The sequence below is a fragment of the Thamnophis elegans genome, chromosome 1 (assembly GCF_009769535.1).
Source record: "Thamnophis elegans isolate rThaEle1 chromosome 1, rThaEle1.pri, whole genome shotgun sequence".
In the NCBI taxonomy this organism is placed as follows: Eukaryota; Metazoa; Chordata; class Lepidosauria; order Squamata; family Colubridae; genus Thamnophis; species Thamnophis elegans.
Window position 1 is genome coordinate 178779678 of NC_045541.1, and position 142708 is coordinate 178922385.

Sequence of the window (142708 nt, forward strand, 5' to 3'; positions counted from 1 at the left end):
CCGCGCTGTTGTCGCCCTGTTGATGACGTCAGCTACGTGGTTTAGTCGGACGCGGTTTAGTCAAGCGCAGTTTTGTGGTGGAACCACTAACAACAATTTATAATAAACAATATAAAGCAGACCCATAATATAAGAGTCCCAGTTTGGTCCAGTGGTAAGGTACCAGACTAGAAACAGGAGACGGTGAGTTCTAGTCCTGTTTTAGGCATAAAATCCGACTGGGTGACTTTGGGCCAATCACCAGGAGACGGTGAGTTCTAGTCCCACCTTAAGTTATAGAAAGTGTGTGGGTGACTTTGCGCCAATCACCAGGAGACGGTGAGTTCTAGTCCCACCTTAGTTATGAAAACTCTGTGGGTGACTTTGGGCCAGTCCCTCTCTCTCAGGCTAACCCACCTCACAAGGTGGTGGTTGTGGGGAAAATAGAAGATAGAAGGAATATTAGATATGTTTGTCACTTGAGTTATTTATTAAGTAATAAAGGGATTAAAATCAGATTGGTTGAATAGATGGATGGATAGAGATCGGTGGATGGATAAATGGTTGATTGGATGGATGGATGGATGGATGGATAGAGATGGTTGTGTAGAGATGCATAGATAGAAGAATTAGAGGAGAGATCAGGCTGTGCAGCCACATGTGGCTCTTTCATCCCTCTGCTGCGGCTCCCTGTCACTCAAATATGCGCCACAACCGCTAATATGTGACACCCGCCAACATGTGATTTATTGAGTTTTTCGACCCCCGTTAGGCCAACCACGGTTAAATCCAAGAAAGGAAGTTTCAGAAGAAAACACAACATTTAATTGAACTACATAGGCTAATTTTGTGGCCACTCAGGAAATAGTCAGGCGTGGGACGGGTTTTCTTTTCTGTGGGAAACTGGTCCAAATGGCTCTCTTGAGTGTTTAAGGTTGCCGGCTCCTGGGATAGATTATAGTATAATTGATTGAGAGAAAGATTGTGAGAAATGGATTGATTGCTAAAGGGGAAGGGGAAGCTTTTCTGTGCCCGAGACCCAAGACCGAGGCATGGTTTGTAAAGGTATGTGACTTTCCTGGCGGCAGTATGAATTAAATACCCAGTTTACATGCACCCCTCCAAAAAAAAAGGGGGGGGACAATTTTGCTTCTTCCTGTATCCCTTTGAGACTTTGATCTGACCTGTAGGTGGGACCTCATGGCTAAAGTTCACACTGAACCTGGATTTATTTCCCAACCGAGATGCCCTGCAGGAGTAGATTACCTCTATGCCAAAAGTGGAATCCAGGGCCCCACTCTCAGAAAGCTGAGCCGATGGGAATCTGGGAATGAGAAACCACAACGCGACATGACCCAATAGCTGCTTAAATAGCAAATTCTTATGATTCTGAGAAGGGACGCAGTGGCTAAGACGCTGAGCTTGCCAATCAGAAAGGTCAGTAGTTTGGCGGTTCGAATCCCTAGCGCTGCATAACTGAGTGAGCTCCCGTGACTTGTCCCAGCTTCTGCCAACCTAGCAGTTCGAAAGCACGTAAAAATGCAAATAGAAAAATAGGAACCACCTTTGGTGGGAAGGTAAATAGCGTTCCGTGAGCCTTCGGCGTTGAGTCATGCCGGCCACGTGACCATGGAGACGTCTTCGGACAGTGCTGGCTCTTTGGCTTTGAAACGGAGATGAACACCGCCCCCTAGAGTCGGGAACGACTAGCACATACGTAGGAGGGGAACCTTTATGATTCTGAGACACAGTTGGAAACTTTGGTGCACTCTTTCCCTGGGCTCCTATAATCTCTGAATAAATACAGGTGGTCTTCGACTTATGACAGTTCATTTAGTGACCATTTGAAGATAACAACGGCACTGAAAACAGTGACTTAGGACTGTGTCTCATACTTAACGACCATCGCAGCATCCCCATGGTCGCCCAATGAAAATTCAGACACTTGGCAACCGACTCATATTTACGACAGTGGCAGTGTCCCGGGGTCATGTGCTTATCTTCTGACCAGCAGAGTCAATGGGGGAGCCAGATTCACTTAACAAGGGCGTCACTCGCTTAACTGCAGCGATGCCATTAACACCTGTTCCAAGGAAGGTCCTAAAATGGAGCAAACCTCACTTAACTGCTGCCTTTCTTATCAGAGGAAACGGTGGCCGTAATTTGAGGACTACCTGTATAAGGTAGCTACCGTATTTTTCGGAGTATAAGACGCACCCTTTTCCCTCAAAAAAAGAGGCTGAAAATCTGGGTGGGTCTTATACACTGAATGCAGCATTTTTTGTCTCCCGAAATTCCGCCCCCTTCACTAAAATGGCCGTGCATAGCCTTTAGGAGGCTTCCAGAATGCTCCTGGGAGCTGGGGAAGGCAGAAAATGAGCAAAAAATGGCCCATTTTTTGCTCTATTTTGCCTCCCCCCAACCCCCAGGAGCACTCTGGAAGCTTCCTAATTGCCCCCCCTTTTTTTTTACAAAAAATGGGCCTGTTTTCGTGAAAAACAGGCCGTTGTTTGCTCATTCCCCCCCCCCCCCCCACATTCCCAAGGACGGTTCCACCACAAAACCGTGCTCGACTAAACCGCGTCCGACTAAACCGTGTAGCTGACATCATCAACAGGGTGACAACAGCCCGGAGACAGAAGCACGCTGTAAACCCTAAACCTAAAATTAACCCCTAAACCTAAACCTAACCCCCCTAAACCTAATCCTAAACCTAACCCTAGCCCTAACCCTTAACCTAACCCTAAAGCTAACCCTAAACCTAACCCTTACCTTAAGTTGAATCGGCTTGCTTTCAAAGCGCTATTTAAAGCGCCCTTCTTTCTCCGCGCTGGCTGTTGTCGCCCTGTTGATGACATCAGCGACGCGGTTTAATTGGGCGCGGTTTAGTCGAGCGCGGTTTTGACGGGTCACGCCCAAGGACACACTATAAGCCTCCTAAGGGCTATTCATGCCCTTTTAAAGGGGGGGGGGCTGTTTTTGCAAAAGTTTTTGGGAGGTTTACAGAGTGTAAAAACTTTTATTTAAAATTTGCCTCTTCAAAACCTTGGTGCGTTTTATACTCCGAAAGGAGCCGAGGTGGCGCAATGGTTAAATGCAGCACTGCAGGCCACTTCAGCTGACTGCAGTTCTGCAGTTCGGCTGTTCAAATCTCACCGGCTCAGGGTTGACTCAGCCTTCCATCCTTCCAAGGTGGGTAAAATGAGGACCCGGATTGTTGTTGGGGGCAATATGCTGACTCTGTAAACCGCTTATGAAGCGGTATATAAGTCTAACTGCTATTGCTAAATACGGTATATTTTTGGGTTGTTTAACTTAGTCGAGGAGACACTTGACATAAGGAGCCTCGCAATTTTTACCCCCCCAGGTTTATCCAGCGTGCTAGATGATCCCAAGTCAGCCGGTGTGGCCACTTTCGTCATCCAGGAAGAATTTGACCGCTTTACGGGGTATTGGTGGTGTCCAGCGTCTTCCCAAGAAGGTATGTGGGCCAGGCTGCCGCCTTCTTGGCACGGAATTAAGGTCTGAATGATCTCCACAACACTCTCAAAACTATCTGGTAGGGCTGTACAGTATTCCTCAACTTAGAACAGTTTGTTTAGTGACAGTTCAAGGTTGCAATGTGGCTTTATCCCCTCACCCCCACCCCTTCAACCTCTGTAACAATGTTGGCAGTACTCAGGCATGTCAGACTTCCAAACAGCATCCAAAATTAAACCAGAGTCCGAGGCAAAGGATTCCTCAAAGTTCCGATTTATTAAGAGAGCCACGTTGTCACTTCTGGGAAAACCCGAATCTGAAAGCTTCCTGGTTTTCCCCACCCAGTTGAAAGTTCAAGATCCTGCCCCCCACACCCACAAGTCCATCACATGGTCCAATCTCCCATCGCCACAAAAACAGAGTCCACCCATCCAGTTCCGGCCAAGTGCAGAGACAAAGATGACCTTGAGTTTCTAAAAAGAACGTCGTTATGGCTACATATCACCGAACTCCATATAATCCCCCCATTTTCCCACAATAGAAATTAGACAGTAGAAAGTGTAGCAGGCTTGAAGTCCAAAAGAAAAGATTGCTTGCAGGCATGACAATGCGTCTTATTTCCCAAAGCCAACCTCTGGATATGACGCTGAGCACGGGCACACAACATTTTTGGTCAACCGTGGCGAGGCCTCTTCTAAGGGGAACCTCTCCCGTTAAGTCACTGTATGGTCTTGGCCACCGTGCGGCAGCTCAGTTTCAGGGTCTTGGCAATCTTCTTGTAGGCTAGACCCGTGATGGGGAACCTATGACACATGTGCTACAGGTGGCACCTGGAGCCATATTTACCGGCATGTCAGCTGGCCAGCTGATTTTTTGCCCTTCCGGAGAGCCAAGGAAGGCCATTATTTTTTTTGCCCTCCTCTGGCTTCAGCGAATCCTCCAGAGGCTGGGGAGGGCAAAAAACAGCCCCATGGAAGTTCGGAAATGATCCATTTCTGGCTTCTGGAGAGGCCATTTTCGCCCTCCCCAGGCTTCAGCAAAGCCTCCTGAGCCTGGGGAGGGGTCATGCACGCATTGCCGGGGAGAGAGGGGGGGGTCGCATGGGCATGTGGGGGGAGGAGACTGAGTGGGCACGCATGTGTATGCGATAGGGCTGCGGGAGCAATTTTGGCACGCCGTAAGAAAAAGATTCGCCATCACTGGCCTAGGCCATCTTTATGGAGAGCGACAATTCCTTTTTTCAGATCCTCAGAGAGTTCAGTGCCATGTTGAACTTCCAGAATGACAGAATGAGAGCGATAACACCAAATTTAACACACCTGCTCCCCTTTCCCCCCTGAGACCTTGTGACACCTAACGAGTCACATGACACCATAGGAGGAAAAAGGCTACCTGGGCCCCATTTGGACAGTATCACTTTGGGGTGTATTCACCTTTGTTGCCAGCAGTTTGGACATTAATGGCTGTGGTGTTGTGTTATTTTGAGGGGACAGCACATTTACACTGTTATACAAGCTGTATAATCACCTTTACATTGTAGCCAAGTGTCATTTCTTCAGTGTGGTCACATGAAAAGATATGCTTAAATATGTACAAAATGTGTGGGGGTATACTCCTGTGATATACCGTCTCTGTGTATGTGTATGTGTACAAGATGTATATACATCTTGTGTATCTGTGTGTGTATACACACAGAGAGAGAGACACATTATGTATATAGATGTATATATGTATGTATGTATACATACATACATACATACATACATACATACAGAATATGTATATGGCCGTGTCTATATCTATATATTTTGAGAGCGGGCATCAGATTTTCATTTTAATATGTGTAATTATGTACCCAGAGAAAATGCAAGTAAACTTTATTTCTTCCCTCATCTAATAACCTCCCCCCCCCCAATCCTCCTACTTGCCTGCTTTCCATTTAGGACCCGAAGGCTGGAAGACATTGCGAATTCTGTATGAGGAAGTCGATGAATCCGAGGTGGAGGTGATTCACGTCCCTTCACCGGCTCTGGAAGAACGGAAAACGGACACATACCGGTATCCCAGAACAGGTCAGTGGGGGGGGGGGGGGATGATGGAGGGGAGGAGAAGAAAGTTATAGGTAGTCCTAACAGAACTGGAAGGGACTTCTATGTGTCCACATGCAGTCTGTATGCAGGCTGACATATAGAATATAGAATAAAAGAATTGGAAGGGAGCTTGGAGGTCTTCTAGTCCAACCCCCTGCTCAAGCAGGAAATTCTACACCCTTTCAGACAAGTGACTGTCTAGTCTCTTCTTCAAAGGTAGTAAGTATCTGTGTAGTTGAGATGGAAACTGTTACGTAAGTTCCCCGTTGGGAGAGCGAGTACGTTCAGCGAAGCGTTGTGAGAGTTGTGTTGGAGAACACACAAACCAGCATACAGAGAGACTGCCGTTTAAATAGGCTTTTACTTTCGTGGAAATAGAGGTATCAGAGTCCATCAAACAGTCCAAGTCATACATGGATAAGACAGTTAGTCATCAACGTCTTTCAGTTAAGGGATAATCCAAATAACATAGTCCATAATCATACAAATAGTCCGGTACTCAAAGTTTGCTAGCAGTTGCAAGACTTACAATAGCTCACGGCGCTTTCTAACAGCCAGCTTCCGAAACACTCGGATCAGATCAGCCCAGCATCTTAACAAATCAGAGAGTTCTGGCTCCCCCTTATGGCCAGTTGAGGAAACAGCAACCAATCACATTTTACAGTATGATTTAAAGAAACAGGTACAGCATTGTTACATGATTTATATATTGTCAACCCAACCGTTAGATTATATTCCTAACATTCCAGTGTTGGAACACGCACAATTTCAGGAAGCAACTTATTCCACTGATTAATTATTCTAACTATTGGGAAGTTTCCCCTCAATTCCAGGTTGCTTCTCTCCTTCATTAGTTTCCATCCATTGCTTCTTGTCCTGCTCTCAGGTGCTTTGGGGACCAGGTCAAACCCCTCCACCCTCTTCTTGGTGGCAGCCCATCAAATGTTGGCACACTTTCTATCATGTCATCCCTCATTATTTTTTTTGGATAGACTTGGCATATCTACCGTGTTTCCCCGAAAATAAGGCAAGGTCTTATTAAATTTAGCCCCATCAAATATGGCCTTGGGCTTATTATAGGGGAGGGATTACTATTTTGGGGGGCAGGTGAGAAGTGAGGCGCGCCTTTTACCTTTCCAGCTCCGTCGCATTCCTCGCCATTGCGCTCAGGGAAGCGGCTGGTAAAAAACCCCTTCTAACGAGTTCAATCAAACTTCTTGAAATCGCGAGAAGGGGTTTTTTTTTTAACCAGGGGCTTCCCTGAACACAATGGCGAGGAACGCAGCCCAACACCGCCCAGCTCGCCCCAATGGTAAAGGCAGCCTGCCTGGTTCCCTTCCCCGCCGTCCCTTTAGCGAGCGGTGGCAGTTGGGGGGGGGAGAAGCGAGGCGCGCCTCTTAACTTTCTAGCTCCATCGCGTTCCTGGTTCACCGACAAAAGGGCGAACGACAAAACCGCGCCCGACTAAACCGCGTTGCTGACGTCATCAACAGGGCGACAACAGCGCGGAGACAGAAGCACGCTGTAAACTATAAACCTAAACTTAACCCCTAAACCTAACCCTAAACGTAACCCTAAACCTAATCCTAAACCTAACCCTTAACCTAACCCTAAACTTAACCCTAAACCTAACCCTAACCCTTAACCTAACCCTAACCCTTAACCTAACCCTAAACTTAACCCTAACCCTTAACCTAAACCTAACCCTTAACCTAACCCTAAAGCTAACCCTAAACCTAACCCTTACCTTAAGTTGAATGGGCTTGCTTTCAACGTGCTATTTAAAGCTCCCTTCTTTCTCCGCGCTGGCTGTTGTCGCCGCGTTGATGACGTCAGCGACACGGTTTACTCGGGCACGGTTTTGTCGTTCGCCCTTTTGACGGGTCACGGCGTTCCTCGCCCATTCTCCCATTGAATCCCCTTGTTAAAAAAAACCTCATGAGTTCAATTCGTGAGGTTTTTTTTACAAGGGGATTCAATGGGCGAAAGGGCGAGGAACGCAGCAGAACTGTCAGTCCCTGGTAGCGCTAGGACACGGGTCTCCTTCCCCCCCTCCCCCACCTGCCACCTCTTGCTAAAGGGACGGCGGGGACGGGAACCAGGCAGGCTGCCTTTACCATTGGGGCGAGGTGGGCGGTATTGGGCCGCGAGGGAAGGTCCGTTGCATTCCTCGTCCTTTCGCCCATCGAATCCCCTTGTAAAAAAAAAAAAAACTCGCGAGTTGAACTCGTGGTTTTTTTACAAGGGGATTCAATGGGCGAGTGGGCGAGGAACGCAACGGACCTGGAAAGGTAAAAGGCGCGCCTCGCTTCTCCCCCCGCCCCCACCTGCCACCCCTTGCTAAAGGGATGGCAGGGAAGGAAACCAGGCAGGCTGCCTTTACCATTGGGGTGGGCGGTGGTTTTTTGCGCGAGAAGGAACAGGCGGGAGGGGGTGATTGCATTGCTGGCCTGCCGCTGTTTTTGTGGCGGGCTCTTTTTGCGTGGGAGGGAAGGATGGGGGGTGGAACCACTTTGCTTCGCCTGCTGCTGTTTTTGCGGCGAGCCTTCTTTTTGCCCTGCAAGCTGTACCGGTAGGTGGTACAGTGGTAATGGCGGGGACTGGTTGCGCATGGGTATAAATAGTTGGGGACGGGCTTATTTTCAGGGGGGGGCTTATTATGGCGCATGCTCTGAAAAGCCCGATTGGGCTTATTAGCAGGGCATGTCTTATTTTTGGGGAAACACATTAGTTCCTGCAACCATTCATCATAGAGTTTAGCCTCCAATTCCTGAATCTTCTTGTGGGTCTCGAAAATATTTCTAGAGCCTCAACATCTTTACTGAGCCTCACCAATTGCGAGTAATCTAATCATAGCTTTTCAATGGTGGGATGTGGTACCCTTAACTGAGCACTGTGAAAAGGGAGTGTTGTGGCCCGCCAGCAGAGCGGCACTGTTCATAAGTGAGGAGGTTGGGGAGGAACCTGGGCCAGTCCTGGAGTCTGGGGAAGGCTCTGAGGAGGGCTCTGTGTCGGAGGCAGAGAGGGGGCCAGAGCCATATGCCAGTTATCAGCTGCCTTCAGAGTCAGACATCAGTGGTGCAGAAGAACAGCTGGAGCCTGTTCCCAGTGTGCGCATGGGCAGAGTTGCCAGATGAAGAGAACAGCTAAAGAACAGGGGTCGACTTGGGAGTAAGGCCACAGATGGACGGTGAATGGCCCCTCCTAGAGGAAATAAAAGAGGAGCGAAAGGGGAGGGGAGTTTGTAGGAGACAATTAGTTCGCTTAATTGGTTCGGGACTCTCCGAGATTCCTTGCCAAGTTTTGCAGATATCAGCCTGACAGCTCTTCAAGCCAGATACGTTCTGTGACCGTAAATCCTCCCTTGAAAGACTTGGCTGGATGTGAATGAGCAGAATTCCCAGTCAATTAATAAAAGGGTTTTTTGTCGGGACCAGGAGTTTGCTTCATGCTCTTGGGAAGCCTCGGACAGAACAGGGAGGAACATACAGTTAAGACATCATGTTGTGCACAAAATAGGATTGTGGATAAAATTGGATTATCTACTTAGGGACCCCCTTGTTAGGTACAAAAAAATTAACCTAAGGGAGTATGAAACCCATCCCCCCACACCTAGATGCGGATGTCAAAGCTTCAAATCACTATATTTTGCATCCCTTTATTATATCTCCTTTTCAGGCAGCAAAAATCCCAAAATCTCATTGAAGCTGGCAGAGTTTCAAACCGACAGCCAAGGAAAGGTGAGTGTTTTTGGCTCTGATATGGCAGCTTTGATTTTTATACTTTATCTTAGGCCCTGCTTGTCTTTTCCAACCAACTCTTAAAAAAAAAAAAAAACAGGACAGTGGATCATAGAGTCATAGGACTGGAAGGGACCTTGGAGGTCTTCTAGTCCAGCTCCTTAGCCTAGGCAGGAAGCCTTCGACCAGTGATGCTCATAGGGTCGTTTTTTGCTCTGGACTCCAGAGGATGCTAGAGGACAGAAAGGCCTGGAGGAACGTTGTCCATAGGGTTGCGATGGGTCAGACAAGACTTTGCAACTAAGAACAACAATTAATATTTTAATCTTGCGTCTCCTCCCTCCCTTCCCCCATTTCAATGTGTTATAGGGAGAAAATTGGAGCTATAACTCTGCTTGTGTCATTTAAAAAATGAAAACAAACCTCAGATCTCTCTTTGGGGAAATCTTCTGTCTTCCTTTTTTTTTTTCCCCCAAAAATTAAATCATTAAATAAAATTAACTGCCAAATATCCAGATGACGACAATTGTTTTCTCTAGATGTTTTTTTTTTTATGGCATTGGGTTTTCTTTTCGTGGTTGGAATGTATTCATTTGCCTCCCGCCTTTATTATTTTAATTGCGTTTGCTTTTAATTGTATATTTTGTGCCACCCGAAGTAGTTACGGAGTTGGATGGCTTATGCCAGCGACTTCGTGAAAAATAATAACCAAATAAAAACAAAAGTGCCTCGGCATCAATGAAGAAATGAAAAGGAAGTTATTGTTTTAATTTTTTTTAAAAAAAAAAAATTAAGTAATTTGCTTGAATTGGTCATTTAATTAAGTTCAATTTATAGAAGCTGGCCAAACCCCTTGCAAATGTGCATTTCATTTCTGCTTTGGTAATAACTTTCTTGGCAGAGACGTGCAATATTTGCAATATCCATAACTTTCTCCGGTTACATTTTCAACCTCTCCCCCCCCCCCCCGCTAATATTTACAGATCGTGCATGCCTGTGACATGGAACTGGTGCACCCCTTTGCTACCATGTTCCCCAACGTGGAGTACATTGCGCGAGCAGGTTGGACACGAGATGGCAAATAGTAAGTATCTGTGTAGTTGAGATGGAGACTGTTACATCAGCTCCCCGTTGGGAGAGCGGGTACGTTCAGCGAAGCGTTGGGAGAGTTGTGTTGGAGAACACGCAAACCAGCATACAGAGACACTGCAGTTGAAATAGGCTTTTACTTTCGTGGAAATAGAGGTATCAGAGTCCATCAAACAGTCCAAGTCATACACGGATAAGACAGTCAGTCATCAATGTCTTTCGGTTAAGGGATAATCCAAATAACATAGTCCAGTAACATATAATCAGTCTGGCATTCAAAGTTTGCTAGCAGTTGCAAAACTTACAATAGCTCACAGCACTTTCTAACAGCCAGCTTCCAAAACACTCAGATCAGATCAGCCCAGCATCTAACAGAGAGAGCGCTAACAGACTTTCTGGCTCCCTCTTATGGCCGATTGAGGAAACAGCACCCAATCACATTTACAGCATGATTTAAAAAAACAGGTACATCATTGTTACATGATTTATATATTGCCAACCCAACCGTTAGAATTATATTCCTAACAGAGACAGCTTAGCTACCCTCTCCTAGGTTCGTGTGTTTGCGTATTTTGATCAATATCTGAGTAAGGCGGTCCTTCGTTCCTCTGTGGGCTTGGTGGGTTGGGGTTTTTTTTGCAGATGTTCATTAGCCAACTAGGGTAGCAAGAGGTGCAGCACTGGTGATGTTTCCTAGTTGGGTAAATAATAAAGCGTCTGTGAGAAAACCACCAAGCTCAGAAAGCATCAAAGAACCCACAGTCCTTGCTGTCTTTCTCTTCCTTTTCTCCTTCCTCTCCTTCCTCTTCCTCCTCTCCCCTCCACGTACTCTGCTCCCTTCTAGCACTGCTGATGTTACCTAGTTGGGTAAATAAAAGGCCTGTTAGAAAACCACCAAGCTCAGAAAGCATCAAAGACCCCACAGTCCTTGCTGTCTTCTTCTTCCTCCTCCTCCTCCTCCTCCTCCTCTCCTTTCCACGTACCCTGCTCCCTTCTACTTTATTTATTTATTTATTTATTTTTTACTTTTATTAAACATTTATAGGCCGCCCTTTTCCCTGAGGGGACTCAGGGCGGCTTACAATAATAGGGGAGGGAAGTGCAGGACAAAACACAAAAAGAAAATGTGAGTAAAAATAATTAGCGGTAAAACACAACATTCACTCAACATTCGGGAGGGGCGAGAGTAAAGTCTTATCCCCAGGCCTGACGGGATAGCCAGATCTTGAGGGCTGTGCGGAAGGCCTGGACGGTGGTGAGGGTGCGGATCTCCACGGAGAGATTGTTCCATAGCGTCGGAGCTGCAACTGAGAAGGCTCTCCTCTGCGTAGTCGCCAGTCGGCACTGACTGGCGGATGGAATTCGGAGGAGACCTACTCTATGCGATCTGATGGGACGAAGGGAGGTAATTGGCAGGAGGCGGTCTCTCAAATAGCCAGATAGAGCGCTTTATGAATGGTAAGTAGGACCTTGAAGTGCACCCGGAGATCAACAGGTAGCCAGCGCAGCTCACGGAGGATCGGTGTTATGCGGGCGAACCGTGGTGCGCCCGCAATCACTCGCGCGGCTGCGTTCTGGACTAGCTGAAGTCGCCGGATGCTCTTCAAGGGCAGCCCCATGTAGAGCACATTGCAGTATTCCAGCCTAGAGATCACAAGGGCTCGAGTGACTGTTGTGAGGGCCTCCCGGTTCAGGTAGGGCCGCAACTGGCGCACCAGGCGAACTTGGGCAAATGCCCCCCTGGTCACAGCTGACAAGTGATGGTCAAAACTCAGCTGTGGATCCAGGAGGACTCCCAAGTTGCGGACCCTGTCTGAGGGGTATAAATTTTGACCCCCCAGCCTGAGTGATGGAACGTTGGCCAAATTGTTGGGAGGAAAACACAACAGCCACTCGGTCTTGTCCGGGTTGAGTACCAGTTTGTTAGCTCTCATCCAGTCTTTAACAGCCTCAAGACCCCGGTTCATCACGTCCACCGCTTCATTGAGTTGGCACGGGGCGGACAGATACAACTGTGTATCGTCCGCGTATTGATGGTATTTTATCCTGTGCCTCCGAATGATCTCGCCCAGCGGTTTCATGTATATGTTAAATAGTAGGGGGGATAAGACCGAACCCTGCGGCACCCCATAAGTTAGGGGCCTCGGGGACGATCTCTGCCCCCCCCCCCCAACACCGACTGTGACCTGTCCGAGAGGTAGGAGGAGAACCACTGCAGAACAGTGCCGCCCACCCCCACCTCCCGCAGTCGTCGCAGAAGGATACCATGGTCGATGGTATCGAAAGCCGCTGAGAGGTCAAGGAGAACCAGGATGGACGCGTGGCCTCCATCTCTGGCTCTCCAGAGATCATCGGTCAATGCGACCAAAGCGGTTTCTGTGCTGTAACCGGGTCTGAAGCCGGACTGGAAGGGGTCAAGATAGTTAGCTTCCTCCAAGGTACGCTGAAGCTGGAAGGCCACCACCTTCTCAACAACCTTCCCCACGAAGGGGAGGTTGGAGACTGGGCGATAGTTATTAAGAACGGCTGGATCCAAGGACGGTTTCTTCAGGAGGGGTCTCACCACCGCCGCCTTGAGCGCAGTGGGGAAGTGCCCCTCCCGAAGTGAGGCGGTAACAACCGCCTGGATCCAGCCTCGTGTCACCTGACTGCTGTTGGCAACCAGCCAGGAGGGACACGGGTCCAGTATACAGGTGGAGGCACTCACAGCTCGCATAGCCTTGTCCACATCCCCAGAGGCAACATCCTGAAACTCAACCCAGAGATGGTCTGCCAAGTCATTCCCTTGTGTCTCGGCTGGATCTGCGGGAGTGGAGTCCAGGTCCGACCGAAACCGAGTAACTTTGTCCGCCAAGAACTGAACATACTCCTCAGCCTTACCCTGTAAGGGGTCCCCCGTCTCCCTCCTATTTAGGAGGGAGCGGGTTATTCTAAACAGGGCGGCTGGGCGGGACTCGGCGGACGCTACCAAGGTGGCAATGTGTGTTCTTTTAGCTGTTCTTAATGCCCGAATGTATTCCTTGGTGCATGCTGTCAAAAGTGCCCGGTTCGATTCGGACCTATCAGATCTCCACAAGTGCTCTAGGCGTCTCCTCCGGCGCTTTATCTCCCGGAGCTCCTCGGTGAACCAAGGAGGCCTCCAGGAGCCGCTGACCCGGAGGGGCCATAGTGGCGCAATCCGGTCCAGAGACTCTGATGCTGCCGAGTGCCAGGCAGCAGCAAGAGTCTCCACCGAACTGTGGGCGAGAGTATCAGGAATAACCCCAAGCTCCATCTGGAACCTTACAGGGTCCATAAGTCACCTGGGGCAGAACCACCTGGTCGGTTCCTCCTCCCTACGGTGGGGGTTTGGCCTCCGGAAGTCTAGCCTCAGTAGGCAGTGGTCTGACCACGACAGGGGTATGGTCTCATTACCCCTCAGACCAAGATCATAACTCCACTGCTCCGAGAGGAATACGAGGTCGAGCATGTGACCCGCTGAGTGGGTTGGGCCTCGAATTACCTGGGTCAAGCCCATGGCTGTCATGGAGGCCATGAACTCCTGCGCTCCATCAGAGTGTTCACCGAGCGAAGGCAAATTGAAGTCCCCCAGAACCATAAGCCTAGGGAACTCAACTGCCAGCTCGGCTACTGACTCGAGGAGCGAGGAGAGGGCTGCTGCAACGCAGTTGGGAGGCAGGTACGTTAGCAGCAGACCCACTTGACCCTTGAGGTCCAGCTTTACCAGTAGGGACTCACACCCGACAAGCTCCGGAGCAGGGATCCTACGAGGTACTAAAGACTCCCGGACTACAATAGCCACACCGCCACCCCTTCCCTGGGCTCTCGGCTGATGAAGCACCTGAAATCCGTCTGGGCACATCTCTACGATGGGGACTCCTCCCTCCGTGCCCAGCCATGTCTCAGTAATACATGCCAGGTCTGCCCCCTCGTCTAAAATCAAGTCCCGGACGAGGGGAGCCTTATGAACAACAGACCTGGCATTTAGCGACAGCAGCCTGAGACCAGGGTCCTGATTACTCGCACCATCTGACCTTGGAGTGGGACTCCTAGGGCCGGAAGGAGGGATCTCTGTGATATAGCGAGCCCTCCTTCCCCGGTAATGGCCTGCCCTAAAGTCCCCGCCATATCTGCTAGCACTGATGATGTTACCTAGTTGGGTAAATAAAAGGCCTGTCAGAAAACCACCAAGCTCAGAAAGCATCAAAGATCCCACAGTCCTTGCTGTCTTCCTCCTCCTCCCCCTCCTCCTCCTCCTCCTCTCCACATACCCCGCTCCCTTCTCCCACTGATGATGTTATTTAGTTGGGTCAGAGACACCTGCAAGAAAACCACCAAGCTCAGAGAGCCCCAAGGGCCATAGAATCCTTCTCCCTTCTCCCACTTCCTTCTAGCACTGATGATGTTATCTAGTTGGGTCATGATGAGACACCTGCAAGAAAACCACCAAGCTCAGAGAGCACCAAGGACCCCCTCATTTCAGCCCTGAGCTACAAACATTCTCCTTCATCAACTTTGGGGTGTCTTTATCCTGGTTTCCTGGCACCTGTTGCTGTCTCCTCCTGCCCTGCTCCCAAGCTGCCTGCCTTTTGAATTTCAGATGCTAGTGATTAAAGATGTGGAAAATTGAAATAAAAAAAATAATAAAGTGGGAAAAGCTGTGCCAGGGGAATTTGAGACATAAACCCCGAGTTCCGTTTACGGCAGGGGTCCCCAAACTTGGCAACTTTGAGACTCGTGGACTTTAACTCCCAGAATTCTGGGAGTTGAAGTCCACAAAACCTTAAAAGTTGCCACTTTTGGAGGCTCCCGTGGAAGTTCACGGAATTCCTCAGCCGTGCTCCCGAAGGATCCGCATGCAATTGCTCCCACGGGCTTTTCCTGCTCACAGCCTTTTCTCTCCTCCCTCTTCCACGCAGCGCATGGGCCATGTTCCTCGAGAGACCTCAGCAGCAGCTCCAGCTGGTCCTCTTCCCTCCCGCCCTCTTCATCCCCGTCCCGGAAAACGAGGAACAGCGCCTGGAATTTGCCAAAGCCGTGCCCGAGAACACCCATCCCTTCATCGTCTACGAAGAAGTGACCAACGTTTGGATCAACGTAAGGCGGGCTCAAATACGGGGCCTTTTCTCACTTACAACTCCCCTCCTCCTCCTCCTCCCCCCTCCGGATTTTCTTTCTTTTTTTTTTTTTTTTGCAATTTTTTATTTATTTTTAAACATAAAAAACAACATAAAAAAAAATTCTCATCCATTGCATACAGCATTTAGTTTGATTACAAGTGTTTTTGCATCCATATTCTCAATTACATTTACAATCACAGATTTTCCATCTAATTGAATAGAATAGAATAGAATTTTATTATTTGTATGCCGCCCTTCTCCGGGAGAACTCAGGGCGGCGAACAATTCAAAGGGAAAAAAGGGGAACATAAAAAACGAAATACAATAATAAAAGTAACCAACAGTCGCACAACCATACATGTCGAGAGGGGAGGGAACTCATCACCCCCAGGCCTGCCGGCAAAGCCAGGTTTTGACGGCTTTTCGGAAGGCCTGGAGAGAGGTGAGGGTCCGAATCCCTGCGGGGAGTTCGTTCCAGAGGGCCGGAGCTGCCACAGAGAAGGCCCTCCCCCGGGTAATAGCCAGGTGGCATTGGCTGGTAGACGGAACCCGGAGGAGGCCTGCTCTGTGAGATCTAATGGGTCTGTGGGAGGTAATTGGCAGCAGGCGGTCTCTCAAGTATAATGATATAACTAGATACCTCACTTTCATTGTACAACATATATTCAGTTACGATTCATATTTTTTCCTTTTCAATAAACCTAATTCCCTTGCATTCTTGATTGTCTCTTTAATAACAATATACCTTTATGGAATCACTTATCCCATTCTGAATATTTTTACAATATAAAAAAAAAAAAAACCAACTATTGATATTTGTATGTCACTGTTTTCAATTATGTATAATCCCATCAATCATCTTATCGAGTATGCTTATGTTCATTATTGTCCTTGTACATCATACATTCAAACAAAAATATTCCCCGGATTTTCTGATGTACCCCATTCTTGCCTGTAGAGATTCTCCGTCATCCAGATCACGATTGTCCCAAAGGTGCTTTTTTTTCCCAGGAGGCAACTGGACTTTCTTGTTTTTTTCTTTTGAACACATTTCGCTTCTCCTCCAAGAAGCTTCTTCAGCTATGACTGGATGGTGGGGAACGGAAGGATTTATATTCCTTGCAGGCAGCTGGTCATTTGCATCCTTTTTTGAGCAGAGGTGTCAAACTGCATTTCTTTGAGGGCCGAATCAGCATTGTGGTTCTCTGTGGGCTGGACAGGAGGGAGAAGTGGGGCAGAGATGGGACGGATGGCTCCTACAGCACCATGTGCCACCCCCACCTAATTGGCTGCCAGAGGCACTGCGGGCTGGTCCTTTGCTATTTCCAAGCCAGCCCACGCCCAGGTATTAGCACCCTGCGGGTCGGATCCGGCCCATGGGCCTTGAGTTTGACACCACTGTTTTAGAGGGTCGTTGAGCCCACTTGGAGGTTTACAAATACAACCAATTTCATTGCATTTAAGTACAATGACAATAAAGATTATGCTTACCTGTGTCCTCAGGGAATGGTGTGGGAGTAGGAATGGATTTCCAGAGTTAAAAAATTGCAGACTGCAGGAACCATTTGGATCATTCAGGTGACCCTGAGGACACAGATTAAACTCCAAGTGGCCTCAAGGACCCTTTAAAAGGATGAAAATGACCAGCTGTCTGGAAGGAGGATAAATCCTCCCGTTCCCCACCATCCAGTCAGAGCTGAAGAAGCTTCTTGGAGGAGAAGCTAAAACAAGAAAGTCCAATTGCTCCCTAAAAAAGCACCTTTGGGATCCCCATTCTTACTGGGTCTTAAGAAGACCACGTGAAGCCGGATTGACTCAAAACAACCATGTGACTCACTTAGCAATTGCACTGGTTCGCTTAACAATGATGACAAGATAGGTCGCAATACGGGGCAAAGCTCACCCAGCAACCGTGTCCGTCCCGTGTGTGTCTGTTCACCCCCCCCTTACTCCCCCCAAATCGCAGCATGTTTGAACGGATGGTACTCAGCATCTTCTGCCATGTTTGTCTCCTGGGCAGGTCCACGACATCTTCTACCCTTTCGCCCAGTCAGAGGAGAAAGAGGATGAGCTGACCTTTCTCCGAGCGAACGAATGCAAGACGGGCTTCTGCCACTTGTACAGAGTCACAGCCATCCTGCAGCGCAAGATGTACGACTGGACTCAGCCGTACGTGCCTAGCAAAGGTGGGCCTCCCTTCGCACACAATTCTTGGGCTGTGGAAAGGATGAATCTTTCTAGCACTGATGATGTTACCTAGTTCGGTCATGAACGTCTGCAAGAAAACAACCAAGGTCAGACAGCACCAAGGACCCCACAGTCCCCCTCCCTCTCCTCCCTGCAAACCCCATTCCCTTCTAACACTTGATGATGTTACCTAGTTGGTTCGTGAAATGTCTGCAAGAAAATAACCAAGCTCAGAGAACACCAAGAATTTGATTTTGATTTTGATTTTATTTGTCTTGTATGCCACCCACTCCCGAAGGACTCCGGGCGGCTCACAATAGACAAGGGAAAGGGGGAAAACTAGACAAAGACAACACTTTAAAAACAAAACCACAACATTCACAATTTCCGTGGGGCTGGATATTTCACAGCCCCCCCGGCCAGCTGGAGCAGCCAGGACTTGGTGGCTTTGCGGAAGGCCGGGAGGGTAGTAAGGGTCCGGATTTCGACAGGGAGATCATTCCAGAGGGCTGGAGCTGCAACAGAGAAGGCTCTCCCCCGGGAGGTCGCCAGCCGACATTGGCTGGCAGATGGAATCCGGAGGAGACCTAACCTGTGAGATCTAAGCGGTCTGAATTAGAATTGGAATTAGAATTCCACAATTATCGTCGTCCTCCTCCTCCTCCTCGCAAATCCCATTCTTTCCTGGCACTGATGATGTTAAGTAGTTGGGTGATGAAACGTCTGTAAGAAAATAACCACGCTCAGAGAGCATTGTTCCCAGTCTTATTAATATTTTAATGCACCATGACTTCCTTACAAAGCTTTCTTTACATGGGCTCATTGCAAAAAGTGTTTTTTTTTCATTCTTGCTTGTTTTTTTTTTTAACAAATTAGTTTCAATACATGCTGGTGGCTCAGCGGCTAAGAGGCTGAGCTTGTCGATCAGAAAGTTTGGCAGTTCAGCGGTTCGAATCCCTAGAGCCGCATAACGGAGTGAGCTTCCATTATTTGTCTCAGCTTCTGCCAACCTAGCAGTTCAAAAGCATGTAAAAATGCAAGTAGAAAAATAGGTACCACCTTTGGTGGGAAGGTAACAGCGTTCCGTGCACCTTCGACGTCTAGTCATGCAGGCCACGTGACCATGGAGACGTCCTCGGACAGTGCTGGCTCTTCGGCTTTGAAATGGAGATGAGCACCGCCCCCTAGAATCGGGAACGACTAGCACATATGTAGGAGGGGAACCTTTGCCTTTTATGCATATATACTTACATACATACATACATATGTCATACAGGTGTGTGTACACATGCATTACTCTACTTACAACTCTAACTGAACTTAGAATTGTAGTGATTTAGTGGGTCACCATATGACTACCTGATTTGACAAATTTTGGTGACAGTCATTAAGTGAATGCAAGAGTCACGTAAAATGAATCACTTAATACCCAATAGGCATTTTTTTGCTGAAAAAAGTGCCAAAAATCTCATCATGTAATCACGGGATGCGGCAGAGGGATGTAAATGTGAGCCTGTTGCCAAGCGCCTAAAATACAATCTTGTAACAATGATGCGGCTGTTCAAATTTTGGAATTGCAAGGGGTTGGACTAGAAGATCACCCAACGTTCTTCCCGGCTCTAGTCTGATTGAAATTGAAAAGTGTGTGTGTGTGTGTGTGTGTGTGTGTGTATCCATGGTAACTTCAAACAGTTACTAACCGACCCAGTCATTTAACAACAATAAAAACCATTAAGTAGGTTTTTAAAAATTGGCAAGGGAAATAGCGCCAGCTGAAAAGCAGAAAACAACAATGTGAAGTTGTGTTGCCAGCACTGTTGCAGGGTTGCAAAACAGGCACTTGCACAACCCCCTTTTCTAGGATTGCATGAATGTTGTGATCTAGCAGAAATGCTTCTCCCATCGGTGTTTGTTGGCTCCTTCTAGCTCACGAGGTTTTCTCTTGCTATCCCCCTCGTGAGCCTTTCAGAAAAAAGGGGAATATTTGTTGCTCTGGATTGAGATGAAGGGCCCTTGATGGTCCCTGAACTTGATGGTTTTCCTGCAGATGTTTCACCACCCAACTCTGTAATGTCATCAGTGTTAGGAGGTAATGGGTTTTTGGAATGGAATGGAATTGTTTATTGGCCAAGTGTGATTGGAAACTCGAGGAATTTGTCTCTGGTGCATATGTTCTCAGTGTACATAAAGAAAAATAAAATAGAATACATTCATCAAGAATCATGAGATACAACACAGTGAAAGTCATAGGTTATTAATAAGCAATCAAATTATACTAGGAAACAAATAAAACAATATAAAATTTAAAGATACAAGCAACACGGTTATAGTTGTAAGGGGAAAGAGATAGGTACTAGGAAGGAAGAGAAGAATAGTAATACGATCTTAGTAGGTAATATGATAGGGTTGAGGGAATTATTTGTTTAGCAGAGTGATGGCATTCGGGGAAAAACTCTCCTTGTGTCTAGTTGTTCTGGTGTGCAGGGCCCTGTAGTGTCATTTTGAGGATAGAGGTTTCAACTTCTACCCATAGAATAGAATATAATTCTTTTATTGTCCAAGTGTGATTGGACACACAAGGAATTTGTCTTTGGTGCAGATGCTCTCAGTTTACATAAAAGGACAAGATACAATCACTGCAGGGATTCACTTAACAAGTCTGGCAAGAAAGGTCGTAAAAGGGGGGGAACTCACTGAACAAATGTCTCACTTAACGACACAAAATGCAGGGCTCGATGGCAGTCCTAAGTCGAAGACTACTTGCCATAGGGGGAAAAAACAAACGAGAAAGAACGCAACGGGAATAGAATAGAACAAGGATAAGAAATAGAATAAGAAAGAATGGAATAGAATGATTGCAGAATAGAATGGAATAAAAAATAGAATAGAAAATAAAAGAGAGAGGATAAAAGGATAGGATCGAATATAGAATTTAGAGAATAGAATAGAATTCTTTTATTGGCCAAGTGTGATTGGACACACAAGGAATTTGTCTTTGGTGCAGATGCTCTCAGTGTACATAAAAGGACAAGATACATTCGTCAAGAATCATAAGATACAACACTTAATGATAGTCATAGGGTACAAATAAGCAATCAGGAAACAATCCATATCAATCGTAAGGATACAAGCCACAAAGACTAATAGAAATAGTGATGCAGCCTTAGTGAATGGTTTGACAGTGGTGAGGGAATTATTTGTTTAGCAGAGTGATGGCGTTCAGGGAAAAACTGTCCTTGTGTCTGGTTGTCTTGGTGTGCAGGGCTCAATTGCGTTGTTTTGAGGGTAGGGGTTGAAAGAATTTGTGTCCAGGATGCGAGGGGTTCTGTAAATATTTTCAGTTTTGTGGGGAAGAGGACTGTGGGGTCCTTTATGATCTTTGAACTTGGTTGCTTTCTTACAGATGTTTCACGACCCAACTACGTAACGTCATCAGTGTTAGAAGGCAGTAGGGTTTGTGGAGTGGAAGGAAAAGTGCAGTAGGTGGATGACCACAATGACAACTGTGCAACCTTTGCTGCTCTCTGAGCTTTGCTGTTTCCTTGCAGACATTTCATTACCCAGCTAGATAACATCATCAGTGCTAAGAGGGGAGTGTGGTGTTTGCTCTCTATATACAGAGGCCTGCACCACCAGCTTAGACCCTCAATCAAATAGTAAACGGCAGCCTAATCAAGGAACTACTAATGAGAAATCCACTCGCTCACCAACACTGACAAGGCAAGCCACCTTTGTACAAACAGAGAGCCGACCCCATTCTTTTCTAGCACTGATGATGTTGCCTAGATGGGTCATGAGATGTCTGCAAGAAAATAACCAAGCTCAGAGACCACCAAGAATGTCTTCTTTCAGATATAAGCAAAATGGAAAGTGTTCCCACTTCATTTTAGGATCCCGGGGAGAGCAAAGCATCCTCTCCATGTCAGGGTTCCAGATAGCATCCCAAAGTAAATCAGACTCCAAGGCAAAGTCTTGCTCAAAGTTCCAGTTTATTAAGAGAGCCATGTTGGCACATCTGGGAAAACCCAAATCTGAAAGCTTCCCGGTTTTCCCCGCCCAGTTGAAAGTTCAAGATCTTGCCCCCAGACCCACAAGTCCATCACACGGTCCAATCTCCCACTGCCATGCTGGCAGCTTCTACCCATCCAATTCCAGTCAGGTGCAGAGGTGCAGAGACAAAGGATGACCTTGGTTTTCTAGAAAGAATGTTGTTATGGCTACATCTCATCTAATTCTGTACAATCCCCCCTCCCATTTTCCCGCAATAGAAGATGCATAGTAGAATAATAGAAAGTGCTGCAGGCCTCACAATCCTGTTGCAAGGGCACTCTAAGAAGGTCACAAACAGGAAGATGTCACTCACAAGTGTTCTGCAGCTTCGTTTTAAAACGGACACATCCGGAGGTCTCCGTCAGCCTTTAGTCGTAACTTATAAAGCCCTTCATGGTATTGGACCTGGGTACTTGAGAGACCGCCTGCTGCCAATTACCTCCCAAAGACCCATTAGATCTCACAGGGTCGGCCTCCTCCGGGTTCCGTCCACCAGCCAATGCCATCTGGCTACTACCCGGGGGAGGGCCTTCTCTGTAGCAGCTCCGGCCCTTTGGAATGAACTCCCCGCGGAGATCCGGACCCTCACCTCTCTCCAGGCCTTCCGGAAAGCCGTCAAAACCTGGCTGTGCCGGCAGGCCTGGGGTTGATATGTTCCCCTCCCCTCTTGGCTGGTATGGCTGTGTGATTTTCGTGTATTTTAATTATGTGTACTGTTGTTTATGTTCCCTTTCCCCTTTGAGTTGTTCGCCGCCCTGAGTCCCTCCTGGAGAAGGGCGGCATACAAATAAATCAAAACTAAACTAAACTAAACTAAACTAAACTTTGGAAAGATGGGATGATGGAAGCTGCAAAATAAAGGTTCCCCCTTGCACATATGTGCTAGTCGTTCCTGACTCTAGGGGGCAGTGTTCATCTCCGTTTCAAAGCCAAAGAGCCAGTGCTGCCCAAAGACATCTCCGTGGTCATGTGGCCGGCAAGACTCAATGCCGAAGGTGCACGGAACGCTGTTCCCTTCCCACCAAAGGTGGTCCCTATTTTTCTACTTTTTACGTGCTTTCAAACTGCTAGGTTGGCAGAAGCTGGGACAAGCAACGGGAGCTCACTCCGTTATGCGGCGCTAGGTATTCGAGCCGCCGAACTGCCAACCTTTCTGATTGACAAGCTCAGCGTCTTAGCCACCGAGCCACCGTATCCCTGGGTAGAAGCTACACTCCAGCCAATTATGGCTGGTGCGTTGCCCTCACACCTGATTTCAGGAAGCGGCTGTGGAAATGGGCCACTGTGTCCAAATCTTGTTCTGTCTTTTCAGGTGACTTCAAATGCCCTCTGAAGGAAGAAGTGGCCCTCACGAGTGGAGAGTGGGAAGTTCTGGCCCGACATGGATACAAGGTACGAAGTCTCTTCTTCTCCCAGTGAAAGCACCGTTTCAGGTCTTTGCTATCGATTCTCTGGTTTCTGATTGACAGTTTCCTACTGCAGCAATCAGAGAGACGGATTAGTGTATTGGTTAAGGCGCCAGGATAGATTCCAGGAGTCGCTGAGTTCTAGTTCTGCCTTAGAAAGCAGACTGGTGACTTTGGGCCAATCCCCAGGAGACGGTGAGTTCTAGTCCCACTTTAGGCATGAAAGCCAGCTGGGTGTCTTTGGGCCAATCACCAGGAGACAGTGAGTTCTAGTTCCTCCTTAGACACAAAATCTGGCCAGGTGACTTTGGGCCAATCACCAGGCAATGGTGAGTTCTAGTCCTGCCTTAGGCATGAAAGGCAATTGTGCAACTTTAGACCAATCACTAGGAGACGGTGAGTTTTCGTTCCGCCTTAGGCACAATATCTGGCTGGGTGACATTGGATCAGTCACCAGGAGACAGTGAGTTGTAGTCCAACCTTAGACATGAATGCCAGCTGGGTGCCTTTGGGCCAGTCACTCTCTCTCTGCCCAAGGAAGGTGGCAATGACAACCCGCCCCCCCCTTTAAACAAAATTATTTGTCAAGGCAATGGCAGGAACTTGTTCAGGCAGTCCCCAGGAGACAAAAACTGACTCGAAGGTTCACAGACACACACAAATCCCATTTTACGTTAAGCAGACTTTTCCAATTGGTAATCTCTTCTTTTGCCGAAAGAAGTGCCTTGGGCAGAATGCACTTTCAATTGCAGGATTTATTCATTTGTTTCATTTGCAGACTCTGGGATCTTTTTGCAACTAAGTTAAGCAGGGGACAGGTTCCAAAAAAGGCAGAACCTTTGTCGTGATCAAAACTGGTCCAGAGCTTTAAAGATGACACCCCCCACTGTCATTTTCAACCCAAACTTTGCAGATAACTATCGGAAGCTTAAGGATGTGTAGCTGAGATGAACTCTCATTCTGCCTCCCATAATTCTGTCTCTCAAAACAATTTTTTCACCAGCGCTCCGCCCCTCATCCTCTCTGTCTCTTTTGTCTCTCCAGATTTGGGTCAACGAAGAAACGAAGCTGGTGTATTTCCAGGGCACGAAGGATACCCCTTTGGAACATCACCTCTATGTGGTCAGCTACGAATCTCCTGGCGAGGTCGTGCGACTCACCACCCTGGGCTTCTCCCACAGCTGTTCCATGAGTCAGGTCAGTTTCTCTTGGGTCTGAAAGCCGACCACCGTTCTGACCTAGGCTTCCCGAGAAAGCTTAAATCACAATCTTTAGTCCCCCAAACCCTCTTTTATTTAGACGGCTGTGAATTACGGCTGTTCACAGACAGTAATGATTCACAAACAGTCTATGAAGATTCCGACAGATATCTGCTCAAGTTGACAGTCTTTCCGGGGAATGTTGATAAGCACCCGCCTTTATCTCCCTTGAAACGCTGCCAGAGGCCTAATTGCCAATTAGTTTCGCAAGGGCCAAACGTAGCACAGAGTCAAATAGAGGTTCTCAGAGCTTAAACCGACTAGAAGAACTAATTGCTTCCAGCAAAGGTTCACCTCCGTTTGCTCCTCTTTTATGTCTCATGGGGAGGGGCCAATCATCTCCAAGCCTTACTCCCGAGTTGCCCTTTTTGTCTTAATTGTTCTTCCCTTCTGACACCTCTGCTCATGGGCACACTGGGAACAGGCTCCAGCTGTTCTTCTGCCTCACTGATGTCTGACTCCGAAGGCAGCTGATAACTGTCGGACGGCTCTGGCCCCCCCTCTGCCTCCGACACAGAGCCCTCATCAGAGCCTTCCCCAGACTCCAGGACTGGCCCATCTTCCTCCCCAACCTCCTCACTGTCCGAATCTGCTGCCAAGCCGCCGGCAGACCACAGCAACCGTTTGCAACCACTCTATCCAGGTTAAAATCAAACCCCCAACACCCTGGTAGATGTCTATGGAGGTTCTCAGTCATCCAGCTTCCGGTTGTCCCAAAGGTCATTTTTAAAAAGGCAACTGGACTTTCTTACTTGAATGAAGGTGAATGAATATACCGTATTTTTCCGTCTATAAGATGCTCCCATGTATAGAACGCCCCCATGTTTCATGTAGAGCATGTAAATAAGCACGCTGCAAGCCATCACTCTGCAGAAGCCATCTTATTAGAGAGAGAGCAATACAAGAACCGGAAATGCATCCCAGGAACAATAGAGATGAAACCTAGAGTGGCAATGTCATATAGGAAACAACTACAATAGAGAGGAATGATAGAGCTGCACATAAGGTAGAGGCCGGTCAGCATGAGCATTAGAACTGGAGTACGGGGATGGGCCACACTTTCTCCTCTAGGTGTATAAAGCGCACCTCCATTTTCAAGTAAACATTTTAAAGAAAATAGCATCTTATACACGGAAAAATATAGTACATATCCCAGGATAATGTTGCAGGCTCCAATCTGGGTCGGTCATCGGACAGGACCTTCTGATCTTTCGGACTCGGGCTGGAGCACATCTTCAGGGAACTTCTCTCTAGCAAAGTGTGAGCTGTTCTGTGTGTGCAGTGTTTATAGTCCCTGTTGTGTGTGGCTTTTTAGATCTTGCTTGCTCACTTATGTTCTTGCAATGAGACGGGGAGACCCAAAGTCATTGATAACCTCACGTTGCAGTGAACAAGGAAACATATTGAATTTTGCAGCTACTAAGATTGTTGGACGAGCAGGCACAAAAACAGCCAGAGAAGTGATTGGAGCCTGGGAAAAATGTCCCTCAGCAGTCAACAAGAGTGCTGATTTACCACCAGCCTATGAAGTACTTAGAAGGCAAAGGCTGGGCTGCACAATAATATTCTAGAATAGAATTTAATAACAGGATTCGAAGGAACCTTGGAGGTCTTCTAGTCCTGCTTAGGCAGGAAACCCTACACCAATTCAGACAAATGGTTATCTAATCTCTTCTTTAAAACTTCCAGTGTTGAAGCATTTTCTTGTAATTGCTTCTTGTTCTACCCTCAGATGCTTTGGAGAATAGTTTGACTCCCTCTTCTCTGTGGCAGCTCCTGAGATATTGGAAGACTGCTATCATGTCACCCTCTAGTCTTTCTTTTCATCAAACTAGACATATCCAGTTCCAGCAACTGTTCTTCATGTTTTATCCTCGGGTCCCCTAATCATTTTTGTTGCTCTTCTTGTGGAGTTGAAGTCCACAAGTCTTAAAAGTCGCCAAGCCTGGATGCTCTAATTTTTATCCTTTCTTCTTCATCTGCCTTAGATAGAAAGTCTCTACAGAGAGTGGTGAGGACAGTGGAGAAGATCACAGGAGGCTCACTTCCCGTTATTCAGGATGCTGCTTATAAGCATTATGTGCTTAGAGCTCTCATTGTTAAGAGACCTCATACATACACTTTGTGGTCTGTTTCTGTTACTCCTGTGAGGAGGTTTTGAAGTATTTCTAGCAAGACTCCCAGATTCTGTACAGCTTTGCTCCCTAGGACATCTGTCTGGCAAACTGTCGAGATTCATTTCTCTCGCCATGTATATGTATACATCCAAACTACTGTGTTGTTTCTCTATAAGAAGTAATGGGTGGAAACTAATCAAGGAGAGAAGCAACTTAGAACCGAGGAGGAATTTCCTGACAGTGAGAACAATTAATCAGTGAAACAGAAGTTGCCTCCAGAGGTTGTGAACACTGGAAGTCTTTAAGAAGATGTTGGAGAGCCATTTGTCTGAAACGGTATAGGGTTTCCTGCCTAGGCAGGGGGTTGGACTAGAAGACCTCCAAGGTCCCTTCCAACTCTGCTAGTGTATTGTATTGTATTATATGTGGGTATATGCATAATTTTGTATTTATTTATTCATTCATTCATTCATTCACAGAACTTTGATATGTTCATCAGTCACTACAGTAGCGTCAGGACCCCTCCCTGTGTGCACGTTTACAAGCTCAGCGGCTCAGACGAAGACCCTCTTCACAAGCAGCCAAAGTTTTGGGCCAGCATGATGGAAGCAGCCAGTGAGTAAAATTTGGGCCCGGCATCTCAATGCAGCCACAGGGCACTGAGGTTGGGTGTTTACACAGAGGTGGCCAAGCCTTGCTTTGCAGTCTTAACAATAAGGGGTGAGCCAGCTTATCTATGGAACTGGGGGGGAATTTGGGATTGGCCGGTTCTGCCCCACACTTTATACTTGGGTAAATTAATATAAAGATGTATATTGCTTCCCAGCTCACACATCGGTACATCAGGTGGCTTTAAAAATTCACCACATAAAAACTGCATCCCCCCCTCCCTTTTTCCCCTCTGTTGCTCCCTTTCTCTCTTTCTCATTCCCTTTCTTTCTTTTTCTCTCCCTCCCCCCCCCCCCCCCCGCTCACACAAACATTCCCCCTGCCTTTTATCCCTGGAGCTAGGGTGGGGCTTCCGTCCCAGGGACCAGCCCATAGATTTCCACTGCTCTCCTCTCCTCTGCCTTCTGTGCATCAAGCACCGGACCCAGCTGTTCCTCTTCTTCCTCATCAGCCACCTCCAGACCTGGGGGCTGTTGACTCTCCATCTGAGGACTGATGGACGGCCCAGGCTCCGCCTCTGCCTCTCTCTCTCTGACAGCTCCACTCCCTCTTCCCCCTCGGAGCTCTCAGGTTGCCTTGATGCTGACCCAACTCCCATGCCGCAGCTGCCTCCTCCTCCTCCTCTGATTTGGCTGCTGGAGGGGCTGGTGGCGCTAGGCCACAACAGAAACATTGTATGACCAGGTCATCTTCATTGGTGAGAAGGTGGCACTGCGTGAGGATGACCCGGTTTGACTTTTCCCCTGACTCTGCTTCCCGTGTCTTTCAGGCTGTCCTGCGGATTACATCCCCCCCGAAATCTTTCATTTCCGCACCCAGTCGGATGTTGAGCTTTATGGGATGGTGTACACGCCACACGACCTCCAACCTGGGAAGAAGCATCCCACGGTGCTCTTTGTCTACGGGGGGCCTCAGGTAAGCGAGATTCTCAGTCATGCGGCTCATGGGTGGCTCCCAAAAATGTTTTTTTTGCAAGAGGAAACCGGACTCTCGGGGGGGGGGGGGGGTTGAAGACATTTCACTCCTCATCCAAGAAGCTTCTTCAGCTCTGACTGAAGGGTGGGGAAATGGAAGGATTTATACTCCTTGCAGACAGCTGGTCATTTGCATTCTTTAATTTAGAGCAGTGTTTCTCAACCTTGGCAACTTGAAGATGTCTGGACTTCAACTCCCAGAATTCCCCAGCCAGCGAATGCTGGCTGGGGAATTCTGGGAGTTGAAGTCCAGACATCTTCAAGTTGCCAAGGTTGAGAAACACTGATTTAGAGGGTCATTGAGGCCACTTGGAGGTTGACCCAAGTTAAGGCACAAATAACCCTCCAGGTGGCCTCAAGGACTCTTTAAAACAGGGGCATCAAACTCAATTTCATTGAGGGCCGCATCAGGGCTGTGGTTGTCCTCGGGGGGTTGGGGCTGGGACTGTGTGGGCATTGTTAGGAATATAATCTAATGGTTGGGTTAGCAATACATAACTCATACAACAATGCTATACCTGTTTCTTTACATCATGCTGTAAATGTGATTGGTTGCTGTTTCCTCAATCGGCCATAAGAGGGAGCCAGAATCACTGTTAGATGCTGATCTGATCTGAGTATTTGGAAGCTGGCTGTTAGAAAGTGCCGTGAGCTATTGTAAGTTTTGCAACTGCTAGCAAACTTTGAGTACCAGACTGTTTGTATGATTATGGACTATGTTATTTGGATTATCCCTTAACTGAAAGACATTGATGACTGAGTGTCTTATCCGTGTATGATTTGGACTGTTTGATGGACTCTGATACCTCTATTTCCACGAAAGTAAAAAACCTATTTAAACTGCAGTGTCTCTGTATGCTGGTTTGTGTGTTCTCCAACACCACTCTCACAATGCTTCTCTGAACGCACTCGCTCTTCCAACGGGGAGCTTACCTAACAGGCGTGGCCAGCTTGATGTCACTAATGGTGTGGCCAACTGTGGGAATTGCCAACTGGGGGCATGGCCAGCTTGATGCCACTCCCGAAACGGCTGTCATGTTTCCCTTTTGCTTTGGGGTAGATGGGGCCAAAGCGACGTGAGACGGCCCCTTACATTTTCCAGGAGGACCCTGCGGGCTGGATCTGACCACATCCTGGGTCGCCTGTGGCCCCTGGGCCTGCTCTCAAAGAATGCAAATGACCAGCTGTCTGCAAGGAGTATCCTTTCATTCCCCTCCATCCAGACAGAGCTGAAGAAGCTTCTTCAAGGAGAAGCGAAACCTCTTCCAAAAAACCCCCAGAAAGTCCACAGTTAAAACCTGGCTGTTCCGACAGACCTGGGGCTAATGAGCTTTTGTCCCCCCTCGAATGGTATGGTTGTTGTGTGCTTTTAAATTGTGTATTGTTCTGTTCCTCTTTTTTATTCCTTATTTGTACCCCCCCACCCCCTTTGACTTGGATTGTGAGCCGCCCTGAGTCCCCTTTGGGGAAAAGGGCGGCATAGAAATTCAATCAATTCAATTCAATTCAATTCAACAGTTGCCTCTTTTTTAAAAAAAAAACACTTTGGGGATAAAGAGGAATTAGTATTAGTATTAGAAGTTTATTTGTATACCGCCCTTTTCCCTGGGGGGACTCAGGGCGGCTCACAACCCAAAAGGGAGGGGGAGACAAACTTTTAACATATAAGACAATACATAATTAAAAACACAACATTCATACCATTCGGGCGGGTTACAATCTTTAGCCCCAGGCCTGACGGGATAGCCAGATTCTGAGGGCTGTGCGGAAGGTCTGGAGGGTGGTGAGGGTACGAATCTCCACGGGGAGATTGTTCCATAGGGTCGGAGCTACCACTGAGAAGGCTCTCCTCCGCGTGGTTGCCAGTCGGCATTGACCGGCAGATGGAACTCGGAGGAGGCCTAATCTATGGGATCTAATAGGTCGCGTGGAGGTAATTGGCAGTAGGCGGTCTCTCAAGTACCCAGATCCACTACCATGTAGGGCTTTATGGGTGACAAGTAGCACCTTGAAGCGTACCCGGAGATCGACAGGTAGCCAGTGCAGCTCGCGGAGGATAGGTGTTATGTGGGTGAAGCGAGGTGCACCCACAATCACTCGCGCGGCCACATTCTGGACTAGCTGAAGTCGCCGAATACTCTTCAAGGGCAGCCCCATGTAGAGCACATTGCAGTACTCCAGCCTAGAGGTCACAAGGGCACGAGTGACTGTTGTGAGAGCCTCCCGGTTCAGGTAGGGGCGCAACTGGTGCACCAGGCGAACCTGGGCAAATGCCCCCCTGGTCACAGCTGACAAATGGTGTTCGAAAGTCAGCTGTGGATCCAGGAGGACTCCCAAGTTGCGGACCCTGTCTGAGGGGTATAATGTTTGACCCCCCAGCCTGAGAGGTGGAATGCTTGCTGAATTGGTGGGAGGGAAACACAACAGCCACTCGGTCTTATCTGGGTTGAGCACGAGTTTGTGTCAGCTTCTGCCTTGCTGTTGCTTCAGCTGCCATGAAACGGGAAGGGGGGGGGGCTGGTATTTGGGAGGGGATAATTGATGTGCTGGAGGAATGTTCTAGGATGTACCAGATATTGGGATTGCGCATGCGTGAGTGTTCCCGCCTGCATCAACGGCCCGACATTCCATCTTTGGCCTGTCTTTTTGAAGTTATCTCACACCTGACACTTGAAGGACTTATGATTGGCCTGGAGCTATGATCCTAAGGGGTGGGGAATGGGCTATTCTATATATCACTCGCTTTCGCGCCTTATTAAGTAGACTTTGCTTCGCAACTGCTTGCTTACCATTTATAATTAGTAAAAGTACTTTGAATTTCCAACTCATGGAGTCTCTTAGTTTTCTTTCCTAATTATGGAATGGAGTAACGCTGACAAGAAGCAAAGTCTACTTAAACCCTTTCCAGGAGATTTACGTCTACCGTGAAGGGAGATATGTCTTCACCGATCAGAGATACGGAAGGGGCCGTTAGCGGCGTGGATTCCAGCGAAGCCGGACCTCCCGAACTTTCGCTTCACGAGCCAGAGGGCCCCGACCTATCACTTCATGAAGATTTATTTCAACTGCAAATTTCCAGCCAGCCGGACCTTCCTCCCCCTCGATGGTCTACTTCGGTCGGGCAAAGAGAAGAAGAGGCGAGCTGGAATGCAGGGATCACTCAAAGGCAACCCCGACAACCAGCGCTGGAGACTGGAGCTGTGAGAAAACCCCAGAGGAGTGAATTACCTGATTATTGGGGTCAAAGGTATTTTGGGGAAAGAAGGGAGGAAGATGAAAGAGACTGGAGAAGCTGGCGTCAACAAACTCCACGCGCGCCTTCACCCCCTCCCCCTAGGCCTGCTTCACCCCCTGTGGCTAGAGGCTTTGCTGGACCCGGGGCCCCTCCTCCCCGACGGCACCGAATGGCAAAAATCCCTCCCCTGCCTGTGCGTTTCAACGGTGATTCTGCTACCCTGGCCTCTTTCATTATGCAGGTCTTTAATTATATGGAGATTTATGGCCGTGATTTTGAAACTGATGGCATGAGAGTCCGGATGGTTCTCTTATCTTTAGATGCTGAAGCTGCCACGTGGTCCACGGCTTTGCATATGTCTGGTTCCCCCCTCTTGGGAGATTTCAACCGCTTTATGGAGGCTTTCCGCCAACGCTTTGATGACCCTTTGACAGAGAAACGAAGCAAATTGAAATTTATAACCCTTGAGCAAGACGATAGACCTGTCGCCCAATACATCCAGGAATTTCAATGTCTGTCGCAATACATGAGAGGCTGGGGGGAGGACGCACTCCTGGACAAATTTGCTTCGGGGTTAGATGAAGACATTTACCAGCAATGTGTCAATCGTAACCTGCCCAGGCGTTTGGTCACTTGGTTTGAACATGCTGCAGACGCTGAGCTCGACCTCACCAGGCTCCGTTATGCCAAAGAAGAAAGAAAGAAGCGAAAGGAGAAAGCTGCGAAGTCTTCTCCCCCTCCTGCCAGGAAATCCCTCTTCAAACGACGGGGGGGAGGGAGGGGGCCCCCTTCAGGCCTCTCCAGACCGTTAACCTGCTTCCGTTGCAGTAAATTGGGGCACACCGCCCCCGAATGTCGTGCTAAATTGCCCATCTCTGCTCAACCCCCTCCCAAACGTGAGGAAAAGTCTGGTAGAGTCTCAGAGAAGAAGAAAAAAGAAACTGCTTTCGCTGTGGACAACAAACCCCCTCCTTTCGCCCAGCCATTAGAGGGAGATGCGGACGCCAACTCCTCTTCTTCTGAAGATTCCGATGATGACACATCGCCTCACTGGGTGAGTTCAAACAAAGGGCCCCTGCTAATCCCCATTGAGTTAAAAGTACCCCCCCAGGGACCACCTGCCACCCTTCTGGCCTTGCTCGACTCCGGCTGTTCCCGATCCATGATCAATCCGGCCATGGTGGAAAAATTGGGCCTCAAATTGCGCACTTTGAAAACCCCAATTGTGTTTTGCCAAATAGACGGCTCTATTGCAGGGGGGGGGCCCGCCCATTTTTTTACTGAGCCTTTGGAAATGAAAATGGGTACCCATACTGAACTAATTTCCTTTGTGGTCGCGCCTGGCATGGACAGGCCACTCATTTTGGGCATCCCCTGGCTCCGGAAGTGGAACCCTCACATAAATTGGCACACAGGCCGCTTACGCGTCCGCTCCAGGGTGCCTCCAGTGGGGGTGGACTCTCCTGAACAACCTGTAACTGACATTCCGGAAGTGGCCGCTAGAGGGCAGGAGAGAATTGCAGGAGAGGAGAAAATTCCGAAAGAGTATTGGGATCTTAAAGAAGTCTTCAGCGAAAAATCTTCAGACAAACTACCCCCCCACAGGCCTACTGACTGCTCCATAGACATTTTACCCGGGGTTAAGCTCCCTAAACCCCAGATCTACTCCATGTCTCCCAGGGAAATGGAGGAAATGCGTTCTTTCATTGACAAAAATTTGAAACGTGGTTTCATTGAACCGGCTCGCCCCAAAGTGGCTGCCCCTGTACTTTTTCGTGAAAAAAAAGATGGCTCTCTTCGTCTATGCTGTAATTTTAAAAATCTTAACGCTGTATCAACTCAGAACCTCTACCCCCTCCCGTTGAAGAAAGACTTATTGGCACAGCTGGGGAAGGGCCGCATCTTTACTAAATTGGACCTCCGGGAAGCTTACTATAGGGTCCGCATAAAAGAAGGGGACGAATGGAAGACTGCTTTCAACTGCCCTCTTGGTTGTTTCCAGTTCCGAGTTATGCCTTTTGGCCTACAGGGGGCTCCTGCTGTTTTCATGCAACTTATTAATGAGATCTTGCACGATCACCTGTATAAAGGAGTTATCGTATATTTGGATGATATCCTTATCTATACTCGCACATATGACCAACACGTCGCTCTGGTGCGCACTGTTTTGAAAAAACTACGTGCCACTGACCTCTATGCCAAATTGTCTAAATGTGAGTTTCACCAAACTAAAATTGACTATCTTGGCTATCGCATCTCACCTGATGGCATTGAGATGGACCCTGAGAAAGTGAGGGCGGTCACTGAATGGGACGCACCCAAAACTCGTAAACAATTGCAAAAATTTTTGGGTTTCGCTAATTTTTACCGTCAATTCATTCCCTCTTTTGCTAAGATTGCTCTTCCTATTACTAATTTGCTCAAGACTAAGGGCGATCCAAAACCTAAACCTAATAGGCCTTTGGACTGGAACATGGAATGTCAGGCGGCATTCGAGAAACTCAAACGCCTTTTTGCCGCTGAACCAGTACTTAAGCATCCTGACCTTGACCGGCCTTTCGTCGTCCAGGCTGATGCCAGTGATGTCGCCGTAGGGGCCATTCTGCTGCAAACCAACGACCAAGGTAACCTGCAACCTTGCGCGTACACCTCCCGAAAGCTTACTGACACGGAGAGACGTTGGGCGGTTTGGGAAAAGGAGGCTTTCGCAGTCCGTTGGGCCCTAGCTATGTGGCGCCATTTCCTAGAGGGCGCGAAACACCCATTTGAGGTGTGGACTGACCACAAGAACCTGGAAGCGTTGCGGACGCCTCGTCGTCTCTCCCCCAAACAAATGCGATGGGCCCAATATTTCAACCGTTTCAATTTCACTCTAAAGTATATCCCGGGAGGGAAGAACTTCATGGCGGATGCTTTGTCCAGATTACCTCAATATAATTGCTCTAAACTGACTATCGTCCAACCACTCCTGGCAGCTCCGGTACTCACACGTCAACAGACCCAGGCACAGAGAGAGGTGCCTCAAGATCTACTTTCTGACCTTAAAAAAGCTCTTGCTCACGACGACTGGTTCCTGAACCATCGTGACGAGTGCACCATGAGGGACGACCTACCGTGGATTGGTGCTAAATTATACATCCCCGCGTCCCTCCGCCTCGTGGTCCTTCGCCGCGCTCATGACTCCAGATTGGCGGGTCATTTTGGATTCGTAAAAACTTTACATCTCGTGAAGCGACAATTCTGGTGGCCCTCTTTAAAAAAGGACATTGAACTTTACGTGGCTAGTTGCCCCATTTGCGCTGCCGCCAAGAAACCACCTGGGAAACCGCAAGGACTGCTCCAGTCCGTCGCTCGCCCAGTTGCCCCTTGGAAGGAGATTTCTATGGACTTTATTGTTGAGCTTCCCGAAAGCCAGGGGCATACCGTTATATGGGTGGTCACTGATTTGTTTTCCAAGCAAGTTCATTTCGTGCCTTGTCACAAAATTCCTTCCGCCAAGGCATTGGCTAAACTGTTCATTTCCCACATCTACCGTTTGCATGGAGTGCCCGACCGTATTATCTCCGATCGGGGGGTCCAATTTACATCTAAATTTTGGAAGGAATTTCTCAAGCGCATCGGCTCCGCCCAGGGCCTTAGCTCCGCCTACCATCCTCAGACTAATGGCGGTTGTGAACGTACAAATTCTGTTCTTGAGCAATATTTACGTTGCTTCATCAATTATCAACAAGACGATTGGGTGGACTTGTTACCACATGCTGAAGTGGCCTACAACAACTCGGTTCACTCCAGCACGGGGTTCACCCCTTTTCGGGTCGTTTACGGTCACGATTTTGTTCCTATTCCCGAATTGCCTAGTGACCAACCGCAAGTCCCTTCAATTGCGGACTGGAGTGAACGCCTCAGTCACATTTGGCCGTTGACCCTTTCCACTTTGGACGCTGCTCATAAAGCCCATAAGAAGCAAGCAGATAAAAAACGCTCTCAGCCCTATGAATACCGCCCTGGGGATTTGGTATATTTGTCCACAAAATTCCTGCACACTACACAGAAGTCGAAGAAATTGGGGCCCAAATATGTTGGCCCTTTCCCTATTGTAAAGGTCATCAATCCTGTTTCTGTTCGTTTACAATTGCCAAAACACCTCAACCGCATCCACCCGGTTTTCCACATCAACCTCATCAAATCTGTTCGGGTTTCCCACTTGCGCCCCCCAGATGAACCTCCGCCTACTCCGTTACTAGTGGATGGGGAACGTCATTTTGAAGTTCGTGCCATTCTTGATTCCCGCAAACACCGTAATCGCATCCAATACCTGGTGGCTTGGAAACATTTTCCTCCCTCCCACACTGAATGGGTTGATAAATCCCATGTTCGAGCTCCCCGTTTACTTCGCGACTTTTATGCTGCTTATCCCGACAAGCCTTGACTTTCTTTTTCCCCCTCCCTCTTTTTTTTTGTGTTTGTCGTTTGTCTGTTTCGTTTGTTTTTTTTTACAGGCCTAACAGCCTTTTTCCGGGGGACGGCCGGATGTCAGCTTCTGCCTTGCTGTTGCTTCAGCTGCCATGAAACGGGAAGGGGGGGGGGCTGGTATTTGGGAGGGGATAATTGATGTGCTGGAGGAATGTTCTAGGATGTACCAGATATTGGGATTGCGCATGCGTGAGTGTTCCCGCCTGTATCAACGGCCCGACATTCCATCTTTGGCCTGTCTTTTTGAAGTTATCTCACACCTGACACTTGAAGGACTTATGATTGGCCTGGAGCTATGATCCTAAGGGGTGGGGAATGGGCTATTCTATATATCACTCGCTTTCGCGCCTTATTAAGTAGACTTTGCTTCGCAACTGCTTGCTTACCATTTATAATTAGTAAAAGTACTTTGAATTTCCAACTCATGGAGTCTCTTAGTTTTCTTTCCTAATTATGGAATGGAGTAACGCTGACAGTTTGTTAGCCCTCATCCAGTCCCTAACAGCTTCAAGTCCCTGGTTCATCACGTCCACCGCTTCATTGAGTTGGCACGGGGCGGACAGATACAACTGCGTATCGTCCGCATACTGGTGGTATTTTATCCCGTGCCGCCGAATGATCTCGCCCAGCGGTTTCATGTAGATGTTAAAAAGTAGGGGGGACAAGACCGAACCCTGCGGCACCCCATATCTTAGGGGCCTAGGGGTCGATCTCTGCCCTCCAACTAACACCGACTGGTGTCCTTCAAGTCATGGGGAAGATTCTTTGACTGGCTAGAGAAAGGAATCTAGAAAAGAAAGTAAGGGGAAGATACAGAACCTAGACAATACACTATTAAATGATAAAGGGGTGTGGGGGGGGGAAGAGGGGGAAAACAGAAAAAAAAGTACTAAATATACAAGTATATGTTCAAGAGTGAGATATAAAAGGGTGTGGAAACATAGTTAGGATAGATTAGCGAAAGTAAGGGAATAAGAAATGATTTTGAGATATATTTGGGTTTGCGGAAGTACCATCCCTAGAAAACATATACTGAGATTTGAAAGAGACGCTTATAACAACAGAAAAAGAAAAGGGAGAGAGGAGGAGAGAACGAGAGGAAGAGGAGGGGGAAGGAAGATAGAGGTGAGGAGAGGAAGATGGAAAAGAGAAGGAGAGAGGGGTAGGAAGGGGGAGAGGAAGAGAGAAGTAAGGGAGAGATAAGAAGGAAGGGGAAGGAGAGGAGAAAGGAAGGAAGTAGAGAAGGGAGGGAGGGAGAAAAGAAAGGGAAAATAAGGTGGTATTACAACAGGCGGAAGGGATGGTAAATAAAGCAACCCAAACTGTATATTAGAACCTTTTAAATGGAATAACAAATGTATAAGAACGACAAATGTAAAGAAGAATAACAACTAGGTGAATGTATACCTATGATTGTATGTAAGAGAATAAAAAATAAATAAAACTTTTCTTGGGGGGTGGGAAAGCATTTTGGGGCTCCCTCGGCAACACTTTCAAAATCCAGATTGTATAGGAAGTTGGATTCCCCCAAAGAGCTGGTTCCGTTACTGATGGGTGCCTTGTCCTCCCCCTCCCTTTTCCTCTGCTCGTCTCCTAGGTCCAACTAGTGAATAATTCCTTCAAAGGGATCAAGTACCTGCGGCTGAACACGCTGGCGTCCCTCGGCTACGCCGTGGTGGTAATAGACGGGCGAGGTTCCTGCCAGAGAGGCCTTAAGTTCGAGGGAGCTCTTAAGAATCAGATGGTAAGTGCTCTCCTTCACTCTGTCTTGTGGGTCTGGCCTCTGCTTTGCTATTCGGGCAGGGTAAAATATGATCTTGTTATATTATATTGGTGAATATTATGTTACCTTATTGACTATCACTTAATATTAATAATATCACTCATTGATTTGACTATCACTAAGTATTGTATCTTTTTATTCTTGATGAATGTATTTTATTCTCCTTATGTACACACTGAGAGCATCTGCACCAAAGACAAATTCCTTGTGTGTCCAATCACACTTGGCCAATAATGAATTCTATTCTGTTCTATTCTATTCTCTAAATTCTATATTCTATCCTATCCTTTTATCCTATCTCTTTTATTTTCTATTCTATTTTTTGTTCCATCCTATTCTGCATTCATTCTATTCTATTCTTATTTATTCTATTTCTTATCCTTATTCTATTCTATTCTCTAAATTCTATATTCTATCCTATCCTTTTATCGTATCTCTTGTATTTTCTATTCTATTTTTTATTCCATTCTATTCTCCATTCATTCTATTCTATTCTTTCTTATTCTATTTCTTATCCTTATTCTATTCTATTCTCTAAATTCTATATTCTATTCTATCCTATCCTTTTATCCTATCTCTTGTATTTTCTATTCTATTTTTTATTCCATTCTATTCTCCATTCATTCTATTCTTTCTTATTCTATTTCTTATCCTTATTCTATTCTATTCTCTAAATTCTATATTCTATTCTATCCTATCCTTTTATCCTATCTCTTTTATTTTCTATTCTATTTTTTATTCCATTCTATTCTCCATTCATTCTATTCTATTCTTTCTTATTCTATTTCTTATCCTTATTCTATTCTATTCTATTCCCGTTGCGTTCTTTCTCCTTGTTTGTTTTATCCCCCTATGGCAAGTAGTCTTCGACTTAGGACCGCAATCGAGCCCTGCACTTTGTGTCGTTAAGTGAGTCCAGTGAGTCCCCCCCCTTTTACGACCTTTCTTGCCAGACTTGTTAAGTGAATCCCTGCAGTTGCTAAGTTTCGTTAAGCGAAGCTGGGCTCCCCTTTGGTTTTCCTTGTCAGAAGGTTGCAACGGGGAAGTCACATGAGCTTGGGACACAGCAATGGTCATAAGTATAAGTCATTTGTCAAGCGTCTGAATTTTGATCGCACGGTCATGATCATTTTGAGTGGTGAAGCTCTCGCCTCACATCAGGAGGCTGTGAGTTCGATCCCAGCTAGAAGCAGATATTTCTCTCTCCGGACACAATGAGAATATATCTGCTGAATATAGAGCCGAGGTGGCGCAGTGGTTAGAGTGCAGTACTGCAGGCCACTTCAGCTGACTGCTAACTGCAGTTCGGTGGTTCAAATCTCACCGGCTCAGGGTTGACTCAGCCTTCCATCCTTCCGAGATGGGTAAAATGAGGACCCAGATTGTGGGGGCGATATGCTGACTCTGTAAACCGCTTAGAGAGGGCTGAAAGCCCTATGAAGCGGTATATAAGTCGAACTGCTATTGCTATTGCTATATAACTCTGCCTTGGTGACAGGAAGGGCATCCGGCCAGAAAACACGCAGCTCCATTCAGTGGCCCAGACTCCACCCTGCAAGGGACTTTGGGGGCATTAAAAGACAATGATTATGATCAATGATTTGATCACACTACAAAGGTGGTGTGAAAAATTGCCATAAGTCCCTTTTTTCCCTTCTGTTGTAACTTTGAACAGTCACTGAATGAAACTGTTGTAGGTCGTAGACTGCGTGTGTCTTACTCCTGTTCTGTTTACGCTCTTTTCATTTTCTTCCTTTTTATTATTGTGAGCCGCCTAGCGTTGCCCCACGGTGAGCTACTCAGCACATAAATTTAACAAATGAATAAATAGAAGCAAGTTTCTAGTCTTCCTCATTTTGCCAGCTGCACCCCAAAACCCTCATGGGTGGGAAGAACCTGCTGGGCTGGGGAAATTTAGAAATAAGGAGCCGAGGTGGCGCAGTGGTTAGAGTGCAGCACTGCAGGCCACTTCAGTTGACTGCTAGCTGCAGTTCGGCGGTTCAAATCTCACCGGCTCAGGGTTGACTCAGCCTTCCATCCTTCCGAGGTGGGTAAAATGAGGACCCGGATTGTTGTTGGGGGCAATATGCTGACTCTGTAAACCGCTTATGAGAAGGCTGAAAGCCCTATGAAGCGGTATATAAGTCTAACTGCTATTGCTATTGCTAAATTTTCTCTCTTTTTGCATAGTACCTGTTTTTCCATTCTCCGTTGCCTTTCCTATGCTCTTAGCCACCATTCTCTGCTTCCTTCTACCACTGAGCTACAGGCAGTCCTCGGCTTTACGACCGCAATGGAGCCCAACATTTCTGTTGCGGAGTGAGATGGCTGTTAAGTGAATTTTGCTCCAATTTACAACCTTTTCTCGCCCCAGCTGTTAAGTGAATCGCCGCAGTTGTTAAGTTAGCAACATGGTTGTAAAGTGAACCAGGTTTCTCCATTGACTTGGCTCATCAGAAGGTCGCAAAAGCGGATCACCTGACCCTGAGACTTTGTGGCCGTCATATCTACAAGCCAGTCGCCAAGCATTCAAATTCTGATCACCCGACTAGAGGGCTGCTGCAACAGTCATAAGTGTGAAGAACGGTCACAAGTCTATTTTTTTCAGTGCCGTTGTAACTGCAAACGGTCACTAAATGAACTGTTACGTGCAGGACTACTTTCCCTTCCCTCCTCCTTTTCGTAAAATGGGGCAAATGGGACTCAATTGTGGTCGTAAGTCAGGGACTACCTGTACCTCCCTAGATTTTGGCTCCATGGCTGCCGGGAAATGGGGAAAACGATGACGATAGATAAAAAAATTATTCCAAAATCCCTTCCCTTGCCTTGTAATGTGCCTTTCGGTACAGGCAGTCCTCGAGTTACGACCTCAACTGAGCCCAACATTTAGGTTGCTAAGTCAGAAATTTGTTAAGTGAGTTTGTCCCATTTTTACGGCTTTTCTCGCCACATAAGTGTGAAAAAAATCGGTTACAAGTCACTTTTTATAAAGTGCCGTTGTAACTTTGAACAGTCACTAAATTAACAGTTGTAAGTCGAGGACTACCTGAATAGGGTATCCTGCTTTTGAGCAGGAGGCTGGACTCAATGACCTCCTAAGTTCCCTTCCAACTCTGTTAATTCTTTTTTTTCCCTTCTCTGGAATCCCCTTTCAGGGCCAGGTGGAGATCGAGGATCAAGTGGAAGGTTTACATTACGTCGCGGAGAAATACGGGTTCGTCGACCTCAGCCGCGTGGCCATCCATGGCTGGTCGTACGGAGGCTTCCTTTCCCTGGTGGGGCTCATTTACAAGCCCCATGTTTTCAAGGTGAGCCTCACTGCCTCAGCTGGGACCCACTGAAAAGATAAAAGGGGTTTTGGAATGGGATAACTTGCCACAGCCTGTTGGGGCCTGCCAGCGGCTAGCAGAGCTGGCAGCAGATTCGGAGGGTGAGGAGGTTGGGGAGGAAGATGGGCCAGTCCTGGAGTCTGGGGAAGACTCTGAGGAGGGCTCTGCGTCGGAGGCAGAGTGGGAGCCAGGGCCGTATGCCAGTTATCAGCTGCCTTTGGAGTCGGAGATCAGTGGGGCAGAAGAACAGCTGGAGCCTGTTCCCAGTGTCCGCATGCGCAGTGTTTCCAGACAAAGGGAACAGCTAAAGAACAGGGATCGACTTGTGAGTTAAGCCACAGGTGAACGATGAATGGCCCCTCCCAGAGGGAATAAAAGAGGAGTGGAATTTGCAGGAGAGACAAGTAGTTCGCTTCATTGGTTCCTGATTCCCCCTGAGTCCTTGCCAAGTTCTGCAGATCTCGGCCTGGCAGCTCTCCAAGCCAGATAAGCTCTGTGACTGTAAATCCTCCCTTGAAAGAACTTTGCTGGATGTGAATGAGTGGAATTCACAGTCAATTAATAAAAGGGGTTTTTGTGGGGACAAAGGAGTTGGCTTCATGCTCTTGGGAAGCCTAACTCAGAACACAGCCAACACACCATGGCCAGCGTGCAGCTGGAGAACTCTCCAAGGCCAACTCACCAAAAAGAAGGACTAGGTAAGACATGATAGCAGTCTTCCAATATCTGAAAGGCTGCCACCACGAAGCTATTCTCCAAAGCACCAGAAGGCAGGACAAGAAGCAATGGATGGAAACTTGTTCTGACCCCCCTCGTTCCACACCCAGGCACACTCCGAGCCAAAGATAAGTTACGGCATTATTTAACAGACAGGTCCTTGGCAGCAAACCGGCACAGACAAGCTTGGGCAGCAATAAACACAGATAAGGCTTGGCAGCAATCCAGCCTGCCAAGCTTCTAACAATGTTCTCCGACATTCGATCCTGTGTTGACTTCTGCAAAGAGGGGCGTGTGCACAAGTAGTCTTTTTATAGTCTGGAGAGGAGCCTAATGACCACCAGCTGAGTGCAATTACCTCTTGTAATTGCGTAATTGTTCCTGATGCCTATTAGCTCTTCGATGGCGTACATCCAGGAACAACTCTCTACTGCCGTCCGGCTCACTCTCCTTTGTCTCCTCCCCACTAGTCCAAGGCTCAGGTGCCTCCTGGTAGCCAACCAGCCTCTCTGCGCCCTGCTCGGAGTCGGAACCCTGTCCAGGATCCTCCACATCCTCCAGAGCCAATTCATAGGGCCCCTCGCTGTCGGAGTCTGGTGGCAGCTCCAACGGCTCCTGCTGGGCCACAACAGAAACTCATGAAGGAGAGAAGCACCCTGGAACTCAGGAGAAATTTCCTAACAGTGAGAACAATTCACCAGTGGAAGGGCTTTTGTTCCACTGAATTTTTCCGACTAGCCAAATTCACTTAACAACTGTGATAAAATTCATAGATGAATTTTATCAAACAGGTTTCCTATTGGCCAAATGTGTGCAGCAGGTGGCTGGTCGTGTGCGTGTGCGTGTGTGTGTGTGTGTGTGTGTGTGTGTGTGTGTAGGTGGATGGAGGCAGGAAGACCCTGCTCCGGATTTCTCATCTTCTGTTCTCCTCCCGTAGGTCGCCATAGCAGGAGCCCCCGTCACCGTCTGGATGGCTTACGATACCGGATACACGGAGCGGTACATGGACGTCCCGGAGAACAACCAGCAAGGCTACGAAGCGGGCTCAGTGGCCCTGCATGTTGAGAAACTCCCTAACGAGTGAGTATTATGGGATCTCCAATGGGAGGGCATTGAGGAAGGGGTACAAGGATGAGCCCCCCCCCTCACAAAATTCACGACATCTTCACATTGAGACGGACAAGTCACGCCAGGTTATGCAAACCGCGAGGTTACGCAGCAGTAGCGGTAGCTCGTCTGGGTGGTTCGTGCAGGTAGTCCTCGACTTACAACAGGTCATTAAGTGAGCGTTCAGAGCAGGGGTGGGTTCTACCGTTACTGCCGGTTCACTCGTGCGCAGTTCAATGGAAATTGTTCTGCGCATGCGCGGAACTCCCCCCAAAAAAAGATTGGGATGGTGGCGACAGGGGAACCGGTTTGGGGGCGTGGCCAGCCTGGGTTTGCTGTCGGTTCTGCGACCCAGGCCGGCATACCATTACGAGTAGGAACCCACCTCGGATTCAAAGTTAAAACAGCACTGAAGAAAGGGACTTCAGGCCGTTTTTCACACTTTGGACCGTTGCCTCATCCTCACAGTCACGTGATCAAAATTCAGATGTTTGGCAACTGACTCGTATTTCTGACGGTTGCAGTGTCTCGAGGTCACGTCACCCCCTTTTGCCACCTTCCGACAAGCAAAGTCTGAATAACAAAGAGTTTTCACGGCCGTAGTGGGCCGTGATGGCTCAGCGGTTAAAGACCCTGAACTGGTCAAATTGGAAAGCTGACAGCCTGGGTTTGAGACCCGAGCGCTGCTGGATGGAGTGAGCTCCCGTTACTTGCTTCAGCTCCAGCCCACCGAGCAGTTTGAATGCATGCAAAATAACTCTCTCCATTATTAAGATAGAGGCCTCCTCGTCTGACATACATGTCTAAATCAACCAGAGCTTGGAGGTCTTCTAGTCCATCCCCCTGCTCAGGCAAGAGACCCTTATCCCATTTTAGGCTGTCCAGTCTCTTCCTAAAAACCTCCAGTGATGAAGCACCCACCCCTTCTGGTGGTAAGCTGTTCCACTGGTTAATTTTAAGTTACTGAGGAAGCCAGATCCACTTAAGACCTGTGGCAAGAAAGGTGGTAGAATTCTGGTTTGGGGGGCATTGAACCTGTCTATTCAGACAACCCACTGAACCTGAAATTAACCCCTTGCCTGACTTTGATTACATCGGACTAGATTCACAAAGCCTGCAGAATTGCACCGAAGGTCAAACCCACGCTTTGCTTCCGGTGTTAATTTGTTGATTTGATTTATTAAATGTTTATCCTGCCCATTCCCTCAAAAAGGTAGATTTTAACTGACCTGTTTATAAAAGACAAAGGTGGTCGGATTTTAGAAATTTGCACCAAGCCAAAAGCAAATAAACCCATATTATGGCTTAGCGTGAAAATGAACACTTTCAAAATATATCTTTTTTATTTTTATTTGATTTTTTTTAAAACATTTTTTTTAATTTTTACTAAACAAACAACACACACAAAAATCATCATCTTACATTACATCTTGTAGAAAGTATGTCAGTTGGTTACAATTAGCTTTCGTGCATCTCTTCCAGAGTCATTACTTACATTCATATTGAATATTAAAGTTCTTGATGAGTCTTACTTTCAACATATCATAGTTCTCATTTAACTGAAATTGTTTTAATGTCCTTTTGCCTAGAATAATCCATAGTTAAAAAACACAACCACCTAAATGGCATTTCATTAATTATTACAGAGTCATCCAAAATAGCCTTAAACCTTTATAACATATTCTAAACAAAAATTAGTTGACAAAATATCTAAGCCCTTTTCTCCCCCCATTTGATTTTTTTAAGGAAATTTATATTGCCGCCTCTTTGCACCTGGCGACTCTAGGTGGCTTACAGGAATATAAAAATCTCATCTATAAAACAATAAAACTAATAAAAGAATAATCACATAGTAAATTAGTAAAATAATGTAATATATAATCATACAATAATATTATATATAATATTATATACGATATTGCTTGCTTTGCGTTGTGCGAGCACGGCCTCTTGACTCTCCGCACCTCCTCTCCCCCGCTGTTTCCCCAGCGTTTCACTGGCGTCACCGGTCATTGGCGCCTACCCCAGGTGCACACATCCAAGGACAGGGTTGCGTGCTTCTCTATCAGTCTTATTGTCATGGCTGCCATTCTGCTAAGCTACGCATCGCAAGCTGACAGCCTGACGTTAGTAATGGGAATTTTAGCAGTGGGGTAGGGATGCCCGGAGGGAACCAAGAGGAATCGAAACCAAACCATCCCATCCCGGGAGACTCAAGAAGACACCAAAGGAAAGTGGAGGGATCGTTCCCCAAAGAATTTATTAACACATACTGTATTTTTCAGAGTATAAGACGAACCTTTTTTCTTCAAAAAAGAGACTGAAAATATGGGTGCGTCTTATACACTGAATACAGCATTTTTGCCTCCCGAAACCCTACCCCTTTCACCATGCATAGCTTGTAGGAAGCTTTCAGAGAGCTCCTGGGGGCTGGGTGGGCAGAAATGGGTAAAAAACTGGCCTTTTTTTGCTCAATTTTGCCCTCCCAGCCCCCAGGAGCACTCTATAAGCTTCATAAAGGCTATCCATGTCCTTTTTTTGACAAAAAACAGGCTGTTTTTTCTTGTCCCCCCTCTCCCACTCTACAAGCGTCCTAAGGGCTATTCATGCCCTTTTTTGGGTGGGGCGAAACGGGCCTGTTTTTGCGAAAAACGGGCCATTTTTGGGAGGTTTCCAGAGTTCAAAAACTTTTTTTAATTTGCCTCTTCAAAACTTTGGTGCGTCTTATGCTCCAGAAAATACGGTAATTGTACATTGACTGATAACCAGGCAGGTGGCTGTGGAAAAAGATACAAAATGTTAATTGTATCCTTTGCATGTGAAAATCTCAGATCCAGCTTTGCTGCTTCTTTAACCACTTTGGCTTTAGTAAAGTAAATTTTTTTATCTACTTGTGGACCAGGAGTCTTTCTTTCCTAACTGACCAAGTAGGGACGGTTGACACTTATCCTGGATCATTTTTCCACTCTACCTCCTAGGCCCAACCGCTTGCTGATCCTCCATGGGTTTCTGGATGAAAACGTGCACTTTTTCCACACCAGTTTCTTGATCTCCCAACTAATCCGGGCTGGGAAACCGTATCAGCTACAGGTAGGTGAGAGAGCTGGAAATGAGGAGGGCACCGTCCCACCTGCTGGGAACAGAGGACCATTGCAGTTGGTAAGGTGCAGGTCCCTGCCAGTAGACGTTTCATGACCTGACTAGGTAACATCATCAGTGCCAGAGGGGAGTGGGGTTTGTGGAAAGGAGGAGGACTGTGGAATCCTTGGTGTTCTTTGCAGACTCCATTAGGTAACATCATCAGTGCTAGAAGGGGGTGGAGTTTGCAGAAAGGAGGAGGGAGTGGGGGAGAAGAAGGACGAGTACATCAACAACTGCAGGGTCCTTTGTACTCCCTGTTTACGGGCTGGAACTTTCACATTCCCCTGAATAAATCTTGCTAAAGAAAACTTTGTAAAATTCATGAGTGGGAAGGACAGTTACCAAAACGGACGCAGCTCTTTTGCATCGATCAGCCAAACATTAATGTTTAAAAAGGACTGTGGAGGCATGAATAGATCCTGTTCCAGCCTTAAAATGGAGAAGATGCCTTTTTTGGACCAATGCATTAGCAAGAACACTTGGACTTATATACCGCTTCACAGTGCTTTACAGCCCCTCTCTAAGCGGCTTACAGAGTCAGCCTCCTGCACCCAACAACTTGGTTCCTCATTTTACTGACCTCGGGAGGATGGAAGGCTGTCAACCTTGAGCCCGTCAGGATTGAACTGCTGGCAGTTGGCAGAGTCAACCTGCAATGCTGCATTCGAACCACTGTGGAGAGGGAGGGAGAGATATTGATTGTAGGTAGACGATAGGTAGGTAGCTAGATTGATAGACTGATAGAGCGATAGATAGGGTAACAATAGCAATAACAATACCAATTAGACTTATATACTGCTTCATACTGCTTTCCCGTCTTCTCTAAGTGGTTTTACAGAGTCAGCCTATTGCCCCCAACAATCTGGGTCCTCATTTTACCCACCTCGGAAGGATGGAAGGCTGAGTCAACCTTGAGCCAATCAGGATTGAATTGCTGGCAGTGAGCAGAGTCAACCTTCAATACTGTATCCTAACCACTGTGCCACCACAGCTCTGTGCCATTATACCTCTGATCTATCCACCATTGGTCTGCATCTCCTTTCCTCCGGAACTTACTCTGGAGTCGAAGTCCATGCGCATTGCAGAATGCAGTATTGCACGTGAATTCTGCCGACTGCCAGGAGTTCGATCCTGACCGGCTCGAGGTTGACTCAGCCTTCCGTCCTTCTGAGGCCGGTAAAATGAGGACCCAGATTGTTGGAGGGCATTGGCTGACTCTGTAAACCTGCTTAGAGGGGGCTGTAAAGCACTGTGAAGTGGTATATAAGTCTTAAGTGCTATTGTTAAGTGCTATCCCAGGCGAGGAGATTTTAGGATCCCAGCGGCTGGAGAAGAGATCAGTTCCAGCATGGGGCAACCTGTGCTAGATAGATGGATTAAAGGGGCTGAGGTGATGAGGACAGAACAGAGGGTAGGGATTTCTCCCTGTGGCCTTAGAAGCAGGGGAGGGATTGAAAAATGTTAGCAACTGGTTCTCTGCCCAGTTGATGGATGGGCGTGGCCATGGGGGAATGGCCTAATCAGCTTCGTTTCCTTCACCACAGGGGGGGGGGGGCATTTTCGCTCTCCTAAGCCTTCGAAGATTTCCTTGAGCCTCTGGGAGGGCTAAAACGGCCTCCCCCGGACTCCATAGGCCCCCCCGGAGGCTGGAAATGAATCAGTTTCTGTACTTCTGGTACTTCCAATAGGCCTGTTTTTCCCCCTCCCTAGGCTCTGGAAGCTGTCTTCAAGCCTCCGGGGAGGCAAAAATAGCCTCCGCTGGGCTCCAGGCCTGTTTCCGGACTTTCGGGAGGCCCATTTTTTGCCCTTCCAGAGCCTCCATGCAGGCCCGGCACTTAACTGGCATCCAAAAGAGGCCGCATGGAGACTCCTGGGAGTGGAGGGGCAAGGTGGGCATGGCCAGCCAGTCGTTGCAACTACCGGTTCGGCGAACCAGATTAAAATTAACATCCGGTTCGCCCAAACCGGCTGAATCCCACCCCTGCTTAGTAGTTCCCCCATCCTTACAGTTAGGTCCAAGGGGAACCCCCGCCCCCCTGAAAGGCTGTTCTGAAAGGCAAGACTCTTAACTCCGTTCTCTTCCCTCCCTTCGTCCCGCAGATCTATCCAAACGAACGACACAGTATTCGTTGCCCTGAGTCCGGGGAGCACTACGAAATCACGCTGCTGCACTTTCTTCAAGAATACCTCTGAGAGGGCGGATGGGCCCTCCCCCTCCTGCTGCCCCCCCCCCCCACTTCTGCCGTGGACGCCAACATGGTTCCCGCGCTCTGCTCCCGCTGCTTCTTTTCAGCCACGGGCAGCCTTCGAACGCAGAGCACAAAAACCCGCCTCGGGGGGAGGGGGGCACACCTCTCCTTGCGCTGGGCCCCAGGGAGGCCCTCCTGCTTTCCAGATGGCGCAACTCTAACTTTTGTTTTTTCCAGCCTCTCTTAGGGCTTTTTCTTATTCTGTCCCACCTAACACTCCTCCCCCCCCAACCCATATCCCCCTCCCCAAGTATTTGCTGCTACTTTCTTTGTGCTGGAAATAAAAGACGGGCAGTTTCCCCACCCCCACCCCCCATCCCACCTCGCCTCTTCGACTGTCTGTCTGTCTACCTGCTAGAGTTCTGTGTGTGTCTCCCTGTCCCCCTTCCCCCCCCCCCCCATCTTCCACCTTGTTGCTGGCTTGGCTCCCCCCACTCCCCTGCCTCGGATGCTGGACGAGACCCTTTTCCTGACTTTAGATGGGCTCAGAGCGCAAGACAAAAAAAAAGAGGAAGGCAGAGGAAACTGAGAGGGAAAGAGGGAAAATGACTGGAACGGGGACTCAGGGGGGGGATTGTAAGGGGGCTCTATTTATAAGCATGTGGTGCTGCTGTCTTGGATCTCCCCCCCCCCAACTCACCCTTCTCTCCCACACCCCCTTCCCCAGCATGTTTGAAAGGTGCGAGCCACCCTTGTTTACCTATCCGGAAACCATGCATTACGGTGGCTGAGTTTGGTTTGGGATTTTATTTTTTTTTATTTTTCTTTTTTCTTTTAACAAAATTAGCTTTTCTTTAGCCTTGTGAGATTATTTATGGAAGTCTTTTTCTCTACCTTTCCCCCCCCCCCCCCACTTTTTTTTTTCTGGTTACGTCCTAATCTGCCTCCTGTCCTGTCTCCACATCTTGCCATTGAGGGAGGGGCCCCGGTAAAAGTTAAGGCATGGCTTCAGTTCTCTGCCGGTCAGCGACTGTAATTTTTTTGGTCTCTCTCCTCCCTCCCCTCCCAACGGATGTTGCTTGTTTGTTCTCTTTGCGGTAGCACTCTGCCCTCCGTCTCCCCACTCAGCATAAACAGCAATTCCGGAGGAGATCCGGGAAGAAGAAGGGGGGGGGGGGTTGTCTCACGCGTCGCCCCTTTTGGAGAAACTTTCAGCCGGCTTGCTCCTGTCTCCCCTCTCCCGCCGCCGCCGCCCGCACTCCTGGCCTGACCGTCGGCTCCTGCTTCCCCCTGGGTGGGGTGAAATGGAAAGCAAGAAGGAAACGTCCGACCTGTCCACGAAACGAGAAAAAGTCAAAGGAAATTTGAACCACACACAGACCCAAAACAAAACAAAAAAAGAAAACCCCAACTCCCCCCTCCCCAGTATCTTTAAGTGCGTATTATGAAAAGAAAATATTTTTATGGATTCTTATTCTTTTATAATTATGAGTGGTAAGATGTAGTGACTCATTAAACTATTGGAACGAGGCACATGGTTGCTTTCTGCCTGGTGTGTGGTGTTTGTCTTTAAAACCTGTCTCTTTCTTATTTTGTCTTTTAAATTTGGCAGAATCGTCTGTCGGGGAAATGAATGAATAATTGAGGATATGGGCCCCGAAGGGTTTGGGAGCCCATTTTGTTTTTCCTAGTCTGACTTCCTGGGATTGCAGGAATGAAAAAAAAAAACACCCACTACGGGTATAGGACTACCTACACCTCTGTGACTTACTTAGGACCACAATTGAGCCCAGTATTTGGGTCGCTAAGGGAGACATTTGTTAAGGGAGACTTGCCCCATCATATAACTTTTCTTGCCATGTTTGTTAAGTGAATCCCTGCAGCTGTTAAATTAGTAAACGGTTGTTCAGTGAATCTGTCTCCCCCATTGACTTGGCTTGCCAGAAGGTTGTAAAAGTGGATAACGTGCAACCGTCATAAATGCAAACCAGTGGCCAAGATTCCAAATTTTGATCCTGGGACCAAGGGGGGGATGCTGCAACTGTCATAAGTGTGAGAAATCGTCATAAGCAGAGGTGATATTCAGCCAGGTTGCCCGAACCGATAGCGGAAACCACCAGTGGGCCCCTCATCCGCCTCGGCTCTATGCCATCCTATTTAGGCACATTTTTGAGGTGCAAGCGCGGAAGTGGCATATGCACCCACAAATTGGGCACACGTGTGAATTGAGCAGGCGGGCGTAGGACGAACCAATGGGAACAAAATGTGAAACCCACCACTGGTTCATAAGTACCATTGCAACTTCAAATAGTCAAGGACTTCTTTCCATTTGGAAACCAGATGATTTCATTAGCTGCTTTAATGACTCTACAGGGAGTGTTCCACTTAACAACCGGTCACTTAGTGACTGTTTGAAGTTACAACCACCCTCCCCGAGGCTATTTACAACCTGGATTTGACGAGCCAATGCCCCTCCCCCCTCCTTCCCACAGTCACATGATTGCATGTTAAGTGGTTGGCATCTCATACACATTGTACCATCTGTTCACATGAGCACAATTTGCAACGTGTTTTCTGCCAGGAAGCCGCATTTAATGCACTTAATGACTTTTGCATCCTCAGTGATACACTTCACGGCTCGATTACGGTCGTAAGTCGAGGACTCTCTGTATTTTCCCTATTCATGTTTGTCTCTCTCTCCCCGCTCCCCCCCAGAAGCCTGTAGATCTTTCTATAGCAGTTAGCAATAGCAGTTAGACTTATATACCGCTTCATAGGGCTTTCAGCCCTCTCTAAGCGGTTTACAGAGCCAGCACATTGCCCCCACAGTCTGGGTCCTCATTTCACCCACCTCGGAAGGATGGAAGGCTGAGTCAACCTTGAGCCGGTGAGTTTTGAACCGCTGAACTGCAGATAACAGTCAGCTGAAGTGGCCTGCAGTACTGCACCCTAACCACTGCGCCACCTCGGCTCTTTCTAGCACAAGGGTCTCCAACCTTGGCAACTTCAAGACTTGTGGACTTCCAGAATTCTGGGAATTGAAGTCCACAAGTCTTGTAAGGAGTTTAAATTCTGGGAGTTGACGTCCACGAGTTTTGTGGGAGTTGAAGTTCCGAGATTCTAGGAGTTGAAGTCCACAAGTCGTGTGGAAGTTCTAGGAGTTGAAATTCTGGGAGTTGGAAGTCCACAAGTCTTCTGGGAGTTGAAGTCCACAAGTCTTCTGGGAGTTGAAGTCCACAAGTCTTGAAGTTGTCACAGTTGGATACCCCTGTGCTTTCACCCCCTACTGAAGAATAGGTAAAGCATGCTTAGGTTGAACCCAGAACTGGCCTGCAGAAATCCAGAAAACCCAAGATGGGAGCCCGATTAAAATATTTTGCTTTTCTAGGGAGGTCGTCAGGAATTCGATGGCTTCTGAGCTGGAGAGCCAACGCCCTGATCAGGGTTGTTATTTCGAAAGGACTTGAGTCCTGTGACATGCAAATTTCATCACTGTGACAAAGTGGTTGAGGTGTGAAAAACAAAAGAGAAGCAAAAAAAAAAAAAAAAATTGTGCAGGGCCTCAACTTCTCCACAAAGGAAATCCAACATGAGCTAAGAACTTCTTAGGCCATGAATCCGGTCCTTTAAAGCCAGTTTGTAGTTTTGATTGTCGCTCGCAATTTTGCTGTCACAAAATGGCTGCTTCTGAATACCAGTCATTTCTGGCACCTGATTATTTCTTCTTCTTCTTTTTTTAAAAAGGACATCCTGCTTAGTTTTTCGGCCTTGTGTGATTCTGTAGACCTGACACCTTTAACCCCATCCGGCAAAGCTTTGTGGTAACCTCACAAAGCAGGCCTCACAAGCTTTGAGGTAAACTCGCTTCGTCTGCAGCTTGCAAAGGGTTTGCCGTTTCGCTGGATGCAAGAAATTGGAAATCAGATGCATGTGGGAATGCGGTTTGAAGTGGGGGTCTTTCATTCCTCAGTGTGAACTGGGGTGGCGCCCCGTCTGAAATACTCTAGATCAGGAGTGTCAAACTCAAGGCCCGGGGGCCAAATCCGGCCTGCAGGGTATATAGATCTGCCCCGTGGGGCCGCCCTGGAAACAGCGAAGGACTAGCCTGCGGTGCCTCTGCCAGAAAAAATGGAGCTCGGGAGGGCCGAGGGTTGTTTTCACTGGCAGAGGGTTGCAGGAGGCCGTCGTAGCCAGAAATGGAGCCCACAGGGGCGCCACGCGACACTCCCGAGCTCTGTTTTCAGTGGCAGAGGGCTGCAGGAGTCGCAGCCAAAAATGGTGTTCGGGAGCCCATTTTCACTGCCAGAGCGCTCGGGCTATCAACGTGAGTGAAGTCAATCTTCCCCCGTTCCCCACCCCGAGGTCAAACACGACCCTGATGCGGCCCTCAAAAGAAATGAAGTTTGACATCCCTGCTCTAGATTAAAGTTTTCCAAACTACAGATAGTCCTTGTGTCCGCAGTCCGCAGTCATATTTCTTTTGGGTCTTTGGCCTGCCACACTTTCTATTATTCTAATTATGCATTTTCTATTGCGGGAAAATGGGAGGGAGGAATTGTACGGAGTTAGATGAGATGTAGCCATAACAACATTCTTTCCAGAAAGCCAAGGTCATCCTTTGTCTTTGAATCTCTGCACCTGACCGGAACTGGATGGGTGGAAGCTGCCAGCATGGCAGTGGGAGATTGGACCATGTGATGGACTTGTGGCTGTGGGGGGCAAGATCTTGAACTTTCAACTGGGTGGGGGAAACCGGGAAGCTTTCAGATTCAAGTTTTCTCAGATGTGCCAACATGGCTCCTTAAATAAATTTCAACTTTTGAGGAACTAATAGCCTTGGAGTTTGATTTGTTCAAGAATGCTATTTGGAATGCTGGCACCTTGACTTATTTGCAATAGCACTTAGATTTATATACCGCTTCATAGCACTTTTACAGCCCCCTCTAAGCGGTTTACAGAGTCCGCCTCTTGCCCCTAACAATCTGGGTCCTCATTTTACCCACCTCGGAAGGATGGAAGGCTAAGTCAACTTCGAGCCTGGTGAGATTCGAACTGCCGAACTGCAGCTAGCAGTCAGCTTGAAGTAGCCTGCAGTACTGCAATCTAACCACTGTGCCACCTCAGCTCTTTTTTTACCACCATATTAACACATTTTCGTTGCTAAGCTGAGTTGTGGTCTTCGACTCACAACTCGTATTTATGGCTCGTATTTATGACGGTTGCAGTGTCCCGGGGTCACGTGATCCCATTTTGCGACCATCCAACCCGCGAAGTCAATGGGGAAAGGCAGACTCATTTAAGAACCCTGTTACCTCGCTTAACGGCTGCACTAACACACTTAACACCGGTGGCAAGACAGGTCGGAAAATGGAGCAAAACTCACTTAGCCGCTGTCTCGCTTAGCCATGGAAATAATCGGGCTCAAATGTCGGAAGTCGAGAACTAGGGGGGGACAGGATAGCAGTCTTCCGGTATTTGAAGGGATGCCACCGAGAAGATTCTGCAAAGCACCCGAAGTGAAGACAAGAAACAACGGATGGAAACTAACTAAGGAGGGAGAAACAACTGGAATTGAGGAGAAACTTCCTACGAGAACAATTAACCCGTGGAACTACCTGCCTCCAGAAGTTGTGGGCGCTCCACAGTGGTGGGATTCAAATAATTTAACAATTGGTTCTCTGCCCTAATGACCATCTGGGTAGGTGGGGCTTGGTGGTCATGTGACCATGTGGGCATGGCCACCTCAACGTCACTCAGGTCGATGGACGCTTCGCCTTAGCTGTGACAATGTAGTAAGGGTTAACTGGAGAGGCAGTTTCTGTAAGCAGGGCAATAAAGATGAGGCTAGAAACAACACCAGAATGTTTCCTTCCTGCCTTCCTTACAGGATTAGCCCTGTAAAGTGGGGAAAAAAACAAAAGGAGATTTCTTCCAACAACCGGTTCTCTGAACTACTTAAGATTTAAGGTTTTAAGGTTTTAATGTATTTGTATGCCGCCCAATCCTGAAGGACTCCGGGTGGCTTACATAAAAACAATTTAAAAAATATTAAAAGATATTAAAAGAATTTAAAATACAAGACAAAGCGAATTAAAAAAAGACACAACATGCACTCAATCTTAGTGGGGCTGAAGCTCAGTCAAAGATCAACAGCCCCAGGCCTGCCGGAACAGCCAGGTCTTAATAAGACTTTCGGAAGGCCGAGAAAGTAGGGGGGGGTCCGGATCTCAGTGGGTAGATCATTCCATAGGGCCGGGGCAGCAACAGAGAAGGCTCTCCCCCGAGGAGCCGCCAGACGACATTGTGTAGTCGACGGCACCCGGAGAAGGCCCACCCTGTGCGATCTTATTGGGCGCTGGGAGGTATGTGGCAGGAGGCGGTCACGGAGATATCCAGGTCCTAGGCCATGTAGGGCTTTAAAGGTGATAACCAGCACCTTGAAGCGTGTTCGGAGACCAATAGGGAGCCAGTGCAGTTCACAGAGGACAGGTGTAACATGGGTGTATCTAGGAACACCCAGTATCGCTCGCACGGCTGCATTCTGGACCAATTGTAGTCTCTGAACACTTTTCAAGGCCAGCCCCATGTAGAGCGCTTAGAAAGTTACCGACCGGTTCTCCCGAATAGGTGCGAACTGGCTGAATCCCACCACTGGCGCTCTATCACTGGAGGTTTTTAAAACCTTAACAAACTTGTCCGAAATGGCATAGGGCAGTGATGGCGAACCTTTTTGGCACCAAGTGCTCCAAACCAGAATGCACATGCACACACATGTATGTGTGCACACCGAAAACCCGAAGACCAGCTGGCTGCTCACATATGCCTGGGGTTTTTTTTGGCCGTTTCTGGCCATTTTTCGGGCTGTTTTCAGGCTGGTTTTTTTGGGGGGGGACATTCTCAGGCCATTTTCCAGTGCTCTAGTACCCGCGAAGTTCAGCTGCCAGGTGCATAGGCACATGCCAGAAACCAGAAGAGCAGCTAGCCAATGCTCACATGCCTAAATTTTGGCTGGTTTTGGCCACTTTTCAGCCATCTTCAGGCCATTTTGGGGGGCGTTTTCAGGGCATTTTCCAGGCCTCTGGCATCCAAGAAGATCAGCTGCAGATGTGCACGCCAGAAACCAGAATTCAATTTCAATTTCAATTTACTTTATTTGTATGCCGCCCTTTTCCCTGAGGGGACAGGGCGGCTCACAGTTCAAAGGGCGGGGGGGGGGGACGACGACAAACAAGTTACAAACATGAAAACCATACAGAAGAGCAGTTGTCGATGGCATGCGTGCCACAGGTTCCCCATCACGGGTATAGAGTCTTCTGCTTGAACGGGGCTGGATTAAGTGACCTCCCAGGTCCCTTCCAGCTCTGTTCTGATTCTGATTCTGTGTAACTCTTAAAAAAATAAAGAAGTCATCCTATCTCTTGTGTCTGAACCCCTCCAGTTTCTCCCTGTCTCTTCTAAAGTGGGGTGTAGATTTGGGGTGGTGTTTAGAACTGGAATGAAAAGAGAGTTCTGGGGCGTTTTCCCTGCTCTGTATCGGGTACATCGTTTCTGAAAATTATCGTGACCTTTTTCGTTGCCAAAGTTCTCTTCCTGGTCCCATGCATTTATTATTTTTTCATGCACTTGTGTACCCAGTTCTCTTCTTTGAACCTCACGAGACATCCCGAGTCATCAAGCGCCGAGTTCCGGACCACCACAAGGAAACCACATCCTCTGTTGCGTTGGAGAGCTACTGATGGAGGCTGCGTGGAAGCTGGGCTCGCTTCAACAAAGTTGTGGCTTTCAGCTTTGCAAAACCCAGCAAGTGGAAGCAGCGCCAGTGAAAGGAAACTGGGGCAGGAAGAGAAGGTTCAATAGATCTGGTGACTTTGGCCGTTGCTGAAGGCGTCTCTTTTCCTAGCCTTTTCTACGGGAAAGTGGTAAGTGCAGTTGAGAGAAAGGGGTTATAAATTGGGGACAGAACTCCTGTTTGGCCAAGGGAAAGGTCAGCCATTGTCCATTAAACAGGGAGCTGCACTCAAGATCCTAGGAAATGCTTGGTTTTAAAAAAATTTATGTTGTTGTTAGTTGCAAAGTCGTGTCCGATCCATCGCAATCCCAGGGACAACGTTCCTCCAGGCCTTCCTGTCCTCTACCATCCTCTGGAGTCCCTTTAAGCTCACTCCTACTGCTTCAGTGACTCCATCCAGCCCCCTCATTCTCTGTCGCCCCTTATTCTCTTCCCATCCATCTTTCCCAGCATGAGGCTCTTCTCCAGGGAGTCCTTCCTTCTCATTAGGTGGCCAAATTATTTGAGTTTTATCTTCAGGATTTAGGACCTTCTAAAGAGCCGTCAGAGTTGATCTCCTCTAGGTCTGACCGGTTGGATGGCCTTGCAATCCAAGGGACTCGCAGGAGACTTCTCCAGCATCAGAGTTCAAAGGACTCCACTAGTTTTCCCAGACAACTGGGAAAAACTGGAAAAATTTTTAGGTGGACTGCCCCAGCCTCTGGAAGCTCCACTTGACCATATATTTGTCATGTGCCTAAGATGCTTGTGCCCGTTTCACATCATCTCATTTGATCACAGACACACAGACACAGACACACACACACACACACACACACACACATACTTTTTGTGGTGTAGATTGTTATTGGTGTGGATGGTAGAAGTTTTAAGAGTTATAACTTAATTACCAGATTTTTTTGGCAGTTGCAGCTGCCAAAAAAGCCAACACGGTTCTAGGCTGCATCAACAGAGGGATAGAATCAAGATCACGCGAAGGGTTAACACCACTTTATAAGGCCTTGGTAAGGCCACCCTTGGAATATTTGCAGTCAGTTTTGGTCGCCACGATGTAGAAAAAATGTGGAGACTCTAGAAAGTGTGCAGAGAAGAGCAACAAAGATGATTAGGGCAATTGGAGGTTAAAACATATGAGGAACGGTTGCAGGAAATGGATATGTCTAATGTTTAATGAAAAGAAGGACTAGGGGAGACATGATAGCAGTTTTCCAATATTTTAGGGGTTGCCCACAAAGAAGAGGCAATCAAACTATTCTCCAAAGCACCTGAGTGTAGAACAAGAAGCAATTGGTGGAAACTAATCAAAGAGAGAAGCAACTTAGAACTGAGGAGAAATTTCCTGGCAATGAGAACAATTAATCAGTGGAACAGAAATTGCCTCCAAAAGTTGTGAATGCCCCAACACTGGAAATCTTTAAGAAGATGTTGGATAGCCATTTGTCTGAAATGGTATAGGGTTTCCTGCCTAAGCAGGGGGTTGGACTAGAAGACCTCCAAGGTACCTTCCAACTCTGTTATTATATTCTATTCTGTTCTGTTCTATTCTAAACCCCCTCAATCACAAACCCTGCGTTTTTAACTTTTGGAAACTGGATGTTTTGCAGAAAGGTTTCCTTTTAGTTCTCCCAGAAATGTTGCAATCTCAATGAGGCAAGTTTTGCTTCCTCTGTGCATGCAGGAGCATTCACATTTTGGTCTGTATGTCTTTGTGCATGTGTGTGGCATGTGTGTGAGCATAGGGGAGCAGAACCACAGAAACAGCCACCAATGGGAAGTGGGGCAGAATGGCCTTGTCAACCTTGCAATGGCCAAAGGCAAAGCACAGGCGGATGAATTAATTCTACTTTATTGTAAAGTGACAGTAGAGTGACACGGTGGCCTGGAGGGGAAGACTCTCGCTTCCCACGTGGAAGGTTGAGAGTTCAATCCTAGGCAGCAAGAGGAGTTTCTCTTTCAAGACACAAAAAGAAAATATCTGCTGTGACCACCACGTAGGCGTCAGGAAGGGCACTCGGCCAGTAAATGATCAATTTCCCCGAACCCACCCTGAAGCAAGGGAGTCATGGTGGCGCAGTAGTTAGAATGTAGTACTAGTTCTGCGGACTGCCGGATGCCAGCAGTTTGGCAGTTCGAGTCTCACCAGCTCAAGGTTGACTCAGCCTTCCGTCTTTCCAAAGTCGGTAAAAGGAGGGCCCAGATTGTTGCGGCAGAGGCTTACTCTGTAAACCGCTTAGAGAGGGCTGTAAAAGCACTGTAAAGCAGTATATAAGTCTAAATGCTAGTGCTATTACAGGCTCGTAAAAATAAAATAAAAAATCTTCCCCTTTTGTGACCTTGACTCACTTAACAACCGTGTAATTATTATTATTTTTTTAGAAATAATTTTATCGAATGTTTTAATCTTTAAAAACAGTAAAGAAGACAGGGAGAATTATAAAAGCTAAGAAGAAGGAAAGCCGATATAGAAAGCTGTAAAATTATTGTATATTGTTATGTATGTTCTGTGTTTTATTTTGTTTTTTCCCCCTTGTGTCTTTTTTACCGTGTAATTAACTGCAGCGATCCATTTAACACCCCACCCATTTTCAAGCTGTCTAGTCGTATTGGATGAAAAATCTAACAAGAGCAAAACATAATCTGCCTCTAATATTTCACTTCAACTTATGAAGGCAAACAGTTCCACTGATCGTTCTAACTGTCAGGAAATTTCTCCTTAGTTCTCTCCTTGATTAGTTTCCACCCATTGCTTCTTCAGGTTTTCCCCGAATGCCATCACTCTGCTTAAACAACTAATTCCCACAGCACTGTCAACTAATGTACTAACTGTCAGCGTTCCAAGTGTCATGTAGAATTAAATCAGAGTCCAAGGCAAAACCATCCTTAAAGTTCCAATTTAATAAAGCAGACGTCTTAGCACATCTGTGTTAATCCCAATTCTGGAAATGACCTCAGAATCCCACCCAGTTAAAAGTTCATGATCTTGTCCCCACACCCACAAATCCATCACATGGTCCAATCTTCTTCTTCCACGCTGGCATCCACACCCAGCTGCTTCCGGTCAGGTGTCGAGGTGCGGAGACAAAAGATGACCTTGGTCTTCTAGAAAAGAATGACAACAATACATTCCACAATTCTACTCCTTTCTATTTCCCCCTCCCATCGACTATACTAATGAAACAGCATAATGAAATAAGAGAAAGTGTGGCAGGCCAAAATTCTAAAAGGAATATAATTGCAGGCCTGACACTAACACTGTATTACTATTATTCTTCTCTGCCTTATTAATATCTGTCTTTTCCAACTTAGGATTGCAACCATGTTGCTTGTACTTTTCAATTTACATTGTTTTTAATTGTGTCCTAATACGATTTGATAACTTATTAGTATCCTTGACTAAGTATTGCATCTTTTTATTCTTGATGAATGTATTTTATTAGAGCATATGCACCAAAGACAAATTCCTTGTGTGTTCAATCACACTTAGCCAATAAAGAATTCTATTCTATTCTATTCTATTCTATTCTCCTGCCCTCAGGTGCTTTGGAGAATAGCTTGTCTCCCTCTTCTTTGTGGCAACACGTGAGTTATCAGAAGACTGCTATCATGTCTCCCCTAGTCCTTCTTTCTATTAAACTAGACATACCCAGTTCCTGCAACCGTTCTTCATATGTTTTAGCCTCCAGTCCTCTAATCCTCTTTGTTGCTCTTCTCTGCACTCTTTCTAAAGTCTCAACATTTTTTAAACATTGTGGCGACCAAAACTGGATGCCGTATTCCCAGTATGGTCTTATCAAACTATTATAAAGTGATATTAACACTTCACATGATCTTATCCTTCTGTTTATGCAGCCTAGAACCGTGTTGGCTTTTTTTGGCAGCTGCTGCACACAGCTGGCTCATATTTAAGTGATTGTCCAGGAGGACTCCAAGATCCTATTTCCTGACAGAGAGAACAATTAACCAATGGAACTACTTGCCTCCAGAAGTTGTAAATGCTCCAACACTGGAACTTTTTAAGGAGAGATTGGACAACAATTTGTCTGAAGTGGTGTAGGGTTTCCTGCCTAAGCAGGGGTTAGACTAGAAGACCTCCAAGGTCCCTTCCAACTCTTTTATTCTAGTCTATCTTTCTTGCAGTTATAACTATTGAGCCAGGTACCTATATACTATACCTTTAAATGTATACCTATACATTTTGTTTTTCTGGTCTCTATAGTGAATTTGAATGGACATTTTTGAAAACTTCAAAATCCCCAACCAAGATGGTTGTTATTTCTATTAATGATTTAGGGAGGGAGGGGACAAGAGAAAATGCTTATTAAATTTGCAAGGGTTACAAAACCGGGTTCCAGGCAGTGGTGGGTTTCAAAAATGTTTGGAACCTCTTCTGTAGGTGTGGCCTGCTTTCCGGGTCCACTGGTGGAACCTCTTCTAACCGGTTCGGTAGATTTGACGAACTGGTTCTACCGAATAGGTGTGAACTGGTAGGAACCCACCTCTGGTTCCAGGAGACAAAAACAAACTCCGTGAAGATACTCTGGGTAAGCTGGAGACATGGGTTCAAAACAACAAAATGAAATTTAACCGGTACAAATGCAAAGCTTTCTATTTAGGAGAGAAATCAATCATGCAGCAGTTGAGGGGTGAATAAAATCACTGGGGACAAAGGGTGCCCAGCTTTCAGCATCCTTAACTATCTTCATTTCCACCAAGGCAGAGACATGTTGTCATTTTTTCGGCTCAGCGTGGCAACACTGGTCTTTCTGAAGGTATCCTGCAGCCCCGTGGATCTGACCCTGGAAGGAGCATGGGAGGGATGGAAAGAAAGCCACGCCAAAGGATACCTGGAGGTGAGTTTGTGTCAGCCTTGTCCAGAAGGGCTAATTCTACTGTATTGTATGGTTACATCAAAGGTTTTCAACTTTGACAGATTTAAGATAGGTGGGCTTCAGCTCCCAGAATTCCCCAGTCAGCAGGTTTTGAGATGGGTGGCGCAGTGGTTAAATGCAGCACTACAGGCTACTTCAGCTGACTGCAGTTCTGCCGTTCGGCTGTTCAAATCTCACCGGCTCAGGGTTGACTCAGCCTTCCATCCTTCCGAGGTGGGTAAAATGAGGACCCGGATTGTTGTTGGGGGCAATATGCTGACTCTGTAAACTGCTTAGAGAGGGCTGAAAGCCCTATGAAGCGGTATATAAGTCTAACTGCTATTGCTATTGCTAACTCCCAGAATTCCCCAGCCGGCATGCTTTAAGATGGGTGGATTTCAGCTCCCAGAATTCCCCAGTCAGCAGGCTTTAAGATAGGTGGGCTTTAACTCCCAGAATTCCCCAGTCAGCAAGCTTTAAGATGGGTGGATTTCAGCTCCCAGAATTCCCCAGTCAGCAAGCTTTAAGATGGGTGGATTTCAACTCCCAGAATTCCCTAGCTGATATGCTTTAAGATGGATGGACTTCAGCTCCCAGAATTCCCCAGTCAGCAGGCTTTGAGATGGGTGGCGCAGTGGTTAAATGCAGCACTGCAGGCTACTTCAGCTGACTGCAGTTCTGCCGTTCGGCTGTTCAAATCTCACCAGCTCAGGGCTGACTCAGCCTTCCATCCTTCCGAGGTGGGTAAAATGAGGACCCGGATTGTTGTTGGGGGCATTATGCTGACTCTGTAAACCGCTTAGAGAGGGCTGAAAGCCCTATGAAGCGGTATATAAGTCTAACTGCTATTGCTATTGCTAACTCCCAGAATTCCCCAGCCAGCAGGCTTTAAGATGGGTGGACTTCAGCTCCCAGAATTCCCCAGTCAGCAGGCTTTGAGATGGGTGGATTTCAGCTCCCAGAATTCCCCAGTCAGCAAGCTTTAAGATGGGTGGATTTCAACTAGCAGAATTCCCCAGTCAGCAGGCTTTGAGATGGGTGGATGTCAATTTTTCACACTTATGACAGTTGCAGCATCCTTGTGGGCACATGATCAAATTCAGATGCTTGCCAACTGGCTCATATTTATGACGGTCAATGAGGAAGCCTGATTCATTTAACGACCTCATTCCTAACTTAACAACTGCCTTGATTCACTTAACAACGATGGCAAGAAAGGCTGTAAAACGGGGCAAAACCCACCTAACAAATGTCTCTCTTAGCAATAAAAATGTTGGGCTCAATTGTGGTCGTAAGTCGAGGACTACCTGCCTCGAAGTCTATTATTGCTTCTTTTATCAGCCTGCTGGATCATGGTGTCTCCCTGAAACGAAGCTTCAATTAAAATGTTCTTTAAATTTGGGGTTTTTCCTTGGGGTGATCTTGGGCTTCGGGAGAAGCATTTCTGTCTCTCAATTTGCGTTCTGACCTAGGCTTCCCAAAAGCACGAAGCCGGCTCCTCGTCCCAATAAAACTCCTTTTATTTAGTTTAAAGGGAAATCCTCTCCAGCAAAGTCCCGGCCAGCAGTCTTTCAAGAGATTTCACAACTACAGGCCTTGATCAGGCTTGGGGAGCGGCCAGGCCGATATCTTCCAAACGCCACTCAGTAGCAGACAATACTTGGCAAGAAGTCAGGAACAGATCTTCACCCTAATGAATTGAACTAATTCTCTCCTGCAAACTCCACTTCCATTTCGCTCCTCTTTATTCCCTGGGGGGGGGGATTCATTTTCTACCTGTGGCCTTACTCCCAAGTCGACCCCTGTTCTTTAGCTGTTCCCTTCATCTGGCAACTCTGTGCATGTGCACACTGGGAACAGGCTCCAGCTGTTCTTCTGCCTCACTGATGTCTGACTCCGAAGGCAGCTGATAACTGTCAGAGGGCCCTGGCCCCCTTCTCTGCCTCCGACACAGAGCCCTCATCAGAGCCTTCCCCAGACTCCAGGACTGGCCCAGGTTCCTCCCCAACCCTCCTCACTGCCTGACTCTGCTGCCAGCTCCACTGGTGGGCCATAACAATTTGTGACGGGCCCTTTTTTCTCGTTTCAGGAGGAAGAAGCTTTCCGTCGGATGGTGTGGGAGAAGAACCTGTGGAGAATTGAACAGCACAATTTGGAAGCCGCTCGGGGCAAACACAGTTTCCAACTGGCCATGAACCATTTGGGTGATCTGGTAACCAGGCAAACTTTGGAAGGGGTTGTTGTTGTTGTTGTGGTTGAATTGCTCAGTTGTGTCATCTTTGTGATGCCCATGGATCACTGTTGGAAGAAATGCTCATCTGGGTTCAGTTCCAAGTGGGGAGGAAGACACTGGAAACATGGAATAGAATAGAATAGAATTTTATTATTTGTATGCCACCCTTCTCCGGGAGGACTCAGGGTGCCGAACAATTCAAGGGGGAAAAAGGGGAACATAAAAAACAAAATACAAATAATAAAAGTAAACAACAGTCACACAACCATACATGTCGAGAGGGGAGGGGAACTCATCACCCCCAGGCCTGCCGGCAAAGCCAGGTTTTGATGGCTTTTCGGAAGGCCTGGAGAGAGGTGAGGGTCCGAATCCCTGCGGGGAGTTCGTTCCAGAGGGCCGGAGCTGCCACAGAGAAGGCCCTCCCCCGGGTAATAGCCAGGTGGCATTGGCTGGTAGATGGTACCCGGAGGAGGCCAACCCTGTGAGATCTGATGGGTCTGTGGGAGGTAATTGGCAGCAGGCGGTCTCTCAAGTACCCAGATCCAATACCATGAAGGAGGCTGATTGGAAAGATGGTTTAATGGTGGACAGGATCACATGGTTTGAAATCCTGGGCACAAATAGCACATGGGAGAGAGAGAGGGAGAGAGAGGGAGATAGGTAGGTAGGTAGGTAGGTAGGTAGGTAGGTAGGTAGGTAGGTAGGTAGATAGATAGATAGATAGATAGATAGATAGATAGATAGATAGATAGATAGATAGATAGATAGGACTTCCTGGGAGGAGCCTACTGGTGGGGGCAGCAAAAAATCAGCTGCCTCCGAATTCCTGGCTACGTACCTGTTTAGAGGATCTTCCATCTGACGTCTTATCAGGTTTTCTTATCCTTCAGGCAAGAAGGAAAGAAGAAACTGTTTTGCTGGCAAATGCTCTTCGATTTTTGCAGCTTTTGTGCTTGCAAGGAAAGGGGGGCTAGCCCAAGGCAGAACGGCTGTCCGTGCTGGGAACTTCAAACTGCCTTGTGCAGGACAAAGTAGGTCTCTCCCACTCTGCTCAAAGTTTTGTTTGATTTATTCTTATCACGAGCTGGATCCGTTTACTGTGGACAATAATTGCTTATCAACATTTTAGCTTCTTTTCTTTTTCTCCTCCGAAAAATTATTTACTCAGAGGCTTCTAAAATGGCGCCGAGCAGGCTGGTTTCTCCGGTAATAACGAACACTTTTTGCTAATCCTCACAAGAATTCAAAACAAAAGAGATTGCTTATCATTTGTTTTGGTTTCACAATAGAAGAATTTTACTCCTTCATTAACCTTGCTTATTTGGAAGTTAAATGGTGATGAATCTGCTGAATGGTCTTGTTACAATGTTTACTCACTGAAAGTTTTGCCAAGCCTTAAACTTCAAAATAAAAGCCTCTTTACTTAAAGCTGCATATTCAGGCAAAAGAGTTTTATTAACTGCAGGCAGATAAATTTTGAAATGGCCTCAAAACCAAATATTAACTTGAAGTCGTCACCCTCTACTTCCAGGGGCACATCCTCAGTGCCTGGCACAAAGCTGCAGCCTCCGCTTCCTACACCCCCTGCTGGGGATGTGTTAACGAAAGAATTTTTCCTGAGTAATCTAAGCGAGGCTCTTAATGCACAGACAATTAAAATGGAAGATAAGTTTAGAGATAATAGAGAGGTGGTAAAGCAGGAGAGAAAAGAGGAAATAAAAGAAATGAAAGAAGAAATTAAAAGTGAAATAAAAGGACTTAAACAGGAGCTGTATGAGAAATTTGATGCTAAGGTTGATAAAATTAGAGATGACATGCTGAGTCTTGTAACTGTATTAACAGAACATATTTCTGGAGTGGAAGATACCCTAGAGGTTCTTAATGATGCCAATGCTAACTTGACATTGAAAAGAGAGGTGGTGGAACAAAAAGTGGAAAATGCTGAAAAAGAAATTATTATGATACAGTACCGACAAATGGAGTTCGCATTAAGAGTAAGGGGGCTGCGTGAGGAGAAACAGGAGAACCTGAAACAGATCCTATCGGAAGCTTTTGACCGCCTGATGGGAAGACCAGGGACCAATCAAGACTGGCAAATTGACAAAGCTTACCGCGTTAACTCCTGGCTGGCAAAGCAGAAGCAGCTTCCTCGAGACATCGTTATATATTTTACTACAAGAGAGTTTAGAAATATGGTACTGCAAGCATCTTATAACACTAAGCTTCAAATTGGCGGTCAAGATCTGGTTGTTTTGAAAGAGATACCACCTCAAATGTTAAGAGCCAGGAGAGACTACGCTTTTTTGGTCGAAGAACTCAGAAATCGTCAGATACAGTATAGATGGGATGCACCATTTGGCATCATATTTACATTTGATAAGCAAAGGTACCGCCTCAACTCTGTATGGAAAGCCCGAGATTTTTATTATAATATATTGAAGGCCGGACACCCTGCACCATCTGGACCTAGAGAAAGACCACAAGAAGGACAGGATAGACAGCAAACTACACAACCACCAGACAAGATGGAGCATCTTTCTTCTCTAGAAGTGCAAGGTGCTATGGAACCAAGACCTAGCCGCATGACTACTAGACGTATGGAGAAACAAGCTAAAAAGCAACAGCATCAACAATCATCGGCCATCGATCAAGGATCTACAACAACAAATCTGGAAGCAATGGGAGGAGCTAGACCTAAGGTTAAACAGGCCGTGCAGGAAGCTCTAAAAATGCTTCAACCAACCAAAGATGACAACTAAGATTTTAACATGGAATGTCAACGGACTGAACTCTCCACAGAAGAGGAAGAAAATATTTCATTATCTCAAACAGTTTAAGAACGATGTAATTTGTTTGCAAGAAACTCATATCAAGTCAACTGATCAAAAATATTTGATCAACTCAAAACTTGGTCAACATTTTGCAGCTTCTGCTATGGAAAAGAAGAATGGTATAGTTGTATACTTAAGAAAAGATATGAAAGCTGAATTAATAGAAGCAGATCCCTTCGGAAGATATATTGCTTTAGACTTAATCTTAGAAGGGAAAAAGACATTACTTTTGGGAATTTATGCTCCCAATCAACAGCAAGATAGATTCTATAGAAATCTTCATGCTAAATTAGTACAGTGGGACTATAGTTCCTGTATACTATTGGGTGACTGGAATGGAGTGATAGACACTAAGAGAGATAAGAAGATTTCCCGCCTAAATACCAAGATGCGAGCAAAGTTACCCAAACCTTTCTTTGACATTATGGATGATTTTGAATTGAGAGATATTTGGCGAGAAAGAAATGCAGAGGAATGTGACTTCACTTTCTTCTCGGACAGGCATCAATCCCTCTCAAGGATTGATTTTATTCTAACCACTAATGATTTGCTTTCTAGGGTCAAGAAAACAAAGATTGCAGCTAGGATCCTTTCGGACCATAACCCAGTTTGGATGGAGTTGGGAAGGGTAGTGCAGGCAAGAAGGTCTTGGAGATTGAACGAAAACTTATTTAGATATGAAAAGTATATTAATGATTGTAAAAAATTACTATCTGAATATTTTGTTTTGAATATGAATAAGGGTACATCTATGGAATTTGTATGGGACGCAAGCAAAGCGTATATGAGAGGAGTTTTGATGAATATAAATAAAACACATAGAAATAAGCAAGGGTTAAAACGAACAGAACTGGAAGAGGAAATTAAGAGAAAAGAGCTGGAGTTAACAATGAACCCAGACGATACAAAGGTTAAGGAAGCTATTAACATATTAAAATCTCAATTTGACATGTTGATCTCTGACCAGGTGGCTACTAATCTATTATATGCAAAACACAATACTTTTTGTAATGCAAACAAACCTGGCAGATGGTTAGCTTATCAGATTAGGAAAAAAAGGAAAACTCGAAATATATCTAAACTGATTTACAGAGGGAAGGAGGTATTTCAACAGGAAGAGATTCAAAAGGCTTTCTGGGAATTTTTTACAGAACTGTATAAAGGGGATAAAATTAATGGTTTAGACATAGACAAATATTTAGACAAAGAGAAAATACCTTCAGTTAGAGAAGAACACAGGCAAAAATTGAATCAACCAATAACCTCGGGGGAAATCCTGCAGGTAATTAAGCAATTAAAGTCAGGGAAAGCACCAGGTACAGATGGCTTGACAGCGGTTTACTATAAAAACTTACAGTTAGAAATGGTAGAACCTCTTAGAGAATTATTTAATATGATTCAAACGGAAGGTAAAGTCCCTCCATCTTGGAAGACAGCGTTTATATCTTTGATACCCAAAGAAGATCAAGATACTACTCAACCCAAAAATTATAGACCTATTTCATTACTGAATGTAGATTATAAAATTTTTACTAAAATATTAGCAAATAGGTTAATGTTGGTCACTCAACAATTGATACATACGGACCAAACAGGTTTTATACAAGGGAGGCAGATGAAAAGTAATGTTAGATTAATTATTAGTAATGCATTAGAATATTTGGGAAAGAACAACCAGATCCCTGCTGCGTTTATATTTTTGGATGCTGAGAAGGCCTTTGATCGAGTTAACTGGCAATTTCTGTTGAAGATATTGCAAAAAATGCAGATAGGAGATAATTTTTTACAGTCAATTAAAGCAATATACCAACAGCAAACAGCACAAATCATAGTCAATGGAAGTCTAACAGACTCTTTTCAAATTGGAAAAGGTACAAGACAGGGCTGTCCTTTGTCCCCATTATTGTTTATTATAACTTTGGAAGTATTGTTGAATAAAATACGGGGCTTGGATGGTTTAAAAGGGATCAAGATTAGGCAGCAAGAATATAGAGTCCGCGCTTTTGCGGATGATTTGGTCATAATATTGGAACAACCGCAGGAATCTAGTATGGTTTTAATGAATATGATTAATCAATATGGTCAAGTGTCGGGCTTTAAAATAAACTTAGGAAAAACCAAAATATTAGCTATAAATATGAATATTAAACAAAAGGAAGAATTAGGAGTGATGCTAGGATGTGAGGTAGTTAAAAAAGTCAAATATCTTGGAGTTAACATTTTAACTTCAAATGGGAAATTATATAAGCATAATTATGAACCACTTTGGCATAGCATACAGACAGAGATGAAAAAATGGGAGAAATTGCACTTATCTTTGCTGGGTAGGATAGCGGCAGTGAAAATGAACATTTTACCAAAATTTTTATTTCTTTTCCAAATGTTACCTATACTTAAAAAAGATGCGAACCTTTTAGAATGGCAGAAGGGTATCAACAAATTTGTGTGGGCAGGAAAGAAGCCGAGGGTAAAGATGAAAATAATGCAAGATGTACGTGAGAGAGGAGGATTGAAACTACCTAATTTAAAACTATATTATGATGCAGTGGTATTATCTGTAATTAGTGATTGGATTCACTTAACCAATGATAGAATATTGAACATTGAGGGACACGATCTGGTATTTGGTTGGCATGCTTACCTGTTATTCAACAAAAAATTGGATAAGAACTTTAAAAGTCATATTTTAAGAAATGCTTTATTGCGGGTCTGGAAGAAATACCAATATAAATTAAATGACAAGATACCCATGTGGGCAATTCCTAGACACGCAATTGAAAATATGAATACAGCACAAAAACAGGACAGAATTACCTACAGACAGCTTCTTACCTCGGAAAGGGGGGTATTACAATTAAAATCTTTAGAGGTATTAAAAGAGGAGAAGGTAGTTCAAACATGGTTCCAGTATGGGCAATTACAGGCTAGGTGGAAAATAGATCAAAAAATTGGTTTTATTCAAGTTGAGGATAATCTGCTTAAACAAATAAGAGATCAAAGCTTAATGCATATAAAGAGGATATATAATGTATTAATACAGATGGATTCGGAAACAGAATTAGTTAAAGATTGTATGATAAAATGGGCTCAAAATATTGAGGAACCAATAATGTTGGATACATGGGAAAGAATCTGGGTAAGAAATGTGAAATTTACACAAGCTCAAAATCTGAGAGAAAATTTTTACAAGATGTTCTATAGATGGCATTTAGATCCTAAAAAGTTGGCTTCTATGTATCCGAATGTACAGCCTAAATGTTGGAGGTGTGGTTCTCTCGATGCTACATATTATCATATATGGTGGACCTGCCAAAAGGTTAAGGCATTTTGGATAAAAATATGGTGGGTCATGCAAAATGTTTTTAAAAGAAGGATAAAGTTTAGTCCTCAGTTATTTTTACTAGGTATATGTACTGACTTTACAGTGGTAGAGACCAATTTGATTCTGCACCTGATAACTGCAGCAAGACTGTTGGTGGCGCAATATTGGAAGAAGGAAGACTTGCCTACAATTCAAGAATGGACATTGAAAGTAACAAACTTAGCTGAAATGGCTAAAATATCGGCATATCTCAAAGATCATTCAAATGAGAGATATAAACGAGACTGGAAAAAATGGATTGACTATATACAAAATAAATACGGGACTAAGAAATTCCAGTTAGCCTATGCTTAAGATCAGAAATGATTTAAACTGTTAAAAGTCAGTTCAGTAAGAAGAAGCTAAGGTCAATCTAGAATGTCATTAATTTCTTTATTTCTTTTTTCTCAATAGATTTTAGACTATGTTAGTTAAAAATCCATACCGTGTACGGGTTCTGGGAAGTCGGGGGGGGGGAAGGAGGAGGGGGGGTGGGGGGGTGGAGGGAGGGAGGGGTACACACATCAAAAAAAAATTGTACTTCAATGTCTTAATGATCAACAAATGATGACATATTTGTGTTTTTTTTAAAGAAAAATAAAAAAGTTCTGTTAAATGATAGATAGATAGATAGATGATGGATGGATGGATGGATGGATGGATGGATGGATGGATGGATGGATGGATGGATAGATAGATAGATAGATAGATAGATAGATAGATAGATAGATAGATTGATTGATTGATTTATACCAGAGGTGAGTTCCTACCAGTTTGCACCTATTCGGTAGAACCGGTTTGTCAAATCTACTGAACCGGTTAGAAGAGCACCAGTGGACCCGGAAAGCAGGCCACACCTACAGAAGAGGTTCAAAATTTTTTTGAAACCCACCACTGAGAGAGAGAGAGAGAGAGAGAGAGAGAGAGAGAGGGAGGGAGGGAGGGAGGGAGGGAGGGAGGGAGAGAAAGAGAAATAAAAAAGAAAAAGAAAAAGTGAGAGATGAAAGAAAAAAAGGAAAAAGGAACAGGGAGACAAAAGGAAGGAAAGAGAGAGAGAGAGAAAACACAAGCCACTCCCATTAGGTCACATGGCCATCAAGCCACTCCCACAAAGGAGGCCACACCCACAGAGTAGGTTCGAAAATTTTTTGAAACCCACCACTGATTTATACCCTCTCTTGGGCCCCGCCTTGGAGCTTCCTGTACCTGTGTAAGATAAGTATTCTGATTGGTTGTCAGCCTCCCATGGGGCTACGCAGGGGTAACTTTGTAGTGTCTTGAGTCCCAAGCTTGGTTGAATCTTGCTGGGTAATAATGTAATGAAGAGGCTTTGGGCAATTCCTATTATGGCTGAGGGCCAGTGGTGGGATTCAATTTCTTTTACTACTGGTTCTGTGGGCGTGGCTTGGTGGGTGTGGCTTGGTGGGTGTGGCTTGGTGGGTGTGGCAGGGGAAGGATACTATAAAATCACCATTCCCTCTCCACTGAATTCACTGCTGGGGAATTCTGGGAATTGAAGTCCACAAATGCTGGCTGGGGAATTCTGGGAGTTGACGTCCACCTACTTAAAGTTGCCAAGAATGAGAACGGGTGTCCTATAGTGGCTACGCATGGGCCTCCCTTCGATGACAACCTTACTAGTAGCTCCAATTTCCACCTGCCCCTTCTCTGCCTCAGTTTCTCCCACGGCTTGCTTGGCTGTCCTGCTGAAAGGTTTAAGACTCCCAAGCGGGAGACAAAAATTCCCGATTTCTTCTCCAGACAGATGAGGAGTTTAACCAGATGTTGAATGGTTTCCAGCAAAGTCGAGCCGAAGAGTACGAAGAGGGGGACACTTACTTCCAAGAATCAGCCACAGAGGAGATTCCCAAGCAGGTGGACTGGCGTACGAAGGGTTACGTTACTCCTGTGAAAAATCAGGTGAGTTGGAGATTTGGGAGTCCAGGTAGAATTTTTCTTTTTTTTCACATTGACTTGCAGCTCTATGAAATGTCTTCTTCTTCCTCCTCCTTCTCCTCCTCCTCCTCCTCCTGCACTGATATGGGAGCAGCTTGTTCTTCTGTCCCTGCAGAGCATTTCCAGTGATGGATTTTTCTCTTCTTCTTCCTGTTTCTCTTCTTCCTTCTTTCTTCTTCTCATTCTCCTCTTTCTTCTCCTCTTTCTCTGATCCTCCTCTTCCTTTTTTTCCTTCTCTCCTTATCCCCTCCCTCTTCTCTTCATCTTCCTTTTTCTTTCTTCTCCTCTCTTCACTTTCTTCCTATCTTCTTCTTCTTGTCCGCCTTCTCTTTCTTCTCCTTCCCTATCTCTTTCTTTTTCTCCTCCCCCTCCTTCTGCTGACCTCCTCCTCCTTGTCCCCCCTCCTCCTCCATTTCTTCTCCTTCTCCCTCTCTACCGTTCCTTCCCCTTTTCCTTCCCCTTCTCTCCTTCCCCTTCTCCATTTCTCCTCCTCCTCCTCCCTCCCTCCCATTCCTTCCCCTTCTCTTATCTTCTCCTTCTTCCCTCTCTACCACTGCTTCCCTTTCCCTTTCTCTTCTCCTCCTTCTCCATTTCTCCTCCTTTTCTACCATTCCTTCCCCTTCTCTCCTCCTCCTCTATTTCTTCTCCTTCCCCTTCTCCATTTCTCCCCATCCTCCATTTCTTCCCCTTCTCTCCTTCTCCTTCTCCATTCCTCCTCCCTCTCTACCATCCCTTCCCCTTCTCTTCTCCTCCTTCTTCCCTCTTTACCACTGCTTCTCTCCTCCTCCTCCGTCCCTCCTCTCCTCCTCCTCTATCTTCTCTTTTTTTCTTCTCCTTTGACTCCATCTTCCTCCTCCATCATTTCTCCTCCTCCCTCTCTTTATCACTCCTTCCCCTTTCCTTTCTCCATTCCCTTTCTCCTCCTTCTCCATTTCTTTTCCTCCATTTCTCCTCCTTCTCCATTCTGCTCCTTCCTTCTCTCCTTCTCCATTTCTTCTCCTGCTCCTCCCTCTCTACCATTCCTTCCCCTTTCCCTTCTTCTTCTCTCCTCCTCCTTCCCCTTCTATCTTTTCTTCATTTTCCTTCTCTTTTTCTTTATATCTTCCTCCTCCCCTCTCTCTACCATTCCTTCCCTTTCTCCTTCCCATTCTCTTCTCCTCCTCCTTCCCTCTCTACCACTGCTTCCCTGCCCCTTCTCTTCTCTTCCTACTTCCCCTTCCCTTTCTATCTTTTCTTCATTTTCCTTCTCCTTTTCTTTCTCCGTCTCCGTCTCCGTCTCCCTCCACCATCATCATGAAGTACAGAACCAAGAGGGCCAGCTTCGCCCTGCTGGTCCTCCCTGGAGCTCCTCTCCGCCTCTTGCTGTCTTCCCAGGGACGCTGCGGCTCCTGCTGGGCCTTCAGTGCCACGGGGGCTCTGGAAGGGCTGCTCTTCAAGAAGACGGGGAAGCTGGTCCCCCTGAGCGAGCAGAACCTCATGGATTGCTCCTGGAAGCTGGGCAACAAGGGCTGCCACGGGGGCTACGTCAGCCACGCCTTCGAATACGTTCGGCAGAATGGAGGCATCGATTCGGAGCAGGATTACCCTTACCAGGAGAAGGTGAGGGAGGGGAAGGAGGCAGACATGGGCAAGGCATCAAATAGAGATACAATACAATGCAGTGCAATAGCAGGGTTGGAAGGGACCTTGGAGGTCTTCTAGTCCAACCCGCTGCCTAGGCAGGAAAACCAAAACCGTGATTTGCAACCTGTTTATTTTGTGCATTAAATCACAAAGTAAAGGCACTAAATGGCAAATTGATAGCTAATTTGGTCCCACAGTTTGCTTGCTGTAATATTTAAAAGATGTGGAGACTCTAGAAAGAGTGCAGAGAAGAGCAACAAAAATGATTAGGACAATTGGAGGTTGAAACATAAGAAGAACGGTTGCAGGAACTGGGTAGGTCTGGTTTAATAATAAGAAGGACTAGGCCAGGGGGAGACATGATAGCAGTCTTCCAATATCTCTGGGGCTGCCCCAAAGAAGAGGGAGTCAAGCTATTCTCCAAAGCACCTGAAGGCAAGGCAAGAAGCAATGGGTGGAAATTAATCAAGAAAAGAAGCAATTTAGAAGTGAGGAGAAATTTCCTGACAGTGAGAACAATTGACCAGCGGAACAACTTGCCTCCAGAAGTTGTGAATGCCCCAACACTGGAAGTTTTTAAGAAGAGCCTGGACAGCCACCAGTTTGAAATGATATAGGTTCTCCTGCTTGAGCAGGGGATCAGACTAGAAGATCTCCAAGGCCCCGTCCAACATTATTATGATTGAAAACAGGACATTTCTCCTCATTTCTAGTTCTCTGCTTGATTAGTTTCCATCCATTGCTTCTTGCCTTGCCTTCAGGTGTTTCGGAGAAGTAGGCTGGGGAATTCTGGGAGTTGAAGTCCACACGTCTTAAAGTTGACTTAGAATAACTTTATTGTCACTTTGAATGTACACTAAATCGGCATACATTACAATGAAATTTCATTGCATCCAGCTCTCAAAAGGGTCGCCACCTCCAATATACATAAGCATGATGAAAGAAAGAAGAATGAAAGAAAGAAAGAAAGAAAGAAAGAAAGAAAGAAAGAAAGAAAGAAAGACAACATTATGCATAAATCCACATATATGACACAGAGAAACAACACAGTGTAGTTGTTGAGGTTGAAAAACACTGCTCAAGAGAGGAAATTGGCCAGCGGCAGGTGGAGCTGGTGGCAGATTCAAGACAGTGAGGATGTTGGGGAGGAACATGGGCCAGTCCTGGAGTCTGGGGAAGGCTCTGAGGAGGGCTCTGTGTCGGAGGCAGAGAGGGGGCCAGGGCCGTATGTCAGTTATCAGCTGCCTTCGGAGTCAGGCATCAGTGAGGCAGAAGAAGAGCTGGAGCCTGTTCCCAGTGTGCGTATGCGCAGAGTTCCCACAGGAAGGGAACAGCTGAAGAACAGGAGTCGACTTGGGAGTAAGGCCACAGGTGAACGGTGAATGGCCCCTCCCAGAGGAAATAAAAGGGGAGCGAAAGGGGAGTGGAGTTTGCAGGAGGCAATTAGTTCAATTCCTTAGGGTGAAGATCTGTTCCTGACTTCTTGCCAAGTATTGTCTGCTACAGAATGGTGTTTGGAAGATATCGGCCTGGCTGCTCTCCAAGCCTGATCAAGGCCTGTAGTTGTGAAATCCCTTGAAAGACTCCCGGCCGGGACTTTGCTGGAGAGGAATTCCCTTTAAACTAAATAAAAGGGGTTTTATCGGGCTGGCTTCATGATCTTGGGAAGCCTAGGTCAGAACAATCCCTTCTAGTTCCTATGATTCTGTATTCTAGGTGTCAGTCTGAAAAGGGGCTGCTAAACTTTCCCTGCATCTTCTCACCCCATCTCTGCAGGATGAGATGTACTGTCGCTACAAACCAGAAACGCGGGTGGGCAACTGCACGTCCTTAGTGCGGATTCAGCCAGAGAACGAGACAGCTCTGGAGCAAGCTGTAGCCACCATGGGACCGATATCCTTGGGTGTGGACGCTCGGAGTTTCCAGTTCCATTTCTATAAGTCGGGTAAGGAGAACTGAGGCACTTGGGAATCTGTAGAGCACGGGTGTCAAACTCAAGGCCCACGGGCCGGATTCGGCCCGCGGTGTGATTAGATCTGGCCCACGGGCCGTCTTGGTCTAACCAATGCAAAGAGGAAACACGGCAGCAGTTTGGCAATGGCGTCAAGCTTGTTGTAGAAAAGACGGGACACAAAAGCCAGCTCTTCAGAGAAGGAAATGTTTATTGCGCAGGTTCAGAAAAAATGGCCTGAACAATGAGTGAAAGAGGAAATTCCTTATATAGTTTATCGCTTTCAGCTAAAGCCATCTATTAGTTTTGGAAACACCCCTCAAGATTTGCCCTTGAGTTACAGAACGTATGTCTACAGGAAGTCATAATACATAGGCCAGCCAACGGACAAACATAGCATGTATTTTGAGGAACTAACAATATGTGTCTACCAAACAGAATAACAACCAAGCCAGCAAATAGGCTAAAATAGATGCTTCGCTTCAGCATATTTCATGTACAGACTTCCTTCTAACTCGTGTCTAACCGCACTATGTCCTGCAATTTCTATATAAACAGTTACAGCTTAATATCATGAAACCCTAGTTTGGTTCAGGCTTGAGGCCTACTTTGGTTCAGCCTGCCACCTCAAGCTGGCCATGCCCACTTGGGTGGCCATGCCTGCTCGGTTGGCCATGTTTACCCAGTGGCCACACCCACCCAGCTGGCCACGCCTGCCCAGTGGCCACACCCGCCCAGCTGGCCACGCCCACCCAGTGGCCATCCCCCCTTGAGGTCAACCAGAGCCCTGATACAGCCCTCAAAGAAGTTGAGTTTGACACCCCTGCTGTAGAGTGTGTGTGAGATTGCTGTAAGATAGATTTCTAGGCTAAGTAAGGGCAGTCCTCATTTAGTGACTGCCTAAGGCAAAGACCGTTCACAGTTACTACGCTCATGAAAAAGTCACTTTGAGAGCCCTCCTTGTCTTGAAGCACTTTACAGATGATTTTATTTAGCGACTACCCCGCTTAACGACCAAGTCACTGGTGCCAATTTTGCTTGCTGAACAAGGACGGCCTCTATTGGGCATGGGTAAAATCTTCAGTTGTAGAAGGGAGTGAGGTTTGCTCTCTGCTTATATTTACATACCGCTGTTTGTTTTCTTACAGACATTTTATGACCCTGTTAGGTAACATCATCAGTGCCACAAGATGCTGGTCTTGTTGTATTCGGGTCTTTTCCCGTGTAAGATTGAGATTGTCTTAGCAACGTTTCGGCAAGCTCCCACTCGCCATCTTCAGGCTGGTGTTTTCAGCTTAAAGCGTGGTCGGAGATGTCGTCTTTCTATAAATCTTGGTGGGGGTGTGTGGAGTGCTGGCGTTGTTTCAATAAGTGGATTGATTGGCTGTGTGGCTGTATCATGATTGGTAGATTGGTGCTGATTAGTGCTGGCTATGTGTCCATTGTTGTTTTGTATTGTAATGGCCTGTTGTAACAGCCTACAACACAAAACAACAATGGACACACAGCCAGCACCAATCAGCACCAATCTACCAATCATGATACAACCACACAGCCAATCAATCCACTTACTGAAACAACGCCAACACTTCACACACACCCCACCAAGATTTATAGAAAGACGGAAGCTCCGACCACGCTTTAAGCCAAAAACACCAGCCCAACACCTACACACGCACACGCACGCACACGCACACACATACACGCACGCACGCACACACACAGACACAATATTTTTCTTTAATATATATTAGTGCTTGGTAAACAGTCTATTACCTGGGTCAATTTACTTTATAAATAGTAATAGTAATATTGTTTATTTATATATATTAATAATCTTTCAACTTCTACCTTGATAACACCAACATTTAACATTTTAATGTTTTATGTGGTTATTCTAATTGTATGAGTGTAAGCCACCCAAAGTCATATTGGCACAGAAATCTAACAGTAAATAAAAATAGAATAAATAAGTTCTCATGACCCTAACCCTAACCCTAACACTGGATCAACAATCAAGCAGTAAACAAAATTCTAATCAAGAAGCTACCAATTCAGACAAACAATCAAACAAACAAACAAACGATAAACAACAGCCTAAATCAAGGAACAATCAAGAACACCCCCACCAACACTGACAGGACAAAAAGCACTTGCGTATTAACATCAACCCCACTCCCTTCTAGCACTGATGATGTTACCTAGTTGGGTCATGAAACATCTGCAAGAAAACAACCAAGCTCAGAAGATACCAAAGATCCCACATCTGTCAGTCAGTCAGTCAGTCAGTCAGTCTTGTCTGTCTGTCTATCTACCTACCTACCTATCTATCTATCTTTATTGATCCATCCATCCATTATATGTCATCTATCTACCTATACATCTATCCATACATCTATATCTATCTATCCATCCTTCCAATTCTGTCTGTCCGTCCATCCATCCATCCATCCAGCCAGCCAGCCAGCCAGCTAGCCAGCCAGCCAGCCAGCCTGCCTGCCTGCCTGCCTGCCTGCCTGCCTGCCTGCCTGCCTGCCAGCCTCCCTGCCTGCCTGCCTGCCTGCCTATCTATCTATCTATCTATCTATCTATCTATCTATCTATCTATCTATCTATCTATCTATCTATCTATCCATCTATCCATCTATCCATCTATCCATCTATCCATCTATCTATCTCTATCCATCCAAGTCTATCTGTCTATCATATCTCTCTCTCCATCCATGTCTGTCTGTCTGTCTGTCTGTCATCTATCTATCTATCTATCTATCTATCTATCTATCTATCTATCTATCTATCTATCTATCTCTATCCATCCAAGTCTGTCTGTCTGTCTGTCTATCATCTCTCTCTCTCTCTCTCCATCTATGTCTGTCTGTTTGTCTGTCTGTCTGTCTGTCTGTCTGTCTGTCTGTCTATCTATCTATCTATCTATCTATCTATCTATCTATCTATCTATCTATCTATCTATCTCTATCCATCCAAGTTTGTCTGTCTGTACATTGTATTAACAGAGAACAAACCCCCTCTCCCTTCTAGCACTGATGAAGTTACCTAGCTGGGTCATGAAATGTGCAAGAAAATCACCAAGCTCAGAGAGCACCAAAGACCCCTCAATCATGAAGTCAAATTATGAAGACAAGGCTAGCCGGCTGAAGATCAGCCCCTGCTTCTTTTGCTGAACATACACAGAAGATTCAGGGCTGATGGCAATAGTTGAGTGGGTGGGTACCTATGTGTACATGCACAGATGCAGATGTTCAAGAGACCTCCTGCTAGTGGTTTCTGAATCATCTCTCTCTCTCTCTCCCTCCCCCTCCCCCCCCCCTCTCTCTCCTCTCTGTTCTTTTCTGCTCAGGTATCTTTGCAAGCAACTGGTGCACCCATCGCGTCAACCACGCCATGCTGGCCGTGGGCTACGATGCTGAGCAGGAGGGTAACAAAACCACAAATTATTGGATCCTAAAGAACAGGTGACTAAAGAGGATCTGGTACAGGATGAAGGAGAAGGGCATCAAAAATCCATTCCTGTCAAAGTTCAATCTCATTTAACTCTCAAGAGCCGAGGTGGCACAGTGGTTACAGCCGGTACTGCAGGCTACTTCTGCTGCCTGCTGGCTGCCTGCAATTTGGCATTTCAAATCTCACCAGGCTCAAGGTTGACTCAGCCTTCCGTCTTTCCAGGGTCGGTAAAACGAGGACCCAGATTGTTGAGGGCAATATGCTGACGGTGTAAACTGCTTAGAGAAGGCTGTAAAGCATTGTAAAGCGGTATATAAGTCTAAGTGCTATTGCTATTATCTGGTTTAGCTAAGAAAGTGGGGGAAGGTATTTGTTAGATCAGCGTTTCTCAGCCTTGGGAAGATTGGCTCAGCTGGCTTTTTATACCTAAGAACTCCCAATCTCCTGGTGATTGACCCAAAGTCTCACATCTGGCTTGCATGCCTAAGGTAGGACTAGAACTCACCATCTCCTGGTGATTGGTCCAAAGTCACCAGCCGACTTTCACACCTAAACCAGGGCTAGAACTCACTGTCTCCTGGTGATTGACCCAAGGTCCCCTAACCAGCTTTTATGACTAAGGCAGGACTAGAACTCCCAATCTCTTACTTTCTAGCCTAGGGCCTTAAGTAGATCAAACTCCCTCTCTTATATGTGAATTGCATCCATTGCACAATCTTCATTTCTGGCAGATTTTTTTATTTTTAAAGCAGTTCAACCTCAGCACCACAAAGATTCTGGACCAGCTGTAGAAAGGACACGGCAGAACCTCTTGATCGATTCAAGAGTGTTGGAATTCATTGTTGGAATGTATTTTTGTGCAACTATAGTAGTATTCAGCCAGTAGATGGCAGTATTTACAAGTTTGGGTCTATGGTATAAACTGTATGCTCTTTTCTTCTAAGTAGAGCTTCCTGTTTCCTGTTACAGTTATATAGTTGAGCAGTAAAGCACATGGTGATTGTACTCTTTGTTCTGGTTGTGCTTTATACAAACAGAATTTCTAACAAAGAGCCAAAACGTTTGCCACACACCATCAACTGTCCACCTATTAATCTCCCTTTCTTCTCTTTCCCAGCTGGTCCGAGAAGTGGGGCGAGCAGGGCTACATGCGATTGGTGAAAGGAGTTGATAACCACTGTGGGGTAGCCAATCAAGCTTGTTACCCAGTTATGTAACAGATCCAGCATCGGTTCACCCCAAATCTTCTCCGCTTCGGAGTTTCATCCTTTCCAACTGAGTTGTCTCTTTGCCGGCATCATTGCCCCAGATTGGATTAAACAATTTGAATCAAATTTATTTCTTCCTGGTTTCTGATCCTAGTTTCTCTACGGTGTGAAGAGTGCTCGGCTGTTGTTAACAGCTTCCTGGATCTTACAAGGAGGGGTCTGCAGTTCGCAGATTTTAATAAAGGTTCTCTTGAGCTTGTCTGGTGCCTAACGGAGTGATTCCTACATCTTTCCTTTATTTTTCCCCTCTTTCCCTCCCCCACATACATGTGAATACCAGTAGAAGAGAATATTTGTGGCTCATGGCTGAACTGTGGGGTCCTTGATGCTCTCTGGGCTTGGTGGTTTTCTTCCAGACGTTTTGTAACCCAGCTAGGTAACATCATCAGTCCTAGTGAGTATGCAATCTGCTCCCTGTTTATATATAGGATAGATACGTAGTCCATGACTTACAACTCTTCATTTAGTGACCGTTCAAAGGCACTGAAGAAAAGTCACTTACGACCAGTTTCTCACACTACTGTTGCAGTCACGTGACAAAAATTTAGATATTAGGCAATTGGTCTTTTTTAGGTTGCCCTCCTTTAGAATAAGGATGCTGATCATGCCAATTGCATTGTTCCTGGTATTTGTATGACTTTTAGATAAACCGTCTTATAGAATCATAGAGCCGGAAGGGGCCTCATCTAGTCCAGGAGACCCTATGCCATTCCAGACAAAATGGCTGCCTGGTCTCTTCTTGAAACCCTCCAGCGATGGAGCACCCAGAACGACTGGAGGAAAGTTGTTCCACTGGTTGGTTGTTAATTAGTTTAGGTAAAATGTATGTGGAGATTCTCAGTCATCCAGGTCAGAGTTGTCTCAAAGGAATGGAATGGAATAGAAAATAACAGTATAGGACATAATAATGGAATGAGATAGAATAGGGTAGGGTAGGTAGCATTGGGTAGGGTAGGGTAGGGAGAGTAGGATAGGGTAGGATAGGATAGGGTTGGGTAGGGCAGGGTATGGTATGGTAGGGTAGAGTAGGAAGAGTAGGATAGGGTAGGGTAGGGAGGGTAGGGTAGGTTGGGTAGGGTAGGCAGAGTAGGGTAGGGTAGGGTAGAGTAGGTTAGGATTGGATAGGATAGATAGAATAATGCAGTGGAGTGGAAAGGAATAGAACAGAGCAGAACAGAGCAGAAAAAAATAATGGAGTGGAATGGAACGGAACACAGAACAGAACAGAATAATGGAGTGGAACAGAAAAGAATACAGAACAGAATAGAATAATGGAATGGAATAAAACGGAATGGAAGGGAATGAAACAGAACACAGAACAAAACAGAACACAGAACAGAATAGAATAATGGAGGGAACAGAAAAGAATACAGAATAGAATAATGGAGCGGAAGGGAATGGAAGGGAATGGAAGAGAACACAGAACAGAATAGAATAATGGAGCGGAATGGAATGGAAGGGAATGAAAGAGAATACAGAACAGAATAGAATAATGGAGCGGAATGGAAGGGAAGGGAATGGAAGAGAACACAGAACAGAATAGAATAATGGAGCGGAATGGAAGGGAAGGGAATGGAAGAGAACACAGAACAGAATAGAATAATGGAGCGGAATGGAAGGGAAGGGAATGGAAGAGAACACAGAACAGAATAGAATAATGGAGCGGAATGGAAGGGAAGGGAATGGAAGAGAACACAGAACAGAATAGAATAATGGAGCGGAATGGAAGGGAAGGGAATGGAAGAGAACACAGAACAGAATAGAATAATGGAGCGGAATGGAATGGAAGGGAATGGAAGAGAACACAGAACAGAATAGAATAATGGAGCGGAATGGAATGGAAGGGAATGGAAGAGAACACAGAACAGAATAGAATAATGGAGCGGAATGGAATGGAAGGGAATGGAAGAGAACAGAGAACAGAATAGAATATAATTCTTTATTGGCTAAGTGTGATGAGACACTTAGGAATTTTTCTCTAATGCAGAAACTCTCCGTGTACATATCATATCAAATAATACCATATCAAATAACAATAATTATACCAAAACAATCAACAACGGTACCAAAAAACGCACGACCCAAACCGCGTACGAGTGACACGAAAGCTAAAACAGAGTGGCAACTAACCGGACACCAAACGCACTTCGGCAGGGCGTTCAAGGGATGTTTACTTTGCAGCCAGAGCGAAGCGTCCGCTCGGCATGTCGAAATGGTCTGTTGCAATCCCGGCCTTCCCCATCGTCCAGTTTTGGGACTGTCCTGTTTCTCCTATGACGAAGGGCACTGCGTGTATGGTGGATCGAGGCGCAGTTTAAGGTAAGGAGCACATTCTTAAAGGCCAGTGTAGGGTCAAGGGTGCAGTGCCACCCACAAACCAAACGAGGGAAAACAAGATTTTTTTTAAAAAAAAAGGCGGATATGAACAATTCAGTTCAAAGGAAACCAGTTCAGTCCCCCCCTCCCCCAAATGAGACTGAAACTTTTAAGTTGGGGAGAGCAAATCCTATTTCCTTAATTCAGTGCCATGTTTCTTCTGCGATACAGTAAATTATTATCCTCGATTATGCAAAAATTAGACAGAAAACATAGCTTTTCCTTCCTTTCTGCCTCCTCCGTCTCTTTCTTTCCCTTCTGACTTCCTCACGCTATTTTTCTTCTTCTTCCTCCTCCTTTCCCTTCCCTCTCTTTGTCTGGCGCCCTACAAATATTTATTTGTATCCTGCCTTTATTATTATTTTTATAAATAACTCAAGGAAGCGAACATTTCCAACCAACCTTCCTCCTCTTATTTGCCCCGCAACTAAGGTGGGTCGAGCCGAGAGAGAGAGAGAGGGGGGGGGACTGGTTCAAAGTCACCCAGCTGGTGTGGCTAGAACTCCCTGTCTCCTAGTGATTGGCCCAAAGTCACCCAGATGGCTTTCAGAGTGAGGCTGGACAATCAATCAATCAATCAGAATAGAGCTGGAAGGGACCTTGAAGGTCTTCTAGTCCAACCCCCTGCTCAAGCAGAAGACCCTATACTATTTCAGATAGGTCACCACTACCGCTTCGTCCAAAACCGGTCTTAACCGGCTGAATACCACCACTGGTGTCAGGTTGGCTTTGCACATCTGTGTTTGTCATTCCAGTTGTTTGCTTATTGCAGCTGCAACGTAGAGGGGGGAAAAGGGGAATTTGAAGCAATTTCCTCTTGGGGGAATTGGCTGCAATTTATAGGCAATGCTTTCAGAGAGAAGCTGTAAATAAGACAACAGTAGGGAGCACAGATGAAGCCAAAAGAGAGAAAATAAGCTTTCTCTGGTTTAAAAAAAGAGAGAGCTGTGATTAGCCTTGACTAACAGATTTCTCATGAGTTCTCCAGAACTCATCACATTTGTAGATGACACCAAGCTGGCAGGAATAGGCAACACTCCAGAAGACAGGCTTAAAGATACAGAAGGATCTTGACACCCTTCAACATTGGGTGCTATCTAACAAAATGAAATTCAGTGGTGAAAAAAGTAAGGTTCTACATTTAGGCAAGGAAAACTCAAATGCACAGGTACAGTATAGGTGGTACCTTGCTCAACAGTAGTAACTGTGAGAGGGATCTTGGAGTCCTAGTGGACAACCATTTAAATAGGAGCCAGCCGTGTGCGGCAGCTGCCAAAAAAGCCAACACAGTTCTAGGCTGCATCAACAGAGGGATAGAATCAAGATTGCATGAAGTCTTAATACCACTTTATAATGCCATAGATAGTAAGGCCACACTTAAGAATATTGTGTGGGGAAAAATATCCATCTGGTTCAGTTCCAAGCCGGGAGAAAAACACTGGAAACATGTTGGCTAATTGGAATGATGGCTTATTGATGAAGCAGACCCACCAAGCACGTGGTTCTGAGCAGCTGACCAAATGGAGTTGAGAGTGGGGTTTTTTTTTAATACCTTCTTTGGGCTTTGCACTTGAGCGCCCTGTTCCTGCGCAAGAACATGTATTCTATTGTCTGTTGTCAGATTCCTACAGGGTCATGTAGGGGTCATAGCTGGCTCTATAGGCAAAAAAGGAAATGCAAATCCTAGGTCCGTGATGGAGAACCTATGACACGCATGCCACAGGTGGCATGTAGCACCCTCCCTGTGGGCACGCAAGCCGTTGCCCCAGTTCAGCTCTGCAACGCATGTGTGACCGCGCTTCCCACCAGCCAGCTGGTTATTGGGTCTCTGCTCCACATGCATGGGGGTTGGGGTGCATGTGGGGGACATGAGGGGGCATGCATGTCTGTAGGGGGTGGGGCACATGCACAGGAGCACATGCGCTTTGGGCACTCGGTCCAGAAAAGGTTAGCCCTCACTGTCCTTGGCGTTTGTCTGAGCTAAGTTTGGTTGAAGTTTGGACTACTCTGGAGGTGATGCAGTGAAGTGTTCAGCCGATGTTCTGAAAGGGTGTTGAGCAGTGGTGGAATTCAGCCAGCCCACTCCTATCCGGGAGAACCGGTTGTTAACTTTCTAAGCAGTTCGGAGAACCGGTTGTTGGAAGAAATCTCCTTTTGGTTTTTCCCACTTTACAAGGCTAATCCTGTAAGGAAGGCAGGAAGGAAACATTCTGGTGTGGTTTCTAGCCTAATCTTTATTGCCCTGCTTACAGAAACTGCCTCTCCGGTTAACCCTTATGACATTGTAACAGCTAAGGTGAAGCGCCTATCAACGTGAGTGACATTGAGTTGGCCATGCCAGGGGTGGGTTCCTGCCAGTTCTAACCTCTTCTATAGAAGAGGTTCCACAAATCTACCGTGACATTTAGAACCGGTTCCAGCTCCCTCCCCCCGCCAGTCCGTATATCATCAAGATGAAGAGCGAGAGGAGGAATTCTGGGAGTTGAAGTCCACAAGTCTTAAAGCTGTCAAGTTTGAACACCCCTGGGTTTTTTTTTTAAAGGGTTAGGGGTGCAACTTGACAGCTTTAAGACTTGGGTGCTTCAAATGCCAGTTTCTGAGTGAACATTTTGGTTGCTAAGCAAGAGCGTTCTTAAGTGAGTTTCACCACATTTTACAAGTTGGCCACTCCCACCCAGTCACATGACTGGCAAGCCACTCCCACTCAGTCACATGGCTGGCAAGCCACTCCCACCCGGTCACATGGCCAGCAAGCAAGCCACTCCCACAAAGCAGGCCACACCTACAGAAGAGGTTCTAAAAAAATTTGAAACCCACCACTGGTGTTGAGCAATCCCTATTGTCGCTCAATTGCATTGTCCTGTGTTGGATCTTGAGTGAGGGGTTGCTTTCTAATCCCACCATTCTCCCTTTGTTCAGATTTTGCTGCAGGGAGTTTCCAAATATCATGTCCTGACTGGATGACCTAATCTGCATTTCCAAAAGCTGCCTGCTCAGTTTCCGCTTGGGGGCAGGGAGATTGGGGCTGCTGCCTGCCTCTTAAAAAAAAACACACACACATTTCTCCATTTCTCATGGAGAGAAATGTAATATTCTTGAGGAATATTAAAGCTATTTGAGGAATATTAAAAAAAAATACTTCGTTCTCGTAGGAGAGGGGTGGGTGCTGATTTTCTACAACTGCATCCAATTTGGGTTGCCAGGATGTAAAAAAAAAAGATGGTGAGATTCTGGAAAAGGGCGTGAAGTGGGTTTTTAAGCGGTTCTTTCAACTCTGTCTTTCGCTCACGGTCCAGATGCAGTGGCTCCTGTCCTTCCTCCTATTCCTGCTGTCTGGTCTCATCGTCCCTGCAAGTACTGCTTGGACCAGTGAAGGTAGGACTCGTGGGAAGGTTCTGGGTAGCACAATTATTTGCTCTGTATTTTTGTTTCATATTTTATTTTATTTTATTTATTATGCTTTAATTATTTGCTTGCTTGGAAAAAAATAATAATGTATAGCCTCATCATGAGAACTAGCACCTTGCTTTCTATGGTAGGTTTGGCCAAAGTCTCTATGCTTCCATCTCACTTAAAGCAAGAGAGCCAAACCTCCAGATCTAAAATGATTGATTGGGGGGCGGGGGGGGGGGTCCTTAGTACTTCTAGGCAGGAGGTAAGAGAAGAAACAACCTGGGTCTGCAGCTTGGATGTTGTTAGGTGGGCCCTCCTTGCCCCTCCTCATTTCCCCCCTTCTCTCTCTCATATTTCTCTCTCTCTCTCTCTCTCTCTCTCACACACACACACAGAGAAATATTTTCTCTCATTTTTTTCTCATATACACACATTCTCTCTCATATTTTCTCTCTTTCTCTCTCATATTTTTTCTCTCACACACACATTTTCTCTTTCATTTTTCTCTTTCATTTCTCTCTCTTTTTCTCTCTTTCTCTTTATTTCTCTCTCTCTCACACACACACACACACATTTTCTCTCTCACACACACACATTCTCTCTCTCATATCTTCTCTCTCTTATTTCTCTCTTTGCTCTCTCTCTCTCACACACATTCTCTCTCTCTCATATTTTCTCTCTTTCTCTCTCTCTCACACACACATTTTCTCTCTCTTTCATTTCTCTCTCATTTCTCTCTATTTTTATCTCTTTCTCTTCATTTTTCTCTCTCACACAAACAAATATTTTCTCTCTCACACATACATTCTCTCTCTCTCATATCTTCTCTTTCTCATTTCTCTCTCTCTTTGCTCTCTCTCTCTCTCTCACACACACATTTTCTCTCTCCCTCTCTCACACATACATTCTCTCTCTCTCATATCTTCTCTTTCTCATTTCTCTCTCTCTTTGCTCTCTCTCTCTCTCTCACACACACATTTTCTCTCTCCCTCTCTCACACACACATTCTCTCTCTCTCTTTCATATCTTCTCTCTCTCATTTCTCTCTCTCTTTGCTCTCTCTCTCTCACACACACACATTTTCTCTCTCCCTCTCTCACACACACATTCTCTCTCTCTCTCATATCTTCTCTTTCTCATTTCTCTCTCTCTTTGCTCTCTCTCTCTCTCACACACACACATTTTCTCTCTCCCTCTTTCACACACACATTCTCTCTCTCTCTTTCATATCTTCTCTCTCTCATTTCTCTCTCTCTTTGCTCTCTCTCTCTCACACACACACATTTTCTCTCTCCCTCTCTCACACACACATTCTCTCTCTCTCTCATATCTTCTCTTTCTCATTTCTCTCTCTCTCTCTTTGCTCTCTCTCTCACACACACATTTTCTCTTTCCCTCTCTCTCTCACACACACATTCTCTCTCTCTCTCTCTCTCATATCTTCTCTCTCTCATTTCTCTCTCTCTCTCTTTGCTCTCTCTCTCACACACACATTTTCTCTCTCCCTCTCTCTCACACACACATTTTCTCTCTCTCATATTTTTTCTCTCTCTCACACTCACTCTCACACACATACATTTTTTCTCTCTTTCATTCTCTCTCTCTCTCTCTCTCTCTCTCTCTCACACACACACACACACACACACACACACACACACACACACACGGAGGGCTGGGGAATTCTGGGAGTTGAAGTCCACACATTTTAAAATAGCCAGCTTTGAAAAAACACGGCTTTTAGGGGGCCCAGAGAGGCCGTAATCCAAATTAGGATTTATACAATGGTGAAGCAAACCATAGTTCAGGATAACCCAGGCTATTGTTATGCAAATGCTGCATACTATTTTTTTTTTAACCTACGCCACTGTTCTTTCTTGACCACCATAGAGCCCATCGACCATCAGTATGCCCGACTCGGGGCCACCACTGTGGTCTTGCCTTGCCCTGTTCCTGAAGGCGGATCCCGGGTGGCATGGAAAACCCATATGAGCTCAGAGACCGCTTTGAATGGGGTGCAACCAGACGGCAGCCTCGTCTTGCAGAATGCCAGTTTGGCCCAGGAAGGGGAATACAGCTGCCAAGATGCCAGCACTGGGCAGACTCTGCGAAGGATTCGTCTCCGGCTGGGCTGTGAGTGAGGAAACCGAGCCACAAACTCTCTTACCCAAATGGAGCCACCCAGCCATGTGATGCTGCAATTCTTTCCTTCCTTCTCTCCCTCACTCCCATTTCTTTTCCCTTCTTCCATCCTTTTCTTCCTTCCTTTCGTCCTCTTTCTCCCATCCATTTGCTTTCCCTCCTCCCCCCACGTTGCTCCCTCCTTCCTTTTCCTTCCTCTATTCCTGCCTCCCTCTCCATCCTTCCGCCCTCCCTCCTTCTTTCCTTCATGACAGTATCTCTCACTTTAAGATGTGTGGTGAACCAACTCCCAAAATTCCCCAGCCAGCATAGGGATTTCTGGGAGTTGAAGTCTGTACATCTTAATGTGGCCAAGTTTGGAAAAACTCTGATTCATGCCCTCATGCGGTCCCCTTTTGCGACCTTCTGACCTGCAAAATCCAAGCAAAATCCAGATTCACTCAACAGCCATGTTACTATCTTAACAACTGGGCCATAATTGGGTCGTAAATTACATGGGGTCCAGAGTTAGCTTCACTTGGATACCTGCTGACATGTTGCCCCTAATAAATAACTGGATTTCTTTTGAAGCTTGGCTCGAGACTCATGGTTTAATTAGGGCATCCGTCGGGACCCTGACACAGTGATTAACTTAACAACAGTGGCAAGAAAGGTCGTAAAATGGGCCAGAATTAACAACTGTCTTAATTATCAGCAGAAAGTTGGGGCTCAATTTTGATCATAAATCCAGGACTACCTGTAAAGGAAGAGGGCATCCAGATGTGTCACCAACCTTTTGGGCTTCTGCTTTGCAGATCCTCCCAAGAAACCATCGATCCATTGCAGGTCCATCAGCTACCCGGTGGTCAATTGCTCCTGGACTTTGGAATCTGACACCCTTCTGCCCACATCTTTCTTTGCCAGCTACAGGTAAGGAGCAAAGGTGTTGGAGGTGTTATAAAAAAAAAACAGTAAAGGATTTAGAAGGGAGCCTACAATGGAACTTTTCAGGAAGACTTTGGAGGCCTGATGGGTTGTGTTTGGGTTTCTAATTGTATTTATAATTATAATTTGGATGGACTGTTTTTGTGTGTTCATGAGCAGCTGAGAATCTTTGCGATTGGGGTGGGTGGGTTATACTTATACATTGAAAGGAAGGAAGGAAGGAAGGGAGGGAGGGAGGGAGTAGGTTTAATGGTGGACAGGACTACATGGGTTTTAGATCCTGTTCCTGTGCAAGAAATGTATTCTATTGGTTGTCAGACTCCCAGGGGGCTATGCGGGCGTCATGGCTAACTTTTTAGGTCGTCTGAATTAAGTTTGGTTGAGCCTTGCTGGGTGATGTAATCTCCCCAGGTGACTTTGCAATGTAGTGAGCCCTGCTGTTAGATGGGTAGAGGGCTAATCCTATTATGTCCTGGAGGTAGTGGTAGGATTCCATTTTTTTTACTACTGGTTCTGTGGGCATGGCTTGGTGGGCATGGCATGGCTTGGTGGGCATGGCAGGGGAAGTTTATTGCAAGATCCCTCCCGATCAGCTGGGACTCAGGAGGCAGAGAATAGATGGGGGCGGGGCCAGCCAGAGGTGGCATTTACTGGTTCTCCGAACTACTCAAAATTTCCGCTACCGATTCTCCAGAACCTGTCAGAACCTGCTGAATAACCACCTCTGCCTGGAGGGTCCTGTCTTAATCCCATCACCCTGGAGCTGAAGTTCTAATTGTTTTGTAGATAGGCTGGCCCAGTCTTAATGCACACCAATTATCTGCCGGGGGAGGAAACTGCTCTTTGTCTTTCAAAAACATGTTTCTCCTTTTCCCAACCAGGTGTAGGAAGCTAGCACCCACCCCCTCTCCTAGGAAAATGAGATATTTTAGGACATATTAAAAAGGCAGAATATTTCCCCTAAAAGGGAGGCAGAAACTAACATCCACCCCCACCGTTGTCAATGGGCCATTAAGACCTGAGTTAGTCTATTCTACATAACAAACATCTACCTCCTTCAGGCAGAGCCAAAGTAGGAATTGCCCAAAGCCCCTTCATTACATCATCACCCAGCAAGAGTCAACCAAGCTTGGGACTCAGGAACAGCCTACAGAGTTGCCCCTGCATGGCCCCATAGGAGTCTGACAACCAATCAGAATGCAAGCTCAAATTCAAAAGCCCAGAGAGGGCATAAAACCCAGAGACTCTCAGCATCTCTTCCCCTTTCCTCCCCAGGACCTCAAACCATGTGGTCCTGTTCATCCATAAACCTCTTTCCAAGCAACTTCCACGAATCCAGTGTCTTTCCCCCCCACTTGGAACTGAACCCAGAAGGATATTTCTTCCAACGCAGGGAAAATATAATATCCTGCCTTTCTTAATATTTCCTAGAATATTTCGTTCTTCTAGGAGAGGGGTGGGGGGATAACTTTCTACATTCCCCCATGGCTGCAGTCACCAGGACACCCGTATGCACAACCTTTAAGCTGCCACAAATGCAACACCAGTCTGAACCCAGTTTTCCTTGTGGACCACAGGCACGGCTTAATGGGAGACGTCCATCAGTGCAAACAGCCCGTGGCAGAGAGCCACAGTTGCAGCTTGGCCGGCTTGCAGATGTTCTCCACCGATCCCTACATGCTCAACGTGACAGCTGTGAATCCATTGGGATCAGCAAGTGATTACTTTCTAATCTTCCTGGATCAGATCAGTGAGTTGGCAAGCAATTTTCTCACACCTCGTCATCCTGGGTGGGGGCATGAGAACAGCCTGCAAGGAAAGGAGAACAGGATTTTGTGTTCAGTCCTGGTGCAGAAATTGGGTCCAGAAGCCATTTTAGCACTAGCAATAGCAGTTAGACTTATATACCGCTTCATAGGGCTTTCAGCCCTCTCTAAGCGGTTTACAGAGTCAGCATATCGCCCCCACAGTCTGGGTCCTCATTTCACCTACCTCGGAAGGATGGAAGGCTGAGTCAACCTTGAGCCGGTGAGATTAGAACCACTGAACTGCAGATAACAGTCAGCTGAAGTGGCCTGCAGTACTGCACCCTAACCACTGCGCCACCTCGGCTCTATTTTAATATTAACAAATTAACAGAGTTGGAAGGGATCTTATAGGCAGAGCTGGGTTGCTGCCGGTTCAGCCTCCAGTGATGAAGCTCCCACAACTTCCCAAGCAGTGGTGGGATTCAGCCAGTTCGCACCTATTCGGGAGAACGGTTGTTAGCTTTCTAAGCAGTTGGGAGAACCGGTTGTTGGAAGAAATCTCCTTTTTGTTTTTTTCCACTTTACAGGGCTAATCCTGTAAGGAAGGCAGGAAGGAAGGAAACATTCTGGTGTTGTTTCTAGCCTCATCTTTATTACCCTGTATACAGAAACTGCCTCTCTGCTTAACCCTTATTACATTTTCACAGCTAAGGCGAAGCGCCCATCGACCTGAGTGACGTTGAGTTGGCCATGCCCACATGGTCACATGACCACAGAGCCACACCCACCCAGATGGTCATTGGCAGAGAACCAGTTGTTAAATTATTTGAATCCCACCACTGTTCCGAAGGCAACTTCTGTTCCATGGGTGGATTGTTCTCACTGTCAGAAAGTTCCTCCTTATTTCCAGGTTGAATCTCTCCTGGATCAGTTTCCATCCATTATTCCTTGTGTGGCCTTCAGGTGCCTTGGACAATAGCTTGACCCCTTCCTCTCTGCAGCAGCACCTCAAATATTGGAATACTGCTAAGGTGTCCCCCATGGTCCTTTTTGGAACAAACCTTCATGAGATGAGTTTACCCAACTTATTAAAACCAGGTTAGGTAGAAGCCGAATAGGTGTGTTGGTACAAATTAGCCCACCTTAAATTGTTAAGCTTAATGTTTAGGTCCCCAAGGTGCTATTTTTCAAGAGCCAACTGGACTATCTTGTTTTTTTTGTGTGTGTTGAAGACGTTTTGCTTCTCGTCCAAGAAGCTTCTTCAGCTCTGACTGGATGGTGGGGAATGGAAGGGTTTATACTCCTTGTACATAGATGGCCCTGTGCATCCTTTTAGAGGATCGCTGAGGCCACCTGGAGGTTTATTTGTGTCCTCAGGGCAGTGGTGGGTTCCAAATTTTTTTAGAACCTCTTCTGTAGGTGTGGTCTGCTTTGTGGGCATGGCTTGCCGGTCATGTGACTGAGTGGGAGTAGCTTGGCAGTCATGTGACTGGGTGGGCATGGCCAACTTGTAAAATGTGGTGAAACTCACTTAACAACGCTCTTGCTTAGCAACCAAAATGTGTTGGCTCAGAAACTCTGGCATTTGAAGCACTCAAGTCTTAAAGCTGTCAAGTTACAAGATCCTTGCACCTCTAACCCTTTAGAAAAAAACCCAGGGGTGTTCAAACTTGACAGCTTTAAGACTTGTGGACTTCAACTCCCAGAATTCCTCCTCCAGTCATGTTGGCTCAGGAACTCTGGCAATGAAGTGTGCAAGTCTTAAAGTTGTCAAGTTACAAGACCCTTGCACCCCTAACCCTTTAGAAAAAAAAACCCCAGGGGTGTTCAAACTTGACAGCTTGAAGACTTGTGGACTTCAACTCCCACAATTCCTCCTCTCACTCTTCATCTTGATGATGTGCGGACGGGTGGGGGGAGGGAGCTGGAACCGGTTCTAAACGGCACGGTAGATTTGTGGAATCTCTTCTATAGAAGAGGTTAGAACTGGCAGGAACCCACCCCTGCCTCAGGGTCACCTGAGTGGTGCTCCTGGTTCATGTAGTCTGCAATTTTTCCCCCTGGAAATCCATTCCTTCTCCCACACCATTCAAAGGATGTTCATCCCAAATTGTATAGTTAAAAGACTGTAGAGAGTAGGAATGGACCTGTATTGGTATATTGCTTTGATGGCGAACCTATGGCACTCTAGGTCAGCTGCAGTGCCCATGGGAACGCTGGCCAGCTGAGTGTCAGCCTTCAAAGGGCCTCTGGAGAGCCGGGGGAGGCCATTTCTGTCCTCCCGAGGCTTTAGGAAAGACTCCAAAACCCGGGGAGGGCAAAAAACGGGCCTACCAGAAGTTTGGAAACGGGCTATTTTTGCCCTCCCCAGGCTTCAGGAAGGTGGGGGGGGGATATGTGCACGTGGGGGCGGGGGGGGGGGGTTGTGCGCTTTCAGCACCCGAGCCAAAAAAGGTTAGTTGTCATTGCTATATTGGGTTGGTTTAATTCTCTCCTTCCCTTTTCTTAGTCCAGCCAGACCCTCCAGAAAATGTAATGGTCTCCCCAGTCCAAGGGAAGAAAAAAACGTTGCTTGTACAATGGAAGCCTCCTAGTTCCTGGTTATACCCTGAATATTTTCCCCTGCAATATATCATCCGCTATTCGAGGGATGGATCAAGGTTTAGCAGAACGGTGAGTGCGGGAGCTGACATTCCCTCCACGGCGTTATTATGTTAATTGGATTACCATTTGTCTGAAATGGTATAAGGTTTCCTGCCTAAGCAGGGGGTTGGACTAGAAGACCTCCAAGGTCCCTTCTAATTCTATTCTATTCTATTCTATTCCATTCCATTCCATTCCATTCCATTCCATTCATAGCCTGAACTTTTGACCTGAATTTCTCTTTTTTATTATTACTTTTTTCCAACAGAAGTAATCTTGACTTACGGGTAAAATTGGTACCCTGATTTCTGTTGGTAAGCAAGGCAGTTTAGTGAGTCACACCTGGTTTTATGACATTTTTTCCATGGTTGTTAAGTGAATCATGCAACAATTAAGCAAATCTGGCTTTCCCCGCTGATTTTGCTTGTCGGAAGCTGGCCGGGAAGGTCACCTATGATCATGTGACCCTGGGACATATAGGCAGTCCTTGACCTACAAGTTCATATACCATTTGAAGAGAAACGGCACTGAATAAAGTGACTTAGTGACCATTTTCACACTTACGACCATTGCATCATCCCCATGGTCATAAGATCAAAATACAGACACTGTATTAATGACGGTTGCAGTGTCCCGGGGTCACGTGATCCCCTTTTGTGAACTTCTGACGAGCAAAGACAACAGAGAAGCCAGATATACTTAACAACCATGTCACTAACTTAACAACTGCAATGATTTACTTAACAACCGTGTCAAGAAAGGTCATAATGTGGGGAAAAACTCACTTAACAACTGCCTCACTGACAACAGAATTGTTGGGCTCAGTTTTGGTTGTACGTTGAGGATCTCCTATACAATACATGCCAATTGCCAGGGTGTGAAAATCAGTCATGTTTTTCAATGCCGTTGTAACTTCAAACAGTCACTAAACGAATGGTTTTAAGTCAAGGACTACCTGTATTTTGCTTTGCTTCCCCAGACCAGGCCTATCGAGCAGACTTCCTTTACCCTCACCGGGATCCGTTCTGGCGTAACCTACTACATCCAAGTAGCCGCGAAAGACTTCCTGGACAATGGGGAATACAGTGCCTGGAGTCTTCCCGCCTCTGGGGCATCCTGGCAGCCGGACTGAGGGCCACGGAGGATGGATTTTGTAATATTTGAAAGATGGTATTTGTAGTACTGATGCACTGGCTAATTAGCATAGGTTTTCTTGTGTTATAAATTGGCTTTTTCCATTGTATTGCTAATAATTCTCCATAAACCTTAACCTTCAAGAAAAAGCCTGGCTTTCAGAAACCAGGACTGGTAGATAACCGTTTTGTTTTTAGCTGTTCTCAAGCCTTTGTGAGCAAAGAAAATAGTCAAGCCCAACCTTGGGAAATGCTGAGAATGGATTCTTACCCAAACCCATTTTTATGTTTGCCTATAGATAAGACCATATAGAGATAAATTTTCATCATGATGATCTCCCGCCTTATCTTGTCCTTCTGGTTTCTCAAGAACGTACCCATCACAATTGTAACGGAGTCCATCTTCCCTGCTGTTGTTTGTCCTTATCTTTTCTTTCATTACACCTTTTTAATCATTATACTGTAGATTACTGAAGAATTGCTGCTGGAAATTATTGGGGGCCACCAAGATAAACCTCCAGAAGGATCTGGAGTAGAGAGCCGAGGTGGCGCAGTGGTTAGAGTGCAGTACTGCAGGCCACTTCAGCTGACTACTAACTGCAGTTCGGCGGTTCAAATCTCACCGGCTCAAGGTTGACTCAGCCTTCCATCCTTCCGAGGTGGGTGAAATGAGGACCCAGACTGTGGGGGCAATATGCTGACTCTGTAAACCGCTTAGAGAGGGCTGAAAGCGGTATATAAGTCTAACTGCTATTGCTATTGCTATTGAAGGTTGCTAAATATAAATATTAGTATAAGAACCGGTTGTTTTTTTAGTCTAATTCTCCTCTTGGGCATTTTAAGTAAGGCAAAAATCCACAGCATCTGATAATTTCAGGGATAACTCTGCTATTTAAAGCAAAATTCAGGGACACTCTACTTTTCAAGAAAATAAATAAATGAGAACTTTGCACACACTCTGACCACATTCCTGATAAGAAAAATACTTATAATGCTTGTGAGGACTTTGTTCAGGAATACTTTTATCATAAACAAATTTTGTCTCTTGTCAGAGAAAAATAACTATATTTTCCTTTTTGCTACTTTTCGGCTTCAAAGCCTTATTTCTTTTCTGGTAAGGATGAAGATGGCTGCTTAGAGGCCCTTGTACCTTAAATGCATAAAAATCACCAAAGAGATTTGCTAGTTGGTATTTTAATACAGTGTTTTTCAACCTTTTTTGTGCAAAGGCACACTTTTTTCATGAAAAAAAATCACCAGGCACACCACCATTAGAAAATGTTAAAAATTTTTAACTCTGTGCCTATATTGACTATAGGCAGGTGTTTTTCCCACGGCACACCTTACACTATGTCACGGCACACTAGTGTGCCGCGGCACAGTGGTTGAAAAACACTGTTTTAATAAATGAACTGCTTTGGACAACAAAATGAGCCGCATATAAATTTAATAATTAAATATAAATGTTGGAAGAAACGTCCTTCTGGGTTCAGCTCCAAGTGGTGAAAAAAAGACACTGGAGACATGGAGGCTGCTTGGAAAGATGGTTTAATGGTGGACAGGACCCCATGGCTTGGGCCCTGAACAGAAAAGGTGATCACACGATTCAATGTTGGGTGAAGAACAAGAGGAGACAGAAGGGCTGGAAGTTCCTGCCTCTCTGTTGGGCCTCACCTCTCTGTTTCCTGTCCCTGTGTAAGGAATGTATTCTGATTGGTTGTCAAACTCCCATGGGGCCAAGTTTGAGTTTCCAAATGCCATGTGGTGAGTTTCTGTGGAAGGCTAATACTATCATGCCTTAATCCCATCACCCTGGAGCTGAAGGGGAGAACTCTTTATTATGTAGAATAGACTGGCTTTGGCATTTTAATGGGCCATTAAGGAATGTGGGGGCTATTAAGCATTAATCTGTTTCCTGCCTAAAAACACCTTTCTCCATTTCTGATCCAGGGAAATGTAATATTCTGCCTTTTCAATATTTCTTAGGATATTTAATTTTTCTAGGAGAGGGCTGGGTGCTAACTTCCTACCCAAATAAATACAAGAATTGGTTTAATGGTCTTCATTTCTCTACTGTCATGCATCATTATACCTATTATATGCTTATATTTAGTGGCTGTACTTAGTTGGCATTTAAAATGCAAGTTATCACAAAAGATTTCATAAGCCATTTGGGATAACTGGTTTGGAAATGCAATACATACATCTTAAAGATAAAACATAAACTCAGCAACATCCTGGGAGGATCGAAGAAAGCTCTGAGCATGGAGCAATAATTATGATTATTACTTATGATTCAGGTTGCAACGAAAATTATTTTAGGGTCCTTCTATGTAAACAGTACCAAGCATCTAATAAACCTTATCTCCCAAGCAATTTCGCTTTTTAATTAAAAAGAAGCCTTCGATATTTCGAAGTATTAAATATTTAATAGAGGCAATGCATATTTAATGCGCATAATATTTTATGAAAGGCCTTTAATAACTTCTATTCAACCTAACCCATCATCCTCCAGCCCCGGAACTAGTGATGCCAGCTCTTCGTTTCCCCAACGGAGTATTTTAGAACAGGACAAACGACGCGATATAAATAGTCGCTGATTAAAAGATGCAAAAATGGAGCGACGGGCTAGGGCGGGGACGACTGCTGACTGACCGCCAAGCAGGCCAATAGAATGCCCCTTCTGCTCCGTTCCGACGTGTGATGGCCAATAGTAACGAAGGAGGCGGAACGAGTTGGGAATCCGGGAAGTGGCGGTGTTTGGGGAGAGTTTGGCGGAGACAGGGAACGACCGCGAAGGGCCAAAATGTCGGAAAGGAAAGTGTTAAACGTGAGTGGAAAGGAAAGAGGCGGGAAAACATGGCTGGGGGCGGTTGGGGGCCTGGGTGGTGGTTACCTCGCAAGGTTGTTGTAAACAGGCCAGACTATGCAAGGAAGAACAGAATGGATTCATCAGCTTCTTTAATTGAGGATCAGCTGGGATCCACTGGGGTCTTGGGGCTGCCTAGGCTGTTGATATTAATAAATGATCAGTTATTTCTTTTTTGGTCTCTTTTTTTCATTTTAAAAAAATTGCATTGAATCTTTCTTGATTAGCCCCTGGGCCATATATCAAAGTGCGAAGTTACAGAAACAAATTATTACTAGAAATTGATAAAAGCAATTTAAAATGAAATTTGATAAAATACAATTTAAAATGGAATTGGAATAAAATACGGTCTAAAATGAAATTGGAATAAATACAATAGTTTAAAATATAGATAAAATAAAATTATATTTCGATGTCACCCCTGCAATTTACCCCAATCTGTCCCACATATGAAAATCTCAACTGAGCCATTTTGTCTCAGTATACTGTGCTGTGTTAAATGTTATTTTAGCAATAGCAATAGCAGTAGACTTATATACCGCTTCATAGGGCTTTCAGCCCTCTCTAAGCGGGTTACAGAGAGTCAGCATATTGCCCCCAACAATCTGGGTCCTCATTTTACCCACCTCGGAAGGATGGAAGGCTGAGTCAACCCTGAGCTGGTGAGATTTGAACCGCTGAACTGCTGATCTAGCAGTAGCCTGCAGTGCTGCATTTAACCACTGCGCCACCTTGGCTCTATTTTCCAGTTCTGGCTGCACATAAGATAAGTTGTTTTGATATGGGGGTCCCAATGGGTCATTCTTTTAGTATATAGACCAAGGTACATGTCTCTTACCCCCTCATACAAGCAACAGTCAAATAGAATGTGAGCCAGGTCTTCTACCTCTGCCGCTCCGCAAATGCAGAGACGCTCATTGTAGGGCAGTGTTTCTCAACCTTGGCAACTTGAAGATGTCTGGACTTCAAGTCCCAGAATTCCCCAGCCAGCAAATGCTGGCTGGGGAATTCTGGGAGTTGAAGTCCAGACATCTTCAAGTTGCCAAGGTTGAGAAACACTGTTGTAGGGTATAGAATGGAATCTCCCATATCTGACCATTGTGTCAAGCTGTTCGAATCTCGCTCATGTAAATTAAAATTGAAAATTGGGAGTTAATATGTGTCTTTTGTTTTTTTTAATTTCACTATTTTAATGTTTTTGTCTAGCTTTGTTTTGATTTTTTTTTCCTTTTGGAGTTTGTGTTTTAATCTTTTGAATAAAATAAAACGGCAAGAAAAAAAGACAAAAAAAGTAATTTTAATTATATTTTTTTATTTTTGGGCGTTCTAGAAACGCTACCTTCTAGATTTCAATCCATCTAAGATTGATGTTAAGGCTATTGATATTAATAAAGGATCAGTTATTTCTTTGTCTTCCGTCTCCTTTCAATTTTTTAAAATTGAAAATTGGGAGGCTAATATGTCTTTTGTTTTTTAATTCACCTTTTTAATGTTTTTGTCTAGTTTTGACACCTTTATTTTTTTTCCCTTTGGAGTTTGTCTTTTCATCTTTTGAATAAAATAAAGTTAAAAGAAAAAAAGACCAAAAAAAGTTATTTCAATTGTATTTCTTTATTTTCTAGAAATACTACCCTCCAGATTTCGATCCATCTAAGATCCCCAAGCTTAAACTTCCAAAGGACAGGCAATATGTGGTCCGGCTTATGGCTCCCTTTAACATGCGGTAAGAGATGCTTAAATTCTGTTTTTCTTGGGAATATTAAATTTCTGAAATGAGTTCAATATGCGGCGATCCTATTTTCTTGGAAATAATAAAGGACAAACTTGGAAAATCTGCCAATACTGGAAAAAGGCCATAAGTATGAAAATATGTTAATTGTTTATGTTTATAACTTTGCTTTACAAAGGAACATTCAAGAGCAAAAGCAAGGAAATTATATACATATTCCAGGCTGGCTGGGGAATTCTGGGAGTTGAAGTCCACCCATCTTAAAGCTACCAGGGTTGGAAATACTGCAATCAGAGAATATTGCAGATATCTGGGTCCCAGGGTTAAAGCTGCTGCCTGATAGGAAGTAAACATATTGGCATGGTTTGCACATGGTTTCCTAAGCCATGATACCAACTATTCTTGAATCTGATTCTCAAAGCTCTGAGTAGATGTACATAATACATTGACTATCTGGCTTCTGTGCAAAATCAGCCATTGATGTTACTTCATCAAGGTGGCGCAGTGGTTAAATGCAGCACTGCAGGCTACTGCTAGATCAGCAGTTCAGTGGTTCAAATCTCACCAGCTCAGGGTTGACTCAGCCTTCCATCCTTCCGAGGTGGGTAAAATGAGGACCCAGATTGTTGGGGGCAATATGCTGACTCTCTGTAAACCGCTTAGAGAGGGCTGAAAGCCCTATGAAGCGGTATATAAGTCTACTGCTATTGCTATTGCTATTTTTGAATCAACGTGTAAATCATGATTGACTTATCCATAGGTGCATGATATGCAGACACTGGCTGGTTCAGCTTTTCTTTTAGCATTCTGTCTACATGTCTGTGGAGTTTCTCAGTCATCCAGGTCATGGTTCTCCCAAAGGTGCTTTTTCATCTATCCCCAACCTACAACAACAGTCCTTTCAACAGTTCCAAGAAGGCTCCACACCAAATGTATTTGTAACCAATCGACACGCTTTCTACAAGATGTAACGAAAGATCATTCTTTTTTTCTGTTTTTGTTTAATTAAAACAATAAAACGTTTTCAAAAAAAAAGAAAGAATGCAAGCTCAAGATCAAAGGCCAGAGAGGGCATAAAACCAGGGACTCAGCTTCTCTTCTGCCCTTCACTTTTTCTCCACCAACATTGAAGCATGTTGTTAGGGGTATCTCCGTTGGGAGACAGAAAGTAGCGCAGCGGAATGTACAGCTAGAGAGAAGGAACGTTGCTAGTAGAAGAAACACACTCAAACACTGCTAGTAAAAACAAGTAGCTTTACTACTGATAATTGCTTCACAAGCAGTGATAGTAGGTATTTGTCCAAACACAATTCAAAGAACAAACAGTTGCTTACAGTCACAGTTCACGTTCTAGTCATCAAGCGAGCAAGTAGTTATCAAGCATAGGACAAGCAGAGAGAGGGGGGGGGAGAGGGAGAGAGAGGGAGCTTTCCTGACTCCCTCTTATTGCAAAGTTAATTACATTTGATTGTAAAGTTAATTACAACTGATTGTAAAGTTAATTACAGCTGATAAGTACATTCACACATTTAAATCAACATCGACCATTTGGTATTGTATATGAAGCTATATTGTCTACCCAACACTAGGAGTATATTCCCAACACATGTGATCACCTTTTCTGTTCAGGACTCAAGCCAGCTATGACTGAATGGTCATTTGCATTCTTTTTAGAGAGTCGTTGAGGCCATCTGTTTGGAAAGATGGTTTTAATGTGGTTCTGTCCAGCAGAACCACATTTTGGGCCCTGTTGGTGGTTATACGTCAAGGATTATCTACACACAATTTCCGCTGGCGGCTCCTGGCTTGCTTCTACCAGCGATAGTAAATCGACTGAGCCCGCAAGACGAGTTGTAGCATAAACCTCCCCGGGGAAGGGTGAAAGAAGTCCATAAGCAGACGGAAGATGAGAAATTGCATTTCTTGAAGATGTTTTATATAGCAGAGTTGGAAGGGACCTTGGAGGTCTAGTCCTAAGCAGGGGGTTGGACTAGAAGACCTCCAAGGTCCCTTCCAACTCTGCTATTGAATTGTATTGTATTATTGTATTGTTTTCAATCTCGTAGGTGCAAGACGTGCGGCGAGTACATTTACAAGGGCAAAAAATTTAACGCCCGGAAAGAGACGGTGCAGAATGAATCTTATTTGGGACTTCCCATCTTTCGGTTCTACATCAAATGCACACGCTGCCTGGCGGAAATCACCTTCAAGGTAACACTTCTTCTTCTCTCTTCCAGTCTAGAACACAGAATAATAAGCGTCGAAAGGGACCTTAGAGGTCTTCTAGTCCTGCGCAGGGCCCTTTCTGGGCACGCGAGCCATTGGCCCACCTCAGCTCCACCTGCATGCCTGTGCACCTCCCACTGGCCAGCTGATTTTCGGGTTTCTGCCGTGCATGTATGGGATGTGGGACGCATGTGGGAGATGTGTGCGCATGCACGGGGGCGGGGTGGGTGGGGGTCACACATATGTGCAAGGGGAGCGTGGGGTGTGTGGTGCCCCTCTGCGGCCTGTTTTTGGTCCCAGGAGGCTGGAGGGAGGGGATCGCGCCCACGTGTGAGCGTTTTCAAGTATGCAACGCCATAAAGATTAGCTGTCCCTGCTGTAGAACCTGGCGTGATCTTAATTCTATCCCTTTATTAATGCAGCCTAGTTGTGTCCTATCACCTCAGAGGTGGGTTCCTACCAGTTCGCACCAGTTTGGTAGAACCGGTTTGTCAAATCTACCAAACCGGTTAGAAGAGGTTCCACCAGTGGACCCGGAAAGCAGGCCACACCTACAGAAGAGGTTCCGAAATTTTTTGAAACCCACCACTGACACACACACACACACACACACACACACACACACACACACACACACAGAGACTCACACAGAGAAAGAGAAAGAGAAAGAAAGGAAGAAAGAAATTAAAAAAGAAAGAAAAAGTGAGAGAGAGATGAAAGAAAAAAAGGAAAAAGGGACAGAGAAACAAAAGGAAGGAAAGAGAGAGAGAGAGACAAAGAAAACACATGGCCGGCAAGCCACTCCCACCAGGTCACATGGCCAGCAAGCCACTCCCACAAAGGAGGCCACACCCACAGAGTAGATTCGAAATTTTTTTGAAACCCACCACTGTATATCACCTGTAACCTCCTGCTGTCTCCAAAATCAGGGCAGCTGCCTGCCTTTCTGTGCACAGCACATAGGAATATATTTTTGCAGGATTGTTTGTTGCTATCAAGGTGTAAACTTTGCGGCTTGACCGGTTCCTTAGAGCAGCAGATCGTCCTTGGCTCAGCCCTTCCGGTTACAGGTCAGAGAATGAAAACCTCTTCTCTCTTTTGCCTCCTTCTCTCTCTCCAGACAGATCCCGAAAACACGGATTATGCCATGGAGCACGGAGCCACCCGAAACTTCCAGGCCGAGAAACTGCTGGAGGAAGAAGAAAAACGCTTGCAGAAGGAAAGAGAAGACGAGGAGCTGAATAATCCCATGAAGGTGGTTTAACCAATCCGTTGCCGGGAAAGGAAAAAATTATCCTTCCTTTTTCTAAATAGGCTGTGGGAGAGCAGGAACTCAACACTTGGGAGAACTGAATTTCTTTGCTTGGCTGTTTTCATATATTCCGGTATATACAGTATATTACAAAAGTCAGTACACCTCCTCACATTTTCTAAATAGTATATCTTTTCATGAAGAAATTACACTTGGCTACAATGTAAAGTAGTGAGGATACAGCGTGTATAACAATGTAAATGTGCTGTCCCCTCAAAATAACACAACACACAGCCATCAGTGTCTAAACTGCTGGCAAGATATACTTAAATATTTACAACAAGTGAGGGGGTGTACTCACTTCTATATTCCTCGACTTATGACTAGTTGCTTAGTGATCATTCGAAGTTAAGGCAGACAGAGGGACACACAAACATTCTGCAGTCATATGGCCAAATTTGGGGTACTTGTTTATTTCCTGCCTTTATTTATTCATTATTATTAATTAGACTTCTATACCGCTTAATAGGGCTTTCAGCCCTCTGTAAGCGGTTTACAAATTTTTTAGCAATTTGAGTCAGCAACTTGCCCCCACAGTCTGGGTCCTCATTTCACCCACCTCGGAAGGATGGAAGGCTGAGTCAACCTTGAGCCGGTGAGATTTGAACCGCTGAACTGCAGATCACAGTCAGCTGAAGTGGCCTGCAGTACTGCACCCTAACCACTGCGCCACCTCGGCTCATGTTTTTATAAATTATAGTTTTTATAAATAACTCAAGACAGTGAACATAGCCAGCACGCCTTCCTCCTCCTATTTTCCCCATGACAACAACTGTGTCAGGTGGGTTGAACTGAAAGAGTAGCCCAAAGTCACCCCGCCAGCTTTTATGCCCAATGCAGGACTAGAACTCACCGTCTCCTGGTGATTGACCCAAAGTCACCCAGATAGCTTCCCTGCCTAAAGTAAGACTAGAACTCACAATCTTCTGGTGATAAGGCTCAGAATCACCCAGATTGCTTTGATGCCTAAGGCAGGACTAGAACTCCCCGTCTCCTGGTGATTGGCCCAGTCAGCCCAGCCAGCTTTACTGTCTTAAGAGAAGACTAGAATTCACCATCTCCTAGTGATTGGCCCAGAGTTACCCAGCTGGTTTTCATGCATGAGGCAGGACTAGAACTCACCGTCTCCTGGTAGTTGGTGCAGTCACCCAGCCATCCTTCATGGCTAAGGTGGAACTAGAATTCCCTGTCTCCTAGTGATTGTCCCAAAATCACCCAGCTGCTTTTCATGCCTAAGTTGCGTCTAGAACTCATCATCTCCTGGTGATTGGCTCAGAATCATCCAGCTGGCTTTGATGCCTAAGGAGGGACTGGAATTCACCATCTCCTAGTGATTGGCCCCAAGTTACCCAGATGGTTTTCATGCGTGAAGCAGGGCTAGAACTCACCGTCTCCTGGTGATTGGTGCAGTCACCCAGCCGTCTTTCATGGCTAAGGTGGAACTAGAATTCCCCGTCTTCTGGTGATTGGCCCAAAGTCACCCAGCAGCTTTTCATGCCTATGATTTCATCATCTCCTGGTGATTGGCCACTGCTGAGTCTCATTTTTCCCTTCTGAAAGACCCAGACCAGAAGAAAAGAGGAAAGTAAACATTGAAAATAACTAGACGTCCCACTTTGCTGTTTTGTCTCTTGTTCTCGTCCCAAAGCAGCTTTTCCAAAAGGCATCTCGATCTTCTTGGATTTTCTTTTTTCCCTTTGAAAACATTTCATTTCTCATCCAAGAACCTTCCTCGGTTCTAACTATTAGTTCTAACTAACTATCCTCACCGAGTCCTAACGCATTTCTGTTTTGTTTTTTCTTCTTCCAGGTTTTGGAGAACAGAACCAAGGATTCCAAACTAGAGATGGAAGTTTTGGAAAACCTGCAGGAGCTGAAAGACCTCAACCAACGCCAGGCCAACGTGGACTTTGAATCCATGTTGCATCAGTACAAAGAGTTTGAGGAACAGCAGAAACAGCGGGAGCTGGAGGAAGACGAGCAGGAAATGAAGTGAGCCCCAGGAATCTTGTCCTGGGATCTGCTCTGGCCATTTTGTTTTTTGTTGGGATCCTTTGATGCGTCCTCTAGGACAGTGTTTCTCAACCTTGGCCACTTGAAGATGTCTGGACTTCAACTCCCAGAATTCCCCAGCCAGCATTCGCTCCCAAGGGGAATTCTGGGAGTTGAAGTCCGGACATCTTCAAGTTGCCAAGGTTGAGAAACACTGCTCTAGAGGGCTTCCCTGAAGCCTCCAGAGGGCAAAAAACCACCCAATGCCCAAACTGGAAGTTCAGGAATGGACTGAGGCCTCCGGAGAGAGAAAAACTTCTCAATGGGCAACCTGGAAGTCCGTTCCCAAACTTCCGGTTTGCGTGTTGGGCCGTTTTTCACCCCTCCCAGGCTCCTAGAAAGCCTCTGGAGCCTAGGGAGGGCGAAAAATGGCCCAACACGCAAACCGGAAGTTGGAAAACGGGCCATTTCTAGACGGGGGGGGAGGGAGGTGAGGCTGTTTTCGTCCTCCCCAGGCTCCAAGAAAGCTGTGCATGCATGCACGGGTCAGTTGTGTGTGTGTGACACACGTATGTGCAGTGGGCATGCCGTGCAGGGGGGGGCATTAAACTATGGGGGTGGGCATGGGAGTGCCTGCGGGTGTTTTTGACACCCAAGGCGAAAAAGGTTCGCCTTCACTGGATTAGGTTGCTGTTTAATCTTTCGTTTATTTGTCTGAGTTGATAGTTCCTTGATTGGGTCTCTATGGAGATTCTCCGTCATCCAAGGTCATGGTTGTCCCAAAGGAGCTTTTTCAAGAGGCAGCTGGACTTTCTTGTTTGTTTTGCTCTTGAAGGTGTTTCACTTCTCATTTAAGAAGCTTCTTCAGCTCTGACTGGATGGTGGGGAACAGAAGGGTTTATACTCCTTGCAGACAAAGCTGGTCATTTGCATCCTTTGAGAGCTTCGTTGAGGCCACTTGGAGGTTCATCTGTGTCCTCAGGGGTCGCCTGAGTGGTGCAAATGGGTGTGGAGACTTCTTGGAACCACTGAAAGGACCGTTATGGACTGGAGATAGATGTTGTTATCCCTTGCCCTCTGTTGAGGGTTCTTCAAATGGCCTCAACGGCTCTGTGGATTTATGCTCCTTGCAGACAGCTGATCATTTGCATCCTTTTTAGAGAGGCATTGAGGCCCCTTGGAGGTTTGTCTGTGTCCTCAGCGTCACCTGAGTGATGCAAATGGGTGTGGAGCCTTCTTGGAACTGCTGAAAGGACCGTGTTGTAGACTGGAGGTAGATGATGTTGTATCCCTCCCCCTCCGTTGAGAGAGGGCTTATCAATATTGACATAGATGGCCTCTTTGACCCCCTTTCAAACCAGCCTTCCTCTCTGTCCAAAATGTGGACTCTGATGCTTTCCAAAGAGCAGCTTTTATCTTTCAAATGCAGATGGACCTCTGAATTCTTTTGGGTTTGTTCTCCTATGTCGTGCCCTGTGTTTGTGAAGTGGCTCTTTTGTTTCCCCAACATACAGATCTGTCCTTTCAGCAGTTCCAAGAAGGCTGCCCACCCATTTGCATCACTCAGGACACAGACAAACCTCCAAGTGGCCTCAACCGACCCTCTAAATGGATGCAAATGACCAGCTTTGTCCGCAAGGAGGATAAACCCGTCCATTCCCCCACCCTTTCAGTCAGAGTTGAAGAAGCTTCTTGGATGAGAAGTGAAGCATCTTCCAAGAAAAACCAGAAAGCCCAGTGGGGGAAAAAAAGCAACTTTGGGGACTTCCTTAATTGGGGTTTTGTTACCTGGCATGTACCTCTGTCTTTGAACTCCCACCCCACGCTCTCTTCCTTATCGGTTGCCGACCCCCGTCTCTCTTCCTCCTGCTTCTTCCTTACCCAGATCCATGCTGGAGCAAGCCCAAAGCCGGAGACTGCTGGAAGATTCCGATTCAGGAGAAGACCTCCCTCCAGCTCGGCCAAAGCCACTGGCAAAAGGGAAGCCCACGGACATCCTGAAACAGGTACGTAAAGAATCCTTTGAGGATTCCCCCCCACAAGAGGTTGGCTGACGTCACGGAGAAGGATTGTCCCTCTTCAAGGGGGTCTCTTCCTGCCTTGAGCAGGGAGGCCGGACTGGGCTCTCCCCGAAGTACCTTCTGTAGGTTGTCCTTGACTTAAAAACCCTTCGTTTAGTGACCGAAGTTACAATAGCTCTGAAAAAGACGGTTTATGACCATTTAACAGAGGGATAGAATCAAGATCACGTGAAGTGTTGATATCACTTTATAATGCCGGTTCCACCACAAATCCGCGGTAGACTAAAGCGCGCTCGACGAAAGCGCGTACGTGACGTCATCACAGCGCGACGAAAACGGCACGCTGTGAGTGGTAAATTTAAAATTAACGCGAAAACCTTACCCTAAGCCCCCCAAACCTAACCCTAAACCTAAGCCTAAGCCTAACCCTTAACCTAACCCTAAACCTAAACCTAACCCTTAACCTAACGCTAAACCTAACGCTAACCCTTAACCTAACCCTAACCCTAACGCTTAACGTAACCCTAAACCTAACCCTTACCTTTATGTGAATCGGCTTGCTTTAATTTTATTTTAATTTTAATTTAATTTATTTTTAATTTTATTTGTCGCGCTGCTGATGACGTCACGTACGCGCTTTGATTGGGCGCGTTTTAGTGGACTGCGGTTTTGACGGGTCACGTATAATGCCTTGGTAAGGCCACACTTGGAATACGTCATTTAGTTTTGGTCGCCATGATGTAGAAAAGATGTGGAGACTCTAGAAAGAGTGCAGAGAAGAGGAACAAAGAGGATTAGGGCAATTGGAGGCTGAAACTTATGAGGAACGGTTGCAGGAACTGGGAATGTCTAGTTTAATGAAAAGAAGAACTAGGGGAGACATGATAGCAGTCTTCCAATATCTCAGGGGTTGCCCCAAAGAAGAGGGAGTCAAACTATTCTCCAAGGCACCTGAGGGTAGAACAAGAAGCAATGGGTGGAAACTAATCAAGGAGAGAAGCAACTTAGAACTGAGGAGAAATTTCCTAACTGTGAGAATAATTAATCAGTGGGACAGAAGTTGCCTCCAGACGTTGTAGGTGTTTCATTGCTGGAGGTTTTTTTAAAAAGAATTTTTATTTTTATTATTCTCTTGCATACCATTTTAAGTATACATTCACATAATTGTTATTCTTCTTTACATTTATCATTCTTACACATTTATTATTTCATTTAATAGGTTGTAGTATACAGTTTGGGTTGCTTTATTTACCATCCCTTCCTCCTGTTGTGACACCACCTTATTTTCCCTTTCTTTTCTCCCTCCCTCCCTTCTCTACTTTCTTCCTTCCTCCTCTCCTCTCCTTCCCCTTCTTTCTTCCCTTCCCTTTCTCCTACTCTTCCTTGTCCCCTTCCTACTCTCCTTCTCTTCGTCTCCCTTCCATCCTCCTCTCCTTCCCCTTCCTTCTTCCCTTTCTCCTACTATTCCTCTTCCCCTTCCTACCCTCTCTCCTTCTCTCCCCCCCCCCTCCATCCTCCTCCCCTTACCTCTTTCTTCTTTCCCCCATCTTCCTTTCATTCTCTCCTCCTCTCTCCCTTTCTTTTTCTATTATTGTTGGTGTCTCTTTCAGGTCTCAGTTTATGTTTCCTTGGGATGGTATTTCCGCAAACTCAAATATAATTTGATATCATTTCTTATTCCCTTACTTTCGCTAATCTATCCTAACTATGATTCCCATTGCTGGAGGTTTTTAAGAAGCGTCTAGATAGCACTTATCTGAAATGGTATGGATCCGTGATGGCAAACCTATGCCACAGGTGCCGGAAGTGGCATGCAGAGCCATCTCTCTGGGCAGGCCAGCCATTGCTCATTGCTCCTCCGGGTTCCGGTGCGCTGGCCAGCTGCTCTTCACACACATGGGAGTGCTGGAAACTGGAAGGGCAGCCCCCCGGCGCATGCATGTGCATGCCAAGAAGGTGATCTTATGGTTTCCGGCATTTTCATGCGCACCAGCCAGCTGGTCTTTACGTGCGCATGCATGCCAGAAATCAGAAGATCCGGTTGTCAGGGTTCCAAATGTCATACAGAATTAAATCAGAGTCCAAGACACAGCTATCCTTAAAATTCCAATTTAATAAGACAGACATGTTGGCACATCTGTGGAACTCCCAAATCTAAAAGCTTCCTGGGATTCCACCCAGTTGAAAGTTCATGATCTTATCCCCACACCCATAAATCCATCACATGGTCCAATCTTCTTCAGCCACGTTGGCATTTCCACCCATCTAGTTCCGGTCAGGTGTAGAGGTGCAGAGACAAAGGATGACCTTGGGCTTCTAGAAAGGAATGACAACAACACATTCCACAATTCTACTCCTTTCTATTCCCCCCTCCCAATGACTACACTAATGAAACAGCACAGTGAAATAAAAGAGAGTGTGGCAGGCCAAAGATCCCACAAGGAATATAACTGCAGGCCTGACACCGGTGGCCACTGTGCATGCACGTGTCGGAAACCAGAGGATCATCTTGAATCTTCCCGTTTCTGCCACTCACGCGGGCTCCCGTTTCGACACTCGGGGCTGAAAAGGTTCGCCAGCACTGGTATAGGTTCTCCTGCTTGAGCAGGGGGCTGGACTAGAAGACTTCTGAGGTTCCTTTCCAGTTCTATTCTGATTGATTGAATTGAAAAAAAACCAGGTGCTTTCAGTGGACATTGAGACCTTCTACACACAAACCAGGAATTACAACCCTACATTGTTTGGTATCGCGGCCACTGTATGCAGCTGGGATGGTGTCCACTTTGAGCACAGCTGCTTTTAGTGTAACCCTTGGCTTGTCGTTTCCTTCCTTTGCAGGATTCAGAGCCACAAGCTAAAAAGCCAAAGCTGGAAAGCTGGGAACGGAGTGTGGGAAAACTCTCAGTGAAGACACAACTGTCGGGATTGGTGACCGCCAAGAAGAAGCCCATTTCCAGGCCGGCCAATGGACCGGGAAGACAAGAGGCAGCATCAAAACCAGGTGAGGAGGATAAGGCAGCTCCAGGGGAGAAAGAGAGACAAGAGACCTGCGGGAGAAAGGATGGAGACGAACGCTTTTTTAAAAAGTGGTGGTGTTATGTTGTGTTGTGTTGAGTTGGGTTGGGTTGGGTAGGGTCAGTTGGGTTGGATTGAGTTGGGTTAGGTTGAGTTGGGTAAGGTCGGTTGGGTTGGATAGGGTCAGTTGGGTTAGGTTGAGTTGGGTAGGGTCAGTTGGGTTAGGTTGAGTTGGGTTGGGTAGGGTCGGTTGGGTTGAGTTGGGTTGGGTAGGGTCAGTTGGGTTGGGTTGGGTAGGGTCAGTTGGGTTGGATTGAGTTGGGTTGGGTTGGGTTGGGTTGAGTTGAGTTGAATAAATGTAGTCCCCGACTTACAATCACAACAACCCAAAATGTCTGCCGCTCAGTGAAACATTTGCTAAGAGAGTTTAACCACATTCTACGAGTTTCCTTGCCGCAGTTGTTTTAAGCGAAAGACTGCAGTTGTTTAAATTGGCCACAAGGTTGTTAAGTGAATCTGGCTTCCCCATCGACTCTGCTCGTCAGAAGGGGATTCCCATGATCCTGCAACCGTCATAACTGTGAGTCAGTTTCCCAGCGTCTGAATTTTGATCACATGTGACCAGAGCCGAGGTGGCGCAGTGGTTAGAGTGCAGTACTGCAGGCCATTTCAGCTGACTGTTATCTGCAGTTCAGCGGTTCTAATCTCACCGGCTCAAGGTTGACTCAGCCTTCCATCCTTCCGAGGTGGGTAAATTGAGGACCCAGACTGTGGGGGCGATATGCTGACTCTGTAAACCGCTTAGAGAGGGTTGAAAGCCCTATGAAGCGGTATATAAGTCTAACTGCTATTGCTATTGGGATACTGCAACAGTCATAAGTGCGGAAAAAGGTCATACGTCGCTTTTTCCAGCCCCATTCTAACTTTGAACAGTCACTAAATGAACTGTTGTAAGTCAAGGAATACCTGTATTTTATTTGGCCAAATGTGATTAGACACCCAAAGAATTTATATCTGATAGAGGAGTTCTCCGTGTTCCTTGACAGAAACTCATGCCAGCTTTATTTATTGCATTTTATTACAGGATTTTATTTATTCAAATTGACTGCAGGTAGCCCTCCCCTTACATTCATTTAGTGACCATTCGAAGTTACGACAGCACTGAAAAAGGTGACATGCCCATTTTTCACATTTGCAGCATCCCCACAGTTAAGTGATCAAAATTGAGAGCCGAGGTGGCGCAGTGGTTAGAGTGCAGTACTGCAGGCCACTTCAGCTGACTGCTATCTGCAGTTCAGCGGTTCAAATCTCACCGGCTTAAGGTTGACTCAGCCTTCCATCCTTCCGAGGTGGGTGAAATGAGGACCCAGACTGTGGGGGCGATATGCTGACTCTGTAAACCGCTTAGAGAGGGCTGAAAGCCCTATGAAGCGGTATATAAGTCTAACTGCTATTGCTATTCAATCACTTGGTAACTGACTCACATTTATGACGGTTGCAGTGTCCTGTGGTCACGTGATCCCCTTTTTGCGACCTTCTGACGAGCAAAGGGGCAGCCAAACTCATTTAACAACTGCATTACTAACTCTGCAACTGCAGGGATTCATTCAAGAACCATGACAAGAAAGGTCTCAAAATGGGGCAAAACCCAGTTATCTTGCTTAGCAAGAAACATTTTGGGCTCAATTGTATTTTTGAGTCGAGGACTCTCTGCATAGCTGCCCCAATTCATTCATATACACACAGGCACACACACATATACACAAAGAGACACCTGATAGACGATAGTGCTGTCTGGTGGTGCTTGTGGTTTTGTTGCAGACATTTCACGACCCAACTAGGTAACGGCAACAAGTGCTAGAAGGGAGTGTCGCGTTTGCTCTTTGTTCATATATACCAGTTTGCACGATCAACTCTTTCTTGCAGCAATTGTCGTAAGGGTAAGGACCGGTTGTAAGCCATTTTTTTCAGGACTAAAGTAACTTCACTAAGGGAATAGTTGCATGCCGAGGACTTCCTGTATATGGTGTGAACTGCTCTAGTTCCAACAGAGGGCAGCACGCAGCTGTTTAGTCTAAATTTGTAACCTAATTGAGATCACAGGAAAAAGTACCAGGATATTCCTGAACTCTGAGCTTGATTATTGCCAATATGACAACGTGGATGTGTCTTGTAATCCAACAGGAATTCAGCTGCGGTCCGGAGCCCATTTTTCCATTTTTTTCTGTGCTCCAAATGATCTATTATCAAGGCCTATGTTGCCTCTTTTGGCATCTCTGCCTCTGTTGAATTTTTAGCCTTGAAATATTTCTAAAATGAAAGAGGGAGGGGGAGGATCAGTTGTAGATCAGTGTTTCTCACCCTTGGCAACTTTAGGATGGGTGGACTTCCAACTCCCAGAATTCCCCAGCCAGCCGACATGATTGATTGATTGACCGACAGATAGAGACACAATAAAGAGATAAAGAGATGGATAGATGACAGAGAGAGATGGATAGATGAATAGATCGACAGAGAGAGATGATAGATTGATTCGCTAAATAGATGGACAGGTGATAGACAGATAAAAGATGGATCGACAGATGACTAGGTGATAGAGACAGAAAAAAAATAGATAGAGATGGATAGATAGATGGCTAGGATGATAGAGAAAAAAATAGATAAAGAGATGGATAGATAGATGGATGGGTAGACAGATGATAGGTAATAGTAATGAGATGGAGAGATGCCTAGATAGATAGTAAATAATAGATAGATGATACTGTTTTTTCTTGAAAATAAGTCTGGGTCTTATATTAATTTTTGATCCAAAAGATGCATTAGGGTTTATTTTCTGGTTAGGTCTTATTTTTAGGGAAATACTGTTCTAAACGCATCCATCTGGCTGACAATTGTAACTGGGGCTTATTTGGGGTGGGTGCGTAGGGCTTATATTATGAGCATCCTAAAAAAACCCATAACAGACAGACAGACAGACAGACAGCAGAGAAAAAGGAGGATAGATGGATAGAGAGAAATGGAGGGATGGACAGTAGACAGATAGTAGAGAAAGAGATGGCTAGATGGATGGATAGAGGGATGGATGGATAGAGATAGATAGACAGACAGATGAATCAGAAAGGATGCTTGTGAAACTTTGCAGAGGCAAAAACAGAAAGATATTTCCCTTTGTGTTTGTTTATTGGATTTATGTTTGTTTATTGGATCATGTGTAAGCCATGAATGAAGAGACAGTTAGACAGAAGATCAAAAGCATCCAGGAGCCATCTTCTTAATCTTCCCCCTGATTCAGGTGGCAATTGAACTTCACTTTTTCTTGCAAAAACTCTGGCTAACTTGATTAGAATTTAACCAACCTCGTTTTAAAACCGTTCGCTTAATGACCTTTCAAAGTTAAGATGGGCCCCCCCGAAAAGATGCTTACGGCCCAGTTCCAATGTCTGACCCACTACCACTACAGTCACGCGACTGCATTTTTACGATGTTTCAACCGACAACCGGCATTTATTTTGTGGGTTTTTGTGGCAAAACGCCCCAGGGAGAATGGTGGGTTTGTTTATATGACTGCCGCAAGAAAAAGCCATCAACTTTCAAAGGTCGTTAAGCGAATGGTTTTAAATCAAGGACAACTTTTAGCTAAATCAGGTTCGGTTACTTGCGTGATTCACTTTACAATCACCGAGACGACAGTGTCGTAAGTCGAGCACCACTTGTATTGGGTTAGTGTTTAAGGGGCTTTGTTGGAATTGTAATGCCAAAAACTCCAGTTAAGGGGTATGACCCTCTCTCTCTACCCTTCGCCCTGCCCAAGTGGGAAGGGACTGAGCCAGAGGTGGGTTCCTACCAGTTCACACCAGTTTGGTAGAACCGGTTCGTCCAATAGCAATAGCAATAGCAGTTAGACTTATATATCGCTTCATAGGGCTTTCAGCCCGGTTTATAGAGTCAGCATATCGCCCCCACAGTCTCATTTTACCCACCTCGGAAGGATGGAAGGCTGAGTCAACCTTGAGCCAGTGAGATTTGAACCGCCGAACTGCAGATAGCAGTCAGCTGAAGTGGCCTGCAGTACTGCACTCTAACCACTGTGCCACCTCGGCTCTTTTTAATCTACTGAACCGGTTGGAAGAGGTTCCACCAGTGGACCCGGAAAGCAAGCCACACCTACAGAAGAGGTTCCAAAATTTTTTGAAACCCACCACACAGACAGACAGACAGACAGACAGACAGACAGACAGACAGACTCACACAGAGAGAGAAAGAAAGGAAGAAAGAAAGAAAGAAAAAAAGAAACAGTGAGAGATGAAAGAAAAAAAGGAAAAAGGGACAGAGAGACAAAAGGAAGGAAAGAGAGAGAGAGAGAGGGAGAGAAAGAAAACACATGGCCAGCAAGCCACTCCCATCAGGTCACATGGCCGGCAAGCCACTCCCACAAAGGAGGCCACACCCACAGAGTAGGTTCGAAAATTTCTTTGAAACCCACCACTGGACTGAGCTTCTGTCTTTCCCAAGGGTCCCGACCCTTGCTCTTAGTAGTCCAGGATTTGAGAAGTCTTGAGTTGGGGAGGGTTGTTGAAATTCCTTTGTGACTTTCTGCTACTGTTGAACTGTCACATCTTTGTCTAGGGGGCGGAGAGCAGCACAGTCTGGGTGCTTCTACAGCGACCATGCACAGCTCAAACACGGGGGTCTTCTCCCTCGGCCTCCTGGGGGCTTACTCCGACAGCGATGACAGTAAAAGTGATTGAATTATTGAATGGAAAAAGAGACCTGTAAGGTTGCAAGAAGACCTTCTCCATCCCCCCCCCCCAACACTTCTGAGGAGAGAAACTTTTTTATTCCGTGGAAATACCAGCTGAAATCTGAAAATGTCCTACTGGATAAGACCGCCACCCATCACTTTTCCCGCCAGGCACGAAGAGCAAGGAACATTATTTTGTTTTTTCCCCAAGGTGAAATTGGCTGAGAGTGTGGTGTCCTTTCTCAAGTATTTCTTGGTGCATGCCCTTTCTCAAGTATTTTTTGGCGGCCCGGCTGGGATGGACAGAGAAAAAACGGGGCCAGATGAGTGGCGGGCCAGCGTGCATGCGCGCACGGGCTGCTCAACTCGCTTGGTTAGTGGATTTGTGCACAAACACACCCGCACGCAGTTCAACTGCAAATTGAGCTGCGCGGGCATGCCTGTGCATCCAGCCTGCCACTCCCATGGCCCAGTTCCAAATAGGCCATGGCCCAGTAATGGGGCTGCATCCCAGGGTGTTGGGGACCCCTGGCTTAATGACCTCTTGAAGGACTACAGGACCAAACCATCTGATGGTCTCAGCTGAATAAAAAGAACATCAAACCTTCTCACCCCCATCTCTTCCTGGTGTCTAACTCAATATTCCTCAACCCCAGCAACTTTTAAGATGTGCCAACTTCAACTCCCAGAATTCGTCTTAAAATTGCCGAGATGGAGAATTTCTACTTTAACGGACCTGAAATGGAAGAGACCATAATTTACCCTGGCATCTTAGTCAGAAGAAGACGATCCTGTCCAGACTAGTGGACATCCAGGGTGAATCCCCACATTGTTACTATTTCCCAAATCCGCCTTTTCCTCATGGCAGCCCGTAAAAAGAAATAAATTTCAACTTTGCTAGAAATGTTACCTGTGACGGCAGCCTCATGGATTTAATCCCCTCTGTTCTCAAGCGAGATCGGTGCGCAGGTAAGTCCTCAACTTACCACCATTCGTTTAGAGACCCATTCGAAGTTACAACGGCACTGAGAGAAGTGACTGAGGACTGTTGAAATGTATTTCAACGGAAGTAGCTCAGGTTGGTAGTTGGCCTTGTTGGTCTGAGCTTGGCAATTTGATGGCGAACGTTTTGTCACCCTTCGAGGAGACATCGTCCGTGTGCTTTGAATTGGGCTCGTCTATCAGAGCGCTGGCCTTTCAATGCCTTTGTTTTAATGTGATGCAAATTAGTCTGGGTGTTGTTTGTCTGACAAGTCAGACCATGACTCAGAAGTAGCCGAACCTGTTACTCACCTTAGGATCGCCGCAGCCAGTCCTCCCACACCCTGACAGCCGTCGTGCCACTGCCTGACTTCTGTGGCCACTCGCGGCCAAACTCCACATGGTTCATTACGTCTATGCCACGCTCACAGCAGGAGGGACGCATGGCTTGTGCTGTTCAACAAGCGAGCAGCGGCACTAGTGTGCCGTGCCACACAGTGTCCTGCCGTGAGCAGCGGCACCGGCGTGACAAAGTCTTGCGGTGTCCTGCCACGAGGGGTGGCACCAGCATGATGCACCACCTGATGTCCAGCTGCAAGCAGCTACAGAAGGAGACTGGTGTAACAGGTGTCGGGGCATGGAAAGTCCGGCTGCAGAGGTCTTAAGGTAGGTGGATTCAGGGCCCGTGGGACAGCTCCATCCCCCCACCCCACCCTAGCTTGATTTTTTATGCCTTGTATCGCCAGATAGTGGGTGGAGCTTAACTAGGGCTTATTTTGGGAGCAGGGCTTATATTAAGCATGGGTGTGAATACTGGACTAGGCCTTGTTTTCGGAGTAGGCCGTATTTTCATTGAAACACGATAGCAGTGGTGGGATACAACCGGTACACCCTGGTATGAGCGTACCGTTCTGGTACGGTGCTGTGGAAGACCCACCTGCCCGCCCATTCTCCTTACCGGTATTTGAGCTGATCGGGGCTTCCGCGCATGCGCGCGGAGCATACAGTGCCTACATGATGCTCTCCCGAGCAGCTGGAGCATTGCAGGTGGTAAGTACGCATGCATGCGCTGCACACAGGCATGTGATGGACGCCCGGCCCCGTTGCACCGGACCGGTTGCAACGGGATCCGGAACCCACCACTGCACGGTAGTAGCTTGGGTTGGTAGTTAGGTTGTTGGTTTGAGCTCTGAGCTTGGCGATTTGGTTGCCAATGTGTCATCCCCATTCGAGGAGACGTCTTCAGTGCTCTTCGGATTGTGTTGTCGGGGGGAGCTCTGGCCTTTAAACAACCTTTCTGAGTCCTGAGTCTGATTTCGGGTTGTGTGACTTTAGGTCTACTTATTCCAGGTGTCGGCACTCTTAAACACTCTAAAGAGCCACAAAGGTCCTAACCGGAAGCCCCCTGTTCAATTCTGGAGCTGACCGGAAGTCCGGTTCCCCCACCATAGAGTCTCCTCCTAGCGCAGCATCCTTTTTCCTATACCTGCCCTAACCGAAAGCCCTATCAATTGTGGAACCGACTGGAAGTCCGGTTCCCCCACCATAGAGTCTCCTCCTAGCGCAGCATCCTTTTTTCTCTACCTGTCCAAACCGGAAGCCCTATCAATTGCGGAGCCAACCGGCGACAGGGAGCCGCAGCAGAGGGATGAAAGAGCCACATGCGGCTCCAGAGCCACAGGTCTCTGACCCCTGACCTATTCTCCCTCACCTATTCACACTCACAATCGCACAACCCAAGATCAGACCAGGACTCAGAAAAAGGCACTTAGAGGCCAGGGCTGCACAATCCAAAACGCACTGAAGACGTCGCCTCGAATGGGGATGACATTTTTGCAGCCCATTCTCCAAGCTCGGAACTCAAACCAGCAACATATAACCTCCCAGTTCGCCTGGCTAACCAGTCCAAGGAAACAAGCTGGCTTCCCTTTGGCTCCCGAGTTCCCAGGCCATCTGTCGGCCTTCGCAGCCCATCTGCAGGATGGCTTCCCGAGCAACATTTTTGGCACGCCAAAACGCACGCAGCAGCGTTTTGAAGCTCCGAACCAAAGAGGTTCGGGAGCCTCCCCTGCTTCCTCCTGGCTGGGTGACATTGCAACCAAAGCTCCCACGTGCTCGGAGCGACAGATTGGCTAGTATTTACAGATAGTCCTTGACTTTACGACCACAAGGGGGACTGAAGCTTGCAGTCCTTTAGTGAGCCGGTCTTCATTTTACTAATTTATTATTATTTTTTTGCCATGGAGCCCCTTCCTGAGGGAGATGGGCGACTAAGAAATATAATTACCTGCCAATTACCTCCCACAGACCCATTAGATCACACAGAGCAGGCCTCCTCCGGGTTCCGTCTACCAGCCAATGTCATCTGGCCACTACCCGGGGGAGGGCCTTCTCTGTGGCGGCTCCGGCCCTTTGGAACGAACTCCCCGCAGAGATTCGGACCCTCACCTCTCTCCAGGCCTTCCGAAAAGCCATTAAAACCTGGCTGTGTCGGCAGGCCTGGGGTCGATGAGCTCCCTTCCCCTCTCGAATCGTGTGGCTGTTGGTTGTTTACATGCCCTGTATTTTTTGTGTAGTTTTTGTGTTTCCCTTCCCCTCCTTGGGTTTGTGCGCCGCCCTGAGTCCCGTTGGGAATACGGCGGCATATAAATAAAATGAAACTTGAAACTCGAAACTCGAAAATATAAATATAAATAAATAGATGGTGGTTGAGATGAGCAAGGACCAGAAGAAGGAGAGGAGGAGGAGGAGGAAGAGGAGGAGGAAGATAAGAAGAAGAAGAGAAGAAGGAGAAGAAGAGGAAGAGGAGAAGAAGAGGAGAGGAGGAGAAGAAGAGAAGGAGAAGAGGAGGAGAAGAAGAAGAAAAGAAGAAGAGGAAGAGAAGAGGAGAAGGAGGAGGAGAAGAAGAGAGGAGGAGAAGGAGAAGAAGAAGAAGAAAAGGGGGAGAAGGGGAGGGGAAGGGAAGGAGATAAAGGAGGAAGGAGAATACAAGAAACAATGGATGGAAACTAATCAAGGAAAGAAGCTACCTGGAATTAAGGGGAAACTTCCTAACAGGACAATTACAGGTAGTCCTTGACTTACAACGGTTCATTCAGTGACCATTCAAAATTACAACGGCACTGAAAAAACGTAACTTACGACCATTTTTCACATTTGCATTGTAGCCTCCCCAGGGTCGCATTTGGCCGCTTGGCAACAGACTTATATTTATGACTGTCCTCGTGTCCTGGCCGGGGGTGGGGGGTGGGGGAATGGTGGTGGTCACGTGATCCCTTTTTGAGACCTCCTAACCAGGAAAGTCCATGGGGAAGTCCGATTCACTTAACGACTGTATTACTAACTTAAGAAATGCAGTGATTCACTTAACATGGGTGGCAAGAATAATCGTAAAATGGGGTAAAAACTCACTCAACAAAATGCCTCCTTTAGTAACAGGCATTTTGGGCTCATTTTTGGTCATAAGTCGAGGAGTATCATTATATACCAGTTGCCAAGCACCTGAGTTTTGTTTATATGACTGCGGGATGTTGTAAGTGTGAGGACCGGTCCTAAGTCACCCTTTTCAGTGTCGCCATAATTTCAAATGGCCGTTGAACAAATGGTCGTAAGTCGAGGACCAGCTCTAAATGTTATTTTAGGTTTAAAAATTTTTCTTGCATTAACATTATTATGTATCCCACTCTTGTTTGTTACGACCAAAGCCATCTCGAGTGTTGGAATAAAAGATGGCTTTGAGGGAGAGAAAACCCAGCCAAAATAAATGAAATTTGCAGTCGAAATCTCCGGACTTCTGCAGGAAAAGAAATTTGTGATGCAGGCAGCCATTTCATATCAGTCTGTATCCCATGGCTGATTTTTTTCCCCCTCCAGAAAGGCAAGACAGGATCAGAAATGTGTGCTTTTTAAATAATATATCATGCCGCCTTCCAAATCAAATTCCCAGGACGCCGTACATAAAAACTGACGTAATGAAACAACTGGTTTTACAGAACCCCTTTGGAAAAACCCTGTCAGCCGAAGGGGGAAGAAAGAGAAACTGCCTGATAAAAAAACAGCCATAAAACCACACTGAGAAATCAATGCTGGGTAAGGGGCAGGTAAGAAAGGAAAAGATATTATCTAGCAGAGAGAGAGAGGGAGAGAGAGAGAAGGAGGGAAGGAGGGAGAGAGAGAAAAAGGGAGAAAAGACAGAGAAAAAGAATGCGGAGAAAGAAAAGACATTATCCAGGGAGGGAGGGAGGGAGGGAGGGAGAGAAAGAGAGCGAAGGATTGTTGGGGGGGAGAAGGAGGGAAGGACAGAGAAAGAGAGGGGGAGGGAAAGAAAGAGAATGAGAAAATCCACAGTGGAGCAGCTAAGCCCACCTCTGACCAGCTTCCATCAGAAGGCCTCAAGAGGTTCTGTTGTGGATCTGAACTATGAGATATGGTTGGGGATGATGATGGGTGTTGGATTTGCATTTGGGTAAGGTGTGAGCATAATATATAAGAGAGAGAGATTGTTTGACGGAGGGAGAGAAGAAGGAGAAGGAAATGAAGGAGTGAGGGAAGGAACGAAGGAGAAGGAGGGAGGGAGGAAAGAAAGGAGAAGGGAAGAGAGGGAAGAAGGGAGGGAGAAGAAGGAAGGAGAAGAGAGGGAAGAAAGGAATTGAGAAAGAAGGAACAATAGGAAGATGGTAAATATATAGATTAGATATTGATAGATGATAGATGTCAACTAGATGATAGATATAGACAGGTAGATAGATGAAAGGGAGAGAAATAAATACATAGATGAGAGATTAGATAAACAGATGAGAGCTAAATAGAGATCGGTAGATGAGAGAAATAAATAGAAACAGATATGAGAGATAGATGATAAATAGAGAGGTAGGTAGGTAGGTAGGGTAGATGAGAGAAATAGAGACAGACATTAGATAGGCAGGCAGACAGGTAGGTAGATGAGAGAAATAAATAGAGATGAGATAGAGATGAGATAGAGAGATGAGATAAATAGATATAGGTTGGTAGAGAAAAATAGATATGAGGTAGGTAGGTAGATAAGAGAAAAATAGAGACAAATATGAGAGAGATGAGATAAATAGAGCTATAGGTAGGTGGGTAGGTAGATGAGAGAAAAAGATTTGTGTGTGTGTGTGTATTTAGGGTTACAACCCCTGGTATGCCCAAATATTTATCCCTTTATTTATTTATCAGCACAAATACAACATAGATATAGATATATAGATATATGTGGTAGGTAGGTGAGAAAAATAGAGACAGATATGAGATAGATGAGAGAAAAATAGAGATAGATAAAGAGAAATAGAGATATAGATAGGTTGGTAGGCGAGAAATAGAGACAGATATGAGATAGGTAGATTTAGAGAGAGGGTAGATGATAAGGTGTTGATAGAAGGTAGATAGGTAGATGAGAGAGAGACAGACATTGGAGTCAGCAGGAACTGAAGTTGGGGGGGGGATGTTATGGGGAGGGGAGGGAGGGGCAGTCTTGAAATGGAAAAGAAAGGGGGGAAAAAGGACTTTGCAGCCCCAGGGCTAGAAAAGGTGTTCCATCAAATCCCCCCCCCCCTCCAGCATCCGTCACCCAGCCAGGATGACAGCTGGGCCCGGGGGGGGGGGGGGCAGAGGCAGGAGGGAGCTGCGTTCAGAGAGCTGGCTGCCCTAAGGTTAATGGCAAACCCAGCAGGCACCCAGCCCAGCAGCGAACCCCAGTGAGGCTTCCTCTCGGCTCTCCGGGGTTCAGTGCTTTGGGCCAGCCAGGCTGGTTTGGATCAACGGCGGTCCGGCATATTTGGACAAACTCAACCCTCGGTTATTGTGATCCTTGAAGCAGGCAAAGTCCTCTGGGTGAAGTCCAGGTTTTTTTCTCTGGGTTCGATCCCATCTAAAAAGCAGCCTCACGGTTCAACCTGAAAGCCTGCTGGCTGGGAATGCTGGGAGTTGGAGTCCACCTTCAAAGCTGAGAGACACTGGCTGCAACCTAACTTCCTTTCTCCCATCTCCTTCCTTCCTCCATCCCCCTCTTTTTCTTCCTTTTTCCTTCTTCTTTTCCTCCCTTCCATCCTTCCTTCCCTTCGCCTTTTTTCCTCTCCCTTTTTTCTTCCTTTTTTCTTCTCTTCCTTCCCTTCTCCTCCCTTCTTTCCTCCCTCCCTTTTTCTTCCTCTTTTTCCTCCCTCCCTCCTTCTTTTCCTCTCTTCCTCCCTTCCCCTTCTTTCCTCCCTTCCTCCATTTTTCTTCTCCCTCCCTCCCTCCCCTTTTGTCTTCCTTTCCTTCTCCCTTCTTTCCTCTGTCTCCCCTTTTTTCTTCCTCTTTTTTCCTCCCTTCCCTCCCTTCTCCTTCCTTCTTTCCTCCCTCCCTTTTTCTTCCTCTTTTCCCCCCCTCCCTCCTTCTTTTCCTCTCTTCCTCCCTTCCCCTTATTCCTTCCCTTCCTCCATTTTTCTTCTCACTCCCTCCCCCCTTTGTCTTCCTTCCCTTCTCCTCCTTTCCTCCCTCTATTTTTTCTTCCTCCCTCCTTCCTCTTTTGTCTTCCTTCCTCTCTCCCTCCTCCTGTCTCTCTTTCCCCTGTTCCTTTTCTTCATTCATTGGGGCATTTCTAGCGGAAGAACCTTCTATTAAAACATTCAACCACTTGAGAAAGCAGGAATCTGAAACGGCAACAATAACAATCCAATGTCCATTGCTCCGGAATGGCGTCTCCTTAAAGAGGCTTACCAGAAGCTAAGTGTAATTAAGGAAATAACACAAGCGTGCGAATGAGTAAATAAATAAGGACGGAAAAACACACAACAGCCTTGATGATTTCACGGGTGGCTGGCCTGGGCCAGAGGCACAGGGAGAACCTTCCTGGTGTCTGGGACCATTCGTGTCCTTCCATTCAAATAAAAAAATTAACCTTCCCATCATGGCCAAACTCGGGACTTTTCAGAAATCCTGGGTTCCCACAACCGCCAAACTCTCCCTGCCTAGATGTTCCACACCTTGCTCTGGATCTCCAACCTCCCCAATCCAACAAAGATGTTGGGGGAATGGAGGCTAAAACATGATAAACAGTTGCAGGAACTGGGCCTGGCTAGTCTAGTGAAGAGAAGGACCGGGGGGGGGGGGGCATGATAGCAATCTTCAAATATCTCAGGGGCTGCCACAGAGAGGGGAGGGGGGTCAAGCTGTTCTCCAAAGTACCTGAAGGCCAGACAAGAAACGATAGATGAAAATGGATCCAGAAGAGATTCAACCTGGAAATAAGGAGGAATTTCCTGACTGAACGATCCAACAGTGGAAGAGAAATTGCCTTCAGAAGTTGTTGCAGCTTTATCATTGGAAGCTTTCAAGAAGAGATTGGACTGTCACCTGTCAGAAATGGCATAGGGTCTCCTGCCTGGGCAGGGGGTTGGACTAGATGACCTACAAGGTCCCTTCCAGTTCTGTTCATTTGTATCTGGGCATGACTAGTCTAGTGAAGAGAAGGACCAGGGGAGACAGGATAGCAGTCTTCCAATATTTGAAGAGCTGTCACAGAGGGGAAAAGGACAAGCTATTTTCCAAGGCACCCGAAGGCCAGATGAGGAATAAGGGATGGAAACTGAACCAGGAGAGATTCAACCTAGAAATAAGGAGGAATTTCCTGACAATGAGAACAAGCAACCAGTGGAACAGAAGTTGCCTTCAGAAGTTTTGAGAGCTTCGTCCCTGGAGGCTTTGGAGAAGAGACTGGACTGCCAACTGTCAGAAATGGCATAAGGTCTCCCGCTTGGGCAGGGGGTTGGACTAGATGACCTGCAAGGCCCCTTCCAACTTTGTTCATCTGTCTGTTAAACCCAGCTCAACGGGAACCGCCGCCAGCATTTGCTTGCCAAGCCATTGCTCGGGGCTTCCCTCGGGGTTGGTCTGGATGGCCTCTGAGTTCCCCCCCCCAGCCCCTACCAGCCTCCGAGGCCCCTGATGACTGCCATGCCCAGATCCTTGCTTTTTTCTGTTGCCTCGGGAAGGAAGGTGCTTGGCTGCTGATGCTGCTCAATTTGAAAGCATCCCTTGTATATATATATATTTTATGATGGAAAAAAAAATCAGGGACAGGATATCTCTCCTGCACGCTTCGTTTGGTGCCAGGCCGAGGGCGCATGATAGATGTCTCGGTTACCCGGTGACCTCCAGCCGTGCCAAAAGACAAAGACGGCTGCCGCAGCCCCCAGGAGCTGGCAGCTGAGCCCTCCCCCCTCTGCGCCCACCCACTCTTGTCTTGCTTAATGGAGATTCATCTGCCGGCGTTACGGTTTGCTGGCTGCAGCCATAACTCATCGCCAAGACAGGGAGGGACGGGAGGGACTCCCCCCTCCCTGTAAGGCCATTAATAAAGACGCCCCCTCCCTCCCTCCTTTCCTGTCTACCGCCAAAAAGACCGGCTTGGCAAAGAAGCTGTCGCGGAAGGAGGCTTGACAGGCGCACGAGCCAAGTTCTATTTTTGCATTGCTTTACTATTATTATTATTATTTTATCTTGCAAGCGATGGGCACGGATTTGTCAACCTAGCAGGATAAAAAGACTTCTTGAAGGAATAAGTGAGGAAGGGGCGAATGGGGCAGGAGAGAGGATTTCGGGATGGGTCTGGAGCTGTTCAGAAACACACACACACACCCCCCAAAACCCCCAAGGACTCATTGATGGCATTCGTACAATACCGCAAACCCGAATAAGAGAATAACGGAGTTGGAAGGGACCTTGGAGGTCTTCTAGTCCAGCCCCCTGCTCAAGCAGGAGACCCTCTACCATTCTAGATAAATAACAGAATAATAGAGTGGGAAGAGATCTTGGAGGTCTTCTAGTCCAGCCCCCTGCTCGAGCAGCACCTATACAAGTGATGGAGAACCATTTCAGCACCGAGTGCTGAAACTGGAACATGCGTGTGCATATGCGTGCGCCGGAGAAGAAGCAGAAACCCAAAGACCAGCTGGCTGGCACATGCATGCCAGTTTGGGGGGCTGTTTGGGGAGGGCATGTTCAGGCTGTTTTGGGGGCTGTTTTCAGGCCATTTTTTCGGTTCGTTTTTCTCCTGGAAAACAGCCGAAAATGGTCCGAAAAACACCCTGAAAATGGCCTGAAAACCACCTGAAAATGGTCCCAAAAATGGCCTGAAAACCACCCCAGAAATGGCCCGGGAAATGCCCTTCTTTTTGGCCATTTTTCAGGCCGTTTTCCGGGCCCCCAGCACCCGCAAAGAGCAACTGGCGATGGTATGCGTGCCCACAGAGGCCTCTGTCATGCCACTTCTGGCACGTGTGCCATACATTCGCCATCACGGACATATCCCATTCTAGACAAATAACAGAATAATAGAAGGGACCTTGGAGGTCTTCTAGTCCAGCCCCCTGCTCAAGCAGGAGACCCTACACCGTTCCAGACAAGGGGTGGTCTAATCTCTTCTTAAAAACCTCCCATTTTTAAGCGCCGACAAATTCTGAAGGAACGCCGGTCCACTGATTACCAGTATGCCTTGACTTATGACCACAGCTGAGCCTCACATTTCTGCTGTTAAGTAAGACGTTTCTTCAGTACATTTCCCTGCTTTTTACAGTCTTCCTGGCCAAAGGTGAATTAGAAAACCATTAAAAAAAATAAAGACAAAAAGCCGTCAGCCCAACGAAGGGAGAAGTCTCATTCTCCCTTATTTAAATGATGCAATGATATATTTGAATATAAAATCTAATTTTCTATGGTTTTTGGAAGCCTTGCCTGGTGAGTGTTTTTCTTCCTCATTTTTCCCCTTGAAAATGAATGGTTTTCTTTGCAGTCATTGCTAAATAGACCATTCCTGTATCTTCTGTCAGTCTTGCCTTGATATAACCCGACAAAGTGATATAATGATCGGATTTAAGAATAATCTCCACCCTGCCCATCTCTTCAGTTTTATTTAAAGCTGAATTCCCAAGCAAATCCAGAAGAGATGATTTGCTTCCCGTTAAGAGCCACTCAAGTGCCGGCATCTATAATTTAGCCCAAATCCTCAAATATCTCACTGCGTGTTCAATACTCACCAAGCAGAAACATATTCAAGCTTTATTGTAAAAAAAAAAACCCTCAATATAACAAGAATTCTCCTACCTAATCCAAGCAGCGATTCAGTCAATCTCACCTTCTTTAACTAGTAAGATTGGTTTCTTGCTTTATAAAGCTCGATGTCTCCAGTTAACGCTTTAGCATAGAATCATAGGAAGGGGCCTCAGAGGTCATCTAGTCCAGGAGTCACCAACCTTTCGGAACCTCAGGAACCACTAAATTCATAATTTTAAATCCCGCGGATCGCTAATATGATCTGCCTAATGACCAGCTGGGTGGGCGTGGCTAGGTGGTCATGTGATGGTGGGTGTGGCCAACTTGATGTCACTCACGTCGAGAGGTGCCTCGTCGGCCTCTATTCGCCCCTCCTCCTCTGCCCGCCCGGGCTCCTTAGGGCCCCAACAGGAAGCAGTTGCTGGAGCTAAGCAGCCGCTACGAGAAAGAGTTGGGAAAACAGCTCAGTTCAAATCGGATCTGACCGAGAAGGAGGCTCAGCAGAAGCACCTCACTGAGGACTAGGAGCATGGGCTTTCCAAGCAGAGGGAAGACCTGAGGGAGTGCAAGGCCAGGTAAAGGCGCCTGGAGGCTCACTGGGCTGAGATGGTCAGCCAGTTCCAGGCCATGATGCAGTCCCACTGGAACGAGGCCCTCCGGCTCTTTGCCACCAGCCGTGCTTCCCTCCAGCCTTCGCCCAAAGCCCCCCACCAGGAGGCTGAAGCAGACCCCGAGTGGGAATTTCTGCCCCCCTTCGACCCACACAAAAGACCCCGAAGGGGGAGACTCTCTGCAGCAACACAAGCGTTCATTGCACATATCCATCCCAGGGGCCGTAGTTTGAGGACCCCTGATTTAGTGCAATATAAAAAATGTAAATAATTTTTCTGCGAACCACCAAAATTTTCTCACAGACAGCATGTTGGAATGGTGACTATCCAGAAGACTGTTTCTTTTCACTGGTGGCATTTAAAAGGAAGCTTGGCTTTGCGTTGGGCAGAAGAGGCTTGTTATACATTTTATAAAACATTGGTTTATGGATTTTGAAGCTTTTCTGATATAGGCAAGCCCTCGACACACAAGCATTCATTTAGTGACCACTCGAAGTTACAGCACTGCAAAAAAAAGACTTGTGACTGTTTTTTTCACACTTAGGACAATGGCAGTGTCAGGCCTGCAATCATATTCCTTTTGAGGAGAGGCTGCCTGTCAGGCCCGCAGTCATATTCCTTCTGAGGAGAGGCCGCCTGTCAGGCCCGCAGTCATATTCCTTCTGAGGAGAGGCCGCCTGTCAGGCCCGCAGTCACATTCCTTCTGAGGAGAGGCCTCCTGTCAGGCCCGCAGTCATATTCCTTCTGAGGAGAGGCCGCCTGTCAGGCCTGCAGTCATATTCCTTCTGAGAAGAGGCCGCCTGTCAGGCCTGCAGTCATATTCCTTCTGAGGAGTGGCCTCCTGTCAGGCCCGCAGTCACATTCCTTCTGAGGAGTGGCCTCCTGTCAGGCCTGCAGTCATATTCCTTCTGAGGAGAGGCCGCCTGTCAGGCCCGCAGTCACATTCCTTCTGAGGAGTGGCCTCCTGTCAGGCCCGCAGTCACATTCCTTCTGAGGAGAGGCCTCCTGTCAGGCCTGCAGCCATATTCCTTTTGTGGAGAGGCCGCCTGTCAGGCCTGCAGTCATATTCCTTCTGAGGAGAGGCCGCCTGTCAGGCCTGCAGTCATATTCCTTCTGAGAAGAGGCCGCCTGTCAGGCCTGCAGTTCATATTCCTTCTGAGGAGAGGCCGCCTGTCAGGCCTGCAGCCATATTCCTTTTGTGGAGAGGCCGCCTGTCAGGCCTGCAGTCATATTCCTTCTGAGGAGAGGCCTCCTGTCAGGCCCGCAGTCATATTCCTTCTGAGGAGAGGCCGACTGTCAGGCCTGCAGTCACATTCCTTCTGAGGAGAGGCCGCCTGTCAGGCCTGCAGTCACATTCCTTCTGAGGAGAGGCCGCCTGTCAGGCCTGCAGTCATATTCCTTCTGAGGAGAGGCCTCCTGTCAGGCCCGCAGTCATATTCCTTCTGAGGAGAGGCCGCCTGTCAGGCCTGCAGTCACATTCCTTCTGAGGAGAGGCCGCCTGTCAGGCCTGCAGTCACATTCCTTCTGAGGAGTGGCCTCCTGTCAGGCCCGCAGTCACATTCCTTCTGAGGAGAGGCCTCCTGTCAGGCCTGCAGCCATATTCCTTTTGTGGAGAGGCCGCCTGTCAGGCCTGCAGTCATATTCCTTCTGAGGAGAGGCCCTCTGTCAGGCCTGCAGTCATATTCCTTCTGAGGAGAGGCCGCCTGTCAGGCCTGCAGTCACATTCCTTCTGAGGCCCGCAGTCATATTCCTTCTGAGGAGAGGCCGCCTGTTAGGCCCGCAGTCACATTCCTTCTGAGGAGAGGCCGCCTGTCAGGCCCGCAGTCACATTCCTTCTGAGGAGAGGCCCTCTGTCAGGCCTGCAGTCATATTCCTTCTGAGGAGAGGCCGCCTATCAGGCCTGCAGTCACATTCCTTCTGAGGCCTGCAGTCATATTCCTTCTGAGGAGAGGCCGCCTGTCAGGCCTGCAGTCATATTCCTCCTGAGGAGAGGCTGCCTGTCAGGCCTGCAGTCATATTCATTTTAGGATCTTTGGCCTGCCACACACACTATTATTTTACTATGCTGTTTCATTAGTGGAGTAATTGGGAGGGGGAATAGTAAGGAGTAGAATTGTAGCTGAATCTGGCTTCCCCCATGACTCGGCTTGTGAGAAGTTGGCAAAAGGGGATCACGTGACCCTGGGACATAGCAACGGTCGTAAGTGTGAAGCAGTTGCCAAGTGTCTCAGTTTTGATCACGTGATCGCCGGGATGCTGCAAAATTCGTAAGTGTGAAAAAATGGACACAAGTCCCGTTTTTTCAATGCTGTCGTAACTTTGAATGGTTAATAAATGACCCTTTAGCTACCCGCATAAACCCAGAGATGAATTTTGCCTGTAAGTAAGGTTTCCGTTAGCAATTTCCTTCCTTTGGCTGGAAAACGGCTCCAGGTAGACAAAAGAGGGAGGGATTCACCACCAATTATGTGCATCTAAAGAAGAAAATGGATTTTAATGTGGAGAAAAGCAAAGCTTTGCACCTGGGCAGACCCCCCCCCCCAAAAAAGGCACAAGGACACAATAGGCAAAACCTGTCTCAAAAACAGTCTGTAAGTGTTCCAAATACCATGTAAAATTAAATCAGAGTCGAAGCCAAAACTATGCTTAAAGTTCCAATTTAATAAAGCAGGCATGTTGGCATAGGGCTATGCGATTCCGACTCTGGAAGTTACATCAGAAACTGTTCTGTTCCCCCTTCACGGCTCGATAACAAATGGCAGGCAAACAAACTTAAAAGGAACTTTCTTTATCAGTTCTCGGCTCAGACTGGCTTCGAGCCCCCAAAATAACAAAAATACAGTCTCTGACCAGATAACGGAATGAAAAACAAAACAACTCTTACAAGCAATGCACTTCTCCAAGTGTAGCCTTGAATCAGGGTTACAGGAAACACAAAGCACTTATCCAAGTGTATCAAGCAATGTTGTACGAACCAAGGAATGAACGTTGACTCCTGCAACTAGGGCATGGCAGCATCTGTCCTTTTATCTCCAAAACCCCACTAACGAGCCCCAGCTGCATCGTTAATCTTGCATTCTGAAAAGACTCACAGAAGACAACAAGAATCCCACCCAGTTAAAAGTTCATGATCTTGCCCCCACACCCACAGTCCATCACATGGTCCAATCTTCTTCTTCCACGCTGGCGTCTACGCCTAACTGCTTCCGTCCAGGTGTTCAGGTTCGGAAGACAAAAGATGACCGTGAGCTTCTAGGAAAGAATTTCTTATTTTGAAAACAACACATTCTACCCTTTGCTAAATCCCCCCTCCCCTTAATAAGAGTGTGGCAGGCCAAAGATTCTTAAAGGAGCCGCTGCAGGCCTGACACAGTCCGTAGCACGACAAAACCGCGCTCGACTAAGCCGCGCCTGATTAAACCGCGTCGCTGACGTCATCAACAGGGCAACAACAGCGAGCGCGGAGAAAGAAGGGCGCTTTAAATAGCGCTTCGAAAGCAAGCCGATTCAACTTAAGGTAAGGGTTAGGTTTAGGGTTATTTTTTCATTTTTTTCTTCATTTTATTAGCATTTATAGGCCGCCCTTTTCCCTGAGGGGACTCAGGGCGGCTTACAATGATAGAGGGCTTTAGCTTTAGGTTTTAGCTTTAGGGTTAGCTTTAGAGTTAGGTTAAGGATTAGTTAGGGTTAGGTTTAGACTTAGGTTTAGGGTTAGGGTTAGGTTTAGGGTTAGGTTAAGGGTTAGGATTAGGTTTAGGGTTAGGCTAAGGGTTAGGATTAGGTTTAGAGTTAGGTTTAGGGTTAGGTTTAGGGTTAGGTTAAGGGTTAGGATTAGGGTTAGGGTTAGGCTAAGGGTTAGGATTAGGTTTAGAGTTAGGGTTAGGGTTAGGTTTAGGGTTAGGTTAAGGGTTAGGATTAGGGTTAGGGTTAGGATTAGGGTTAGGGTTAGCTTTAGGGTTAGGTTAAGGGTTAGGGTTAGGTTTAGGGTTAGGTTAAGGGTTAGGTTTAGGGTTAGGTTTAGGATTAGGGTTAGGGTTAGCTTTAGGGTTAGGTTAAGGGTTAGGGTTAGGTTTAGGGTTAGGTTAAGGGTTAGGGTTAGGTTTAGGGTTAGGTTAAGGGTTAGGATTAGGTTTAGGGTTAGGTTAAGGGTTAGGTTTAGGGTTAGGTTAAGGGTTAGGTTTAGAGTTAGGTTTAGGATTAGGTTTAGGGCGGTTAGGTTTAGGTTTAGGTATTAATTTTAGGTTTAGCGTTTACAGCGTGCTTCTGTCTCCGCGCTGTTGTCGCGCTGTTGATGACGTCAGCTACGCGGTTTCGTCGAGCGCGGTTTAGTCGAACGCGGTTTTGTGGTGGAACCGACACAGTCACTGTGAGAGGCACCTTGGAGTCCTAGCCGACCGACCCCTTAAACATGAGCCAGCTGTGTGCGGCAGCCTTCCAAAAAGCCAATACAATCCCTGATTGTATAAACAGAGAATCAAAATCACATGAAATCTCCATGCCGCTTTAGAAAACCTTAGCAAAGCCACCCCTGGAATAACTGCATCCAGTTTTGGTCCCCGCATTTCAAAAAAGATGTTGAGACTTTGCAAAACAAAAGTGCGAACAAGGGCAACTAAGATGATTAAAGGCCTGGAAACTTAAAACATATGAAGAACGGCTGCAGGATTTGGTTAGTCTAGAGAAAAGAAGGACCAGGGGAGACATGATAGCAGTCTTCTGATATCTCAGGGGCTGCCGCAAAGTAGAGGGGGTGAATTAATTTTCCAAATGACCTGAAAAGCAGGACAAGGAGCAACGGATGGAAACTAACCAAGGAGAGAAGCAACCTGGAATGAAGGAGAAACTTCCTAACAGCGAGGAGAATGAATCGGTGGAACAGCTGGCCACCAGACGTTGTGGCTGCTTCTTCATCACAGGAGGTTTGGAAGAAGAGACTGGACAGCCATTTGTCTGAAGTGGTATAGGTTCTACTTCTTCTGCTTGAGCAGGGGGCTGGACTAGAAGACCTCCAAGATCCCTTTCAGCTGATTCTGATTCTAAATTGCCACTTTGCCGAGTTTCAGGGAGCTGGAGGGAAAAAAAAAATTCTCCACAACACAATGAATTTTCCAGCCTCCCATCCAACTACCTGAGATGGACATTTTGTGATCAATGCAATCACTCATTTCTCTCTCACTCTCTCCCTCTCTCTCCCTCTCTCTTTCTCATCTCTATATCTATCTATCTATCTATCTATCTATCTATCTATCTATCTATCTATCTATCTCTCTATCTCTCTAATCTCTATCTCTCTATCTCTCTATCTATCTCTCTATCTCTCTATCTCTCTATCTATCTATATCTATCTATCTCTCTATCTCTCTATCTCTCTATCTCTATCTATCTCTCTATCTATCTATCTATCTATCTATCTATCTATCTATCTATCTATCTATCTATCTTTAGTGTCACAACCCCTGGTATGCCCCAATTATGGGAGGAAGCTAACTGCCTCCATTATCCGTCAATCGGCTCGTCACAAGAGTCCATCACGACAGAAACCCAATATTTTTACTGTTGCCTTTGTTATATTTGTGTTATATTTATTTATCAGCACAAATATAACAAACAAACATACATACATACATACACACACACACACACACACACACACACATTTAAAGTCACAACCCCTGGTATGCCCAAATATGGGAGGAAGTTTTACTACTTCCATTCTCTGTCCATCGGCTCATCACAAGAGACCATCCAGACAGAAACCCAATATTTTTACTGTTGCCTTTGTTACATTTGTGTTATATTTGTGCTGATAAATAAATAAAGGGAGACTAGTATAGATCTATTTCAAGCTATTTAGCTGTCATCAGCTAGCACAGGTTCTAATCCCAGTAAGGGTATGGCTAGCTGATGAGAGCTAAATAGCTTGAAATAGATCTATACTAGTCTCCCTTTATTTATTTATCAGCACAAATACAACATCTATATCTATCTATCTATCTATCTATCTATCTATCTATCTATCTATCTATCTATCTATCTATCATCTCTATATATAATAATATATATTGTAATAATATAATAATGTAGTAATAATGTCCAATTATTATATCATTTTACTTTAACTAAAGTAATTTTATTTTAAATAATTCAATCAAGAAGAGGAGGAATCTGAAATTAAGGAGAAGCTTTCTAACAGTGAGGACAATTAACCAGTGGAACTGCCTGCCTCCAGAAGTTGTGGCTGCTCCGCCACTGGAGGTTTTTAAGAAGAGACTGGACAGCCGCTTGATAGTTGAAATGATGTATGGGTTCTCTTGCAGGGGGCTGGACTAGAAGACCTCCAAGGTCCCTTCCAGCTCTGTTCTACTCTAAGCCACCATCTAAATTCTAAAGGGGGATAAGCAAGCATTTGTCCACTGCTCTCTTGAAGCATGAAACGATTGATGGCAGCTCCCGGCTGACAGCAAATTCCATAATTTAACTCTTCAATCGGCTTCAAAGCTTTGATTCTTTCAGTTCTAAATCAATGCAGAGGGCAAGGAAATCTCTTTATCCACTTTCTTTTTATACCTTGCATGATTATTTTTTTTCTATACTTCAATCGGGTCTTTCTTCTTTGCTCCAACAAGGAGGAAAAAATCCAGATTTTTTAAATCTCCTCTGTTCCCTAATTTGCTTAAATGCAAACAAAAAGCTATTCTATTCTATTCTTTTCCCTTCTCTCTCTCTCTCTTTTTCTATTCCATTCCACTCTAGTCTATTCTGTTTTATTTTATTTTATTACAGGTAGTCCTCAACAACCACAATTCAGCCCAAAATTTCTCTTGTTAAGTGAGACAATTGTTAAGTGAGCTTTGTCCCATTTTATGACGTTTCTTGCATCAGTTGTTAAGTGAATCACTGCAGTTGATAAGTTAGTGATTCGGTTGTTAAGTGAATCTGCTTTACCCCTTGACTTTGCTTGTCGGAAGGTCACAACATGGGGGATCACATGACCTTGGGATGCTGCGACAGTCATAAATCTGAGTCGGTTGCCAAGTGTCTCAATTTTGATGATGTAATCATGGGAACGCTTGGAAAGGAGGTATGTGAAAAACAGCCATAAGTCCCTTTTTCAGTGTCGTTGTAAGTTTAAACGGTCACTAAGTGAACTGTTGTAAGTTGAGCACTGCCTTTGATTTGATTTATTTTATTTTATATTTTATTTCATTTATATTATTTTATTTCATTTTTGATTTTATTTTATATTTATTTATTTTATATTTTTCATTTGTTTTCATTTTATTATTTTATTTCATTTTTTATTTTATTTTTATTATTTTATTTCATTTTTATTTTATTTTTATTATTTTATTTCATTTTTTATGTCATTTTTATTATTTTATTTCATTTTTTATTTTATTTTTATTATTTTATTTCATTTTTTATTTTATTTTATATTTATTTATTTATATTTATTTTCATTTGTTTTCCTTTTTATTATTTTACTTTATATTTCATTTCATTTTCATTATTTTATTTTTATTATTTTGTTTCATTTTTTTATTTTATTTTTATTATTTTATTTCATTTTTTATTTTATTTTATATTTATTTATTTTATATTTTATTTTCATTTGTTTTCCTTTTTATTATTTTACTTTATATTTCATTTCATTTTCATTATTTTATTTTTATTATTTTGTTTCATTTTTTTATTTTATTTTTATTATTTTATTTCATTTTTGCTTTTATTTTATATTTGTTTTCATTTTATTATTTTACTTTATATTTTCTTTCATTTTTGATTTTATTTTATATTTGTTTTCATTTTATTATTTTACTTTATATTTCATTTCATTTTCATTATTTTATTTTTATTATTTTATTTCATTTTTTATTTTATTTTATATTTATTTATTCTGTATTTTATTTTCATTTGTTTTCGTTCTATTATTTTACCTTTTATTTTATTTTTATTATTTTATTTTTATTATTTTGTTTCATTTTTTTATTTCAGTCGATATTTATTTATTTTGTATTTTATTTTCATTTTATTTTTTGCATGTTTCCCAGCCCTAAGAAACATTTTTTCAAGCAGGGCAGCCCAAGCTCTGGGTAGATGGCTCTGAAAATGTTTTTCCTTCAGATGGATATCCAGCCCTAACGATATTGGCAATTTCATCTTTAATTCCCTTCCTAATAATTCTAGCCGAAGGTTCTGCATTTATTTATTTATTTTTGCTGCAGCCGTGCATTTCGGCTGACGCTTTCATTGAATTTTGCACTGTGACTCCGTATCCCATCCGTGATCAGTCACTGCCAGCTGCAATCCAGTGATTCTATGTATGAAGTTTGCATTTTGCATTCGGTACAAAAAAAAACTCACAATAAAGTGTGACTTTTCCCTGTTTTATTCTGAATAAATCTGCCATTTTTCATTTCTAACTGAGGCCGTGTATAGCTGGTCCTCACCTTACGACCACAATTGAGCCCCAAACTTCCGTTGCTAAGCAAGACAGCGAATTTTGCCCCATTTTACCCCCTTTCTTGTCCCCGTTGTTAAGTGAATCACTGCAGTTGATAATTTAGTAACCCAGTTGTTAAGTGAATCAGGCTCCCCCCCCCCCCCCCCGTTGACTTGGCTTGTCAGAAGGTCGCAAAAGGGGAATCCCCTGACTCTGGAAGACTGCGACTGTCATAACTATGAGTCAGCTGCCAAGCGTCCAAACTTAGATCACATGACCATGGGGTCACTGCAATGGGCATAAGTGTGAAAAATGGTCATAGGTCTGGCTTCCCCACTGACTTTGCTTGTCGTAACTGATCACATGACCCCGGGACACTACGACCGTCATAACTATGAGCCAATTGTGAAGCCTTTCAATTTTGATCTTGGTACCATGTATGGATGCTGCCACAGGCATAAGTGTGAAAAATGGCCATAAGTCCCTTTTTTGCAGTTCCATTGTAACTTTGAACCGTCACTAAATGAACGGTTGTATGTTGAGGACTGCCTTTAACAGAGTTCTTCTATTACAACACCACAACTATAAAATTATTCAAACAATACTTGGCGTTTAATCTATTAATCCAAACCTGCTTTGAGAAGACACTTCTGTGTCTTCTTAGCCAGGGGAACTACCTGTCACATGAAGTCCTGAGTTCTTCACTCAAATCGGTGGTCTCCCTAATCATTTTTCCTTTGCTCTTTCAAGCCATATTTCACTACCGATAGTCCTCAACTCAATAGCCATTTGTTTAGCGTCCGTTTCAACATTACAACAGCACCGAAAAGAACCGTTCCCATGGCAACATGATCAAAATTTGGGCCCTTGCCAACTGCCTTGTATTTATGACAGTCGCAGGATCCTGGGGGTCACGTGGTCCCTGTTTGATACCTTCCCAGCGCCGGATTCACTTTACAACAACACGATCCACTTAACAACTGCCGTGATTCACTTAATAACAAAAACGGTCACACAATCAGACACAGCTCATTTCACAAACGCCCTTTGCTTAGCCAGGGAAATTGTGCTACTCGTTGTAGACCGTAAGTCGAGGACTCCCTGTGCAGACAGTCCTCAACTTACGACCACAGTTGAGCCCAAAAATCTATGTGGCTGAGTGAGAAATCCGTTAAGGGAGTTTTGCCCCGTTCTACGACTTTTCTTAAGGGAATCACTGAAGTGGTGAAATTAGTCACCCGGTCATTAACTGAAGCCGGCTTCCCCCATTGATGTTGCTTGTCAGGAGGTTGCCAGATGGGATCGCGTGACACACCCCCCCCCTCCGAGACACTGTGACCGTCATAAAGACGAATCAGGGGTCAAGCATCTGTATGTAAATCACCTGACTGTGGAGATGCTGCAATGGTCGTAAGTGTGAACAATGGTCATAAGTCCCTTTTTTCAGGGCCGTTGCAACTTTGAATGGTCACTAAATGAACTGTCGTAAGTTCGAGGACTCCCGGCATTGCTTTATCATTCTGATCGTTATTGTGTTTGAAATATCTCCAGCGATCTGGTGCAAATTTCTCACTGCCTGCTACCTTAAGATTAATTTCCTCTTTTATTTGTCTTTTATTCTCTTTATTCTGGAGTCTGAGCGAGGGGAAAAAGATCTCTTTTCTTCTCTTTTTCACCGTCCACGTTGCGTTCATTAAATGGCTGACGTTTTCTTTGTCTCCTTAATATTTAATCTTTCACCCAGATGCTACGTTTTCCTTTTCCGCCTTTCACAAGAGCCCTCGTAATTTCTGCTCGAAATAAGTCAGCCTCACAAAAACGATGATTATTCAGCCTGACTAGAAACCCAGAATGTAATTTGCCAACTCGATCTGCATTTTTTGCCGTTTACATTTTCTTATTTTTATGGCTCTCTTCTCTTCTCGCACCTTAGCGAAGTAGTTGGTTGAAGCGGTAATTAGTCTCGAGCATTTAATCGTTCCACTACGGCGTTTATTGCTGGGTCTTGTTTTTTTTTTATTTTTCGTTTTATTTTATTTCCTGCTTAATTTAATTAGAAGCTTTTATGCATTTTCATGGATTTTTGTCCGCGTTCTTCCCAGTCTGTTAACGAAACTGGCCGGCACCAATAATTAAAATAGTATAAAATAGAAAATGATAGGATAGGATAGGATAAGAGAGAAGAGAATAAGAGAGAATAGAATAGAATGGAAGTTGGAAGGGACCTTGGAGGTCTTCTAGTCCAACCCTCTGCTTAGACAGAAAACCCTGCACCACTCAGACAAATGGCTATCCAACATCTTCTTAAAGACTTCCAGTGTTGGGGCACTCACAATGTCTGGAGGCAACTTCTGTTCCACTGATTAATTTAAAATATCTTCCAGTGTTGGAGCATTCACAACCTCTGGAGTGAAGTTGTTCCACCGATTAATTGTTTTCACTGTTTTCACTGTCAGGAAATTTCAATTGTTTTCACTGTCAGGAAATTTCTCCTTAGTTCTAGGTTGCTTCTTGTCCTGCCTTCAGGTGCTTTGGGGAGTAGAATAATAAAATTACAGAATAACAGAGATGGAAGAGATCTTGAAGGTCCTCTAGTCCAACCCCCTGCTCAGGCAGGAATCTCCATCCCAGTAATGGTGTGTGTCCCTTCGGCACCGTTTTTCACACTTAGGAATCCCTGTGGGCACATGAAAGACACTTGGCAACTGATTCGTACTTATGACCAACAAAATCGATGGGAAAACCAGATTCATTTAACAACCATATTACTGACTTACGAAGTGCAGAGATTTACTTAACACTGGTGGCAAAAAAAAGTTGTAAAATGGGGTAAAATTCACTTAAGAAATGTTTCACTTAGCATCAGAAATTTTGGCCTCACTAGTGGACTACCTGTATTAGAAGTTATGACGGTGTTGAAAAAGTGACTTACAAACCAGTCCTCGCAGCTACGACCACTACGACCACATTATTGTGATTTCTTTTTTCTCTTTCTCTCTCTCTCTCTCTCTCTTTCTTTCTTTCTTCCTTCCTTCCTTCCTTCCTTCCTTCCTTCCTTCCTTCCTTCCTTCCTTCTCTGTCTTCTCTATCTTTCTCTTTCTTTCCCTTTCTTGTTTTCTTTCTCTTTCTCTATTTCTTTTTCTCTATTCTCTTTGTCTTTCTCTTTCCTTCTTTCTATTTCTCTTTCTGTCTCTTTTCCTCTACCTTTCTCTCTTTTCTCTCTTTTTACTGTTTTCTTTTTCTCTCTCTTTTCCTCTTTTTCTTTCTTCCTCTATTTCTTTCTGTGTTTTCTGTCTTTTTCTTTCTCTTTCTGCCTCTCCTTCCCTCCCTCCCTCCCTCCCTCCCATCTTCCTTCCTTCCTTCCTTCCTTCCGTCCTTCCTTCCTTCCTTCCTTCCTTCAGTTTATCTCTCCAATGGATGCTATAATGCCAACTATATGTGAAGATTTTTTAAAAAATAAATAAATGATCAAGAGTATAACAGATGCAAAATAAACTCCTTTCTTATGCGTGAGTGTAACTGTGTCTTTGTGTGTTTTCCCAAACAATGCCCTTGTATCAAATATGCACTCACCCAGAACATAGTACCACAAGTGCAAGCAAGCACACTTGCCTTTTCAGCTGACACTTGTTCAGGGAGACACTCCAACAGGAACTGGGCGTGTTTTACAATCTGCCAGAAATTAAAATTCTTGCAACGCTCCTATTTTTATAACCGCAAGGACCATCTAGAAAAGATGGAGGGCTGTGAAGTGGCTGCGAAATTCTCTTGTTACTATCTATATATAATGCTGTATGATTATTTGAAATAATATGATTATTTCATAGAAGGAAAGGCCTTAAAGGGTTTTGGAAGGGATCTGGGAGGTCATCTAATCTGACCCCAAAGCTGCCTCTGCAGCTTTGACAGATAAAACAATCCTGGACAACAGTTCATTTAGTGACTGTTTCAACTTACATTGACACTCAAAAAAAGGGATTTATGACTGATTTTCACATGCAGCTTCCTCATGGTCGCAGGATAAAAAATTGGAGTGTTGGCAACTGATGCATTTTTATGACGGTCGCAATGTCCGGAGTCACATAATCTATTTTGCTATTTTTATAACCTGACTAGCAAAGTCATTGGGGAAGCCAGATCCACTTAACAACCGTGTTACTAACTTAATAACTAGATTGAGCCACTTAACAACTGTGGCAAGGAAAAGTGGTAAAACAGGGCAACTCTCGCTTAACAACTGTCTCGCTTAGCAACAAATATTTGGGGCCCAAATTGTAGTCTTAATGAGACCAGGTACAGATAAATTCAGCAGCCATGTTATTAACTTAACAAGTGCAAATGATTCCCTTAGCAACTGTCGCGAGAGAGGTCGCACAACAGGGGAAAACTCACTTAACGACTGTCTCGCTTAGCAAGGGAAATGTTGGGCCCGTTTATGGTCATAAGTCGAGGACTACCTGTACTTTCCGAAAAAAGAAAATCAGAAAAAGCGATGTAGCACTTTTTCCAGCTAGCAAATTTTATTAAGCGATAGAAACTTTTATTGATTTTACGAGCCCAACGCCCGGATTGCAGTTTGTAAACCGTAAACCACATTTCCCCCGTGGGAATCTGAACTGGAAATAGTTAATACAAAAGAGACGTCTCCAGAGCTCTGATTAGTAATATTTATTAAAAGGAAGTGCATCAGAGAGGGCCCTGGATGGATTTTCCTCTTCAAATTTTATTACAGTTTCAAATTTAATAAGCCCAGACAATTGCAACTCGATGTCCGCCTTCCCTATCTCGCCATTTGAACCCCAAATAGTTAATCCAGAGATTACGTCTCCAGAGATCTGATTAGTAGCATTTGTTTGGAAGGAAGGCCCTGCTTCCCAACCAGAGGGATGGGTGGAACTCCCAGAATTCCTCAGCCAGCCTGCTGACTGGGGAATTCTGGGAGTTGAAGTCCACCCATCTTAAAGAATGCTGACTGGGGAATTCTGGGAGTTGAAGTCCATCCATCTTAAAGCCTGCTGACTAGGGAATTCTGGGAGTTGAAGTCCACCAGTGATGGTATTCTGCTGGTTCTTACCGGTTCAGGCGAACCAGTAGTGGTGGGTGCTGGAGGCTCCGCCCACCCGCCCTGATGTAATGCGTGACTTTATGCGCACATGAGCATGCTCACATTTGCGAACTGCTTGCAAAAGTAACGGAGTCCTACCACTGAAGTCCACCCATCCTAAAGCCTGCTGATTGGGGGATTCTGGGAGTTGAAGTCCACCCATCCTAAACCCTTTTGATTGGGGAATTCTGGGAGTTGAAGTCCACCCATCCTAAAGCCTGCTGATTGGGGGATTCTGGGAGTTGAAGTCCACCCATCCTAAACCCTTTTGATTGGGGAATTCTGGGAGTTGAAGTCCACCCATCCTAAAGCTTGCTGACTGGGGGATTCTGGGAGTTGAAGTCCACCCATTCTAAAGCCTGCTGATTGGGGGATTCTGGGAGTTTAAGTCCACCCATCCTAAAGCCTGCTGATTGGAGAATTCTGGGAATTGAAGTCCACCCATCCTAAAGCTTGCTGACTGGGGAATTCTGGGAGTTGAAGTCCACCCATCCTAAAGCCTGCTGATTGGAGAATTCTGGGAGTTGAAGTCCACCCATCCTAAAGCCTGCTGATTGGAGAATTCTGGGAGTTGAAGTCCACCCATCCTAAAGCCTGCTGATTGGAGAATTCTGGGAGTTGAAGTCCACCCATCCTAAAGCCTGACTGGGGGATTCTGGGAGTTGAAGTCCACCCATTCTAAAGCTTGCTGACTGGGGGATTCTGGGAGTTGAAGTCCACCCATCCTAAAGCCTGCTGATTGGGGGATTCTGGGAGTTGAAGTCCACCCATCCTAAAGCCTGCTGACTGGGGAATTCTGGGAGTTGAAGTCCACCCATCCTAAAGCCTGCTGACTGGGGAATTCTGGGAGTTGAAGTCCACTCATCCTAAAGCCTGCTGATTGGAGAATTCTGGGAGTTGAAGTCCACCCATCCTAAAGCCTGCTGATTGGAGAATTCTGGGAGTTGAAGTCCACCCATCCTAAAGCCTGCTGATTGGAGAATTCTGGGAGTTGAAGTCCACCCATCCTAAAGCCTGCTGATTGGAGAATTCTGGGAGTTGAAATCCACCCATCCTAAAGCCTGCTGACTGGGGGATTCTGGGAGTTGAAGTCCACCCCTCCTAAAGCTGCTGATTGGAGGATTCTGGGAGTTGAAATCCACCCATCCTAAAGCCTGCTGATTGGAGGATTCTGGGAATTGAAGTCCACCCATTCTAAAGCCTGCTGATTGGGGGATTCTGGGAGTTGAGTCAAGTGTCACCCTAGAATCAGCACACGCGTGCTTCCACACACAGGACAATTCCGCTATAAAACAATATCTCCATACCCCATTTCTCTGCAGCTCCCCCCCTCCCCAAAGCAAAACCCCTTTGCTTTGGGGAATAAATATATCTCCTTTCCTCACAGCTGTCTGGATTTCATTTCTAATTTTGGGCAACGAGTGTAAAGCCTAAATTATCCCTCTGACAATACAAAAGCTGTTTTCACTGTAAATGGGGCTCGCATTTCATCCAGAGCCCTCTTTCAAAGGCCTCCCTAATGGCTTCTTCACTTTTCTGCCCGAAATTCCTTTTTAGAAGTTCCTGAAAGGCTGGGATGTCTTTTAAACTGCCTTTTAAGCCCAGTTTTGCTGCAATGAAGATGGGGCACAAAGTCTTGTTGATGACTGCGCATTTTTCCTCATTCCTCCCGTCTTTGGAGATAATGCACTTTGTCCTCTGGAGAGATGGCTTGTTCTTCCTCAACCCCTGTAATGTGGGGGGTGGTGGGGTGGTGTCAGGCTGGCTGCTGAGGCAGCAAAAAGATTTATGTGATTAGCAACCCGAGCTGACACACAGCCTTATTAAGTTTTTCGGTTCAAGCTGGGGTCAAAATGTGAGTAACACTGACTGGCCTTTTAACACAGTTGTCGCTGGATGCACCTCTCCAGGAGTGAAGCTCCTTCAGGTATCCCCCAAAAGTGGGGTGGTTGCTTGTTCACACGCACAACACGTGTGAGGAGCATCAGAAGGGGCATCTTCCTGATTTTTTTTGAACCCTAACCTCCTCTTCCTTTGCTCGGTGTTTTCGACTCTAGTCTTTCTCAACCGTGGCAACTTTGCGATGTTTAGACTTCAACTCCCAGAATTCCTCAGCCAGAATTCTGGGAGTTGAAGTTCATCCATCTTAAAGCATGTTGGCCAGGGAATTCTGGGAGTTGAAGGAAACCTATATTAAAGCATGCTGGCTGGGGAATTCTGGGAGTTGAAGTCCATCATTTTAAAGTATTCTGGCCTGGGAATTCTGGGAATTGAAATTCACCTATCCTAAAGCATGTTGGCCAGGGAATTCTGGGAGTTGAAGTAAACCTATATTAAAGCATGCTGGCTGGGGAATTCTGGGAGTCGAAGTCCATCCATCTTAAAGCATGCTGGCTGGGGAATTCTGAGAGTTGAAGTTCATCCATGTTAATGCATGTTGGCCAGGGAATTCTGGGAGTTGAAGTAAACCTATATTAAAGCATGCTGGCTGGGGAATTCTGGGAGTTGAAGTCCATCCATCTTAAAGCATGCTGGCTTGGGAATTCTGGGAGTTGAAGTCCATCCATCTTAGAATTGCAAAAGTTGAGAAGTGCTGCTCCGACCCAAGGTTCCTTTGAGATGTCCATTTACACATTGTCCTAAAAGACGGGACAGATGTCCCCCAAAAAACATGAGACAAGATTTACATAACCATTTACCTATCTCCCAGCCTAACTGGAATGGCTGGAACTAGTGGGGACAGTATAGAGATTTCATAACTTGATTAAGTTTTCTTAAATCCACACCAAATCTAATTTCCTCATTAGCTCTTAGGGCCAAAACTGTTCTAAACTGACTGTTTGATGCTTCGCTGATTCCTAATTGGGGCATTTTCTGAACTTCTTTTTCTTCCGTTGTCTCTTAATCTCTCAGGCAGATGTTTGATAAATCTATCCATTCCCAGGGCTTATCTATTTCGTATTCAACTGATGTAATCTATAATATCTACAAAAACGATAAATAAGACGAAGATCTTGGTATTAAATATGAAGCGTACGACAGAGACCTTTCTTGTAAAACAGATCATTTGATGTGCTTTGAGGCTGTTTATTAATACTGCATTTAATACTGGATGCAAAATTTAGAACAGTTTGCTGCTTATCAACAACTGACCTCTTAGAAATCTTACTCAATATTGATGTAGACTTCTCTTCATCTCTAATGGTTTAAGTTATCTCCACATTAGCGTGTTAGTAATCTCTAGGCAATGCTGTATAAATATCACTCCACTCAAATAATATAATGTACTAGCCGGTAACCCAATGATGCCCAGGTATTTATTTATAGGGGGAAAATGTCTGGAACAAACGTAATTTCTAATGTTGGATTTTCCCCCTTAGCAGAGGGATCCCCCTTGTGGAGTACCGTGAAGCCGTTACCATGGCAACTCCACTGCGCTGTACAGCAGAAGCCATTTTTACGGCAGTACAGTAGAAGCCGTTTTAAGGCACAACAGGCTGTATCTTAACAGAACACACACCCCGAGGGGTGTTAGGGGTGTCTTACCCCCACAGTATTTTTTTCCAGAGAGTAAGTCATCTGTGTACCAAGTTTGGTTGAAATTGCTTGTGGTGTTCCAGAGTTATTCTGGAACATACACACACACAGAGATGTTTAGATGATAGATAGATAGATAGATAGATAGATAGATAGATAGATAGATAGATAGATAGATAGATGATAGATAGATAGACAGACAGACAGACAGACAGAAACTTACATATATAGATTAGATTAGATATAGA

General features: G+C 45.7%; 4 protein-coding genes across 5 annotated transcripts in view; all 4 read left to right on the top strand.

Moving 5' to 3' along the window:
• Positions 1-49665, top strand: part of DPP9 (dipeptidyl peptidase 9) — a 60036-nt gene extending 10371 nt beyond the window's left edge. The window contains exons 6-20 of the mRNA XM_032230283.1: positions 3347-3460; positions 5403-5531; positions 9228-9289; positions 10273-10373; positions 15298-15475; positions 17519-17684; positions 23048-23127; positions 24186-24338; positions 26997-27132; positions 27956-28101; positions 37466-37612; positions 40807-40959; positions 42635-42777; positions 45783-45894; positions 48046-49665. Coding sequence (XP_032086174.1) covers positions 3347-3460; positions 5403-5531; positions 9228-9289; positions 10273-10373; positions 15298-15475; positions 17519-17684; positions 23048-23127; positions 24186-24338; positions 26997-27132; positions 27956-28101; positions 37466-37612; positions 40807-40959; positions 42635-42777; positions 45783-45894; positions 48046-48138 — 1913 coding nt within the window. The 3' untranslated portion in view covers positions 48139-49665. The remainder of the gene's footprint in view (positions 1-3346; positions 3461-5402; positions 5532-9227; positions 9290-10272; positions 10374-15297; positions 15476-17518; positions 17685-23047; positions 23128-24185; positions 24339-26996; positions 27133-27955; positions 28102-37465; positions 37613-40806; positions 40960-42634; positions 42778-45782; positions 45895-48045) is intronic.
• Positions 49666-55838: 6173 nt separating this feature from the next.
• On the top strand, positions 55839-79675 carry LOC116502889 (cathepsin L1-like). Of its 2 annotated transcripts, none has more exons than XM_032208884.1 (8): positions 55839-56053; positions 60637-60773; positions 62881-63003; positions 70978-71136; positions 72547-72771; positions 74572-74740; positions 78105-78219; positions 79326-79675. In XM_032208884.1, the coding sequence occupies exons 2-8, from the start codon at positions 60645-60647 to the stop codon at positions 79423-79425; spliced, it is 1020 nt and encodes a 339-aa protein (XP_032064775.1). In that variant the 5' UTR covers positions 55839-56053; positions 60637-60644; the 3' UTR covers positions 79426-79675. The 2 variants fall into 2 exon arrangements, with proteins under 2 accessions (XP_032064775.1, XP_032064782.1); XM_032208891.1 differs by having other exon boundaries at positions 60641-60773.
• A 2010-nt stretch (positions 79676-81685) lies between these two features.
• EBI3 (Epstein-Barr virus induced 3) lies at positions 81686-94195 on the top strand. Its single transcript, XM_032230403.1, has 7 exons — positions 81686-81795; positions 85149-85227; positions 87133-87375; positions 88179-88293; positions 89886-90058; positions 92566-92729; positions 93679-94195. The coding sequence occupies exons 2-7, from the start codon at positions 85149-85151 to the stop codon at positions 93829-93831; spliced, it is 927 nt and encodes a 308-aa protein (XP_032086294.1). The 5' UTR covers positions 81686-81795; the 3' UTR covers positions 93832-94195.
• Positions 94196-95641: 1446 nt separating this feature from the next.
• Positions 95642-115571, top strand: YJU2 (YJU2 splicing factor homolog). The gene is made up of 8 exons (XM_032230529.1): positions 95642-96662; positions 98324-98424; positions 100497-100641; positions 101777-101911; positions 103779-103960; positions 105846-105966; positions 108820-108982; positions 113623-115571. The coding sequence occupies exons 1-8, from the start codon at positions 96639-96641 to the stop codon at positions 113742-113744; spliced, it is 993 nt and encodes a 330-aa protein (XP_032086420.1). The 5' UTR covers positions 95642-96638; the 3' UTR covers positions 113745-115571.
• The last annotated feature ends 27137 nt before the right edge of the window (positions 115572-142708 follow it).

What these genes read in the sequence shown, in the direction of transcription:
- LOC116502889 (XM_032208884.1), top strand. Translation starts at nt 60,645, where the DNA reads ATGTTGTCATTTTTTCGGCTCAGCGTGGCAACACTGGTCTTTCTGAAG. An exon ending in GTTCCATTTCTATAAGTCGG is followed by an intron (nt 74,741 to 78,104) that starts GTAAGGAGAACT and finishes TTTTCTGCTCAG; the next exon opens with GTATCTTTGCAAGCAACTGG. An exon ending in TATTGGATCCTAAAGAACAG is followed by an intron (nt 78,220 to 79,325) that starts GTGACTAAAGAG and finishes TCTCTTTCCCAG; the next exon opens with CTGGTCCGAGAAGTGGGGCG.
- EBI3 (XM_032230403.1), top strand. Translation starts at nt 85,149, where the DNA reads ATGCAGTGGCTCCTGTCCTTCCTCCTATTCCTGCTGTCTGGTCTCATC. An exon ending in GATTCGTCTCCGGCTGGGCT is followed by an intron (nt 87,376 to 88,178) that starts GTGAGTGAGGAA and finishes TCTGCTTTGCAG; the next exon opens with ATCCTCCCAAGAAACCATCG. An exon ending in TCTTTCTTTGCCAGCTACAG is followed by an intron (nt 88,294 to 89,885) that starts GTAAGGAGCAAA and finishes TGTGGACCACAG; the next exon opens with GCACGGCTTAATGGGAGACG.
- YJU2 (XM_032230529.1), top strand. Translation starts at nt 96,639, where the DNA reads ATGTCGGAAAGGAAAGTGTTAAAC. An exon ending in ATGGCTCCCTTTAACATGCG is followed by an intron (nt 98,425 to 100,496) that starts GTAAGAGATGCT and finishes TCAATCTCGTAG; the next exon opens with GTGCAAGACGTGCGGCGAGT. An exon ending in AGCTGAATAATCCCATGAAG is followed by an intron (nt 101,912 to 103,778) that starts GTGGTTTAACCA and finishes TTCTTCTTCCAG; the next exon opens with GTTTTGGAGAACAGAACCAA.